Source organism: Podarcis cretensis (assembly GCF_951804945.1).
Source record: "Podarcis cretensis genome assembly, chromosome: 1".
NCBI lineage: Eukaryota > Metazoa > Chordata > Lepidosauria > Squamata > Lacertidae > Podarcis > Podarcis cretensis.
In genome coordinates, this window is record NC_137170.1 from 77,245,877 (window position 1) to 77,367,772 (window position 121,896).

A 121,896-nucleotide genomic window follows, 5' to 3' on the forward strand; every position below is an offset into this window, starting at 1 on the left:
AGTCTCGAAGGCAGTGTTGAGGACTCCCGGACTGCTGGTTCTGGGTGACCCCAACATCTATGCTGAGGCAGCTGGTTCTGGGGCAGCGCAGGACTTCATGGCTCCCATGACAACCATGGGGCTGTCCCAACATGTCACTGGCCCAATGCACATGGCAGGCCACACTCTGGACCTTGTTTTCTCGACTGGGCAGGAAGAGGGTGGTTTGAAAGTGGGGGCAGAAAAGAGAAGTTTCCCATGTGAAGTTTCCTGAGTACTGATTTTTTAAAAAAATCTCTTTACACTCATCCTGTAAGTTCATATCCCCCCACTTCAGTCCCTCCCATTATCAGCTGGGGGGAATGGTGGGGTAAATAGGCTTTGTTCCTTTTTTATATATGACCATTAGGTGGTGAAATTGCATTTTATTCTCTTATCTTGGAAGATACAATAATTAACTACCGCTTTGGCCAATGGGATGAGAAGAAACCCAGTCACCCTAGCTGTTGGATTATGTAGTACTAATCACCAATTTTTAGTGAACCAGGCTGGAGATGACTTTTTGGAGGCAGTAAGGGAGAATTTCAGCTGCTTTTCTAATCCAAGGCCACTTTTTCATCCATTATCCCAGGCTGGCCCAAACTTTTGTTATTCAGAAGATCACACCCAATCAAAAACCAACCTAAACAAGTGCCCAAGAAGTGACCACAGAAAGAAACCAATTTAAGTTCAGGATGTGGTAACAACATCTATTTCACAGTATTCCAAGCGTAGTGGAAAGTGCATTTTAGTGGCATCAGATTTACATTCCTGAGCCCTAAAATAAGTACTTTTTTCTCTTATAACTTTATATTCATACTTAGATGTATGAATGTAAGTTGCTTTGAAGTCATAGGATCGCAGAAGCACAGAGAGCCCAAGATTAATCTGTGCCTTTTTCTTACTTAACCTCTGCAGGTAGTTGCGATAGATGTATAGACAAATCCTAAGGCAGCTGCGTCCTTTCTGAGATGCTGGGGGATTCCTTGTGTGCCCAAGTGGGAAAGTGGAGAGGAGAGCTGCTGTAGCTCTTCCAGTCAAGGCCTGGCCTGCTTCCCTTCTATTGAAATTACATTTCCCTGAGGTAATCTTCAGGGATATGTTCTGCTTTATTGTCTGAGCTAATTGCTCATATGAGATGTATTTACAGAAGAGTCTCTGGTTGTGAGAGACCACTGGTGCAGACAAATAGGTTCTGGTTTCACCAGGCTTTTTCCATTAAAACGTGGAGGATGAGAGCACTGTCAGAAGCTGATTAAGCCCAGGCTAGCAAGGGCCCTAGGTTTCCTCAACACTCAGGACTACACGTGCTTTTTACTCATTGTTCAGCAAATTGCTAAGTTAAATCCTCCATCAGTGTGCATAGGAACATAGGAAACCACCTTATATCAAGTTAGACTACAAGCTCATCTTGCTCATTCTTATCTACACTAACCAGCACTGGCTCTCCAGAGTTTCAGACATGTCCTTCCACACACCAGTCCTGCCTGGGATGAAACCTGCTACCTTTCGGATGCAAAGTAGGTGCTTCACTATAGCAGACAAACTGTTCTCATCAGCAGAAGTTGCTAACATTACTGCAGTCCAACATAATAATAATAATAATACAAATAACATGGGGGGGGGATTCTAGCATCTCCAGGTAGGGCTGGAAAATGCCTCATCTGAAACAATGAGGAGGCACTGCCAGTCCATATATATAGTACTGAGGCAGATGGACCAATGGTATAAAGAAAAGGAATGTGGCAAGGCAACAATTTATTTATTTCGAACTCTTGTTGGCCACCCAGTCAACAGAGTCCTCTTGATGATCCACAGAATGACCATGCCCTCAATGGCCTCTGCACACATGCCAAGGCCCCTTCTTGCCAGCCAACTGCAGATAATCCAGTGCCTTTTCCCCACTGCAACTGCATTCAATCTGCCCAACCCCCACCTAAACAGGCAGAGTGTGCCCGTCACCTAGTGCTCACCAACCATCACAGACCAACAGCATTCACTTAAGCAAAAGTCTTCTAGCCCTCCATGTGCCTTACATGACTATTTTTGCCATTAAGTAAGCTAACCAAAAGTCTAGAAAAAAGTTCATCCTCCATGTCCAAAGTAGATACTTACAACAGTGTTATGTAATGCTTAGCGTTTTGTTAATGATTATCTACAGGATAAGGCAGCTTTCACATCAAATTGCACATGTTGTTATGGAGACTATTTACAGATTTAGGTAATCTTGGCCATAATATGTTTTCTGGGTTGTGTCTACAGCAGTGCTTTATGTGTTTTATAGTTTTGTTTTAATGTTTTACTGTGGTTGTTACTGGCTTCTTAAATGAACTCAGCGTATCATGTATCAGAGATCTCCACCCTACTGCCAAAAGAAGCAGCATGGAATCAGCCCATGCCCTCTCCGGACGAGTAGTTTCACCCAGAAACTATAGTGATGACTTGGGGACTGTTTTTAACTAGTTTTTATACCTATAGAGCACCTTCATCATAGGCCTGGCACACATTTCCAGGCTGCTTTCCCCCCACCCCAGATCAGGAGGCAGATGTTTGTTTCTTTAAATAAACCCTGGCACTCTTGTTTTATTACAAATGTCGCCAACCTTACCCATCTCTAAAACAGTCACATTCACCACACAGTATTTGGCAGCCTTGTTGGAAAGAGCCTGTCCATTTGCTGTCCCAGTTCCAAGCCTGAAGCTTAACAGGGTGCTGTTGTACAGCAGGCTTTCTTGCAAGCAGAGTCACAGAGCAGCTTGACTGCCAATCAGATGACCTTAAATTTTGCATGAGACATATAAAGAGGCCACTGTTATGGATGGAGCCGTGTAGTGGCCGGTTGATTTATGATGGGAGGGCAGAGAGCAAAATGCGAGGAGGAGGCAGCAAACACTTAGCGAAACTTCCCAGCTCCCTCAAGCAACCACACGACCCGGAATTAAAATGAAATAAGTTTTCCTTCAGCTAAACTATTCAGTGCCTATGGTCCCTGCAATGATGAAGGAATGATTTGCTATGCTGGAAAGTTATTGCATGGGTGATGCAAACAGGGTTGTTGTTGTTTTAAATCATCTTCCTCTTATTATAAAACCAGAAGGGGGAAAGACAGTGATGCTGTCAGGGCAGAGGGCCAGGGCCTCACTCAGGAGAATGAGTAGTAGGGCCCCACAAAGGCAGCAGGGCTGTTGGCTTGCCACATTTTGAAGTACACACATATTACCTACCATCTGAAGGGAAATCCTGTATGACCACTAAGTCCAGAGTCGAAAATCACCTAACTGCACCACGGGGGAAAGGGAGAATTAATAGCAATCCCTGTATGCAGAGAGAATTTCCCTCTCCAGCCTTCAAACGGGCTGGTTTCCTTATTAAACCTTGTTTTATTTCTTTGTTGACCACTGACTTCTAAAACTAGATGTTAGGCATCAGGGCCTGGAACATACCGTGTATTGCTGGAAGATACCAGTATTGTTTCTCCCAAATTCCAGATTTGTAGCAGCATGTTGTTGCTTGAGGAGGAAGAGATGCACTCGTACTTATTATTGGTTCACATGTAGCAGGATTCAGCCGCTGAATCAGGTTTGGTGGGGCTAAGTGCAAGTGAGTCTTGGCTTAAATAGAGTCCTATCTAAAACCACCTAGGTGGTTTTACTTACAGTGGTTTAGCCTAGTGTAGACTCAGGAGTACAGTTCCCATACTTTAAAAAAGGCCCTCTACCCAGTGTGCTTGAAGAGGCTCATTCCTTACTTACCCTGGCCAGCAAAATCTGAAATCCTATGTAGCTTAATAAAAAGAAGTTATGGTACCATACTTACTTGAACATTGCACAGTAGCTGTGAAGCAGAGTGATAAGGAAATCCCAGCAATGAGGATGAGGAAATCCCAGTACAGAGTGCCTGTTTTCAGGATTCCAGTCATTCTGTTCCATTCTCCCCAACAGGCAGTCAGCATCCTATGCTCATTGAGCACCATCAGTTTTCATTGAGCCTGTTTTCCCCTATTTCCATTTGGGTGTTTGGGAGAGTGGAAGCACTTCTGCCTAATAATACCAACTGCACTAAAATTACTGGTTTCTCCATTGATGTTTATGAGCAGCTGTCCCTTACTTCCCCGGAGACATTTTAAAATTGCTTCTCAAAGTGAACTAGAAACTTACCCAGGCAATGAGATGGCTCTTTTTTACCCTTTAAAAATATCTATATGTCCTTCTCCCCTTCCCAGTGACCTGGCTGTGAGTTTTCCTTTCAGCTGTTCAATATTCTGTGCCTCTGAGTTATTGTGGAGCGGTTCTGTGTGGGTTTCATTCTCTGAGAGCCTTTCCTATACACTTTTGGGCATCAGCAAACCTTGGGGTTACCCCAAGTCTGCCGATACCTCTCTTACACACAAGAGTGATGCCGTTTTTGCCTCAAATTCTATGAGCAGGGAAGATCTGAACTGGTATTAAAATAGAATATGCTTTTATATATATATATAAAGGAAGAATGTAACAATGCATTTCCATATCAGAAGAGAGCACTGTCTTGTTTGCACAAGCTTACAAGGAAACTAGAGGAAAAGAGAAACAGAATTAATCTTCAGCACTATCCGCTCATGTTACTCGCTGTGAAACAGCTTGAGAGACGTATAGGTTACAACAAATGTCAAAGTCAGGAGGGAATCTCACTTCACTAGGTGACTTTAGTCAAACTACTATTAGGCTCACCTTCCCATTCCCCCTGCCATCTGCAGTATGTTTGGAAGAAGACTACCTTAGAGGGCTTCTCGACAAATGTATTACAAAGAAGTAGCTACGTCAGAATTTTCTAGGGCACTAGTCTGCTCTTTGAACACATATGGATTTATAAGAGCCTTTGTTGGAAGTGCAGCAGCAGGGATCATTTGGCTAGTAGTCTAAGGATTACAGTTATGTTCACCATTAGTGAACCTAAAGTTTGGTAGAGGTATATCTAGCAACCACTCAGATTGGCATTATCCTTCCTGAGGTAACTCTAGTTCTGATTGGCTATGTAGTTCTGAGGGAGTTTCCTCCTGTATGTATAGTTATATATCTTCCTGCTATGTACTAGGCTTGAGCTACTAAGAAAGACAAACCTCTCTGTTCACTTCAGCTTATATTATGTACTGTTTTTGTTCAGTTTATACAGTATAGGATTAGCAGTGTATTTCCCCTCTGGGCTCTGTCTGCATCATTGAAGTGACTCTCTTAACATCCTTCAGTAAGAATTTCCAGGGCAGTTTGTATAAAAATATACAATTAACAACAATGATAGTAATAATAGTACTAGTGCCCCCCCCCCCCCGTTGTAGACCATTCACTGGTCTGTTTCTGTATTTGGTAAATGTCTGAAAATACAGAAACAAGCTTTCACTTCATGGGTGAAAGGCATTTAGATATCAGGCCTTTTATCATGTTGCTTTAAAAGTGTATAGTTCTGTTCCTGATATCTCAGTGGGTTAGACAAGGTTGCAGGTTCAATCCCCACATGGGACATGGACTAGATGATCCTCAGGGTTCCTTCCAGCTCTACAATTCTATGATTCTATTTACAGGAATGCTGTGAGGAATGTGCATATAACTATAATAATAAGAAAGCCATTTCTGATTGTGTGGGGTTTTATTTTAAGTGCTGCTTTCAGGGTAGTCCCAGATTTTTCTGATATATTTTTTTAAGTACTGTACTTCATTACTTTTCCTCCTGTGCAAAAAGTTGAATTTGAAATGTTTTTAGATAAATGATTATATAGTATTGCAGCCTTAATTAATCAGAAGTCAATGTTTGTTTGTTTGTTTGTTTGTTTGTTTGCAAGCCAGTTTTTAAATATTTATATCCTGACTTGTTACAGCTATCGAAGTGCAAAAATTAAAATATTGAAAATAGAAAACAAACTATAATTCAAAACAACAAATAAGGGGATGCAATCAGTACAGGAAACCAGTGCCGGTCAAAAATAAAAATCCATAAAAACAATATTCTTAAAAGCCTGCTTGCGGGGGGGGGGGGGGGATGTATTTTATAATGAAAGTGTTGTGGTGATAATCTCCTTTTGCTTTTTGTCATTTATCGTCATTGGCCCGATGGAGAAAATATTTAATCTGACATGACGCACACATTGTTTTGGGAGTCAACCATGGATTAAAATGTGTGTCATATAACTAAATACCCTCCTCTTAGTACAATGCTATGCACAGTGGAACTGGAGAAAATTCATCCTTCACTCACTGCCAAAAGTACTCTTAACAAAGGGTAACAAGAAAGCATAATTCAGATAAGGGACATCTGTTCCCTAGTGTTTGCAGATAATGATGGATCAAGTGTCTGCATAAAGGATAATTATTATCAGCAGATGGTTTATCATTATTTTTTTTAAAAAAACTGGAAAATGGTAAGAAAAGGAAATTATCGCTGCAATAAATTTTATGATTTCTGCAGAATGTCATTTTTCTATACAGCATAAAGTGATTTGCAAATGAATGATTTCTAATCTTTCAAACAGACCCTTGAAAGAGAGATGATTATTTGTGATCTCATGGCTAGTCACACTGGGTAAAACTGCTAATCTTATTCACTGGGGTTTTATGCTGAGACAGTTTTCTTTGTGTAAAGGGATTTTATGTGAAGCGATGGGTAATACTGTTGTTGGAATGTAGCGTTTCCTTTGATCTTTGGGTCTTGCCTGTCTATGTCATGCTGCCTACCATTTAGATGGTCTCTCAGAAGTGAAGTGATTGCAGCTGCAAGGGGGGCAAAAGGAGCAAGATTACTCAAGATTTCAAAATGTAAGGCTCAATGCACATCTGCGACATCTGCTAGGCGCCCTTTTATGGCGTGTGATACTTATTATCGTACAAGAGGAGGAAAGGGATAACCCTTACAAGTAAGAGTTGTAGAACTTTCTTAGGAATGGTGTAAATAAATGTTCAAGGGTCCCCCCTAAAAACACCACAAAAGAGAATGGATGACATAACCTAGAAACATACATTGACATTTTATGTATTTATTGCACTGAAATACCTCCTGGCTTTCAAGGTGCTCAGGGAAAGGCACACAATTCTACACCCTCCCAGCCCATAATCCTAAAAATACTGCTGTGGAGGTAGGTGAGGAGGAGAGAGAGGGAGAAAGAGACACAGAGAGAAAGCAATTGACCCTAAGTCACTCTAGAACCAAAACTGAATAAGGATTTAAACCTGAGTCTTCCTAGTCCTAATCAGGCACACTTGAACTAACTTCAGCACACAGGTTCAGTCACTGATGTACTGTATACTGATGGCATCTAAATCAAATGATTCATAGAAGTGGCCTGTGCAAAAATAGCACAAAAGCTGTAGAATAAAAAATTATTTCCAAATGCTGTAGAATATAAAATGATTTCCAAATGCTGTGGTCAGCTGTTCATCGATCTGTTCTGAGTTCTTAAAAATATGCATGAGTTAAAGCAAACTTCACTAAGTTTGATATGGCTGTCTGTCCAAATGCTAACACAAGGAGGAGCCACTGAAGTTTGCTATATATCTTTTCCTCTGCATCTTTTCTTTTGGTTTCATGCGAAGCCGCTGCACGTTGGTGTGGCCGTTCCTGTGAAAGCATAGGCAGTCGGCATATATTGCCATTGCAGTTTGTTGCCCTCGGGAGGCGATTCAAAATCCAGAGCATTAACAAGACTAGCCACCAAGCCCAACCGTAGACGCATGAAATCATAATCACTCTGTGATTTCCATGCGGAAAACCTTTGTGCAAATTGTTCCTGAAAAGGACAAGGAATAAAGACTATGCTATGAAGTGTGTGTGTGTTTCATAAGTGTGTATTTACACTCACTCTAATACAATCACGGTTGTCACATGTTCTCGTAATACTGTGGTGACCTCATTTTTGGTGCTATGAAAATCTCAAATACTGTTTAAATTATAAACATCTGTATGCCAGCCTACAGTGTATTTAGTAGCATTTTACCATATTATTTGCAATATAAAATTATCAACATGTCTATTCTTTGCCAGGGTGGGTTATGGGTATTTGGTGAAGTTGGCTGTTTAAAGGAAAAGCAACTCTGGGTAGCTTTCCATGGGTCAAAAGTATTTTTGCTAAAATGCTTGCTCAATCTTTACTTTTTCAGTGATTGTTTCAGAAGGAGCATTGTATTACTATGGACAGGAGAAATCACTGCTTCTGTAATAAATTACATGGAATAAGTCATATGAAATCAAAACAAAGCCTGGGTATTGAATCTCATAGTGGAAATGTATTTTTTGCACTTCCTCTCTACTAAGTATGTTTCCTCTGAATAAAATCCTTGTTCGCCTTCATATCACATCATCATCATCATCATCATTATTATTATTCAGTGCTTTTTTTCTTAAAAATGTTTAGGGGTACTCTCATTTTCCTACTCATATTGAAATACTGCCCCTCAATGAGGCCAAACTTAGATTCACAAAATGTTTAGTGGTATGCGTACCCCCGCATCCGCCCAGAAAAAAACGCTGTTATTATTAATAATATTCTGTTGGGAGCTGTCCAGAGTGGCAGGGGAAACCCAGACAGATGGGTGGGGTACAAATAAACATATTTAGCACTTTACTTTTGGAGGCTCATTGTTTATTTCTGTGAAGCTTTGGGATCCTGTAAATTGTGGAACCACTCAGAGCTGACAATGTTCCATAGACTTAGACAGTAAGCACTATATATAGACAATACATTTGACCTGACATATGGAAAAGACAGGTCAGGCACACATGGCATTGGAAAATGAAGGTATCTCGTCATTTAATATAGTATCCATTTAAAGGCAAACTAAGATTATATAGCTGTCCAGACAGGCTGAGAATGAGTCTCTCTATATTGGCATTAATGCATTTATTTCACCGGCAACCTGATCCACACCTCACTGACAAAGGGCTACTGCTGAAGCGACACAAGCACACAGATACACACAGCTAAGAATACTTCTGCCATTTTGCTTGTTGGGATCAAGTGGTCCGAATGGTAGTTGTGTTTCTGACATAATGCTACCCCCCCCCTTTCATTGAGATTCCCCACCCCCCAACCTGGTATTTACGGTATATGATATTTTCTTCAGGGCACAGTATCTCCAAGACAGCCAGCATAAACATTTTTAAACCATGTAATCTTGAAACAACAAAAATTTCAAGATGGGAGGGGGAAGCAGAAGTAAAAAGCAGAGGGCAGGGCAAACCACTAGCTTCTCATTTAACATCAATGCAACAACACTGGGAACCTATGCACGAACACACACAGAGCGGTGAAGAAAAGATCAGTATGCCAATTAACACAGAAGTGGGGCCCAGCCTCACCCAGCAACCTCACCCCCATGGCTCTGAAAGTGTATTAGGGATCCAGTGTTAACTCCAGGACAATTGGCGAAAGGCACATTGTGCCCTCCCTGTTGACTTCAGTGGCGCAGTTTGACTTACACCACCCTTTTCGCTGGTAGAACTTGCATTGGTTTGCAAGGTCATGTGATGGGCGTAGGATACAGCAACGGTAAGGTAAAGGTAAAGGGACCCCTGACCATTAGGTCCAGTCGTGGAGAACTCTGGGGTTGCGGCGCTCATCTCACTTTACTGGCCTAGGGAGCCGGCGTACAGCTTCCAGGTCATGTGGCCAGCATGACTAAGCCGCTTCTGGAGAACCAGAGCAGTGCACGGAAACGCCGTTTACCTTCCCTCCAGAGTGGTACCTATTTATCTACTTGCACTTTGACATGCTTTCAAACTGCTAGGTTGGCAGGAGCAGGGACCGAGCAACAGGAGCTCACCCTGTTGCAGGGATTCAAACCGCAACCTTCTGATTGGCAAGTCCTAGGCTCTGTGGTTTAACCCACAGCGCCACCCGTGTCCCTCCAGCAAAGGTACCTCCTTCTTTGTTCCTGCCCTCGCATGGGTACACAAGCTAAGGCCCTGGGGCCGGATCGCCTTCTCAATCAGGCCAGTGGGCGGTCCGGGAATCAGTGTGTTTTTATTAATTGAACAGGAAGGAAAATTAAAACGCTGCTCGGCCCAGCAGCTCTATGGTCGGGATTCCTCCCTTATACAATGCAAGCAAGCTGAATCATATTGAACAAACAGCAACAATTGGTCGGTGGATCTGTCAATGGTGTTCATTATCCCATACAGTCCACAAATTATAAGAAGCAGTTTTCTTAGGTACAAAATGAAATTGGAAGGAAAAAAAATCTGGCTAAGCAGGAGTGATGATATAGCAGTACATGTAACAACAATAAAGAAGGAAAGCTGTGGAATATGTTAAATAAAACTAATTTCAGAACTATGGGTGACAAATGAACAATTTCCAGGTGTAGAATTTAAACAGAACTAGAGGTGGAAGATCAAAAGCAGAAATTGAAAAGTATGTTATAACAGACATTTTAGAAGAAACTACTATTGACAGGGGGAATGTTCACATTTTTGTAAGTGTATCCTTTTCAAACCATTGCATAACCTCCAACATTCCTCAGATGAAAATAGAGAAATTTCTGACTCCTCCTCAACTGACCTACCTCGACCCCCCCATTTTTGACCCCCCTCCCCTGCAGAGCATTTCCTGTCAAAAGAAAAGTGAGTACTGTTATGTACTGAAGTTCTCACCCTGGGCCAGCAGGGGGATACTGTAGATAGTTCAGGTCCACATATGCAAATAAGGGATTGAAAGTGACGTTCAGTGATTGGATAGTTACAGAAAATGGTTACTGTTGAGTTCTAGTGATGCTCTATATAAGCAGGCTGACTGAACCCTTCGGTTCAGTTCTGTTCTGGCCTGTGAATAAACAAGAGCTGTTTGAAGAATCGCTGTGTCATCTGATATGTTCACCCACAACTTAACAAGTGCCACCACCACTTCACCAATGGGACACAGCACACACACCCTCCACCACCCTGAGAAAAACCCTTAATCCCAATTTCATTTCATTACATTTTTTGGGTGGATTTACAAAAAGAAAAATGCACATCAATACAATTTTTTTTTTAAGAAAGAAGCAAGAGTAGAGGCAGACACACAAAGCATTAAAAAAACAACAAGAAGACTCTCCTGAACTGCTGCTTCTGATCGTTTCTACTTCTTGCCTTGCCTAGACCATGGAGTTGGTTTGTTTGTTAGCTAATGCTGCAGAGGAGCATGTTGTTTGGAGGTGTAGGCTAATGGTTAATTTACCAGCTAACTAGTAATTTTCCATGTACAGTATTCCAAAATACCGTCCCATGTATACGGGAGTCCTTGGCCGGTTGGTTTGGGGAAGATAACATTCCAAATGTAAACAGATCAAGTAGCTTTTGCTTTAGTATGCAGATAGCCAGGAACCATGCCTTTTAGATGTCCAGTTGCCGCACTAATTTTAACATAGGACAAGATATGGATCAGCAATAGTCATGAGATCAGATGACAATTTATACTTTTTAGTTATTTATGGCCCTAAAGATAGTACAATATCTGAGTAATTCAGGCTTCAAATAACTCCATTCTGGACCTGAAACCAGGGGTACATTATTTTCTGACACTGAATATGGAGCTTTTGGGTGCCCTCTAAACACTAGATAATGCTATGTGGTTTGGCATCCATTGATTCATTTACCCCCAGGAACACCTAAAATTAACCTCTAGCCTTGCTAATAGCATGAGTCACATGGTTCTTTTTATTTCTTTTATCTGCTTCTCAAGGGACCTATGTGTTCCCAGTGGGACTGTAGCCAGATCTGAGATTCTTTTTTAAAAGGTGGCGTTGGGGGGGTGGGGGGAGCCATTTTTGTTTTGTTACCCCAGAAACCCTTGGCGCAACTTTGTTTTGCACCTAGCAGAAGCTAATCTAATGAAGACTATGGGTAGGCAAACTAAGGTCCGGGGGCTGGATCCGGCCTAATTGCCTTCTAAATCTGGACCGCAGACAGGCCGGGCATCAGCATGTTTTTATATGAGTAGAATGTGCCCTTCTATTTAAAATGCATCTCTGGGTTATTTGTGGGGCCTGCCTGGTGTCTTTACATGAGCAAAATGTGTACTTTCATTTAAAATGCATATCTGGGTTATTTGTGGGGCATAGGAATTTGTTCATTCCCCCCCCCCCCCCAAAAAAAATATAGTCCGGCCCCCCACAAGGTCTGAGGGACAGTGGACCCGCCCCCTGCTGAAAAAGTTTGCTAATCCCCTGTTTTAGACTGTTTCAATCTGCAAGTTGTATTTTGCTTAACATCTATCCTACCCTGGCGTCAAAACAGGTATTTATGCTTTTTGTTTATCCTCATACCATTGTTTCATGATAAAGACCAGAATGGATTTTTTTGTTGGGTCAACATTTGTCAGGAAATCGTAGCTGCACTTCTCCACTACAAAAACGCGGGCCATCATTTATCATACAAAGACTTTCACTTTGCAATCCACCCCAGCAACTTTTCTTTAACACATCTGAAACCCTGGATGAGGGGAAAGTGGTTTGGTGGCTGTGGTGTTGCAGAGGCAAAACAGTAGGTGGGGGAAAGCTAAGCATCCTTGCCTTCTCCTCCCCCTTTGCAAAATATTCCCATTCTCCACCCCCTCCTCCCAACTAGGAGGAGCATGCCTGGGTTTTCAGATTCATGTGGATTGCTAAGCATTTAGCAGTACAATACATTGCATATTTATTCAGAAGTAGGCCCCACTGAGTTTATTCCTTAAAGGTGTACAGAACTGCTTGCATAGTTCCAGAGAGAGGTGATATTCTAATTGCAGAGCGGAACAGCAGAATTTGTTCACATCATTAAGACATTATAGACATACTGTTTCCTCCCCCCAGATTTCTCTTTCTTTTATTTCAAGGTTCAAAGTTACATTTTATCTCTCAACAGTTATAATCCTTATTTTATAATACTAATGACTCCCTGCTCATCCATCCTTGATATTTATAATCACGATTACAAATAATTGTGTCTTAAAATTCCATCACATCCAGTTTCATCCTCTTTAAAAAGTAATTTAATATATTCTGCTATTTTCTCTCTCTTAAACTTCAAACCCTGCTGAGGCCTTCACATATTAAAAAATATTTTTTTAAATAGACAAGAAAGAGTTTCCAGTTCTCCTTGAAAGATATACTGGGGTGTGTGTGTTGGACAGGTGTTACAACCCCATGATACCAGTAGGGGAAGCTCTGAGGGAGTTTTAGAGCACCATGCTTGAGAAGAAGATACATGAATGAAAGCATGCATTGACGTGGTAGCAAGGCTCAGCATTCAGAAGGCAAATAAGGAAAACGCCACTGAAACTGGTTGTTGTTACTTTTGGAGATTCCATTGGTCCTTTCTTGCTTAGGCCAACATAAGTTTTGAGAAAAGGTTAACCCACACAAGACCCAATCCTGATTGTGCCATTCCACAGCTGGTGGGATATATTTGTTTGTTTGTGGGGGAACTGAACATATGAGATACAATTGCACATTTAGTGTAATGTCTAGTTTGGTCTTTAGCATTATTGGATTATATCCAATTAAATTCTCCTGTTCCTGCAGAGACTTATACAACAACAGTTCATGGAAGAACTTCCCCTCCCTTTTTCCGCACAACCCATTGTTTTCAGAAATACATGACGTTCTAAGTGAAAGTTCAGAATCTTTCAGGCATGGATCATGGCTAGGAAGGGAAACTGGAAGTATGCTTTCATTTCCAAAAATAGATTGACAAACATCCTAATCCCAGTAAACAATCTATCAGTAATTAATAATGATGGCTATATTTGCAGATCAATCCCATGTATGTTTACCCCAAAACAAGTCCTGCTCCCAGTTACTTGCAGTTTGGAAGGTGAAATAAAGCAGAACTCTTTCATATTGTTATTAAATGCAACTGAATATCTAAAGTCATTTCAACTTTTAGAGACAGGCTTATTTTCTGGGCCTTTTGGCTAAAAGCATGAGCCTCTTCTGGTTTGCATGAGAATGAAGGACTACATACTATTTTAAAGCCAGATAATACTAATATATTACTGTATATATTTTTAAGAACTCATTTATTGATGGTTTCTATTTTCAACTTTTATTTATTTAAACAAGTTTTAGTCAACTCTTTACCCATGCACTCAGGCTTGCAATCTAAAAAGAAAATAAGGGTTTTCTCGCTTTCCCAGCTGGCAAAAGCTATGAAGAAAAACAAAACATTTACGCATGCTTACACATAAGTAAGCTCCACTGAGTTCAATGGGGCATACTTCCAGGTAGGTGCGAAGAAGCACCTTTTCCCAACCTGTGACGCTTTACAGAATTGTGGAACTCCAACTCCCATCAGCCCCAGCCCCAACGGCCAATGGGCAGGAACGACGGGAACTGCAGTCCAGCACCGTCCACATGGGGCATCCCTGGCGCTTGGGAACAGCAGCCGCAACGTGGGAAAATCAAGACTCGGGTCGATAAGGAAGCGCAGCATCGCATGAGCCTCGCAGATTCCCAGCGGCCGCCGCAGCTTCGGCCTTCCTGCTCTTTTTTAACCCTCTCCCACTCTCTTTTTCCGCAGCCAGAAGAAACTCTCGCTTCTTCTCCGTTCCCGTTCAGAGGTTCTGTTCCCTCGGAGTTTGCGCCGGGACTCCATTTCCCATCGTCCCTCGGGAGGGCGGTCGCTTCCGGGTTGCTGTGCCGGGCGCGCGTGTGGAGGGGGAGAGAGGGGCGGGGAGAAAATGTTGGAGGAAAGGCAGTGTGTTTACTTCCGGCCACCCTGAGCGCGAGAGCGAGAGAGAGGGAGAGAGCGCTTGTGTGTCTCTCGCCCGCCGAGGCTGGTTGGCTGAGGGGACCCGGCGGGCGCTGCCTTGGGGGCGGGAACCCAGCGGAGCCGCCCGGAGCAGCAGCAGGAGGAAGACGAGGCGGCGGCGGCGAAGAAAGAAGAAGAAGAAGTAGCAGCCGAAGTAGCAGCAGCCGCCTCCTCCTCCGCCTGAGGGAGGAGAGAACGGGGCGCCAGGCAGGAGAAGGTCCGCTGCGGGACAGGCGCCACCCATGAGCCGCCTCAGAGGCCGGAGCGGGCGGTGAGGAGAGGAGCTCAGGCGGGCAGGCAGGGACGCAGCCGGAGCCGCCTGCTTGCTCGCCCGGCCCAGCACCGCGGCGGCGCCAGGCAGCAGGCGGCGTCATGGACTGGCTCATGGGGTAAGTAGCCTTGGCTGGGCGAAGCGGAGGGCGGTGGGGGGCTGGGCTGGGCTGAGGTGGGGTTTTGTGCTTCGTTCCAGCTTCCTCGTGGGGTAAGAAGGTCAGAAGGGAAGGTGTTTCCGGGCTTGCTGGCTGCTTGCTGCTCCCACCTCCTGCCCTCTCCCCCCTCAGGCCGCGGGGGTCGGTTTTGGCACGGCGCTGGCAGGGTCAGGTGTAAGTTGTTCCTGAGTTGTAGTCAAGATTGGATTAACTTGGATTAAATTAGCGCCCAGCATACTTTAATCCCAGCCACCACCTTTCTACTGATTCTCAGTCGGGGCAAGGTAAAGAATGGGAGAAGATGAATTTCATGCTGCCTGCCCGAACATGCATAATGTGTGTGCGCGCGAGCGCGCACGTGTTAGGCACACATGCAGATTTGGACGGTGCATCCTTATGCATGGAGTGGAGGTTACAATCTTTGATTTGCCATCTAGAATCAGGGTGGTAGTTACTCCAGGTAAGCAAGTCCTGAGTTTTTTTGATTATTTTTTTTTAAAAAAGATGAAATCTGTGAGAGTATTTGGAAACTATTTTACGCTTGGTTATGCATGCACTGTCCTATGCAGTTGTGTAAGAACCAGAGACTATAATGCAGGGGGTGTCCTGGATTTCGGGGGTGGGGGAGGGAGGGCAGCAGATCAGGCTTGAATAAGATGCAGTTGCTATAGAAACCTTAACCCTGACACAGCACCAGGATGTCAAGGAGGAATTTCCAATAGTGGGAGACTTGGCATGGGGCACAAAAGGGAGTGGTGTGTGAGTGAAATGCAAAGTGCTCACTTTGATGGGAGTAGTACATTGGTCTCATGTGGGTATGTGGTGGTCAGTGTATTAAGGTTCTGCTGAGTGGCAGAGATGCTGGATCATATGTCCGTAAATGGCATTTTCTAATTGCAAAATATGGAGCATCACAACAGCTGGCCTGGGATCCTGTGTTGTTGGAAAGCAAGGGATGCAAAATGGTTGGTAATACCTGGTTGGGATTGAAGTGCTTTGTAATGGTGGGGACTTGACAAGGGAGTTTCCAAAAAATCATAACTTGTTCAGGCGGAGGGGCAAAGAGGTAATGTGCAATAATGTTAGGAGTCAGATGGTTTTTTTTTTAATGGGCTGATGCTTTTATACTTGTCAGCTGTCCAGGACATGAATATTGCTTAATTGGGTTAAGAGAGAGGAGAAATGCAGCACACATATATTGCTGTAACCCATCAATTTAGTAATAATTTGGATTCAGTTGCAAGTTGCAGCACATTTCTGTCAACTTAGACTTCTGTTTTTGCAATATCACTTCAGGTCACACCTTAAAACTTTTCCAACATTTTGTCTGCTAGAATGTAAAAGAGGAGACCTTGGCGGAGGTTAAAACCAAATCATTGCCACGCCAGGGGGCTTGGAGATCTTGGGATTAATAGTACTAATTACCCAGAGAGACAGAAGGTAGAAAGCTATTTGCTGTTGGTTTTAGGGTTGAAAATCTCAGGCAGCTGAGGGATGCTAGCTATGATTAAATGCAAATGCTTGAATACTGACTGCACAACTATTCTTGACTTGGGTGAACTATGAATAACGGTGATGCGAAATTCATTGGTGAGTAAGATGTGTTCCATAAATGTGCACTCAAGTTATTTATCTTTATGTAACAATTTGATCTTATGCCAAAGGATAATAGTTTGATAGGGTATCATAGAGTTTTAGTAGAGGGGTCACTAGCCTTGTGCAATTTTAGGTGTAGGTGAGGAAGGTGTCTTATGCTTATGGTGACTGAAATAAAATCAGTTTTGGGTAATACTTCTAATAATAGTTTCCGGCTGCATATGCTGCTCCTCGAGAATACTTGCCGGGACATCTGGAACAAGCATTGACTTTATGTGTATTATCAGATTAGGCGAGCTGGCTGATAAATTGTATTATGCTTGCATGTATGCCCATCAGTAGAGATGGGTAACATAATGATGGTTAGTTATTTAAAACCTCAGAGGTTTTTCAGAGTTAGGTCAGTTACTCCTTTGATGTTTGTGTTTATAAATCATAACATATAGAAGTTAGACCATGTAGTTGTAAGTAACACTTAGGGTAATTTAATGCAAATTGTTTGTGCTGACCTTTTTCTGAACCGAATCATATATAGATGAATAGAATTGTGTACTTTAGTGTGGCTGGGATTCTTACAGCATTATGCAAATCAAACTTAAATTGCTATACATGTTTGCTGCTATTACCGGCAACTTTTGGAACACTGTTCACAGTAATGGTGCCTGCTTTGTTTTATCTCAGTTACTATAGGCTTTCAACTTGTGTAGTCTAGTTTTGAAGCGGGAAGCCTTCAAAAGTTAATGTGTGTACTTCTAGAACAAAACACATAATATTTTACTACTGTAGCAAAGTTCTGATAATGGACAACAGACTTGCAACTAAAACTTAAAAAACAAAAGCCTAGTTTGCATGTCAAGACAAATTATTATTAATGGCTTACTACAATCATAGAAATTGGACCCTTTTAACGACTCCCCCTAGTGTGAGCAAAAACTACAATGCCTGACTTAGTGTTGTGTCTGAAGTATGGATCATAGTTTGTTTCGATCCACACCATGATTAGTAAGCCAAGAACAAACCTTGGCTTCACATCATGGTATGTTTGTCCCAAAACAAAACTGCTGTAAGGGAAACACTACTATGATATTGGGGTCTCCAAAACTGATGATCAGGGAAATGTTTTGTTGTGAAGAATCTTTGTTCAAACCGTGTTTTACAAGGCTGGAGGTCCTGAATTGCTGGAAAATAACAAACCACCATCCTTGATTCAAACATAATGCTAAGCCACTGTGGTTTGTTGCTTGCAGCAACAAATTAACATAGCCACAACCACCTCTCTAAAGCTTTATGCTACCTTTTAAAAGAGGGATTTCTGTGAAATAAACTGATTTCTTAACTTTGTGTTTTCCCTCCAATACTATTGTGCATTAATTTTCTTTAGGCTATAGTCCTTTACCTAATTACCCCTGAATAAAACCTGTTGGAGTAATTCATAGAGTCACAGAATTGTAGAATTGGAAGGGATCCCACAGGTCATCTAGTCTAACCCCCTGCAATGCAGGGATCTCCGCTAAAGCATCCGTGACAGATGGCCACCCACCTCTGCTTAAAAACCTCCAAGGAAGGAGAGTCCACAACCTCTCGAGTGAGTAATTGGGACTCACTTTTGAGTAGACATACACAGTGGTACCTCGGTTTTCCAGCGTCTCAGAAGCCGAACGTTTCGGTTTTCGAGCGCTGAAAACCCAGAAGTATGGTAATTGCTTTTTATACTTTTGTATTGAGCAACATTGACAATTGTCCTTATTCTAGGCTTTCACAGTTTCAAGTTCATTTGCTCTTTTGAGCCATTATTCAAAATCTTTGGTTACCTGAGTGGAAGCATGGTGCAGATGTAATGTTTGCTGATCTCTTAGCCATAGTTAAGAGATTGGAAGCATGCACAGCCTTCTGTGTTTAACATGATGCGTGACATAGCATCCTATTTGTACTATGGTTAGCGTTAACCAGGGTTTGATTCTCGTTTATAAGCTTCGGTTAAAGCTAACTGTGATGGGTGTTTACCCTCACTGTGGTAATGGTCCTACAATATATTTTTATTGTTTTATTGTCTGAGTTTTTGTGGGTGGGGGGGGGCTGTACACAACTTTGAAATGCATATAATTAAGCAGTATGGAGACAAATAAATATTAGGAAACACTACATTTACACCAAGCCTAAGGGCAGTAATCAAGATGACTTGTACTACCCGGAAACATTGTGCTTCTCTTTCGTGTTCTCGTATGATTTGCTGAAATTTTGAGGGAAGAACTATGTGAAACAAATTGTCATAACTGGATCACCAAATTAATATGACCTTTTTTTACATTAGTTAAATATTGTGTATCCTGCTGCTGAACACTGCCATATTCATGTCAAGGTCAATGACTTACAGGTGTTTGCAAATCCAGTTAGTCTGCACAGGTGTTGCACAGCAATGGGGAATATGTTAAGCAATTTATTACAACTTTTAAGAATGGGAGATTAAAATTTTCCTATCATATGTAGACATATGACACACCACTTTGAATGGAGTGCAGAGTTGCATTAGGATTTTGTGCACCTAAATTTGGTATGAATATGTTGAGCTTTGTTTCCTTTTGGAAGAGGATTGATTGCTATGATACTTTGTTCTGTTAGTTTTAAGGGTCAACAAATAGTATTTGTGGTTGTTTTTAGTTATATAAATTTCTTAACTTTTTATGAAGGAACAAAACTGTTAATACATTTGTAGTTCTGAAGTGACAAGACAGTGACCATTTCATCATGGGAGCTTATATAATGTTATGTGACAATTAAAAATATTTATTGAATAGCACCTTATTTTAGGAGACATTTTAACATCACCTGTCAAATATTTTCTAGCCAGTTAATCTTCTCACCTTTGGAACGTTTAAAGACATTCTGAAGGAAGACAAAAACATGGGGCAGGGAACTTGTGCTGTGGACTCCAGTAATGATGACCAGTTGGCGTGACAGAACCCTGTTCTATATTTTTGTACCGTATGCTAGTTTTTAGAAATACTAAAATTGTAAACTGTCTGGAGTGCCATGGCAGAAAGGCAACATAAATGCCAACAATAACCTTCTATTATTCTGTGTACAGTTTTCAGAGCAGCGACCTCTTTATTCAGTAGAAACTTCAAGCTGGTCAGTATTATAACCATGTTGAATTCACTATCATATGGAACAGAATAGTTAAAGAACTGAGAGATACTGTTTTAAGAAACCCAAGTCAACCTTTGTCTATGCTTGTGTGCTGCATACATCAAAGTTTATATTCATACATTTTGCACATTTCTGGCACCTTCTAATGTAGAGTGTCAAGAATTGTTCTTCTTTCCTTCCTTCCTTCTTTCTTTTATTTCTATACCACTTTTCTACCAAGGCATGCAACACTGTAATTTTTAAAATATCAAAACAAATAAATGACATAAAATGTAAAGTTGAGGTGTAGGGTTGGGGCAGTTCCTGATGTTGTCTTTGCCAGTCTTCCTAGCTCTCTTCTTTCTGCCCACAGGACAGAACATGTAATTTGAAAAAGTAAACATTGTGCCACAGTAACTAATGGTGTAGCATCAAAAATAGCTTACTCCAGTGGAAATAACTCCTCGTTTAAAGTTAGTTGGAGCCATACTTCCCCAAGCACTGCTAATGGGAGCCACCAGTTTTCTCTGAGTCCTATTTCCTCTTACAGCCCTCAGAACCCTGTGAAAAGCTGCTCCAGAGAGTTTGAGGCAGGAACTTCCTCCACTGGTTCTCAGTCCATTTCCCCAACAGAAAGACAAATCTGGATCCATGTTACCCTGAGAAGTGATGGTGACATATAAATATGGTTGTATTAATGAAACTATGGACATCTTGAATGGGAATTTCCAATGTGCATGTAAACTTAGAGTTATGATGCTAACATGAAACATTTAACATGTTTAGGTCCTTGTGTGGTAGACAAAATCTAAACATTTTAGAACTGCATTAATAGATTGGATCATGGCCCATTCGGGCTAACGGAGGTAAAATTTAGCTGTCATGACTGGTAGACAACTTCATGAAGAAGTCCTCTATCAGTGGCTAATTCCTTTTAGAGCTATCTTAACCAGTACCCTTCAGCATATATTGTGGCAGCAAATTCTTTAATTCCTTAATTATGCATTGTGTGACAAAGCTCTTCATTTTGTTTGGCCTGAATTTAATGCTAATCAATAGATTAATTTGTAGTTTGTCAGTAAGCCCTAGAATATCATCTCTTGTCACCTCTAATTCTTGAGATGTCTTGCCTGAAAAAGGTAATTTAAGCATGATATCTAATATCTTCCGCTGAAGATTGATGCAGAGAAGCAGAATGATATTGCCCTGCCCTTCTTCAGTACTTTCACACCTTGGCTATCTAACAGTCACCTCCCAGACTGGTTTCCTGCTTCTGTTGTTACTTACATAAATGTTGGTCTTAATGTTTTTAACATGCCTATTGTCAGGACACCTTTTTGTCAGTTTGTGCTCCACTTCATTTGGACAGGACTTTAGAGGAAACCTCCTTGGCTTTTTTGGCTTCCTTGTCTCTGCTTCTTAGCTATACTGGCATACCTTTGGACTTGGTCTCATCTAGGCAGCTCTGTAACTAACGTTTCTAAGATTTGTGACATTTTTGTCACAACTTCTAAACATTGCTCCCCCATTGCATTGATTGCATGCATGTAAAAGACATTTTTAATGACCATCATGGGAGGTAATGTGTAAACCTGTTCTTAGTTTCACTCCTTTAATCAGATTTCACATAACCTCTGTTCCTACTACAGACTATTATTAGGGAGTCTAGAACTCCTTAACGTTTCGTAAAAGTGCTGCAGCTGCTTAGGTCAATATAATTATTTGTTAACTAGCTGCTGTCTTTGTTGACTAAGCCTCCTTCTGCAAGGAGGCTTGAGAACTCTTGGATTTTTTCATTGGAAAAGTACTTCTAGTAAAGTTTCAACTGTTTTTTGTCTCAGTCTGGTTTACGTCACTCACAGTAAGCTATAGTTTGAAGTAAACTACTATGTTTGTGCCTGCTTTGTTACCTAGCTTGGCAAAAGGAAGAACAACCCATGGAGTGGATGGCTTAGCATTATATGTGATTCAGTGTGCATGGTTTTTTCTCTCTCCAACCATGAGTGGAAGTCAAAGTGTTTCTCGTAGCTTACTACTTGACGCTTGTTTCGTAGAAGCAAACCATATGTAACGCCAAGCCAGTTTCTCCATGGCTTCTCCCAGCTTGGCAACGGAGCAAGGGAAGCAGGTGAGATTAAGCAGAGTGCACCAGCACATTGCTTGTTCATGGTAAACCTTAGTTTAATTCAGATTATGGTTTATTATCAATGTGCAGACAAGACCAGTGTGTGTGCACTATTCCCATTATAAATGTTTTATATTTTGTTTATGGTACTATAAAGGTCTACTATGTTGCACACTTCTAGAACTAGTTTTGGTTTCATGTATAAGTGAGAACCGTGAAGGAGTTAAGAAGGTTGGCAGCTACCCAAAACAGTTAAACAAATTAATTTTTTTAAAAATAGGCACCTTGTCTGAACATAACAGCAGTCTGATACAGGAAATGAATTAGATCTTTAACATTTATTAAAATTCTCTGTGGCTTTGCTGAGACAACTTAGAAAATTTGGGGATTTTCTCAAGGGCAGCTAACAGATCAGATACAATCTTATGATATAATCTCATCACTATTTCTTGCAGGTAGACTTTCTCCAAACCTCTGTTTGAAGTGGATTCGAATCTAAGTTGGTTACTACACATAGAAACATAAAATTGTAGAGTTGGAGGGGTTCCCAAGGGTCATCTAGTCCAATGTCCTGAAATGCAGGAATCTCAACACACTGTCTCCCATCCAATTTGAAACTGTACTGGACCCTGCTTAGCTTTGCAAATGTTCTGACAGTTTTATTGCTACAGTGCAACTAGATAGTTGCTATGGATGGATATTGAATTAAAAAGAAACTTTTCCCTTCTTTTTGTAAAGCCTTGTTGGTGTCACTTTGATTTACACAGCTGCGGTGAACATGCTTGCTTTCAATTCTCATTTAGGCAGGTGTTACTCTTTTGTATTCCCACTGCTTTTTTTTTTTACCTTTGTGAACTTCTTTCCCTCTACAGAAAACCACTGAAGATATCAGACCTATGTTTTCCATCCATGAAAAGGTTCATATATTGAAATATATTGACCATCATATGCCATAAATGATATAGTGCTTTCAGTAATTTTTTGTGACTTCTTCAAAGATACTTAAGGGTATAGAAAAAAATAATTGGGAAGTTTGACAATTTTGGGATTCACCTAGCTGCAGCATTCAAAATTTGTCAGGTGGATTTTGCACTTGGCTATTGGCCACTTGTGACCAAGTGAAAATGCCCGGGCACCAGGATGGTGCCTGGTGTCTCCACCCTCTGGAAGTACATGTCTGGGGATCCTTGGATCTTGACTGTTTTCACACACTAGCAACACATCCTGTAGAATTTTATACATCATATTTTATCTGCACAATCAGAATGAATTCCAGGAACCAAAAAGTTGTATTGAGAAATACAACTTTCAAGCTGTCTGGCCCAAAAGATGGCACCTAGACATTCTGTTTTGGCGACTATAACCCTGGTTTAAGGAGCCATCTGGCATATGCATATATCTATATTTATATCTATAGCTATCTATCTCAGAGTTTCTAATACTCCCTAGTGGGTATTACATTTCATTGTTGTAACAAGAAATAAGTGGATGGCTCCCATTACAAAAAATTAACTCAGTAAGAGAGAATTTTGGCATCTTATTTTCCTTGGGACACTGTGAAACTTATTCATAGCAGGGGTGCTCTAAATATGTTTGCATCAATCAGCGCAGTGATGGGAATTTGTGGTCCTCCAGATGTTGCTGGATTACAGCTCCCATAATCCTTGACCACTGGCCATGCTAACTGGGGATGATGTGAGTTGGAGTCCAACGACACCTGGAGAGCTGTTCTTCCCCACTACTGTCCTAATGGAGAACAGGTGAAGATACACAGTAATATAAACAAAAAATCAGTTTGAAGATTAGCATCCTGTAGCATGGTGTTAGTAAAGAAAAATTAAGGCCATCTTCGTGAAGGTAATATCCTTATAATGATAGTGCGCTAGTTGCATCATTTCTCTTTTAATATTTTCAAGCTTTGGCATTCTGTTTGTGTATTTGTAGGTACAGGGTTGTTGTTTCTTTTTCTTTTAACAGGACAGCACACAGGAGAATCTCCAGGAAAGATGTTAATGCTAATGGTTATATATGTATGACATAGGTACTGATTTGCTTGGTTTGTATGAGATATTCAAGGAGTTCTGTATTTTTCCTTCATATACCAAACAAGGTTCACAGGAGGGCATTGCTTTAGCTTTGGCTGCTGACCAGAAAGTTTTCAGATGCCTTGCACTGTAAGCTGAACAAAGACAATAACTAAATAGACATTGATTTCATTTTTCTTAAAAAATTAAACCTTTAACTGCCTTTAACAAGAGAATTCAGGTCATAGTTGTGATAAAATTCTTGTTGTGGTTGTGTGGTATGTTTGCTGGACTGTCTCATGGCCTCTGGAGAATGTGGGCAATGTGCCCTGGCATAAAGAGCAATTGAAAGAACTGAAAGCTGGCCTGGGTTTTCTCTCTCGCAGGAACACATAACATTGGTTTTCTTGATTAACTTGGTGCATGGGCTTGTTAGACCACACGTTCATGGTAGTGCTGATAATATTACTCAGTTCACAAACTTCATCTTCTTATTTTGAGAGACCTCCCCCCCCCCCCCAATATATGCTATGTAATTCCTCCTTTGTTATCTTTCTACTTGTCGGAGGGAGAGTTCCCTTCAGTTTCTTGTTTTACTCAGTAACAATTTTACGGGTTTCAGTTAGTGTGAGATTTGTCTGCTCAACTGAGCCACCTTCCTTTTGTAATACAGTGGTGCCTCGCAAGACGAAAAACCCGCTAGACGAAAGGGTTTTCCGTTTTGGAGGTGCTTCGCAAAACGAATTTCCTATGGGCTTGCTTCGCAAGACGAAAATGTCTTGCGAGTTCCTGCGGGTTTTTTTTCCTCCCCCCCCCCCTTTTTCTAAGCCGCTTAGCCGCTTATCAGCTGATCCGCTAAGCCGCTTATCAGCAGATCCGCTAAGCCGCTTATCAGCTGATCCGCTAAGCCGCTTATCAGCTGATCCACTAAGCCGCTAATAGCGCTAATCCGCTAAGCTGTCAAAGGGCTTGCTTCGCAAGATGAAAAAACCGCAAGACGAAGAGACTCGCGGAACGGATTCTTTTCATCTTGCGAGGCACCACTGTACTTTTTGTAAGTTGTCTTAGTTTTGTTGCTGTACCTGCTGTCTTTATACAGCAAACCCAGAAGTTACAGCCTAGAAATACGGAAGTGTGTCTTCAGTGGCAAGAGCACATAGTAAGTTAATAGGCCCTTGGCTAGTAAAAGAATGGCCTGGCTATTTCTGTTAATCAGATTAACGTACACATACACATGTTACATTTTAATCCTCCTATGTTTTTTAGATCAGTTTGAATAATTTATGCTTCTTTCAAGGCACTTTTTGATGATGAGTGTGCTCTGTGACCTTCAGCTCTGGAGTACATACTTGTATTATTTGAACTAAAAGTGTTAATTTCTCATATGTGTGTTTGTCACAGAGCAGGCATTTAATGCTGTTAGATGGGGCTTTGTGGCACCACCACTTGCTGGGCAGTAGTTTGTTAATGCTAATGGTTATACTTCTCTCTGAGCATCCAGAGCAACAGAATATTGTAGGGCTTACATAAAATGCAATGTGAACAAAAAATAGTCCTTTATACCTAATACAAACCAGGAACTGCTGTAGAAGAAAATATGTGTTTTGTTTAATTTCCTTGCCTTGTGCATGGATGAGGAGAGGAACATGAAAGGAGAACATTTTCCTGAGGCTCACCATGACTTGTTGCTACTGATGCACTTAATAACAAGCTATGGTTTGTCGTTGCATCTACGGTAAACTGAGTCATTGTTCCTCAGGAATGCATGGATTCTTCGGGAATGCAGCTATCAGTCTGTGAGGGGGTTGATTTTGTTTTATAATGCAAGTGCTGTAGCTTTGTGGATAGAGTTAAGTGTGGGGTTGTTAATTTTTGCTGTGTGCACACATCTTTGTGTGCATATCAAATTATTTCTTTTCAAACAAAATCTGTAGGAAATAACTTCTATTATTATCCTATTTCCTGTATTATTACTCTCTTTCATTTGGAGAACAGCTTCACTATCTCCTTTCCCCTTTTGTAGTGTATTTGCATATTTTATAACTTGTAGACTTGTTGCCGGTACTTTGTTCTTTTCCAGTTTCTGTAGTTTCTGCAAGGAAGACATGTGCGTGCAAAGCACCTCATATTCACATCCTGTTTTCAGGCACTGCACTTTTCTGATGTTTCTATTAAGAATGTGGCTTCGAGGGATGGATATACAATGCAGTTCTCATTGGAAAAGATTACAAAAGTTCTCCTCACCCACCACTGTTCAGTTGTTGTTGTTTTGTTAAAACACGTCTCCTGTATAACACTTGCTTCATCTAGTTGTGGTGTTGAAATCCCATGTTTTAGTAGTTATTCTTTATTTGACTGTCTAACCAGTTTAAGATTCTCACTATGAAAAAATTCAACCACAGAGAAACGGCAATTGCACAGTGAAGGAAGTGGTCTTGGAGAGGAAACTAAACTTGTTTCTGTGTAGTGTTCTCTTTAGTCATCTGGTTAAAGAGATGTGCAGATGTATAATACTGGAAAGTAAGAAGTAGCACCCAAGTTCATTTTGTTGAAAGTTGACCCTATCTGCACTTTTAGAATAAATGTGTAACTGTCTGGCTGCATTCTAAATAGAAAGAATTTGCATTAGAACTCATTTAATTTTCCGCTGCAGCTTTAGGGGCTATGTCAGGTTTGTCAGTTCAGGGCTACCTTAAATATAATCAGCAATTGTATAAGCTAGAAATGTTAAGATCCTTATTTTTATTGATATTTTTCTAAATATGTGTATCTCTTCATAAATCTGTTTAAAGCCACAGAACTAGGTAGCAATCTAGAGTGCTCAGTGAATCCTCTTCAAGACAAATGCAGCTGGTTGTGCTCGCTGTTCTGATGTGAGGTATAAATTGGTATGGGTTATAAAGACTCATTTATCCAGATATCTAACTACCAGTTGCCCAATTTTTGCAGTGTACAAGTTGCCGTTATGCAGGCTTCTGAACACAAGCAATGTGAAATCATTGCAGCAATTTGAATAATGCACGTTCTTCTAAAATAGTATGTTTGTAAGTGGGACAGATTCTACAGGGTGAACTAACTTCTTCAGTTCCTTTTGACACATCTGGAAGATACCATGTTGGGTACTCCTGCTTTAGAATTTAGCTTTGTTACAATAAAACCCTGTGTTCCCAATCTCCTGTGTGACAATAATTTCTGGTCTAAGGTTGCAGTTTCCTATGTATAGACCAAGAACTGAAAGAGTACTCCAGTTTATGGGTGAAGAAGAACCTGTAAATAGAATTCATAGAATCATAGACTTGTAGAGTTGGAAGGAACCCTGAGGGTCATCTAGTCCAAGCTCCTGCAGTGCAGGTATCATCAAGTTAACCATCCATTGGGCATCAAGAAAGCAGTTGTACCTCTGCATAGTGGAGGGACTAAATTGTGCTCTTCTGATTCTCAGCCTACCTTATATCATCAGAAAAAGGCAGACCTTTCCATAAACTCAACCAAATCCTGATTCAGGGTTAGGCATTTAACCCATCAACAAAATATTGTAAAATAATCACTCCTTTCTTTGCAATCAGATGTAACTTTGATAGGTGTAAAAAAGAAAGAAAGGAAATTACTGCTTACAGGGGCATTTGTGGCTGATGATATTTAGCTGTTTTTAAACAAATGCCCCAGTACATAGTATTTGACCAGTGCTCTGCCCTTGAGTAAGCTTTAATAATATTTCTTTGGCAATATCTCTGCCATATTCCTTTTGATGCAGTGGGAGAACATGGTAGGTCTCTTCCCCCACCAAATATATGGATCTTTAGTAGGTAATAATTATGAAAAAGTAACTAATCTGAACTCCCTAACCTTGAAAAGGTAACTTTAAAAGGTTTTATATCCCTTTAAATGAAATTAGAACTATGACTGCGGAGAAAGCAGAGAACTTCTATTTATGGTAGGTGTTTGTCCTACAAAATATTACTGTATGTTGGTGCATTGGGTTGTAAGGGTGAGAGGCTTGTCCATCTCTGAAGCCTTGGAACTATCTATAAAAGTGCAGTGCTGATGGAAGGAGGCTTTTTTTAGCTCACTAAAATGATTAGGATTTTTGGACAGAAGCAAACACTTGCATGGCATTAAAATATCTTTTGAGCTAAAAATAAATGATACTATTTTTAAAAAGTAAGTGCATCAGTTCTGGGTTCTGCATCAGCTATCTGACTAAGTATACTCTGAGTAGACCCACTGAATTTAATATGTATGACTAATTTTAAGTCTTTTTGGCTTAAGAGGGTCTATTTCAAGTATGACTTAGTTGGATACCACCCTATGATTTTGGTCCTTGGTAAATATTCCAGTAGATGCCAGATTAGAGCTAAGCAAATATATTGAAGTCTGACTAAGGAGTAGGCCTGATAAAATATCAATCCATGGCTATCATTTGGATATGTTCAGTGAAATCCTGTTAAATGACCTGATTATGAAATAATGATAGTTTGTCCGAGCTCTGCTCTTGTGCACCAGGTGGTACGAGTATAATGGTCAAGTGATCTTAGAGAGGTAAGTTATGATGTGTAATTTAGCATCCACTTAACCTTCTTGTGGTCTTGTATGAGCTAAATTGGTTGTTAGGATTAGCACACATTTTTGTGTATGTTCAACCAAACTCCTTTTAGCTCCCAGCACCACTGCTTATCTTGTATACATCCTGTTGCTGTACACAAGAATGTCGGCTGAGATACTAAAGATTCATAGGAGATCTGTGAGGTTAGGAAGAAGGATGATTGGAGGCAGTGGCTGCCTCCAGAGCCTGCCCAGCTACTCATGCCACTGGTTTGAGGAAAGGAACTGAGGGAATGGCTTCCAGCTGCTGCTTGTCACTTCATTGAGATCTCCTGTATTCACTTCCATCTCTCTGTCTACCAGAACCAGGGCTGTGCTGGTGTGTGTGTTTCCAGTTACCAGTAGTTTTCTAACAGCCGGCAACTACTTTGAGGCATAGCTTGTGGTAAGAAGCCTGATCTCCCCCACCCCCGTTCATTTCTCAGGAATTGAAATGTAGGGATGATAGACCAGATCTACACACAGAGGGTGTAATCAACTGCATCCATGCACATGCAGAATAGTCCCACACTCACTCACTACCCTCCTGTCTACCTACTGTGTGCCTCTTTGGAGTAGATTTTGCGCCTGGCGGTGTACAGGGGCAGGGAAGTCCTGTTTCCAGAATGGACATGCACTTGTGTAGCATTTGATTTTACCCAGGAGCAGTTCCTGTGAATAGCCTGGTTTCCTGAGCGTGAGTATTCTAGCCTCATCTTGGAGCACTTCTACTTGCCTGCCACTTCGAACATCTTTTCGCTTCTCTTTTCCTCTGTCCGCAGGCTAACAGGCAGTGCATCAGTACACTTGTTACAGCTCTTAAGTGTACTGTGTCAGTTTCACAGCTCCCTGGTGTAATGTGAAAGGCAGTGGGATAGGTTTATCAGAAGCAGCTGTTTTTATTTTGTAGATTGCTGCATGGGTGGAGTGGCAAGGGATGGGGCTAGTAGCTTTTGCAGGAGATTAAGATGTAATTGCAGGTTTGGCTTTGAAAAACACCCTGCTAAAGAACAAAACCTGTGAGTAAAAGTAATAGAGCATCAATACATTTTAATAAGCCTTTTGCTTATGGATCTTTGTAGCAGCACCGCTCTAAGCTGTTGGCCTCAGAATACGTTTATTACATTCTCAATTTTGCCTTAAGTAATCCTTTTTCAATTGTGAATTGAACATGGGCGTGGCTAGGCTGTTGCTGAAATGGCTTGTACAACCTTCAAAGGATACTCGAGATGGGTCAAGGTGTTTTGAGGCAGGGAATAGCCAATGAATTCACCCTCTCTATATAATCTATGTCTTATACCCTGAAAGTGCTAATCAAAGAACATGCAGCTCATTAGTGATAGGAAAGGAGGAGTCTGTACAATATGAATTCTAGACCTTTATGGAAAGGATAAGAATATACTGCTTTGTATAGATATTTTCTTCATCTCTCAAAACACTTCTTAGAAATCTTAATGGTTCTGAAAGGTAGTGTAGTGTCGGTATAATTTTCCCCACAGTACAGATTGGATGAGTATTGTGGCTGACCTAAGAAAATCTAGTTTGAAAATGTAAACCACTTGGTACTTTTCATTAGGGTTTTTTATCCCTTCTAATTCTAGGTGTGAAATTCTAGAGAAGCTGTGCATTTATTATTTATCAGGCTTATCCTTCAGTAGAACTTACTATGATGTACATAAAGTTTCCAGGTGATCTCCTGTCTAGGTGTTGACAAGACCCAGACGTGCCTGCCTTCATTAAGGTTCAACACCAAGTACCTTCTGACCATAACTTGTTGGGGGGAAAGATCTTCAAAATGAATACAAAATTGTTTTAGGAATTTACTCCTATTTATTTCTGCTGTGTTTGGGGAATGCATGGCCAAACCTGATCCTTGGCATTCTGTTGAAACTGAAAGGAGTTTAGAAAATGTATCCCACAAATTATAGTATTGTTTGCATTCTGTGATGTCCTTGTGAAATGCCTAAATTATATTTCCTGTGCTGATAAGATCCAAGATCAGTTATTCTAGTAGCAAATGGTGGACTTATAACAGCCCAATTTCTCATTAGTTCAAAATCATTTGTGAAATGTCTTGTGCTATCACAGATACTTTGTGTTACATCTAATGCTAGTGCCACTTGCAGAGAAGCTAGTACAGATGATTTCTGAGCTGAAATAAGTGCATAGAGGAACACTGGAGTGTCTGCCTTGCACTAAAGAAACAGCAACTACAGGCAAAGTGGCCATAGCTGCCAGATCAGCTGCTGAGAGGGTGTAATCCTCTTCCATAAACAGTCAGCTAGCTTGTTTCATGTTGCCTGAAACTGAGGCTGATCCCTGCAGCCCTGTTTGGAAACTTGATTTTTCTTGTCCTGCCCCTCCTCCCCCAAACCCATTTTCCATCCCATCATCATTGGGAACATTTTACAATGGTAATGAGCTTGGCAAGCACAAGGGCTCTGCCTGCTGCCAGGATAAAACACAAATAAGAAAAACAACAGTGGCTGCCTCCTTTCTCTCTCCACCCTTTGCAGTGGGGTGGCTGGTACCACTGTGCCCATGCTGTAAGGAGGATAGAATGTCCTGCCTGCGGTTTCACGCAGATGGCCTGGAATCTGTCCACACTGGGCAAGAAAAGAGGGAATGCCACTCACTGGTCACCCTGTTGTTTGTGATTAAACAGAGGGAAGACAATGCATCTAATTTCTCTGTTGCTCATTTAAAAACATACTAGCATGTATTGTATATTCTGTGGAAGTTGACCAGGGATGATCCAGGAAATTATAGACCTCTAAAACTAGTTTTTTGTCCCATATGGTTGGCATCCGTATGTCTTGGGACAGATGGATTTGGAAGAGTGTGCCAAATAAACCAGTGGAAAGCACCTAAGGGTAGAGTTATTAAACATATAGGAAAAACAAGCTTGCCACCACCAATCATTCATAATTTTTTGAGATGTCAGTAAAGACAGATGGAGAGATCTGGCTACATTAAAATCCACTTCCAAAAGATATTGCACTTATTCCTTGCGATGAGTACATTTTGGGCTTTCTCGTTTATTAAAGAAATAGCTAAGGACAGAGGTTCATCATATGATGAGGATAGAGGAATTTCTTCCATTAGAGTATCAACCTGCAAAGGCCCTGGGGACTATGTTTTTTATTTTAACTGGCAAGGCAAAGCCTCTATTGTTCCTGCTCAGGACATCTAAAGACACTCAGGGAAGTTGAATCACTGTTGGCTGAAAGTCTTTGTGTTTTTAAATGTAAACAACAGCTGTGATATGCGATTGGTAAACAGAAGAATAAGATGTGTTGGCATTTTGGATTTATTGTTACTGGATGATTGTCATAATATATTTGGGGAAGCTGAGGTAGATGGTTCAGAGTTTAGGGTAGATGGTGCTCAGAAGTTATTGATAGCTATTCAGTGATGATGATGGTGACAGTGCGGGTGTGAGGGGAGAAACCTTGCAGGCACAAGGGAATGCCTCTAGAGGTGTATGTGTGCCTGGATCTGCTGGATCTGCTGTGCTGGCAATCCTTGGATTAAAACAAATCCTATTTTTGTGTGTGGTGTGTGGTGTGGTGAACTTGAAATTCCTGGGTCACATAGCTGAGACACTAACTTGATGGCCTTAGTTAGAGGTAGGTAGCAGTGTTGGTCTGTCGTAGTCGAAACAAAACAAAAAAGTAAAAAAAAATTCTCCCAGTAGCACCTTAGAGACCAACTAAGTTTGTTATTGGTATGAGTTTTCATGTGCATGCACACGATGTATCTGAAGAAGTGTGCATGCACATGAAAGCTCATACCAATAACAAACTTAGTTGGTCTCTAAGGTGCTACTGGGAGAAATTTTTTTATTTTATTTTGATGGCCTTAGACACGCTGTTCGCTCAGCCACAATTTTCTATCTAAAATAGGAATAATAACCTATTTGAAGAACATATTGTGAAGATGAACAAAGGCTTGTAAAGCACAAAGTGCTAAAGTGCTATGATGAGGTGTAGTAAACTTCAGAATTACTAGGTTTTAGAGAAATGCAAGTGGCAAATGCTACTTCAAAGAGCTCTTATTGCTCTGAGCTCCCCCCCCCCCCATTGCTGTGGAAGTGCTACAGGGAAAAAACTTCAATGACTCCTGATGCTAGTTTTAATTACTCAGTGTGCATTGTTGTCATGGTCTCATGTAATTAAGTTAGATGAAGGGATGATTTTGGCCTTTTGCTGTTGATGTCCATTTAAGATTCATATAATAGTTTTTTTGTCAAATTACCAGTCCCTTTTCTGAAGGCAAGCATTTCCTCATTTGTAGGGATAGATCTCATTTAACATTACTGTAACTTTTAAGTGTACACGTACGTTTTTGTTTCTATCATTTGCTTAATTTGGCAACAGCAAAGCAGGGCTTTGGCAGTCAGGAGTGCCCATATCGGTCTGTGCATTTCTTCCTTTCCTCCCTGATTTTTAACATTAGTTTACTGTGACATCTGAATTGGCACACAGTGGCATTGCTTTGCCTCCAAGTGATACTTCACAAAACCAATTCAAATCATGGTTCAGTGGAAAGATGCTGCCAGTGTTGATTTTCTCTTGTAGCAAACTTGATGGACAGGAGGGTGATGAAACAAAGTCACCCACCGAAAAAGTGGAGGCCTTTGCATGCTTGGAGGGTGAAGCTGACTCCAGAGGACCAATTTCTGCCTGTCCATTTGATGAAGATATAAAAAGTTTAAGGGTGATATTTCTTCCCTTAACTTTAGCAAAGGATTAAAAAAAGCTTGGTGGGTAGAGCATGAGACTCTTATTCACAGCATCATTCACAGGGTTGGAGCCACATGTTGGGCAAAAGATTTCTGCATTTCATGGGGTTGGACTAGATGACCTTTGTGGTACCCTCCAACTCTACAGTTCTATTACTTTGTCAGGCACAGCAGGGAGGAGGTATATAACTGCATACCTCACAGTGCTGCTCAGGTTAGGCACTTGCTGATCAGATTCTTTTGCAACCAGCCCTGTAACCACCGTACTCTTTACAGTACTCAGGCTTGGAATGAGTAATTTACAGCATGGAGGGAATACCTCTTCCTCCACTGAGTAGCCCCCAATGTCCTCTCACCTTTCTGTCGTAACTGCAGCTGACTTTTTTTTTTGCCTGACTTGCAGCTGACTTTTGTTGCTTGACTGTAGTTGCTGACTAGCTGCTGCCCTTTTATTTTCTGTTGTGTTTACTTGTTCCAAAACTCCCAGTTAGAATAACTGCCAAATAGAAAGACATTTCTGTGAAAATGATTGCCTATGAATTAGTCACTTTAACAGGGCTGTGTAGGTCTTTTCTACCATACCACACCCCATACGTCTTTTTTAAAAACTTGCCTGAACCAGCTGGAAAGGTAAATGAGCCATAGCTGTGTTTTGTTTTCCTTTGGTAAATCATTGTCCTGGCTAACGAGTGTTGTCGCCATTTTAAAACTACTTTTTTCATTGAAAGCAATTACTGGTGTGTTGATTAGATGTTTGATAGGCCCAATTTAATAGTACTTTGTATTTGTCTTCATGAAATTGAGATTCTCAGTCTAAACTAGTACAGTGGTACCTCGGGTTAAGAATTTAATTCGTTCTGGAGGTTTGTTCTTAACCTGAAACTGTTCTTAACCTGAGGTACCACTTTAGCTAATGGGGCCTCCTGCTGCCACTGCACCGCCGGAGCACGATTTCTGTTCGCATCGTGAAGCAAAGTTCTTAACCCGAGGTACTATTTCTGGGTTAGTGGAGTCTGTAACCTGAAACGTATATAACCTGAAGTGTATGTAACATGAGGTACCACTGTATTCGGTTCTTCTTGTAAACCAGACACATGCAACATAACAGCAAGCCAGATGTGGGACTTACTCACAGCCTATTTGCAGCCCCCTAGGATTCTTCCAAAATCCAATCAACAGTGGATGCAACAGTTGTGTGTTGCTCCTCCTCTCTTTGGTTCCAGAAGGGTGGTGGAGTTCATATTAGTTTGTCCAGTTTATTGCAGCTGGCCGTGGTGTACTACAGGGGAGAAGGACCTTTTTCAGCTCATGAACTTCAGTGTCATGGGCAACATTCCAGGGGTCACATGCCAGTGGTGGGCATAGCTAGAGGCAAAAGTGGGTGGAGCAGTAGATGTGACTCTTGCCTTTGTTTAGTAAGCTGCATTCCAGCCAGGCAAAAGCACCCAAGAAGGGCATGGACCCACGTGGGGTCTGTGGAGAGCCTCAAGGGCTGAATACAGAGGCCCGGAGAGACACATTTGGCTTCCAGGCTTGAGGTTCCCCTGCTGAATTGCCTGTCTAATGCTGTAACTCTGAACGAATTGCTGGGAAAGTGAAATAAGCACTTTGGTGGTACCCTTGTACTGAACAGAAATGAGGGTGAAGAAGGATTGAAGAAAGAAAAATGGGGCTAATTGTGAGATGAGGAGCAGAAAGATTCCTGGTACAGGGTATATATGTGTGTTGGGGAAATGGGATTTCAGCCCTGTGCCTCCAAAGACTCACCTAATCTATCCCTGGTATTCTCCTCTCCATAGCTGTTGGAGCACCTATAGAGGGACAGGGGATATTTCTGCCATGAATAGATCTTTGGCAAATTGTCTCATTTAACTACAGTGGTACCTCGCAAGACGAATGCCTCGCAAGACGAAAAGCGCGCAAGACGAAAGAGTTTTCCGTTTTTTTAGTCGTTCCGCAAGATGAATTTCCCTATGGGCTTGCTTCGCAAGACGAAACGTCTTGCGAGTTTTTGTGAGTTTGTTTCCTTTTTCTTAAAGCTGCTAAGCCGTTAATAGCCGCTAAGCCGTTAATAGCCACTAAGCCACTAATAGCTGCTAAGCTGCTAAACCGCTAATAGCCGTGCTTCGCAAGACGAAAAAACCGCAAGACGAAGAGACTCGCGGAACGGATTAATTTCGTCTTGCGAGGCACCAATGTACAGACATCCCTCTCCACCACTGAAGAGGATGGCCCTACAGTTCTATGTCGCTCAGTGTTCAGAAAAATAAGGGATTAACTCAGGTTGCTTGTACTTCAGAACAATCCTCATTTGTAATAAGTATTTTCTACATCCCTTAACTGAGTATGAATGTTAGGTGAAAAGAGACATGGCTTTGACTTTTGCAAGTGGTAACTTGTGGAAAAATGGGATTGTGTAAGAGTACAAGGAGCTAAAAATCAGAAGGATGTAGGAGTGCTCTTTTTGAATGCATTTGCTGCAGAGCTCCCTATTTGTAGTTTGAAGGCAGTTATGCTGTCATTCTTCATAGAGTGGTTTGTAAGGATTACTGAAATAATGGTATATGAAACTCTGAGTATACAACCCCACGTTATGTAAAACATACTACAGACTATTCACATACTAATACTTGTATTTTATTCAAGCTATATAAATAAAGTATATATATAAAGTGAAGGAAAGAAAAAAGAAAAATTAAACAAACTATAATGCAATATGATATATGGGTATATAAATACTACCCACATACTAAGCCACTACTAGAAGTGCACTTTGTGTTGGGGGCTTCTCTGGATTTAAGAATTTTGTGATGTATTCTTTGAAAAGTCTCCTTATTTTGTTGCATTAGCAGAGCACTTTGTATCCAAAATATGTTATTTTTCTCGGGATATTGGTGTTACCCTATTTAAGAGGTGAGGGTTAAAAAAAAAAACTGTCTATCTTGTCTCAGAAAGCAGATTGTAAAGATTTAGACAACTTTCCTCAGAACTAACCATAGAACAAGAGCACACTTCTTTTTAAAAAAGCAACCAAACGCTAGGATGAGCAATGATTTTAGATGTCGTTTGTTAAACTCAGACTCCCCTGCTCCCTTCTGAAGTTATGAAAGGTTTCCTTGACTTTATTTTGACCTGGGCCAACTCAAGTTGCAGGCTGCAGATCTCCTTGCAACTCAGCTCTTTAAGCACCAGAGTTTCTTGCATTTGTAACTAGAGATGCAAGGCCCTAATTTATATTCCATGTGTGTTACTTTAGAGTTTATGGAACGTCAGATTCCAAGCAGCTACAGTTGCTCAGGTACAGAAATGAGAGCTGACAAGAGATGTGGACAGACATAAGAATGTGTTGAATGGGATATCTTCCAATCCCCATTTGAAATTAGTTGTTGATAAACTAAGCTTGAACTAAGGCAGGGACATGAGACCTCAGCTATGTGATATGAAGTGTCGTTCTTCTATTATCAGTATTTGTGTACTCAGTGCTGCGAGAGATGTGAACTTTGAAAGTAAACAACCTGTGCTCCAGCAGTTATTCACATTACATTTCTTAAGTTTTCTTAGCATCATAGGGTCCAGTCCCTCCCCTTAAACAATATCTGGGCAGAAGTAGTTGCATTGCAGCTGTTTCAACTTTTCCACTTGCATTTCTTGTTCCTCATATCATTTGTACAGTTGCTGTTTGCATGGGATGAAGAGGCATATAGTTTGTTTCTTAGAAAATGATATTAGCATCACCACTGGCATGTGCTCTAAATCTGAAGTTGAGGACTATGGCTTCTTTTGTGTGGATTTGCAAACATGGTGTGTGTGTGTGTGTGTGTGTGTGTGTGCGCGCGCGCTAGCAGCTTCTTAACTTAGTAATGCACTTTCTGCCAGCTAGACAGGGAATCTTTATCAGTGCAGGCTCCTCCTTTCTTCAGAATGCTGAAATCAAATTAACAGCATCAACTGACTTTATTTCATACAAAATCTGTAACTTGTATTTTGCCATGTATTATGCATTATAACTTTTCCAAGGGCAAAACGCATAAACCATCAGCTGTAGAGTGCTTTTCAATTCTCTTCCTCCCACTTGGTGTTCTAGTGAATCTGCCTTGCAGCCTTTTGATTACACCTACTTGGTAGTGCTCTTCAAGTGCACATTTACACACTGTCCAAGCATAATGCTACTGTATGAGCACAACACTTCAGAAATCATATATATGCCCCATGGTAATAATTGCCCTGGGAAACCAACCCATAAGTGATACTTGCATGCTTAGGCTCTTTCCCCGCATGCCCCCCTGCCCCATTTTTACTGTAATGGTGGGTTGTGGTGGTCGTGGAGAGGTGGATCAGTTCTGGACTTCTGCCACAAAGCATTTGTCCTGGGGAAAACATGGACTAGAGCTAAAGCCTCGGCATTTCTGCCATCATGGGAGGAAGAAGACCGCTGCCTCCACCTTGATAAATTGCTTTCTCCATTCTCATTAACTCATTTCCGTCAGGATAGAAGCTAGTCAACTGGTCAGCTCCAGCATGTTTGCTTCATTTTAGAAACAATAGGAGGTGCTGGCTTTGAAACTTGCCCAGAGTCACATGTTTTGAACATTACATAACTTACTCCTAATGGCAGATGTGAAATAATTTGATGTAGCTACTCACTTGTAAAAGGCACTTGGATATACTCAGGGATGCCCTCTCATTATTTTATACACCTTTGGAATGTTTAAAAATGGCTTAATATGAACTATGTCAGGGCCCAAGTCTATCAGAAAGTCTTATTTAGCAGTATTTATTCTAAATTTGTATTTGGTGGTTTGTGGTTACACTGGAGAGAATGTTTCATATGCCCTCTTTTCTTTATAATTCCAGACAATCTATGCAAAACCAACCACATCTTTATGCTCTCTATCTGTTAATCTAGATGAGGGCAGCCCAACTTTTCATAGCAAGTGTGCCGCAATAGTACTTTGACCTGGAAACCACAGGCTGCACACTACCTTGCTGTGCGGGGAAGTGAGCCCAGCATTTGATGCCCAACCCAGCCCTTCTTCTGCCCTCCCAAAGCCAGGTAAGCAAGCCACCAGGTTTTGGGAATGTGGTGTGAGGCAGGGCCCTCCTACCTCTTTTTCAGAGCTGGGAAAGTGCTAACTAGGCTTTGGGGAGGAGGTGGGAGGACTCTAGGGCTGTGTCAGAGCCCCCATGCCTCATTCCCAAAGCCTAGCATTTCCCTTACCTGGCTTTGGGAAGGCAGCACAAGGGCTGGAGGGGCGGGCATCAAATATTGCCAAGGGCTGCCAAAAAAGGCCCTTGGGTTGCACATTAGACCACCCTGATATAGAAGAAGTAATAACCTCTTATTTACATACTTGCAGCCACAAAAGCAGAAAAGAATTCTCAGTTTTCCCAGGAGTGAGCATCAGCTTTCATATTTGGAAAAGCAAATTCTGGATCTAAAAACTGATGAGCCTTAACTCAGTTTAGGTCATGCACCACTCAGATCTTCCTTTTGCTTCAGAGCTAAGGCAGAGTTATTTTCTTAGGTAAGGAGATGGGTTGGTTGGAAGAACTCACATACACTTTGAGTATTTAATTTATATAAAAAGTATATAGTGTTCAATATTTCAATATACAGTGGTGCCTCACAAGACGGAAAACTCGCTAGACGAAAGAGTTTTCCGTTTTGGAGGTGCTTCGCAAAATGAATTTCCTATGGGCTTGCTTCGCAAGACAAAAATGTCTTGCGAGTTCCTGCGTGTTTTTTTTCCTTCCCCCCCTTTTTCTAAGCCGCTAAAAGCCGCTAAACCGCTAATAGCGCTAATCCGTCAATGGGCTTGCTTTGCAAGACGAAAAAACCGCTAGACGAAGAGAGTCGCGGAACGGATTTTTTTCGTCTTGCGAGGCACCACTGTAAAGGTATTAGGTTGACATGGTTTATGCCATTCTATGGTGTGTGAATCTGCATGGTTATCGAGCCAGCAAAGTAACACATGAAAGTAATGTTAGATGTGTAGACGTAGCTACTTGTATGCTGTGTATTATGTGTAGGGAGGGGCAATCCTCATAGGTGGGCACATGTGCAACTTTATGGAAGTGAGAGCTGAGATTGCTTTGTATGACTGTGGCTGATCTAAAATTTAAACTCTGATCCCCAACCCCATATCCATAACCATCCATTGAAGCATGTTGCCTTTTGGCTTTGTGTCTTGTTGGAAACACCACAGTTTAAAGTGCTGTTGGGTTGCTGAGATGTAGTATGCTTTTTTTGCAGGCTGTAGCAGAGCAGGGTAGACATTTTGAGCTATTTTAGGCTAATTCTTATGGCTCTAGATCACAGAAGTTTGCTTTAAACAGAAGTTGTTGTTCTTCAACCAGGCATCAAACTGCGTTTGCAGATAAGGGCTCTGTGAACTGTAAACTGATAATTTACTAAAAATATCTGCTCTGTGGACCAAAGTAAGGCATACTATGATCTTGTAAAAGTAATCATGTTACATATGTAATCATGTGGGGCTTTTGTTTTACCAAACACAGCATCTAAAATTTAATTTCCACCTGTCAAGAAACCCCTGCATTTTGCATTTTGCTTAAGGGTGGAAAGTGACATGGGTAACTGCTAGCTTTATAGTCACAGATAGGAAATCAGCCATTGCTATGTTTCTTATTTCCAGTGAGTGTTAATGCAGTCTGATGCTTGTATAGCACCTGAAAGGCCTTATTTGAATACCTGCTGTTTCTACCCTTACTCCAACTTAAGACTACAAAATGCTGATAGAGATAGCTTTACCATCAGCCAAATATTTTGTTCCTCTTCCATAGCGCCCTTTTGCTTTGATAGCCATCTAGGCTGATAAAGAATGTTTGGGAACTTGAAAGTTTGTGCACTATTTTCTAATATTTTGGTTGGTCCACTAAAAGTATTGTCCTATAAAATGAACTTTGGAGTTTTTCTTATGGGTCAGCACAGCTATCTTTACTTTTCATGCTAAATGAAATATTCAGATTGCTTGTTGAGCTTGCAAATATTTCGGGTATTTTTTCCCTATATGAGCAGCTGCTGATTTATTCATCCAACTGACACTTGCATCATTTAGTTCTGTCATCACTATGCTCTTTCAGTAAGCTTCATGTTCTAACATACTCCTGTTCTTCACTGCCAATTTGTGATTCACTTCTCTTGAATTGCCACTTAACTTGCAGAACTCTCTCTGCAACTTTTCCACCCCATAATCATCTAGTGTCCCCATTGTCTCTGCTTTGGCTTCACGAGTGAACCAGTAGATTTGTGTGTTTAGCCTGGATGGAAACCAGGTTAAACCATGTACAGGATCCTTGTGACTTACATGCATTTAGCTTGTATGCATTCAGTTTTAAGTGCTTGGCAAAAATAAACAAGTAAATAGGGGGTTGGCATCCAAGAGAAAAAAAGACTTCAGCAACCCCATCCACCATTGAACCCAATGTTTTTTAACGATACACAATTTTTGACTTTACATGCTGTCCTCAGAAGGTAACCCTCGTGTAAGTTGAGAATCACCTGTACTAAAGATGATAAATTCTGAAACTACAATATTTCCTTGCAAAAGGTGCTGAAAACAAAGGTGGTATGTGAAACACTTGCAGTACTCAAAAGAGCAAAATCATTCAATTGGTAACACTTGTGCTTTTTGCCTTTCTTAAAATGCCCCTCAAAATAAAAAACAAAACTGATGTCCTCTCAGATACTTTTCATATAATCATAGAATGGTAGAGTTGGAAGGGTCCTTGAGGGTCATCTAGTCCAACCTCTTGCAATACAGGAATCCAAGCATGTAATAAATGACAGTTGGCCATCCAACCTCTGCTTAAAAATCTTCAAGGAAGGAGAGTTTACCATCTTTCAAGGGAGTTTGTTTCGCTGTTCAACAGTTCTTACTGTCAGAAGGTTTTTCCATATGTTTAGTTGGAATCTCCTGTCTTGTAACTTGAAGCCATTGGTTTGGGTCCTACTCTCTTCAGAGCAGGTGAAACAAGGTTGTGCCATCTTTCATGTGATAGCCCTTTAGATATTTTAAGATGGCTATCATATCTCCTCTCAGTCTCCTCTTTTCCAGGCTAAACACACCCAGTTTCCTCAACCATTCCTCATAAGGCTTGGTTTCCAGACTATCATCTTGGTCGCCCTCCTCTGCACACATCCCAGCTTGTCAATATCTTTCTTAGATTGTGGTATCCAGAACTAGGCAGACTGCTCCAGGGAAGAAACATTTTGAAAGCCAGATCCCTCTCCCCAGGGGGCAAGGGAGGGGCCACCTTAGCTGGTTGATGAGCAGCTCATCAGGCTATTCAGCCTTTCCTCTCTTTGCCTCAGGCAGAATGAGTATTTGTTTTGTAGAAGTAGCAGCCCTCACATAAAAAGGGCATGTTCCTCAACCACTCTATTATAATGACTCAGCAGGGCACACTGTCTCTTTCCCCCTTTGAGACACTCTGATGCTTAAGTGCTATGGGTATAAAGCCACCTTCTATCTGCCTTTATTATGCAGAATGGCTGAGGTTTGCAATTTTATTTAAAACCTCATTTCATTATCAAACTACAAAAATAGCAATTGGAAGTGATGACACATCTTTTTGGGGCCACAGCAGATCAGTAGGGAACTGAAGCTTAAACCATACAAGAAGCTATTAGTATCTCATCTACTTTTGTAATGGCTCTTTTCTTTAATAATTTGTTACAGATTAGTGCTGATGGAAGTTAGCATTGATTACATTTCAGCTACCCACCTACATTTTTCTCAATCACATATTGGTGCAATAGAAAGATGAGTGTAATAGTCCCCATGTTTATTTGGAGGTAGAAAGGCAAAAGTAGGCAGTGTTGGAACTTTCAGTTAGTTTTGCTTAGCAAAAGCTTAGGTACAATTCCTATTTGTAAATACGTCATACCAGTATTCACATTTCTCATTTCCTGTCCATTATAATTACTGTTTTCCATGACTTAACTGTACCTGCTTTTAACGTGTAGAAAATATTTTTAATAAAAGTGTATTATATCTCATTAAAATTTAATGTATTGTTTCTATCTGACCTCATCTGAATGTCAGTATTGCAATCCAGCACTTCTCATTTCTGCTTGATTTTTACCTGACTCTTCCCTCCATCCCACTGCCCAGCTTGTTAAGTGTTGCATGCATTTTTTTTTCTTGAAAGAGAAAAGGGCAGAGAGTAATAGTTACAATGCATCAGAACCCCTAGCACTGTAAGGTCTTATCGGCTGTTTGAAAGTACAGTGGTACCGCTGGATACGAACGGGATCCGTTCTGGATCCCTGTTTGCATCCTGAAGCGAATGCAACCCGTGTCTGCGCGGGTTGCAATTCGCCGCTTCCGCGTATGCGAGTGATGTCATTTTGACAGTGTGCGCATGTGCGAGCGATGAAACCCGGAAGTAACACATTCCGTTACTTCCGGGTCACCGCGGAGCGCAACCCAAAAGCGCTCAACCTGAAGCATATTTAACCTGAGGTATGACTGTATGAAGCTATTTCCCTTGCTATTCCCATTTAGGTTTCTTGGGTGTGTGAGAAATTTACAATGGTTGAGGTGAGGACTCCTATCCCATGCTACATTGAGAAGTAAATATGTATGTTGAATTTCCCAGGACAAGAGTGTATGTTTAAATTGGGATATATTGTTGGAACTTAGAAAATTTGTTCTGTTGATGTAAATAGCAACCCAACCACACATTGCAGAGTCCTTTATGCAAACTGCTGGAGTGAGAGATGCTGCTTTTGAATCCTGCTAAAGCAGTGGTGTCCAAACTTTTTTCAAAGAGGGCCAGATTTGATGAAGTGGGGGGGGGGGTCAACCAAAGGGCCGACCAAAGTTGTTGACCTTTTTCCTTTTTTTAGGATTTTACCCCAGGAAATAAAATGCCACAGGGGCCGGATTAAACCAACTGGCGGGCCGGATTAGGCCCCCGGAAATGGACTTTGGACATGCCTGTGCTAAAGGCACTGCATGGATTTAGTGGTTCCAGGACATTCTGAATGAAATTGATTGTTTACCTCCAGTTCAGTCTGACTTTAGGATTGGTTTTGGAATGTAAATTACTTTGGTAATTAATTTGTAGCAGATAATGTACAGAGGATGGAACTGCTGTGAATTATTATTTTTAAAAGTAGCAGCCTAAATGTATTTGCATTCATTGCACTTACTCATGGCATTACCAACTCATCAATCCCTAATTTGTTACAGCGTTTCTTTCATGTACGATAGAGTAGACCAAGATAAACCAGTAATGTATAGCAGTTCTTTCTTTATGAGAAACCTTAAAGCAGATGTAGAAAGAGAAAGTGTATCTTCTTTGATGCTTTGTTTCTATAACTTGCCTGTCTGGACAGAAATTTTATACACACATCATTGCATTAAAAGGTGGACCTGTACATTGTCTCTTGTTCCTCTAAGCTAGCGAGGAGGCATTGGAGGGTGGAATTCAACTTTTTTGCTTTGGTGAATGTTCTGTCATTCTGAACATTGCAGCTTGCCAGGCAGAATGATCTCCCCTGGCAATAGAGGGGAGGAAGTCCCATGGCGCAAGCAGATGCCCTCACACTGACCAACTTCATTAGGTGAATCCTACCCAGAGTATCTTGTAGTAGGCAGGAAAATATTAGGTAAGCAGTGATTCCAATGTTAATGCTGTTGGATTCTTTTCTTTACAAAAACCCCAACAGGAGATGCTAAATGCTGTAAACTGCCAGAATCAGCCTTGTTTTGTAAGCTTTTATGCACTAAATGTATGCTGTGAAGGAGTTGAATCCTGTACCTCTTGGAATTAGGTCTTATGGAATAGCTTAGTCTGCTTCTCTTAAGCAGCTAACCTGCTGATGACTCAGTCAGCAGAGGGCTGCAGGCATACTGCACCCTTTGTAGCTAGCCATTTATTCATGCTTCCTTGTGGATTTGCTTAGTGTTAGGAGACTTGGATGTGTTTGGATACTCTTTCAGGAGTGAAGTCTGCCTGTAACTATGCAAACATGTCAAAGTGTGTTGGCCGGGCTCTCATTGTGTCTGAAAATTGGCCTGCTAAATGCTTCCAGCTTGAGAATTCTGAATTTAGGATGAAAATTCACTTTCCAAGCTTCTCAAGACAACAGAAACAGCACTTCCAAAGTGACATGTTCCTCTGTGTTTTCGATATCTCATGTGCTTTTACCTTCATTATGGACAGTTTGAGTTTGCCTTCAGACATGCCCCATGTTTAGGGAACAACTAAATTACTAGACCATTTGTTCGCATATACTTCATTTTTAATGGCATACAGAAATCCACAGGTTCCTTGTTTGATTGTCTTTTACTCACCACAGATGACCAGGAGAATGTCTATTTGCAATCCTGTTTTAATCTCCTTTTTTTGCTGAAGAGGAATATTCAAGAGCTATTCTTCCTTGATGCTCTAAAACGTAACACTAAAGATACAGTTTATAAAACAGAAGATTGAATCTTTAGCTACTCCAGTTACTTGGTTTGAAACTTTTGTTTCTAAAATAGTTGTTTTACACTTTTTTCTTGTAAGCTAAAAACGAAATAACAGTGACATACAGCGGTACCTCGGGTTACAGACGCTTGAGGTTACGCGTTTTTGGGTTGTGCACCATGCTGAACCCGGAAGCACTGGAACAGGTTACTTCTGGGTTTCGGTGCATGCACAGAAGCACCGAATCGCAACCCGTGCGTGCACAGACATGGTGCTGCGGGTTGCAAACATGCCTCCCGCACGGATCACATTTGCAACCCGAGGTTCCACTGTATTTGGAAAACCTGGTACAATACTAATCATCCACAAACACTTGCCTGCAATATATGGATATACACACTAAGAATATGTAGGGACTGAAGTTGGAATATCCTTTGTTAAGTACTGAACTGAAATGCCTACATAGTGCAAGGAAGGGTGGCAACAGTTGTCACAAATAACATTGGCCATGACCTCTGCTTGTTTTGTTGCTACTTCCAGCTGGGAAATTCTTGGTGGTATTAGATCCCTTTACTTGGAAATCCAAATGTTAATTATTTTGCAGACACAACCTCCACTACTTGTCTAATTTACTGAAGCATGAAAAAAGTACTTTTCAAAATGTTCTTATCGTAATCTCTACTCTGTAATATGATACACTCTTTTTTTGGGGGGGGGTGTCTATTCTACTACTTAAAAACTTTGCTTCCATCTGTTTGTGTTACTCCCCCTTCTCATGTTTCCATTTCACAACACTTGGTTTATTCTCCTAGTAATGAATTAGCACTTGCTGTTCTCTTTTTATTTTCTCTCATTATGGGAATCATCCACACTAAAACTAATCTGTTTAGGAGAAATATTGCCTGGAATTACTATATTCATATTTTGAAAACTCTGGCACTGTGATTTGTTACATTGGTATTTTGCTTTTGTATTAAACTGCTTAAATAATAGGAGGAAATGTGCTTTTCATCTGAAATTTTAATGAAACTTCTTGTTTAACACCTTAAACTTAGGGAACCAGCTATCTCTGAAATTTGGTAGGCTTCATCTTCTCAGAAGAGGTGACCATGTCTTCATATTGCATCCAATTCTGGCAGAAAAATCAAACAAACCTTTCGTTTGACTTTTCCTTTCCTAAACTTCTCCTTTGTTTTTTAAAAAATCAAAATGCTGTCAATTTGGGAGGTTTAAAACACTGTAGAGGTTTTCCTGTACCAATAAATTTCATTCACTTTGGCCAAAGGAGAAGAATAATAGCCATTTTAGATACCCCATTATAGTGAATGGGGAGAACAGAGCTTTGTTGTATAGACCGTAACTCAGACAGAACCCAGAGCACAGATCAAAGTAGAGAGAGCACAACGTGAATCAAGCAGATGAGAATTTTTTAAAATATGCAGGTACATATAATAGTGGATTTGCATTCTGCCTGAAAAAGTTGGTCCTAAATATTAAATAGCTTTGATTTGCCTTCCAGTGCATGTTCCCTTCTGTGCAAATTATAAATTTGCTTGTGGTGGTGACTGGGCATCTTGTCAGTGCAGTGGAACATTTGCCCTTAGTATCCTGGTACTGATAAGATTCCAACATTTTTAATAGCTACATAAATGAATTAGTATCCTGTATTCTTTCATTAAGGTTCCAATAATGAACCCCATCAAGGTGAATAATTATCTAAATAAAATAGGGCAAAATGGGAACAAATGAATTTTATATTAAAATTAAAATCTCTGTTAATTGATATCTAACTTATCTGCCTTCTTTATGCTTAAGACAGCAGCACCCACTATTTTTAGAGACAGGAAACAATAAAACTAGCAACTATTTACAATACAGGATGCTTTTGAGCTTTATCTGTGTCCAAGTAAAAAAATGAATCTGAATGTATCAATTTTCTGTTTATCTCTCAAATGGGAGGCCTGCAGTTATAACATGCCTGCAGAAACAATTTTTATGAGTTCTGTGGCACCTTAAGACCATTTTTGTGCCATGTGAGCCTTTGTTTTGTAGACTACAGCATGAAACCACTTTACTCAGTAAGGTAAAATGTTAGCAAAATGCAAGAGGTGCAATACTTAATAAAATCAGAATGATGAGTCTCTGTACCCCGATTTTACAGTATAGTTGAACTCTAGCAAAAAGAAGTTATTCTTGGCTATGCGTGTGTGTGTCAGTCCTCTGGATCCTAAGATACTTGTAAAATCCAATGAGACCAAGGCACTATTTGAAGATCTGTGTTAAGACAAGATACCGTAATTTTGTTCTATAAGACTCACTTTTTCCCTCCTAAAAAGTAAGGGGAAATGTGTGTGCGTCTTATGGAGCGAATGCAGGCTGCGCAGCTATCCCAGAAGTCAGAACAGCAAGAGGGATCGCTGCTTTCGCTGCGCAGCAATCCCTCTTGTTGTTCTGGCTTCTGAGATTCAGAATATTTTTTTCTTGTTTTCCTCCTCAAAAAACTAGGGTGCGTCTTGTGGTCTGGTGCGTCTTATAGAGCGAAAAATACGGTATGTAGTCTGGCTTTCATACTTCTTTTATAAAAGCAATTTCTCCAGTTGTAATTGCAGATGTCTCCCACAAGATGGGGCACGCTCCCTGTTTTAAAGCAAGGTTATTTAATCCTTTCTCAATTGAATAACAATACTGAAACGACTGAGAGTTCCCACCTTTTGGGGGAGTTTCCATTTCTTTTGGGGGGGAAAGATTAAAACCTAGCATAGCCAGTAAAACAATTTGAACCAAAATGCTCCCTTTTAAGTCACGGAAGTGTTTGAATTCCTAATGTTAGGAAGACAAAGCAATGAACAAGTTGCCTCTTTGCTTTTTGTATTGAATAATATTGATAGCATGGTAAGTAATGTTCTTCATAACTTTGTTTCCTGTTGAAGTGCGGCGGTGAATTTTCATAAATGGTGCTTAACACATGCCTGAAATGTTTTGGTTGTAAACATACAGATACAAGCCAGTACTTTAAAGGTAAAGGTAAAGGTACCCCTGCCCGTACGGACCAGTCTTGCCAGACTCTAGGGTTGTGCGCTCATCTCACTCTGTAGGCCGGGAGCCAGCGCTGTCCGTAGACACTTCCGGGTCACGTGGCCAGCGTGACAAGCTGCATCTGGCGAGCCAGCGCAGCACACGGAATGCCGTTTACCTTCCCGCTGGTAAGCGGTCCCTATTTATCTACTTGCACCCAGAGGTGCTTTCGAACTGCTAGGTTGGCAGGCGCTGGGACCGAACGACGGGAGCGCACCCCGCCGCAGGGATTCGAACTGCCGACCATGTGATCGGCAAGTCCTAGGTGCTGAGGTTTTACCCACAGCGCCACCTGCGTCCCTTAAGCCAGTGCTTTAGGTAACTGTATTTAGTGATATTCTCCCTTTGTTCGCATGTTTCCAAATGAGTATGAAGGTGTTTGCTTATGTGTGGCAAGTGGTGATCCATCACCATTAATAACTGAAAGCACTGATCATTGGAATATTTTAAGGTGGGATGACTAGAACTGAACACAGTACTCCAAATGTGCTCGCGCCATGGATTTATAGAACAGCATTATGATATAGGCAATCTTATTTTCAGTTCCTTTCTTTATGAATTTGCCATTTTCACAGCTGCCAAATGGTGGGTTGACATCTTTGAGCTATCTACTATGATCCCAAGGTCTCACTCCTGGTCCGTCACCTCCAGTTCAGACCCCATGAGTGTGTGTGTGAATTTAGGATTTTTTTGCTTCAACATACATCACTTTACACTTGCTTTCATAGAATTGCATTTGCCATTTTACTGCATATTCACTCAGTTTGGAGATCTCATTTTGGAGATCTCATTTTGGAGCTTTTCACAATCTCTTTGTTTTAACAACCCTGAACAATTTAGTTTCATCAACAAGCTTGACTACCTCACTGCTCACTCCTAACTCTAGATCATTTAAGAATAAGTAAAAAGCACAGGTCCTAATATTGATTCTTGGGAGACTCTACTCTCTACTTCTCTCCATTTGGAGAACTGTCCATTCCTATTCTTTGTTTTCTGCAGCTTAACCAATTCCTGAGCCACAAGAGGACCTCTCCTCTTATTCCTTATTCCTCTTATTCCTAAGCTTACTTGGGAATATTTGGTGAAGTACTTTGTCAAAAGCTTTTAGAAAGTTCAAGTATACTATGTCAACCAGATCATCTCTATCTATATGCTTATTGACACTCTCAAAGAATTCTTATAGGTTTGTGAGACATGGCTTTCCCTTGCAGAAGTCATGCTGACTCTGCTTCACCAAGGCTTGTTCTTCTGTGTGCTTGGTTATTTTATTTTAAACAATACTTTACTCAAATTTTCCAGGGAGAGATATTAAACTAACTGGCCTGTATTTTCTAGGAACCCACCCCCCTCCCCGGATCCCTTCTTAAAAATTGAGGGTCCATTGCCAATTTTCCAGTTTGCAGGTATGGAGACTGATCTGATGAACAAGTTACATATTTTTGATAGAAGACAAATGAGAAGCAATTTCTCATTTGAGTTCCTTGTGGACCCTTGGGTGGATGTCACCTGGAGCCAGCTATTTGTTGTTTTTTTGTTTTATCTATTAGGCCTAGAAGTTCATCTCTCCTCACCACTGTCTGTCTTAGTTTTTCAGACCTTTCTCCTACAGAAGTTAGTTCAGGCACTGGTATCTGCCATTGTGAAAACAGATGCAAAGAAATCATTTCACTTCTCCATAATCTCTTTAACTTCCTCTACAACTCCTTTTCCTCCCTTGTCTTTCAAGGATCCAGCTGCCTCCCTGAAGGGTTTTCTGCTACTAATATATTTAAATAGGGCTGCCATTTCTGAATGATGGTGCTCAACAACTTTGGGGTTTGTCTATGGCAACCCTATATTTAAAGAACTCCTTGTTGTTGGTCTTAATGTTTTCAGCAATGTGTTCTTCAAAGTCTTTTAAAGCACTTTCTGCCTGCTTGCATTTTTTTTTGTCAGAGTTTGTGTTCCTTTTTGTTCTCTTCATTTGGACAAGCCTTCAGTTTTTGGAAGGAAGACTTCTTGCCTCTAATAGCTTATTTGACTTTCAAGTACCTTTTGGCCAGTGCCCCCCAAATTCTTACACCACTTTCCTTTTATTTTTATGCCTCATGACTTGATGGGGATCAAAATCAATATAATAAATCTTCACATCAGTAGTGTTGGAAATTCCCTGCTCACTATTTCACTGGAATGGAATCCTTATATCTGTTCTTCCTGTAATGACTGACTGGCGAAAGAGTAAGGCAGGTATGAGCATGTATTAACTTCACCTGGGGGTCTTGAAAAGAGCTTTTTCAAAATTGGGAGGTAGTAATGTTTCCAGGACAAAGTTTCGGAGGTGTGGGATATTGGAGCCATAATTTTTTACATGCTTCATTTACCTGGGTCAGTTTAGTGGCATCACTCAGCTTCTTAAAGAATATCTCTAGTAATAGTTACTTGGGTATAATTGTGAACTCATATTTCTTTTGACCACATATTAATAATAGTGCCACCAATCTTTTTTTAAAAGAATGTTAAGAATTTCATGTTTTGTAAATACATTAACAGAAAAACAAGCATTAGGCACAGGGCTGCAACAGCTATTGATAACTTTGCCATACTATGTATGATACAGACGATATAAAGTATCAGTATGGTTAAGTTGACAAGTAAAATGTTGAGGATCAAATGAGGAGGAGAAGGATTATGGCTTTGTTTCTTCAGCCCAAGGTGAGAATAGAGCAAGTTACTTATCCAGATGTCCATGACTGCTGAAGAGGTGGATGTATTTGATGCTTTTTAGCAAAGTCTTAAGAATGCCACCAGACTGCCACAAATGAGCCTGGTTTTGCCTTTCCCTTTAGGAATCTGACATGCCATGTAAGTTTTTTCCTGATGAGCAGAGTTGCAAGCATTGTTCCACAGTTTGTAATACTGAAATCAGGAACAGTCTTACAGCATTGAGTTGTAGATAGTCTTGTTGCAAGAATCAGGAAGGTAAGCAGTTAATATCCTCATTTATTCCTTCAAGTTTGGAGAGAACTGAATACTGTCTTTAATATTCTTTTGGTAGGACTTGAAAACAAAAAGAAGGGTGTGAGATAATTCTATGGTTCTGCTTAACCTCCCTTATAAGCATTGTGGTTGCTGGCATGACCTTGGCGTTTACTAGTCAGTGTCTGCCAGACTGAATTTCAGATGTCAATGCCATCTTTTGAGCTCTTCAGTGCATCAGATCAGTGGCTACAGAATTTTCTTTCCTTTTGTTCATTATCAAATCCTTAAGGCAGAGATGGGGATGCTGTAGCCCTCCAGAAGTTGTGGGACTCTACAACACTCCTAATTCTTGAACATTGGCTATGTTGCCTGGGGTTCAAAGATCTAACAACATCTGGAGGCCCGCAGGTTCTCCATCCATGCCTTAAAGCTTAGCTGAGCGGTTCATACAATGTCACCTATGAGTTCACTGGAAGTTTGTCTAGGCTTAGGTTGCCCCCATAAAAACCCCTTTAAAAGCATTTTTTAAATCATGTTAAAGTTAGTACATTATTGTTGTTTAGAGGGATAGAAATGCATTGGTGGAGGGAGGCAGCGAGCGGGAGGCACATTTGGGGTACATTTGTGGAGAGTTGCGTTGCTCAGACCCATACATCAAAGTCTGGCAAATTCAGCAAGTATGTCAGAACAGTCTAAATGATAGAGGACAGTTAAAGAGCACAGTTGTTTGGAAGAGACTGTTTTCTTCGTTGGCAGAAGATAGTTGCTTGCTTTGAATAAGTTTTGGTATGCAGTATTAAAATAGAAACTTTAATACAGAAGCCCACTCACTTCCTGAGGGTAACCATTTGTAAGCTGCTAACTGCAGCCTAGCTCTCATATGAGAAGGGATTCAACTTCAAGCAGGAACAACATAATAAGTAGTTAGAGCAAATGAGGAAGCAAAAGCTAAGTCCCATTTCCTACAGAACTCATTGGCAGTGGAGAGGACAATTTTGTGTCTATAACATTTGAGCATTATACAAGCTGAATAAGTTCCTTCCTGTGTATTTCTTAAATAGTATACTGTTCTCTGAGTGTTTATATATGTTTTTCTGGCCAAACACACACCTTTCTGACAATAACTTTAATTTTTTTTATTTCTTTATCTGCTGCTGGTATGAGTTTTTAGTATAGATCTTGCTTTACTAAACCCTCTTTAGTTTTTTACCATTTGGATGATTCTGTACAATTTCATCAGTTTCTTCAAGTTTTTCCTTGCGTTTACTACCACCACCACCACTACTGCTTACTAGGTTTCTAAATTTGTCTTACCACTCATTGTTGAACATTATTGGCATACTTCTGCCTGAATTACTGGTCTAAGACGGCCTCCTTCACACTACAACTGCCACCATCCCTGGCCATTTGCCCTGCTGAATGAGGTTGATGAGAGTTGACATCTAAAATATCTGGAGGGCACCATAGGTGTATGGTTCTTGTTTGAAGTTCATGCATTCCCAATTGCAGGCAAACCCTGGGTATGGGAAATGTAGTATGACCCTAAAAGTATAGCAACTGCAATTTATTCTGATCTTAGCAAGTTTAATAGGTGAGTTACCACATTTAGCCCTTTTGATACAAAATGGTTTCTTATCATGTATCAAATGCACAGTAGTGTTTGAATCATAGCATTAGGTAAATAACCTGTTGGCAGTGAAAAAACGTTCATCATATACACCTCTGAATCCTTCACGTGCATGCATCATTCACTCAATCCCATAGAAGACACTTGTTTGTTTTTGGAGCTACATAGGTAGTACAACAGTTGCTTTGCAAGTACATGCTCTGCTGAAGGCAAGGTCAGTTACTATCTGGACAATACTGCTTAGAGATTTTTGAAATACTGAGCAGTATATAAATGCTTTCAAATAAATAAAATAATACTGCACTAGATAAAAGTGGGTAAGTGTCTCTGAATAGGACCTCCTTAACTTACTACCATCTATGAGTCCTGTGGAAGCCCTTGGAGTTTGGCATGCCAGACTTTCCCCCACAACGTTCATGTGGTTTACATGCTGCTGTGGTGTGGGGAATATGTGATATAGCGTGCTATGAGTGCTTGGTGTCTTGTGTGCTGGGATTTCAACATATGTAGCAAGGTTTACCCTTTGTCACCAAACTCTGAAGGAACAGAACTCTATCTTGACCATCTAGCAGTAGCTGGGTATTACTAAATAGCACTGTCTAGAGTCTGTTAGAAGAAGTATCATTACACTGCTTTTCCAGACTACTTTACTTCCTTCTCTAGTGGGTCACCTTCCAACTGTGTGCCTAGGTTTTTGACCCTGAGATTGGGAAATCATGCAAAACAAGTTGTTGGCAAAAAAAAGTATCAGAGGCATGGATCAATTCAGATACCTGTTTGACATGTGATTGATGGATCGGACAACACAGTTGGAAAGACTGAATACTTGAAAAGCATGAGTATCTGATGTCTGCTCATACTTTGAAGGCATGGTTCTGATCTCTCTAGGCAGTTGCAGACATTTTTAGCTGTGCATAAAATATCTTTGCATTTATTATTGTTTGCTGTGCAGCTAATAAATGCTGCTTCTTGATATGTCTGAAAAAGAATGAAAGTTCGTTCACTAGAATTTGTCCAGATAAAGAAGTGATAATATACAAAAACTCATGTTGCTGCATTTTAGCATAGTTTAATAATTATTGACATCCTGAAGGAAATATCCAGTATTGATTGATTGAGAGAAGAGTACATTGGATAGATAGTTGCAGACTAACATTTCCATCTTTTATACTAAACCTGGGACAGCTCTCTATATAGATTACTTACGGGACCCACAGTACAATGCTATGAATTTCTTCTTCTGCTATACTTTTCCTTGAGACATTCTCTATGTAAGAAAAGAAAGGACTAGTGCCGTTGGTTAGTTCATAACTAATCAGAACCAAGCAGTTTTATAGCTGAAATCACGTTAGACAGTTGCATAGTGAAAATAAACTCTCTTTTTTGCAGGTGATTGCCCTAGGAAGCACGGCTATAAATACAAAAGCATAGCTTTTTGAATGTGCTAAAATTTTATGTGAACAGTTTTCAAAACCTTCACTTAAAAAAATGTAAACAATACAAGGGAGCATGTGCTAGTCATTACTTAAAATGTTTACAAGAACCCTTGTAAAAAAAATAATTTCTAAAGAAAGCTTTTTATTTATTTGACTATAACATCTAAACTACATTGTATACTTTACTGATTTCCACCACCCCCTCGGCCCCAAATCATTTCTATTCAGATACTTTTGGCCATTGAAAAATACACTTGAGAAGTTTATACAGATTCAAAACTACCTGTCATGCTCCTTAAATCTTGCTTATTAAATAAGCAAAGCACGTTAAATCACATGGGCATTGGAAAGTTTCCCATATAGTTCTGCTTAGCAGACAATTTAAATTTTGACAACAGACTAACTATTCTTATAGCCAATCTATGATTTCTAGCTTGATTACATTTTTAGAAAGGCAGTCTAGAAATGTTAGAAATAAAGAAGTAAGCAAGCTAGTATTTATTTAAACCTGCACTTCCCTCTCCAAACACATTCAAAATGTCCCACAAGCATATAAATCAGTCTTGTGAGAGCAGAAAGGCATTTCTGCTCATAGAAAGCAGCTGTTCTGAATTCTCCCAATTACCCTGTCACACTGCAGCCCCCATGTTGTCCCAGAGAGTCTGAGAGATGTCTTTTGAGGGGCCTGCAGCTGTAGTGGGTGAGCTAGGAAAGCCCTGTTGTGCAGGAAGGGTTGCACTCAGCAACCCAATGGATACAGCACAGTAACACACCAAAGCTTTAAAAAATCCCAAGAGAGCCGGGACTAGCAAACATCACAATCTAAAAGTATGTAGCCTTCTATTAAGAACACAAGAGCCCTGCTGGATCAGACCAAAAGCCCGTTTAGTCTAGCATCCTATTCCAAAAGTGGCCAACAAGATGCCTATTAGAAACCACCACTTGGGTCATAAGTGCAATATCACTTTCCCCATTCATATTGTCCAAGTTCTTTACTCACAGGCATGCCATCTCCAATACTGAGGTGGTATAGAGCAATCATGACTAGAAGCCATCGATAGATAACCTTATCAGATAATTCATCAGTGTCTGTGTATTCATTTAAAACTGTTTGATTCATAGTTTTGTAACTCTCATTTGAGCTGCTTCAAGAATTGTTTGTGAAGTAAAATAGACATTTTATAAAATGTCAGAATAGATAGAAGGGGTCAAGATTTTGTCATGCTCATTGCCTTGAGCAGTGTTCTAATGGTCATCTATAGCAGAGGTCAGCTAACTTTTTCAGCAGGGGGCCGGTCCACTGTCCCTCAGACCTTATGGGGGGCCGGATTATATTTTGAAAAATATATATAAAAAATGAACAAATTCCTATACTCCACAAATAACCCAGAGATGCATTTTAAATAAAAGGACACATTCTACTCATGTAAATACACGCTGATTCCTGGGCCGTCCACAGGCCAGATTTAGAAGGTGGTTGGGCCAGATCTGGCCCCCGGGCCTTAGTTTGCCTACCCATGATCTATAGCCATTGTTAAAGCTAAGACACTCCTCTTTGCTGCAAGAATTAGCAGTTGACCTGCATTAGAACTGGATTAGCTGCTTGAATAACCTGCTTTTCTTGACACTGGATACTCTTTTCTCCCTGTCTGCCTGATGGCACTTCAGAATATGAATGGCAACACCTGCCTTTAAGGATATTATAGTGGAGAGTGACATGATAAAACTAATTAAGGTTCGCTGACTTGGACATCATCTCTCAGTTCATTGATAGCGGTATAAGATAATTTACTTTTTCCACTGTTCAGACAAAGATGTGCTGCTTTAAGCTGCAGGAAAAGTTGTATAGTGATGAAGGAAAAATGGGAAAGGCACCAGAAGAGAACATCGGGCTTCAATATTCTCCTGTTTGGGCTGCAGAGGTGGCAGCAATGTTGAGAGATGCAACCTGAGAGGTTATCCATTCTGCTGTGGGTTGGTCAGTGCAAGATATTTCTTTTGTTGATACATGTCAGAAGACAGAAGGGGCTGTATTGGCATAAAACATAATATGTGCTGTGATGTGCATGGAATACTAATATGCCCACTTTACTTCTCAATCCAACCTTTAAACTTCTCTGAAATGGCTGAATAAAATGTATAAAATTGCTTTCTGATTGATAATGATGAGGGCACAAGATGCTTTTGACTAAATAACTGTCTTTTGTCCTTACGTTTTGGGAAAGTGTTCATATTAAAGCATCATGGATTCTTGGTGCCTATCACAGTGGAATATTCACATTTTTTGTTATCAGATGGTGATATTCTATTGTCCGTCCTTGAGTGGACCAAATTTCTACTTGTGCAGTGGGGTATGCCCTTCCTCTCCTTCCCCTCATTGCCCCAGAGAATCTTGGGGGTGGGGGGGGAGAGAAATTCTTTGGAATAGATTTGTATGTGTGAGAACTGTAGGGTAAGAATGGAATGGATTTGTATGTGTGGGAACTGTAGGGTATGAATGGGCAGACTGTTACTTCTATTCACAGAATGTTGCTTATCATCCAGTATTGGCTAGAATACTCCCTATATATATTAGCCAGGTTGTTAATATGTAAACCCTGTTTCCCCACCACCACCCCAAAAGAAGACCCAAAGCTGTTAACAGCATAAGCAAGTGAAGAACGTCCCTTACGAAAGGAAATTGAAAGAAATGTTAAACATATCTACAGTGCAGTGAAGCATTTTCTGTATGACACTTTCCCAGTCACATTGTGAGCAGCAGTGTAGGAAAAAGTAAATACAGGGAAACACTCTATTTAAGGCCTTGGATCCCTTAACTGAAGTCTGCCATCTGGATGGAGGATGGATGGTTTGTTCCTGGAACATATAGAAAGAAATTCCAAGGGCTAAAAATAAACTGCACTGGAGACAGGAAGCATTTGAGGCATGGAAGGGATGATGAGAGCTGCATAGCCTTGTTCTTGTTGCAGCAAGAATGAGAATAAATATTTTCTAATCTCCCAGTATCTCAATGCATTCTTGCTATAGGATGCCTTAGAGACTAAAACTGAGTCCACATGGAAAACTCTCATATTGTAGCCACTCCAAATAGGGGCTATAGTGAATGTAATAAGTTTACAAAATGGATTAACACTATCATCCTGATAACATCCACATGGCTAACTGCTTTCAGATGTTTAGTCCCACCAAACATATCCCCTCCCCCCATGGTATAGGATTGGAAATGTTATTCAGTGCTCAGAAAGAGGATGAAACTGTACAAAGGGACTGCAATCCTATGTACATTTAGCCTGGGAGTAAGGTCCATTGAATTCAGTGGGATTTGCTTCTGAGTATGAAGAATACTGGAATTTTGTGAATCTCTTGCAATCTCTAGATTTTAGATGCAGTATTTATACTTTGCTTTTTATTAAAATACTCAAAGTGGCTTACAATGATAAACAACAAAAACGCAGCATGAAGCACTACAATTACATATTCAATTTAATGATATCAAGAAGAACAGTAATATATTCCAGCTGCTTCTCTTGCTGTTCTGGAGCTCTAGTTGGTTATTTTCCCTTTGGCAGCCCCCCACCATAGGGCAATCACCTTTTAGGTTCCATAGCTGTGTATATTTGTGGATCCCTTTGGGCTGCTCTGGACACCAATGATATATAATGCCCTATTTTATTTTAATTATGTCTAAAATGGATGATTGGGGACGACGACTTTGTAAGGCTTCTCAGCTGGGGCTGCCTTCCTGTTGGTAAACAGGAGCATGGCTTTACAAGCTCATTATCAAGATATATGTGAAGGGATACTTGTTCAAAGTATAAGTTATCTTTCTGTGGGTCTGTCTGAGGACTGCAAGCAGGTAGGAACCCAGAGAATTCCTAGCAGAAGCAGTAAGAAGAGGGAAATACAAAGCCTTAAGATGGGATGAAAGGAGAACTCATTTAATTTTCATGTGTATGTAAATTATTTTCAGAAACTTTTAAATGTGTTAAGAGTTTTCAGTGTAATTTTCTGATATTAAGACAGATGGGCTTTAATCTTGAGAAGACTGCAACAAAAGAAAATAGGCTGCTACTTGATTCTGTGGAGAGACTAGGGATTTGGATCACATGTAATTCAGAAAATGTAACATCTATGAAAAATATATTCATGGGGTGTAAAGGAAGACTAGATATAATGGAAAATTTTCAGCATTAAAATGACAGTACTTCTAAAATATACTGGGCCAGATGTAACTAGAGTAGCAAAAAACCCACAAATCCTTTGGTCCATCAGATGCATTCATTTCAGTGGGCTTACTCAAAGTAAAACTTAGGTGAATACCACCTTTTGGAACAACTGTAAAAAAGGGAAATAGCATTTCCATGTATTCAAAAATTGACATGTCAATACATTTAAAAACGTGGGACTACCTTCATTATGTAACCGGCTTGAAGGTGTGTATTGAATGCTAGCGTTCCTCTCTACCTTCTGGCATTTTGCTTTCAAACCTCTTCCCACCAAGACATAATGCAGCAGTGTGAAACGTCTCACCTGTGGGCCCAATTAGTCACACCAGGCCTCACCATTTGACTGATGAGACCATTTTGACCAAATTATACCTTCATGACCTAAACTTATGTTATGAATGATGTCAGGTGTGGGGCGGGGGAAAGATGTGATTGGCCTGAAATAGTGTTTGCTGGCATTAACAATCAGCTGATCTTCAGGGCAGCCCAGTGTCAAGTACATTACATGGAGAGAATGAGAGAATGAATGATTTCTGTAGGAAGGGGTGCAGTTGGCATATTAAAAGTAGTTGGCAAAAAGCACTCCTGGCCAAACTACATCTTACTGTATGTAACTTCTGTGCATGCAGTGAAAGCCAGCTGCAGAGCTAAACAGAGCATTAATTGGGGAGGTTGCCCCACCATGGGTCATTTTCCTATTTGGCATTGTCCCCATGAGAGTAAAAATACATAAGATAACCCTTTCTGGTATGTCTTTTCATGGGAAAATTATGCACAGCTGCTCTGCCCTGAATCAAGCAGGGCAATTTCTATGAGGTTTTGGTGTTGAAATTATTATTATTAGTAGTGTAGTAATAGTAGTGGTAATAGTATTTATTTATATCCCATCTTTTTCCCAGTATGGGACTCAAGGAGACTTACTAGAACAAGCTAAAAACATGGAAAAGTCTTTCATTAATATAATTAAACACTAATAGAATTAAAAGACTATAAAAAGATCCATTAAAAACACAGACAATAACAATAGACACACCACATTTTCCTCAGTTCCAAAATTCCTCTTGGAATAGAAAGGTCTTCAGCTGCTGGCAGAAGGACAGCAAGGCTGGAGCCAGTCTAATGTCCTAACTCTGGGATCGGCCACCGAGAAGGCCCTCTCCACCAAGGCTGCCTGTGATGGTGGTGGGACTGAGAGAAGGGCCTCGCTGAAGATCTCAGAGCCCAGGCAGCAGGTTCATATAAGGGGAAACGGTCTCTCACATAAAAATCCACCCCTGATTTGCCCAAACAATTTTTTAGTTGCTATTATTAGACAATTTGGAGACAGAAAACCCTTTTTGATCTACTTCAAATCATTTGGAACTTCCAGTAAATACTAATAAACTTTCTGCCCATTCTTGGTGCTCTTTTCTGCTCACTCTTTGGTCTGCACGTAGGGTACAAGCCCTCCGTGCAGTGTGGAGGATTGAACTGTTCTCCTGCTTCAGGTGATTGAGCTAGAGTAGCAAAGCAGTTTTGGTTATCGTGTGTGTGTGTGTCGGTCCCAGAGGGCTGTTCAGATCAGGTGTGGTGTAAATGTCCATCCAACTATTTTTCTGGAGGGTTTGCTACTCTTTTTGGTCACTGCAAATATCAGCTAAAGCAAATCTCATTGCTTTTTCTTCCTGAACTCACGTCTCTTGCTCTCCCTCCACAGCTTTCCTCCTCCTAGATTGTGTCACTGGCTATATTTTGCAGCAAAGCCTTTTATACCAGCTTGGGAGGACTTGGGTGGAGCAAATTGGCAAGCTGAACAGTCGCTTCCTGTATCTGGGCAAATGTTGTGCCTCAATTACCTGATTGTTCCTTCTCTGCGGCAGGAGGGGGGGGGAATACTCCAGTAAACTGCAAGCTTTCCTCCTCCTCCCCCTTTATGTGCAATTTATGTAACTTTATGAACTTGGATCTCTTAGGAATAGTGGCTTCATGTATTTGGATATTTAAGAACTTGGCTACTGTCCAGCGTGCAGTTAAACATGCTTATCTTGACTCTTAATTGTGGTATTTGTTGATGGCTACATCTAACAAATCTCTAAAATTGAAAAGGGGGGGGGGTTACTCTGTGTGTTGTGGTAAAGAAGGACATTTTGTGTATCTCAGTTTATATATTTCTGTTTTTATTAAAGTAGTTTCACGCTTGTAGGTAGTTTTGTTCTATGTTTCAGAAGTAAGTTTGCAGACAGAACCAAGACTGTGTTGTATCAAACATTTTAAATGTATTTTAAGACAATTTTAGACATTACTTACTTAAAATAGTGTACTGAGTAATTGAACCTCAAGGGGGAAGTGAGACATTTAGCTTGGTGGGGGGCGGGGAGAGGTAAGTTTTAACATGTACAAGCTGTACCTCCCATGTATGTGTGCCCCCTTCCCCCAAGCTAATGGTTCTTAACGCCTGAAAACAGAAGTGACTCAGTATAATTTCCTTCATGTAAATTCCACCATTGGAGTTGTATCAGGAGCATAAAGCTCCTGCTAGTGCAGAATTCCCAGAGGCGTGACCAGATGCTACTTTGACCTCTGGGATTAAGTCATGCAAGACTTGATTTCCTGGTCCACTCATTATTCTCTTCCTGCCCGCGCACAAATGGACAGGGAAAGCAGTGCAGGAGCCCAGAGCTTTTCCCCAGCCTCATTCTGGGCATGAAGCAGCATCTGAACAGCCCTTATTTTTTATGGTTTAATTTAAATGCATATAATCTAATCTAATTTGGTTTATAATTCAATTATAAGGTTTGGTGCTGGTTTGGATAGCTACGTGTCTTTGGATCACATTCTCTTTGCGCTCCGAAAGCTTTTATAAATTGTATTGTGTGCATTGGGTGACCCCAAGCCTTCTGTTGGTTTTAATGGACATTTTGTTGGTGGATTTCATGGGTAACAGTTTTTCATTTATAAGCTTTACTTTCTTCTAAGACCTTTGTCTCCAGGGTCCTTCAAGTATGGCTCCCAAGGCTCATTTTGATCTTTGTTTTAGTTCGGTTACTCTTCTAATGGCTCTAACACATGGTTTATCAGGTGTGAGAATCTTGTCCTAGCACACTTTGGGAACTCTTGAGTTCAGCCTTGTCTTGGAGCACTACCATATCCATGAGTTCTTTTAAAGAATCAGTTGTAGTGGTGCTGACATTTTGTCCAAATATGCAGTTTTGTTTGGCAGAATATGTCCTACCTACTCCATCATGAAACTTCCTGCCTAAGATTTGTTGTTTTTGTATTTGCATATGGTAAAAGCTGCAAAGAAACAGATGTCTGCTTATGTTTTAGCTTCCTGATTTAGGGCTGATAACTGGCTTGGTTCACATGTGAAAAGAAATGCCACCAACCTCTTGTTTCCTATTCTCCTATTCAGTGGTGCATCCAGTTTTGTACTATATACCGTATTTTTCCGTGTATAACACGCTCCCGTGTGTAAGAAGACCCCTATTTTTCGGGACTCCCAATTAAGAAAATGAAGGGAGATTGCCCAGAGTTGTTGAGCTTTTTAAAGGAGGGATCGCCAGTTGGATCTGCGCTGACACTTGCGCGTGCCGCAAAAGCCACCTATCGTTTGTCCCCTCACTGGCAGAAGCCACCAATCGCCAACCAACAGCAGCAACAACAGCCAATCAACACCAGCCCTTGCCGTAGCCACCAATAACACACCCAATAGCCGCTGATAATCTCCGGCTCACAACAGCAACCAATCCCATGTCCCCTCTAAGCACTATCCGTGTATCAGACACCCCACAATTTTTAACATGATTTTAAAAATATAAAATCCTTGTCTGATACACGAAAAAATACAGTACTTTCCTTAAATGGCTCATACTTGCCTGCTGATTCCAGTTAATTTTTCTTCTCTCTGGTTCTTATGTAATACATTAATTTGACCATAATGCTAAAATCCCACATTAATGGTATTTAGAGTCCATTTCATTACATGCCTGAAATTCTACCCTATGTTGCAGATGTACAGTGGTGCCCCGCAAGACGAACGCCTCGCAAGACGGAAAACCCGCTAGACGAAAGGGTTTTCCGTTTTGGAGGCGCTTTGCAAAACGAATTTCCCTATGGGCTTGCTTTGCAAGACGAAAATGTCTTGCGAGTTCCTGCTGGTTTTTTCCCCTCCCCCCCTTTTCCTAAGCTGTTAAGCCGCTTATCAGCTGATCCGCTGATAAGCCGCTTAACAGCTGATCGCTAAAAGCCGCTAAACCGCTAATAGCGCTAATCCGCTAAGCTGTCAATGGGCTTGCTTCGTAAGACGAAAAAACCGCTATACGAAGAGCCTCACGGAACGGATTAATTTCGTCTTGCGAGGCACCACTGTATATACATAAAATCCTAGGTTTAAACCTGTGAAGATACAAATCCCTCAGGTATTCAGAGCAAATAATAATGAACTGATAGGATGTTCACACAGGCTGTTGATAACCTTACATCTGACTCATCTGAGTTGCTTAACAGTCTGGGCACATAAGATGCCTTTCCTTTAATCCTTGTTTTGATTCTCCTAAATCTTGAATAGCTTGAAAGCTTGTTTTTCTTACTTCAAAAGCAAGCTAGTCCAATTAATTTACTCTTGTACTCTTAGAGGTCCATATTATATGATTTGGAATTTCCATGCAGAATGGGATTCATGTTGGGATTGTGATGAAATCTGCATATAGATTGTGTGAAGATCTTGCATCTTTCCCTGTCGCTTGCATATTTTGTCCATGTGCTAGGGAACCAACTGCAGCTTCCTAATGTGCATATACAAACTCAGAACCACAATTTACCATTTGTGTACATGTTCACATTATATTCCTCCTTGGAAGTGCTCTCCGTGTAGTGTGAAGCAGTCCTTGTTTTATGGAACCACTGCAGGTGCTGCAGTTCGAGTCTCATTTTAAAAATGCTTAGAACATTACATAACAGTTACAGTTCTGTGCTATAGAAATTGTGTGGGTCCACAGCATATTGCTAAACAGTCAGGGAGCGGCAGGCTGTACAGGAAGAGAAGCTAAGCAGCCTAATCAGAGACAGTGTGATCTAGTGATTTATGCAGGGCAGCCTGCCCGGGACTGGACTATTGGAAGCATTTCTTCCTCTCTGCCCCCACCCCACCCTTTCATGTGCAAGACTCGAGAGCAGCCTGCTTTTTGTGTTAAATGTAGCTGTCCCACCTACTCTCCTGCTCGGTTGTCTGCGGCTTGATCTCTTTTTTGTGATATTAAATAATCTGGACACCAGCTACTTTGATTTGTTTCTCATTTGCCTTGTTCTGCTGAGACAGTCATAAATACTTGAGCAATAAGTCAAGCTGGCTTGAGAGGAAGAGGGAATATCTGAAACTGCTTTCAGACTAATTAGAAGAGGGCAAAACATAGCAAACTTGATTCATCTTTGTCATTATCCTTTGAAACTTAGAGAGGACGTAACATTTTTTATCTTTTCCTTTTGCTTTGCTTCAGCTGCCAAATTCTGCTCCTTTTTGGAAAAGGTTTTGAGGGTTTTGCTTATAAAGAGGTGGAGTATTTTACATCCTCAGGCTCTTGTTTTGCCTGAACTGATTTCCTTTATATTTCCTGCTAATTGGCGGTTTCTGATTGTTCCCAACTGATGACTGTGTGAAACAGGAAAGACGTTCCCTGACCAGCCAAAGACTTTCTGACAAACAGGTGCTTCGGTTCTCATTAAACTAGGACAAGCAGATTCCATTCTGGATTTTTTCCTCAAATTTTTGTCTGCAAGCATGAGACTCAAGAGGAATGGGTCCTATACATTGAATAGGTAAGGAATGATAACCACTTTCGTTTGTTTCCTACTTTCCACCCCCCACCCCTCAAATGGTGTGGAAAGGTATAATTTGTTTGTGAAGTTAAGACAGTTGTTTTCCAAAGTTTTTCTATTGCTATTGCTGGTATGATCACATATTTGCTTACTGTATTTATTTACTGACTTTTAGTGGGAACTGAAGCAAGACCAAAGCATGAGTATTCTTGTTTGTTTGTTTTTTGGCAAACCTATTTCCCATTTTTGCATGGCCTCACAATACCTCATTTGGTAGATCACTCTTGTTCCTGATTTACAGAAGGAAACTTAGACAAGGAGAAAGTGATTTGCCCAAGGTCTAACTGTGAGTTCATGACTTATGCGGGATGAGCTAGGTCTTTCAGGAGTAAGTGCCAGCTTTCCATCTGGGCACATGGATTCCTAAATGTGAAGGAATGGCAAGGTGCCTTGGTAGTTGAAAGGAGCCCAACTCTTAATACAATGCTTAAAGTTTCTGCACATGATCTTTTTCTAAAAAAACACATGTTTGCTTTTTCCTTAACTCCTAGAAAATTGATGCAGTGGAAAGTGCTTTCTTGTGCAAGAAGATGCTAGAGTTTAACTTGAAATCTTGGATTTCATTTTGGAGTTTTAAATACAACATAAAGCTCATGGGGAAACCCTCCCACTTTACATTTAGTTTTGTAGCTCAGTTTCACCTTAATATATCAATTAGTTACAGCTATATTTAATAATGCTTAGGTCTGGAAGATATGAACATGTTAGACAACAGCTTGCTTTTAAATATTTTGAATAAGATTACCATATGTTGCGGAATCCTGTGTTTTGTAGCAGCTTGCTATAATAACTTTATACATAGATTTGACAGCTTGTTTAATGCCATAAATTGTGAACATTGCTATTGTTTTGTAGATATCGGAAACATTGTAGTAATTCCTTTTTAAAGAGAAGACTCTTAAAGTGAGGCAAAGTGCAGAAACAGCTTCCAAGGTTTGTTAGTCTCTTGAATCCTAAATACACTTTTGCTGTAAGATCTATTGACTACAATTGATCTAACTTTTTAGTAAGTCTTTGGATTTTCTGCTAAATCTTCTCTTCAGTTAGTGTTCGTCCTAATTCATCCTGTGGTGAAATAACTAGATAGGAATAATAATAATAATAATAATAATAATAATAATAATAATAATAATTAATAATAATTTATTATTTGTACCCCGCCCATCTGGCTGGGTTTCCCCAGCCACTCTGGGCGGCTTCCATAGAAACCAAAAATACAGTAAAATATCACAGATTAAAAACTTCCCTGAACAGGGCTGCCTTAAGATGTCTTCTAAATGTCAGGTAGTTATTTATCGCTTTGACATCTGATGGGAGGGCGTTCCACAGGGCGGGCGCCACTACCGAGAAGGCCCTCTGCCTGGTTCCCTGTAGCTTTGCTTCTCGCAATGAGGGAACCGCCAGAAGGCCCTCGGCGCTGGACCTCAGCGTCTGGGCAGAACAATGGGGGTGGAGACGCTCCTTCAGGAACCTTTTGAACCAGTGTGCATAACGTTTCAGAAGCTCCTGACCACCAGGTGGTTTTCAGACACTACAGAAGCTGCACAAGGGGGCTTGGCAGATGCTGTAAATTGGCAGCACCTGTCAGGCCCTGCCCTTATGTGCCCCACATTTGAAGTTTTATGAGGCATCAGGTGAAGGGCAGAAAGTGTGGCTATCCCAAAATGTGCTTGTGAGCCAAATGAGGAAGCCTAGCAGACAAGTTTGACCTGTGAGCTGGATGCTAGGCACCCCAGCCCACCCTCTAGCACTCAGGTAGCAGTATTATGGAGGGAAGCTCACAGACATTCACTTGAACAATAGCAGCTTTAAAAGCTCACTGAGAAAGAAAAGTATTCAACTGCTGGTGAAACAAAGTAAAGATAAGATTCAGTACTTGATGCAGGAGGTCCACACATAGGCTGCTACCATAGTAATGCACAGTGGGGGCTTCTCTAATGACCAGACCTTAGAAGGCAGTGAAATGCACAAGAGAGTTGCTTAAGTTGAACTTTGAGGCCACAAAGAGTGACATGTGCTGCTGCTGCTGCTGGACTGATCACTCGTAGCCAAGTAAGATTGTCTTCCATGAACACGATCTTAACTTTCCGACTGCTGGGCACGGTAATCCAGTGAGGGAAAAAGGGAGGCAGACTGTGTTTAGGGCCTAGCCCTTCCCCCTTTTCGGGGTGAGCAGAGTGCATCCTAAATAGGACTGCTCAGTTGTGGATACAGCTGCCAAGATACTAAATTGCCTCATTCCTTGAGCCAGGACACTGAATCTGTATCCACCACCTATGTGCCGGTTCATGACTAGGGGCTTCCAGATTTCACGATCCTGCCACCGCTACCATTTGCTGGTTGCCATGGGACTTTTGGGGGGTTGGGTTTTGGATGGGTTTTTGGAAGATGCCTGTGTGTGAATTTGTTTTATGTGTGTAGATCAGTGCATGCTGACCAACACACAGTAAGGCTCTATTCTGAGGGCATGAGGGTCACACAACTAGTAGAGCCTGGATAGCTCAGTTGGTTAGACCATGGCGCTGATAACGCCAAGGTTGCAGGTTCGATCCCTGTATGGACCAGCTGCATATTCCTGCATTGCAGGGGGTTGGACTAGATGATCCTCAGGGTCCCTTCCAACTCTACAGTGCTATGATCTGCTGCAACCTTCATCCGCTTTCACAGCTGTTGTATCATGCCAACATCTTCCGCCTGTTCTGCTGTTGAGGACTTCTTGAGTCATTCTTTGTCTAGCTCCTCCCCCTTGACTTACCACTTTGGGCAGGCTTCTTCAGCCTTGGCCCTCCAGATGTTTTTGGCCTACAACTCCTACGATCCCTAGCTAGCAGGACTAGTGGTCAGGGATGATGGGAATTGTAGTCTCAAAACATCTGGAGGGCCGAGGTTGAGGAAGCCTGGCCTTGGGAGCATGAGATTCCTGATGGCTTTGCTCACAAGGATCATAGGAGCATGCAAGCCCACTCAATACAACCAAGTGATGATTCAGCAAGTGAGGATATGTGCAACCTTCACGCCAGGCAACTGACATCATTATCATTATCATCATCACCACTAATAATACATTTATTACCTGCTCTTTACTAGCATGTCCTCGGGTGGGTTGCAACAATTTAAAATTCAGCAATAAAAAAAAAGATTGAACAAATTACAGTCGCAATAATAGGGTGGGTGTGAAAACACACATATCAGTTGTCAAAGACCAGAGTAGAGTGGTACATTTTCAGCATTCAACAAAAACTGCATAGCACCTCCCCTTTCCAGGGCCATCCTTTGTACTTCTGAGGCTGGCAGAACTACCAGGAAGTCCCCGTCTGCTGATCTTAACACCCAATTGGGTCTGCAGGAAAGGAGCCAGTCTTCCAGCTATTTGGGGCCTAAGTTGTTTAGGGCTTTATATACTAGTGTGAGCACCTTAAATGGTGCTAGAAACATCACCTATTTTGTGATTGGTGTGTACTTTGCCTCCCTAAATTGCATCCTTTCTTTGAATAGATAGCTGGTTGCTCCCCTGGATCATTTTCCTCCTGGGGTGATGGTCTCCATTTCCTGAGACCCTCCTTTTCTGTGACAGCAGAGCAATTGCCATGCTGGGAGTGACTTTTTTGATATCAGGTGCTCAGGTGCTATTTTGCTTGTTCAGCATTGCTGGTTTTTCCAGTGCCTGAGCACTATTAGTTCTAACAAAAATGCTTGGTTTCTAAATTAAGCAGTGTATGAAGGGGAGAGAATCTATCTAATTAAATCCATTCATAATTTGTTTGTCTCATCACAGGTGGCCTCATAACATTATGTAATGGAAACAATGCCAAAGAAAAAAGCTTTTCTTGTTCAGCCAAACCTTTAACTTGTCAGCAGAAAAGTAGTTTGCCCTTGCAAAACTTGCCCTTTAATATCAAAGGTTTGTAATTGCTTTTGTATTTTTCTTCTCCTCCCGAACAGCTTCATAGATGTAGGGAAGAAATTAAAAGCCAAGAGGATACGGCAGCTACAGAGCCTATCTGAAACATTGAACATTGTTCCAGGTGAACCACCTGGGAGAGTGCCTGCCAAATGCATCTTCTCTTTTAGGAAGCAATATGAGAGAAGCAGCATGGGAGCATTATGGCAAGATTGTGTGGGCTGCCTTTGCAATGCCAGGATCCATTCCCTTTCCTCATTTACTCTTGTTTGCAGTTCTGTGTTTTTGTGACATCTGTTTCAGCATATGTTGCATGTGACTTCATCCTACTAGAATAATTGAGTCCTGACAGGTTCCTTGCTCGCCAAAGAGATTTGAGCATCTCCCCTCCACTCTGTCTTGGGGAAAGTTCACAGTTGTTCTTTTAGTTCTTTGAACTGGATCCTCAACACAAGATAAAGGTGATGTGTTCAGTACATTATCTGTTTTGTGCAACTTCCCTAATAGTGCGGAAATATGAACAATCACCTGCAACAGTGGTGGCAATACTTTAGGGTATGTGGTATTTCCTTGTTTGTAGTCATCGGCCACATGTGATAAGAAGCTAACCTTTAAATCACTGTAATGACCAGTCCATCAGGTTGGTGAAGACAGTAAACGAAGTATCAGTTGTTGATGTGAAATCAGTTGTTGATGCCTGCTGAGTGTCAGAAACCTTGGGCTATTTGCACCATGCATGTTCTTCATGTTTTAACTTGTGACATCTTTACCTTCAGCTGTTTGTATTGAGAATTTGTAACCAGTTTCCAATGTAAGTGCTACTCACAAGTTGACAATAAAATAGCAATAAACCTTCAATAAAAACATGCAACTGCAGTAAAAGTGAATTGAAACAGCATCAGATCCAACAGCAGTTAAATAGAGTATATTTAGGCAGCAGCTTAGAACCTTTCTGATAAGGAACTTCAAAGTTGGTAGGATAACAACTACAGAGCTTTGCTTTGAGTTGAGAAGATTTCAAGATATGAGGTTGTAGAAGAAGTCATATACACATACCCCATAAATAGGTTTGATTCATCTTATTTAGGGTTATTTCAAAACATAAGAATTTTTTGTGCTTTCTTCCCCCGTGGTTGGGGAAGAGGTAACATGAAATCCTGAGGCCCATTCCCAGTTGCACTTATCCAGGGGAGTTGCTGGTGACTGAGTAGCCTTTAGTTGCCTTGGCACTTACGATTTCTGGGTAGGATAGGTCCATCATTTCACTTCTTTAACTGGGATATCAAACATTTTGGCAGTTCCCTCCCAAACCACTGTGTATTCAATTAAGAATTCAGATGTGTTACACAGAATCCCAGTAATGCCTGCGTAACATAACTACTCTTTAAAGCTGTAACAACTAAGACAGAGTGTTTCCTTCAGGAAATACTTCAAGAATGAAATTTAAAAAAATGTTCATTTTATATGATTCTACTTGCCCTTATTTAACACCATGCAAACCAGACATTTGCAAATAGTTTTAGTGCAGATGTCACAAATCGTTGCGTAAAACAGTTTTTTAAAAAAATTGTTTTTCTCAGAGTGGTATCAGGCTCCACTTGCATCCCATTGCACCTAGAGAACGACTTGATCCAGAGCTATAAACTCCCAGGTGAGAAGTCATAGGCATTTCTTGGAATTAGAAAGGTCTCAGGTTTTCATTTCAGACAGGTGGGAGGGGAAGAGAGGAAAGACTTTCACAATACAGTGGTACCTTGGGTTAAGTACTTAATTCATTCCAGAGGTCCATTCTTAACCTGAAACTGTTCTTAACCTGAAGCACCACTTTAGCTAATGGGTCCTCCTGCTGCTGCCGTGCCGCCGGAGCCCGATTTCTGTTCTTATCCTGAAGCAAAGTTCTTAACCTGAAGCACTATTTCTGGGTTAGCGGAGTGTGTAACCTGAAGCATATGTAACCCGAGGTAACACTGTAATTGGGTTCCATGAGAATAGATTTTTAGAGGAAATGGGAGTTTAGGGCTTGAGGAGAGAAGCCTTCAGGTGCTGCAAGTAACCCACAAATGTTACTAGCTTGCCTGCTCACTCAGACCCTAGGCTGTTTGCTGTCTAAAAGAAAAAGAAAAAGTTTGAAATGCTTTCCTTGCTATTTGCCTAGAGGAGATTTACTAGTCATACATTAGCACATAAGTATCTGTTCACAGGCTTTCTTCTCGTGCTTTTACATCTTCAAGGTTGAAGCATGAATTGCTGTACTCCCTGTTCTCCTTGTCCTTGGTATCATTGTGCTCTCCAGCTTGGCTTCTCATTTGCAACTGTTCTTCAGTGTTTATTTACACTGCAGATTTTTCTATACCATGAAGGTCATTATTGCAGTAATCTGCTTACTGTTATACTTAGGCACTTTTCTTAGTAAGTTTTTAAAAACATTTCTCCATTCTGAGTTCTTGCTGCTGTACCCTGTGTGTCTGGCATATAGCTTTGCAGCATTTGCTCATGTACCTGTTTTGTATGTGTTTGTATTAAGCCTATTTACTAAGGCATATTAAATTATGAGGATGCATATTAAAAGGAATAACTACCTACTTTATATTGTAAGCCACCCTCTGATCCTTGGATGAAGGGCGGCATAGAAAATACATACATGCATACATACATACATACATACTACTTTAGAGCCTGTCTACTATGTATTCTGATCATGCCAGCAGTTGTTTGCATGCTCAGTTCAATACTCATTGCAAAGAATTTCGCTGGAACATCATACCAAGCAGTTATGGAGCCCAATGTTGGGCAGTGAATTCTTGGTACACCAGGAGGTAGTTCTTGGTCATTCACTTCCAGGTAGCTGGTATGCCACAAGTGATTAAGTACATGTAAATGCTGACAGGCAGACATATAAAAACATAGATAGGCTAATAGCTTATGTAAACTTTTTTAGTTAGCTTTTAGCTTCTCCATCATGAGTTGTTGATTAGCATCATTCTGCGTACACCATATTATTATCGTGCCACATAATGCACATTTTTCAAAACTAGCAATACATGCTGAACTTTGCTGTGAACAAATGGGGACCTGCAAGAAATTGGGGAGACAGTGCCCCCTATTCCCAGCCAAAATAATCCATCCAGCAGGAAGCCATGGCCAACGGTACCAAAGGTCACCAAGAGATCAAGGAAAATCAACAGGGTCACCATCTCCTATCTCTCTCCTGATAGATATAATCTGCCAGGGTGACCAGAGCCATAGTAAGGTAAAGGTAAAGGTACCCCTGACCGTTAGGTCCAATCGCAGACGACTCTGGGGTTGCGTGGTTGTCTTGCTCTGTAGGCCGAGGGAGCTGGCGTTTTCCACAGACAGCTTCCGGGTCATGTGGCCAGCATGACTAAGCCACTTTTGGTGAACCAGAGCAGCGCATGGAAATGCCGTTTACCTTCCTGCCGGAGCAGTACCTATTTATCTTCTTGCACTTTGATGTGCTTTCAAACTTCTAGGTTGGCAGGAGCTGGGACCAAGCAATGGGAGCTCACCCCGTCGCGGGGATTCGATCTGCTGACCTTCCGATCGGCAAGCCCTAGGCTCTGTGGTTTAGACCACAACGTCACCCGCATCCCTTAGAGCCGTAGTAGGTTCATATTTAATTGATACACCAGCACCGCTGCATTGTCAGCAGTAGGAAAAAATAGATGGAAGCGAACAGAGATAAGGCCAAGGAGGGTTTGAGGTGGCGAGATCTGTCAATTCCAGTTCTAGCAAAGAAGCTGGTGATGCCTCCTTAGTGCTGCCGGGGGTTGGTGGTAGCAGTGTGTGCGTGGTGTGTAGCCTACCAGTCATTTGATAGGAGAGAGAGCTACATTTTATGGACAGTTTTCTAAACATGCCAATATTTGAAAATTAGAATCCAAACTTAAAGAGATGAATGAACCATGGTCCCTTTAATTTTGCCTATCTTTATTAACATCCTTTAGATATGCTTCCCGGTATTTTTGTTCAGAAGGCTTCTGGTCATTGGGTACTGTCCTTGAAGTAAATGTGTATATGCCTGTTTGTCATCAGCACCTCAAGACTTTCCCTCATGGTTCATTCATTTCATTCATGTTTTCTCACCAAGTTTCTTATCACCTCCTGGAAAAGCATGCTGTACAGTCAATAACAATACATCATCACTGATCTAACAGCCAGGAATGTTTTGTGGTGGTAGCTGACTTCATTGTATTTGTGGTCTTCAAGAGGGGTTAATTAAGTTTTTCTTTTTTTACCTTTTCCTTGAGTCTGATAAGTGTTAAGATTTTAGTGAATTATTTTCACACTCTCACAAACATGTTCCGTGTGTGTGTGTGTGTGTGTGTGAGAGAGAGAGAGAGAGAGAGAGAGAGAAGGTCTGTGTACTTACTGTAAACCTCAAAGACTGTGATGCATAGCAATTCAGAATTCATTTTCTTGTGATGTTTGTCTTGCGGGTTCTGAACATTCTGTGTCAGCTTCCCTGGATTTCAAAATATGAACCATTTCTACCTCCAGCTATGTGGAGTTCAGTTATAAACCAATACCTTTTCCTTTGTATTAAGGAGATCTCTATTATTAACACACCTAAATCATGAAGTATGGGTGCTTTTGTGGTGGGACATGCAGCTGAAATTGCAATGAATGCATTTTTTGATTCCTTACGTTCTATTCAATAGAATAGACTATTGAGTAAAATGCTCCCAACCCTTTCAGATAGAACTGATCCTGTTCTGTTAACTAGACAATCCTATGCATGTCTACTTAGAACTATGTCCCATTGAGTTAAATGAACCTTACTTCTAGGCAAAAGGGTTTCATATTGCAACATAAGACAGTTGGTTTGTGTGTGAGTGAAGGCAGGTGGAACTTTTAACACCAATGGTGCAAAGCTCCCGAAAATCTTCCTGTATTGAAAATCTTTTTCCTCTTCTTTGTGAAGACTTTTATTGTCTTTGGCACTAATTATAAGTAATTCTTGGATTGAAGCTAAATTAAAGATCCACTGTACTCTTAGCTACTGGTGTGCAAACTGCAAAATAATCCATATTACCAGGAAACATTTATATTCTCAATTCACTTTCCTCAAACTATAGCATTCTGTTTATAAGGTATCTGCATTTGAAAGCTTTTATTGGCTTCTTTAAAATGTGGGAAAGGGTTAAGAAAGTGAATGGTGCTCTTTCATATTGTTTCAGCATGACTCCAATAACTGCCAAGTTAAAAGGCAATCCCGTTTATTGCGCTCCTGATTTAAAACTAGTCAGACTAGCTCTTTTAATGCAAATTTTGAACTTACTAGTGAAAGCAAATACACCAAATCTGAAATCCATAGCAGTAAACCTCTTTAACATTACATCATGTGCTGGCTATTTATAATAGCAATGTGCTCCAAACAATGCTGTTGTTGTCACCTCTGTCATGTCTGAGGGCACTTGCTGATGACCAGCCGCTCACAAATAATGAGTAGCCTTTTGTTCTTGGGCTTTCACTTTTTTCAGATGGAAATAGTACTATGGAGGAAGCCAATTTTATTTCTTTATTATGGAAATCCACCTTCCTACTACACATACTGGATGTCAAGACTACTTACTGGTCATTGCAGCTGATGTAACAACTTCCATTACAAATGCTGCAGTGTATTGTGGTTTCAACATATATGCAGAAGTGCTGAGTGTAGAATAGCACTGTGTCCATGAGTATGTAGGATCATTTTGATTTGGTAAGCTAAGATTTATTATTTATTTATTTATTTTGAGGGTTTAAATGGAAGTGAAAACACCTGAATTGTGAACACTTGAGAATGGAGGGAGACGCATGTGAGTCCAAACTGTGGTTCATTCTTGTAACGCTAAACTATTGTCTGAACCATCTGCTGAAGTGGAACTCTAACACACAGTTTTCTGTGATTTATGTGCATGTTTAGTTAATAAAAAATTAAAAGTGGTTGTTGGTTATTAGAGTTATGCACAAGTAGGAAAGAAGATTTCCATGAAGTGTTGGTTAGCACATGCCATAAGCAGCAAGAAATATGCAATGCATTGTCTTTCTATACTTTGCAAACATCTGGAGTTGGCATCTGTGCATAAACAATTCTACTCTGCCACTTCTCTGACTTAGGCAATGATCAGTTTGTGATACTGCTGTGCTCTAACAAATGTAGCCACTACTCCCAACAGACAAAATCATGATAAATGATATTGGCTTAAATTAGCCGTGTTGTAATCTTAATTTGGTGTGGTAATTTTCATGTCCCTGTCATATTTGAAAAGAATGTCAATTATGTTTTCTTGCGAAGGAAAAAAAAATCATATTGAGAAATATATTAGTTTCCATTATTCTGGACTTCTCTGTCTAGGGATATAGTGCACACTGGCAATTGTAATAAAGGAATTGTTCTCCTACATTCTCAAGCACTTTGGCCTCTTTTCTGAAAGATGAAATATTTTTGCAAATATTTAGCTGGGGGTAGGCTAATAATTAGCTGGTTTGATTGGTTTTAGGTATGACTGCAGTTTAATGCTTATCAAATGCAAAATTTGGATTTGGGTTGTCCACAGCTGTTCTCTCGTTCTCTCTCTCTCTCTCTCTCTCTCTCTCTCTCTCCTGCCTCCCCCCCAGCTATCTTGGGGACAGAGGCAAGTACTTGGTGATATCAAAATATATTAGCACTTGAATCTTCTTGAAAACTGAATATGTGTAGTTGAATTGAGAGGGGAGTGCTGAAAATATATCTACACCACTGTTATAAACTGGCTTAACCGTCATCTTCCCTGCGAAGTATTGGAACCATAGCTCATGAAGAGAGACGAGTATGCTATAGATAGATAGATAGATAGATAGATAGATAGATAGATAGATAGATTGCAGCAACCCCTTGTTCTCTCTGGTTTTCAGATGTGCATGCTAAGGGTTATGTATCCAAAATAGCACCCCCCACATATAATAGATAAATTTAAAAATCTAGTACAAAAATGGGACCCCAAAGTGAGGAATGAACACAATCAATAGCTACAAATGTTTTATTATTACTGTTACTTAATAAATTATCATTTATTAAATTTGTATACTGCCCTGTTGGTAGATCGGGGGTGGGCAGAAACAATTTAGTGGGTGAGGAATGGAATGGGGTTTTGTGACAGGGCATAGTTGATTGGAAAACTGAACAAAAGTGATGCACACTGCAGCATTTTGTTGCAGGTTCCACTGTGTGTCATGTCACAGTATTATTCCAGGTTTTTTGGTTTGCAAAATAGTATCTGCTAGATGGGCACACTTTTCCCAGAACCCTTTTGAACAATACAGTGGTACCTCGGGTTATAGAAGCTTCAGGTTACAGATTCCGCTAACCCAGAAATAGTACCTCGGGTTAAGAACTTTGCTTCAGGATGAGAACAGAAATCGTGCAGCGGCAGCGGGAGGCCCCATTAGCTAAAGTGGTACCTTAGGTTAAGAACAGTTTCAGGTTAAGAACGGACCTCCAGAACGAATTAAGTTCTTAACCCGAGGTACCACTGTACTTACATGATAGTGTAGCTGCTGCTACCTCAAAACAAGTGAGGTAATCCCCCCCCCAAAAAAAATGTCCCCAATTTCATCCAGAAACCATAGACACTATAAACCTCTTCTGGTATAAATGTAAATACAATATCTGGTTGATTGGCTCCAGTTTTCAGCTAGTTCAGTTAGGCTCAGGAGAAATAGATCACTGTTATTGTGAACTGCTAAATTCCACTTGGTTGTCTTAGAAACATATTGAAGCCAGCTCAGAGCAATGCAGTGAACTAGGAAAATTTTGTTACGTTGTCAGGTTCAAATAATTGTGTTCAAATACTTTAGCTTTTTCTTTTAAGAACTCCTTTTAGTCATTTTCTTTTTTCCACTTCTGAGATGATTATCCTGAGGCTAAAAAGAGGAAGAACAAAACTGTGCCCAAATGCAATTTGTGGGTTTTAGACTATAATCTAGGCTCAGTTTTTAGTTTAGATTGATGGTAGGAAACGGAGTAGTGTTAGGAAACAAAAATGCTCAGTCTGAGAAGTTTGTAAGAGAAATTGTCATCCACACTTTCACTCATATCATAATCTTGCATGTTACTCTTATTAAAAGTATACTATGATTAAGGCTCCCCCCTCATAACTCTGGTTTGTTAGACTAAGAACAAACCTTGTATATTCCTTACTTTCCCTCCTTACCATGGTTTCCATTACATCTGAATTATGAAACTATAGTCTAATCTGGATCTGCAGTCTAGGATCTGAAACCAGGATAGAACAAAATGAAACTACAGTTCCTCTTGATATAAAGGGATACTTTAGTTTAACAAACCCTGAAATTTTTCACTTATAGCATATGTGTGATAGGAGGAGGGCATGTAAGGACACAAGTTTGATCTTAACCTAATAAATGATGAATTGCCTGAACTAGGCCATAGAGGCACACGTGGAAGGAGTTTATAGATACATGTGCAAAGATATTTTAGCAACTGAGCAAGTAAATCCACCTATAAATGTTCAAAAGATTTGAAATGGTGACAGACAGCATGTAATATGACAGTGCACTGCAAAGATAGATTCATGAATAGCTCTTAAATGGTCTTCTGATCTGAAACATGCAATTCATAAACATGGTACATAATTAATACACAGTTAAATGCTGGATTAGCCTTTGGAGTCTAGATTTACTGGCTGTTGAAGCTCTTCAAGTCTGGTTTAAGTCATGACTTAAACCAATCTCACTAAAAATAAATTCCATTAGAAATAATACTGTCTCTGATTCATGTTTAAAGTAAAGGAAAATTTATTCAACCTTCTTCTAGATTGCAACTACAATAGATAACCACTTGCTATCTCTTGTATTTTTGAGTAGCAAAACATGCAAGAGCCCTGGTTTTCATTTATTGGTAGCTTCCTGCTTATTATCCATTGTTACAAGTTTATTATTCCAACATTGTATTTTACCTGCGTAACATCATAATTTATATTAACCAATCTTGCTCTATGTACCGATCAGTATGAATGGTATATCCCTCTTATGAGTGAAGCAGTATTAAGGATTTCATGTGTGTGAGAGAGATATTCAGAAAGCATACATTATTCTTAAAACAAAGTTTTAACACTTAGTATTTTTCATATTTGAAAATAATTTTGTTGAACTGCTAAATGGGACTGAAAAATCCATAGCATGTCAGGCATGAGAACTTAGCCCTGAAACTGCAAGCCTGAGCACTTCCTTATCAACTGTTCTGTACAACTAACCTTTCTGGCATGCATTAGTGGTAAGTAGGTCATTGACTGAGGTTCTTAAGCCTTTCCTGTAGCTTTCTGCTTGCTTTGCAGACATGCTGGCACAAGAATCCTATCTAAACAGGTTTTACCTTAGGAGTATGAAGCTACCCTTCCCAACTTTGTATACAACAGTGCAAATAGGATAAAAGAGTCATGTAAGATTTATCCACTTGTATGCAGGAACACATATACTACTCATGAGGTGTCTACTTTTGTTGTTGGCATCTGTCTTGGGGAGACAGTGGCGGAATATGCCTTTGGGGGTGAACATAAACAGTTGGGAGAATTACAGAGCCTGCTATGGCTATAGAGACTGATACCATGCCTGTTCCCATCGTCTGTCAGAAGGAGGAAAAGGAGAACATTCACACACTTGTTATTAAAATTTGTAAACTGCCCTATACCCACAGGTCTCAGGGTGGTTCATAGGAAAAAAAACACAATATATGTGTATATGAGGGGAGATACCAGATGCCAGTGTTCATTTGATCCAGTAGTACAACAGCAAATATTGTCAGCCTTTCACAGAGTGCAACATCCAGTTATATAAACCATAAAAAATGTAATATATCCTCCCCCTTGATGCAAGTTAGATATATGACTCTCAGCCATTTTCTGTGTCAGTTGTTTTTTTTATTGACACATTACTGTGAAAATAGAAATTGTGCTGTGAAGAGGAAGGGTTATGCTATGTGAAATGAGCAACTGATACTGAGTTAATTGAACTTTGGAGAACCCTCTTAAAACGGGATCTAAGATTAGGGCTCTAGGAGCAAAGTTTAGTGCTTTCCTTTTAGATGGGTTGCATTGCTTGGCAATGCATTTCAACTTCAAGGATTGAGGTGTGTGAAAACACACACACACACACGTATGCCCTGACATTAACATTGCATAAGTAGCAAATGTGCTAAATGGTGGCTAAAATATGCACCCCACAGCTTTTTGATGAGGAGTGGTCAGTAATACTCCTCTTCCACCAGTATTACTAATTCTCAGTATTGAGAGCTGGTGTAGTAGTTAGAGCGTTGGACCAAGGTGGGAGTGGGAGACCCAAGATTCAAATCACCACTCAGTTGTGAAGCTGACCGAGTGACCTTGGACTAGTCACTGGCTCTCAACCTAACCTACCTCACAGGGTTGTAGTGGGGATTAAAGGAGGAGAGGGGGAACAAGTCCTTTAAATATCTTTATATACTAGCAATGAATAAGTATTATGCACCAGTAGTAATCAATCAAAATAATTATCTTCTTCCCCAAGTGCTTAGCTATGGCTAAAGGCGTATGAAGAAATTGTGCTTGAGTGGGCAGAGCCTGAAAAGAAATTGCATCATAAGTAACAAGCCACCCAGGAACTGCTGTCTGCATTGCCTCAGTGCTTTGCAAGACGTGCACTTGAATTGTGGGAGGAATCTGTTATACTAATGAAGAACTAGATTAACTAGTCTGCTGTTTTTGAGAATATGCTTATTTGAAAGTTTGATATTCTGTGCTGCTGCTGCTGTATCCCCATCTGCTTTCGTTACTAAGTAGCCTTTCTTATTACTAGAAGTGGATGATACAAGAATTTCTCCGGTTTCTTTTGGGCTCAGAATTACTGTGGTTTCAATATGTGTTTAGTTGTGTCAACACTTCTGTTCAAGAACAGAATTTCAAAGTGATATTGTGATATGATGAGCACCTACTAAAGCAAATTTAATGCCCCCCCATCACCTAACAGGTGTTGGAGTCCTCCCATGACACCTGGATTCTGCTCCCATCCCCAGCATTCCAGCACCTGCTCTGCGTGCAGAAGGAGACCTCCAGGTCCTCCATTAGGAAAAGCTGCTGCTACAAGATGTGACATAGAGATTGGAAAATGAGCTGAATGCCTTCACACTTTTTTAAAGTTGATATTTTTGGGGGCCTAAAGTACCAGTTTCAGACAGGAGAAGGAGGCACAACTCTCCTGAATTATGAGTCAGAATCCATCAGGCAGGGGAGTGAATGCATTTTTTTAAAAAATCCAAATATGGTAGCTGTGACAGACAATGGTCTTCAACACCTTCAGACATTTGTTGTTCAGTATACTTCAGTCTTTGGATAGGACAGACAACTTTCTCAGTACAGTGGTGCCTCGCAAGGCGAAAAGAATCCGTTCCACGATTCTCTTCGTCTAGTGGTTTTTTTGTCTTGCGAAGCAAGCCCATTGGCGGCTTAGCAGATTAGCGCTATTAGCGGCTTAGCGGCTTTTAGCGGATCAGCTGATAAGCGGCTTAGCGGCTTAGAAAAAGGGGGGGGGAAGGAAAAACCCCCGCAGGAACTCGCAAGACATTTTCGTTTTGCGAAGCAAGCCCATAGGGAAATTCGTTTTGCGAAGCGCCTCCAAAACGGAAAACCCTTTCGTCTAGCGGGTTTTCCGTCTTGCGAGGCGTTCGTCTTGCGGGGCACCACTGTACTGTAATTTTGGGTAAATTGTTTTCACTTTTTACTTGCTGCAAGCTTGAAGCCTGCAGCATTTTTTCAGTAAAAGCCCTGCGTAGAAGCTTAAGTAATAATAGTATTTCAGCAGTTTCAGAAGTCTAAAATATTTAGCAGGCATGTTTGGTTGGGCAGTAGTACAACAAGCACGATGAAGTGAAAAAAGAAAAGGGCAATTAGCAGTATCAAGACATTCATTATGTTAGGCAGGGACACACTGTATGAATAGGTTGCAAGTTAAATTAAATTGACTTTGCAATTAAACCCTGCAAACTTTGTTTGTCTCAAATGCTGCACTGTATTCTTAGTCAGAAAAATGAACTCAATTCACTTTAATTTTGAGGCAGAATTGCTTTTTCGAACATTTTTCTCCAGGCCTCCTGATACTAATATTCTCTGTGGTGCTCATTGAATACTTGGTTAACAAACGGTTGCTCAATTAGCTATTTATTTGCCTCTTTCTGTGGTCATAAAAATAAAGTGGTTTTGTAAACTCTCAAAGTGTTGTTGCTTATTAATATTTCCTTGCTGTTGAATAGGTCGTCATTGTTGAAATTAAACAAAGCTCCTGCTGTATATGGTATAGCAATGCATCTAAACTGTCTGGAAAGTTTTTCATCATGTTGTACTTGATATTATGTCTGTGTGTAAATGGCTAAGCAAGGGATTTCCAACATACATGAATTTCTGACAGCACTCCTACTGTTGACACAAAATAGGGATGCCCATGCTTACAGTGCATCACTCTTAACTTTAACATGGGTTTTCCTTCCTTTACTTAGCCACAGGATAGTAAAGGATTTAGGAACAACTGTAGAGCTTAATACCCTGAAGGAGCAAATGGGTAAGCTTAGGATGTGTGTGTGGGAAATGAAGTGGCAGAACCTGAACAAGCAGGTTGTGAAAACAACACTATCATAATTAACCTTCCAGTTAACAGCCTTGCATATTTCAGGCAGATTTTGCCATTATCTCAAGATAAAATATTACCGTATTTTTCGCTCTATAGGATTCACCTTGTTTTAGAGGGGGAGAACAAGAAAAAAAAAATCTCCCCCTCTCTGCGCAGCGCCCCTTCAGCAAAGCGGCAGGAGAAACGGAGCCCCTTCCATTTCTCCTCCTGCTTAGCTGAAGGGGTGCTGCGCCTTAGCTGAAGGGGCACCTACCCTTCAGTGAAGGCAACCTGAAGCCTCTGGAGTGCGGCGAGAGTTCCCACTGCGCTTCGGAGGGTTTGGGTTCCTTTCGCTGAAGCCAAGGAGTCTGCATTCGCTCCAAAAGATGCACACACATTTCCCCTTAATTTTTGGAGGGGAAAATGTGCGTCTTATAGAGTGAAAAATACAGTACTTCAGTTATGCTCTCAAATAAGCACTTGTACTGTGAACCAAATGATACACCACTTAAATGGTGTAAGTACTTTTTTTAGTGGTGATTTTCTCAACATCTAAATGGGCCTATGGTCTCTAATGCTTTTTTGAATGCTTCCATGTTACAAAGTACCTATATAAAAGAAGGTGAATTATTGCCTAAAATTGCACTTCAAGTTTCTTTCTTTAATGGAGTTGGAATGTTGCAACTGACTAAATTTAAAACAATAGTAGCATACTTTCCAAAATCTAAAGCGAAAAAGCACCTACCCAGAATGGAAGGGAAAATGGGGAGAAAGGTAATGGTACACAATAGGATTCTTTGAAAGTGTGTAAATTGAGTTTTAGGTTTAAGTTTGTGGATTTTGCTATCTTCCTGCTTTGATGTGAAGAGTGTTTGTTATTGCTACGGCCTTGAAAATGCACCTACTTGGTAAGTGCGTTGAAGTCAAGATTGCAGATTCAATATATGAAATCACTGTTTATGGAAGTAACACCCCAATTGTACTGGGAGTAGATGAGCCCCCTTGAAGTGGAAAATGAGTCACATAATCTGTCTCCTTGGCTTCATATGAAAGGGAAGATGCAGACTATTTTTTTCATCCTATTTGCTCAAAGAGTAGCAGAAGGTAGGGCTGGACGATACCTGCTTTCTTACATCAAAATACAACACCAGCTAAGCATCACAAAATGGTGGTATATTAAAATGTTGGAAAGGATGTGGGAAGGAAGAAGGCAGTTGTCTGCCATGCAGGCAGTTGACTGTGCATAGCTTCTGCCTCTTCCAAAGCTGCCGCCTCCTCCAGCACCTTCCAGCCCGTGCTAAGGCAGCTGAGGCAGGACTGTGAATGCTCCGTTCAGGCACCTGCCTCAGCCGGTGCCACCTTATAATGGGTGGGGCGGCAGGGCGGATGGGTTACCTCTTTTTCCTGGGATGAAGAGGCAGCCCATCCCCCCTCTGCAAGCCAAATAAAGGGGCGGGGCTTGATCAGAGGAGAAGTGGGTGGTTTAAGGAAGCCTGCTTCTCAACTGAACAAACCTCCAGCTCACACAAGCCGGAGTGGAGGCTTTGTTAAACTGCTCTGCTGAGGCATGGTCAGCTGCACACCTGTCAGCAGAGCAGTTTAAAGAAGCCACCTGCCCGCATGGTACCTCTGAGGTATGAGGGCAAGAGCATGCTGGCGGCTTCACCCGTTGTTTATTGCAGGTGAAGCAGCCCATCACTCTCTGGCCCTCATACCAGTCCTACCTATTAGAAGGTACCATAAGGAACCACCCATATGGAAAAGGAATCTATCTGAGCACTTTCACATGACCTATCTTTATTCAGTTTGCTCCTGGGGCAAACTAGATTTATGCTGCATATAATTGGAGACCCCTGCTTCCTTCAACATTGACTGCTTCACTAGACCAGAATTCCCAGCTCCATTACTATTCCCTTGTTTGTTTCTTTTTTAAATACTGTCCTGGGATGGGGGAGTGGGGTTGTCCAATGCTTCTGTGTTGCATATAAGAGTTGGAAGATGCTTCATTTGGAAATACTACTCCAGCCAGTTGCTCCTGTCTGGGAAGAACATGCATTATTATTTCAGTTTCCAGAACTAGTTGCACCTTTACTCCATTACTCCTCTCCTGATATGCCTGAAACTGAGAGATCTAGTGGAAACTAACTTCTCATTTGACCTAGACCCTGCTGTAGAGGCACACGTCCAGTATTGGTTCGAGCAGCAAAATGCTTGCTTACATGCTGGTATGAATGTATCCTTGGTATTTGAGGATGACATGTGTTTATGCTGATGTCTGCAAACTGCTACCTCCCCCCACCTTGTTTATGCTGATTACTTAAATCAAGTGTTTATAGGGTGCTACTGCTGACCATCATTAGTGGTTAAGGAGGAGTGAATTCCATGCTTGGCTTGAACATGTACCAAGTCTTTAACAAAAGTCTTACAGTTCTGGAAACTTGGCAGGTACTATCTGGGAAAAGTACCATATCTTCAGGATTAATATAATCTGTATGAGCAATGGACATGATTCTGAAAATGCAAAGTGAATTCTAAGTTAAATTGGATTTATTTCAGCTTCAACACTAACTTTAATATGAGAGTAGGCTTTTAATTCATGAATTATGATTCCATACTGGGCACTTGGGTGTGTGTGTGTGTCTGTGTGTGTGTGTGTGTGAGAGAGAGAGAGAGAGAGAGAGAGAGAGAGAGAGATTCATGATTAGTACTTGCTGTGAATATTGCATCAAAACTGTTGCATACTTCGATGTATTAGTTATCACTCTCATAATTTGACTAGCTATATGTACATAAAATTTTATATAGAGTTCATGCCTTATCTGGTGGCATGTATGTGTTATGAGATATTGGACATGGTCTGCTAGGTTCAGTACTTCACAGATCACAGAAATTGAAGTGTAAATGGGCTCCCTCCTCTCCTCTGTTCATGCAGTATCTCTGTAACAGGGTGCTTGAAAAAAGCTTGCTTATCCCTCACACTACTTCTCTTGTCCTGTTGCACAGCCGGCGCCAGTCTGAAAAGGCCAATTCAAATGCTTCCTTATTGGCACTGGCTCCTCAGGCTTGGCTTTTACTTGGAGTTTGTAAAAAGGAGCAGCTGTTTGTCTTTTCCAGCCTAGGTTTTTTTCCGGTTTCCTTTGCTGCTCTTTCATTGGCTGAGGGAAAGAGGGAGGAAGGGTTAGAGTGAAGTAAGCTGTGTAAACTCTGTGAATGTGGTTGGACTAGTTTTTTTGAGGAGGCAAGGAGAGAGAACTAGTAAAGCGTTGCGAGTCTGTACTGGCAGTTTCCAATTTCCCCCCTTTCCCCCTCACTTTCTCTCTCTCTTGTCTTTCTCCAACATGGTTGGGGATCATTGTAACCTCAGCGGCGAAAGACCAGTACTTGCCCAAACTCCCAAAACTGGATTAAGCTGCAAAATGGTTCTTCAGGCAGTGGGCAAAGTATTAAGGTAATAACTTATTTTAAACAATCTTCTTGATGTGATGGGGGAGTGAGGAAGCATATGTCGCATTCTCATTCTCTAGCTTGTTCGGCTATTAATTCACTTTGAGTGCAGACAGATCCTTATAGACATCAGTGGCAAAACTACAATTGATTTTAAACGAGGCAAGATTGCAGGTGATCATGTGAAGCAGAACAGTGTATTTAGAGCTAGGGTATTAATAAATTTAGGTTGGATTTTAGTAAAGACAACAGTAGTTTAAGTGGCTTGGTCTTGCCCCAATTTTTCTGACTTCTGCATTCACTATTTTAGAATTCAGAATCAAAAGAGCAAAATGTTTGGAACTTCTTATTCTCTATGCACATCTGTGCTTGAACACCTTTGTTCAGATGTTATTGGGCTTCAACTAAGAAATCTAAACTTCATGTATGCATATTGATGGTGGGGTTTTCTGGTAGAATTACCAGGTTGCAATTCTGTGCACGATTAGCTGTGGAGTAAGTCTCATTGAACACAATGGGCATCTTCATTTTAAAGTGATAATGCATATAATTGGGTTACAAGTCATTTTGGTAAATAATTTCTTTTATTTTTATTTTTTGTTCATTAATGTGTTCAGTCATAAGATTTAATCAGGCTCTCGGTCCAGAGTTTGTAATAAGAATTTTGATCAGACAAGGAGGTGTGTACTTTTCCATTGTAACTTCCAGAAATGTTACCACAGAAATAAAAATACCTTTCAGCAGAAGTAGTTCTTAAATCAAATATGAATATTTATTTAAGTTTGAATGTATGGTTAAATAAAGTGGTTAGAGATCAGTATCCGTTGAATGAGTTTATTATTTTATCACAACTTGGTTTTGGTGAAGGTTTTGGGGCAGTTTGTCAACCAGAATATTATCCCCCACTTCCTTTCTTGCATTGTGCTGTCCACAAAAAAGTCATGGACATGTATTTATCTGCGTCCATGGGGTAAATTATATATTTGAAATGCATTTTCTTGTAAGTTACATTTTTCAGTTATTTGTAATGATAACACTGGTATTGACATGAAAGTGACGAACCCAGACTGCATAAGTGGGGTACTTGGTTCATGAAGAAAACTCTGAACTAGCCAATTAGCAATGGCAACATAGGTTGTGAGTACAACACTAATGATATGGTATGTGAGTATGATCACCTCACTGCAAGTTAAATATAATTACTACATTTTGAGGTGGAGTTGTGGCTTGCCTGACAGCGTTGGCTGCCATCTTTTGCTGAATCAAACTGCAATTAACAAAGATGGAAAAAGTGATGTCACAATGCAGTATTTTTATCATTAGTGACTACTGGACTCTTCTAAGTGGGGAGTGTGTGTGTGTATGCATGCTACAGGTAGACTTACATAATTGAGCAAGCCACTTTCAGCATTTCATTTTACAGGTTTCGTCTTGCCCCCCTCCCCCAATGAATAATCCAAAGTTGAACTTGTTTGGGGCACTTGGTACTTACTCTCTGGTGCATAAAGATATGATAAACTTGGGAAATGGCAAGCTCTGGGTGTGTGCTGTGCAGGAGGACAAGAAAAAGGTGGTGTTTGTGTGCTGGGATTCTGCAGAAGCACAGAAAAATCTTAATCCAACTTCCTAAGAATACCACCCGTCATTAAGGAATGACAAGAACTAACCAGACTTCCCAGCCTTATGTTTGTGAAGTTATGTGTGAAAACATGTGGATGGTGTCTGATGAAATCTCAGAAGGCAGTGAGAGTTTCCGAGTAAGATTTCCAGGAGTCACAGGCAAGGCTTCAGTATAGACTGTTGCTTCTCTTCATGTTAAGGATGAGGATAACAAATTTTGCAGAGCAAGAGATCTTCCTATTTGCTTAATTGGCAAAATTTATTCCAAGTCACAAAAACCAGTATTTCTTGTCACGGAATTTGGGCTAACTTGGTGCAAAATTGTGTTCTTTGCATGTGTTTCTCTTCATCGGAAATTATGGACCTGAGCAAGAGTTATTATGAAACTCAAGAGAAGTTGAGGGGAATTTCCTTAGTTCCTTTGACTTTTCAAACAAGCATGGGAACCCATTTTTTATTTCATTTAAAATGAGTTACTCTTTATGTATTCAGATACTCACCTACGGTGCCAACAAAGAAAGGAAATAACCAATTATTTCCACACCTCTTTGCAGTACCCTGTTCTGCATGTAATTATTATCAGTCAGCAGGATTGACTAATATAAGAGTTTAATAGCTCTGTTAGAGCAAATAGGCTATGACTGAAAAGGGTGAATAGAAATAGGACATGAAGGAACAAGGCAACATTGGCTGCTCAGGAAAGGTAAATAAATGATAGTTTAGATTGTATAATGGGTTTGTGTGTGGCAGGTGACAGAGGGTTGTGCCAAGAAGGATGAAAACGAATTTAACCCACTGAATAGTCTTTTTTAAAAATTGGCAAGTTGGCTGTGATAATTTCAAAGTGTCCTTTCAATTTGCCAGGCTTTAGTCAGCTAGTTCACTTTAAGGACTGTGGAACCTAAACTCAGTAGAACAGTAACCCATTCATCATGCCATAACTGGAAAGAACTGCTTTTGCTATAATGTTTGCTGAGAGAATTAGGGAGCAGGCACACCTGGCTTTCCCATAGGAATGCTGCCACGTTTCTCAGGAAGCCTATGCAGTCTTTGCTTTCTCCACCTCCTTGGTTGGTTTGCCTCTTTGCTGTTACTGCTCCCTGACTACCACTTATAGTTGGGGGAAAGGTCATCAGGGGGTGTGTATGTTTGTGTAAAAACTAAAATGTTGCTTTACTTGAATTGCTACAGTACATCAGGTAGCAGTAAGTTTTGTTGATAATATATTGTCTCCTCATCCAACAGTTTAGGTAGGAAGCATGTGCACATGTGCACGGTTTCATAGAATATCTAGTGTGGAGGGTCAATCTAGTGAAGCTTCTTCCTGATTGTTAAAAATCCATTTCCAAGATCTACTGCTGTTGCCTTTCCTTTTGCTGAAAGTTCATTATTCTGGAGAGAATTTTATGTGAAGTTTGTTTCATGGGCACACTTTGTGAACTGGGTCATATCCACCAAGCCCATGATCCTTTTATGTTTGAGTTTGTTTGCTTGTAAAACAAAAGCAAACAGTATTGGGACTGCTCACTTTCCAGTCATGGCTCCTCCTTATATTCTTTAATTGTGTTGCAACTTCTAGCAAAAGCATGAAAGTGCATTTGTGCAATTTGATTTAAGTTTATACAGTGTTGATTTGGCTGAATCCTAGGCCCCAGTACTCCAAATTCTGCCCTTATATCATGCAAGTTGCCATCTCAGTGACTTACTCAGTTGTGCATGTAGATATGGCCTAGAATTTGACTTCATAGGAATGGTAGAAAAGTTAAATAAGGATTCTGAGTCACTACTATCAGATTAGTAGCCATGGGTAAGGGACTGGAAGCTATGTAGATCCCTGAATCCCAGCTCTGACTAGTAGAATCCCTGTTGATCCTGACCATGCACACATTTCTTCCGAGTGTATTTGCAACACCATGATCATGACATTTTTTCATCTAAAGGATATACACATTTTGCTTCCTTGAATTATGTATTCCGTAAATTGTTAGGTTGAATATAACTAAATGGCAATCCTTTTGATTAAAGTCTTATCAATCTCCATCAATTTTACAGTGCAACTAATGCAACTAATTTTAGTTAGGTGCTAGAGAGAAATTAAATGTTTTTATAAGAAGTTCAGCTTCTTTTTATAAACAGGTCAGTTGTGTAATACTACACATACTAGCTCTGAGCAATGTTTTGTTTGCAGACTAGACCACTTTTATCTCTAATGGACCAAGTTCAAATTTTATAAGCTTCGGCAAAATAGCTTCTTAATCACAGTATGAACTACTCTGTAGACATTGCTAGAAAACAGATCATCTTGGAACTTGTTTAAGCAGAATTTAAGATGGGTTGGAGACTACTGGGCAAAAGGCAATTTGGGAGCTCTCTGAACTATTTTTGTCTTGCTGTGTTCTTTTCTCCAACTTTCCATTTGACTAAAATAGTGTAGCAGGGAAAACTTTTGACGGAGAGCAAATTATTGTCTGCAGCTTGAGTTGAGTGTCTTTTAATTGCTTCAAACTGAAACCTGATTGTGTCTTATTTAAAATACATCAAGTAGCATTTGTCTCATTAGGTCTTGGCAAAACGTTGGCAGAAAGGCAACATTTATTCAGGCCTGTCTGGCAGACATGTTTAAGCATCAGCCTGATTGGTCAATGATAAAGTACATGTGTATATTCTGCGCTCAAAATAAAAATTGTGCTCCAGAGTAACTGTTGAGATACCAGGGTTCAAATCCCCACTCAGCTATGGAGCTTTCTGTGATTACCTTGGGCCAGTCACCATCTCTTAGCCCAACCTACTTTACAGGATTGCTGTGAGGATAAAATGGGGAGAACCACCATGTACGCAACCTTCAACTGCTTGGAGGAAAGGTGACATATGAATGTAATAACAACTAAATAAATAACACTACATAAGAACACCTGGATCTATGTATGTACTTTGCATAATTCTGCTTCTAGTGCTCATGATGGAAAAAGTATAAGGGCTGTGTGGTACACTTGAGTACAACTCCATGAACTTGGGAAACCTGGCCCAAATGTTTTAATGGTGATAAAAGTGAGTGTGTGAGTGTTTCTCAAAGATGCTCTGTCACTTCTTTAAGAATGGACAAGGACTCTAAAACTTCTTCTGTTTTTAAATTACGAATTTAGTCAATTTTTTTGAGTTATACTGATGTGTAAAGGAGAATCAATATGGTACTTACGATTGTCACATATGATTGTCACATCATTTTATCCAAGGTGTAATGTTCAATTGTCAGTTATATTGAAAGGGAATATTTCTAATCCTGTTAAAGATGCAGGCTGAAGCTTAGTTTTGAATTTAACAATAGAAGCCCATGTCCCTTGTTAACTATTGATTAAAAAGAAAACTAGTGTAAAGTTATTTTCACAAAGCTGGTTTTAAATTGTTGAGAGAACCTTTGGCATTGGCAGAAAATTTTTGTCCATACCTTTTTTTGGGAAACGTCCGATCCTATTAATGCTTTAAGCATAACATGTTTTAATAAGCATAACATGTTTTAAAATTTTAAACAATTATATCTTTAAAATTATGCCAAACTACTTGTATATAGTGACTTATATAGCAGAACTGGTAGGCGTATTCTTTAATTACAGTACACATGGAAGGATTTCTTAAATGTATGAGCAGAGAAGTGTGGGATCTGTCACCCTTGTTCCTAGTTCTTATAGTCTGGCCAGCACTGGGTACATAGGAAAATGCCAGCGTACTTGTGCATACATGGAAACCATTTACCAAGTGTAGAAATGCTTGCTGTTTACAATGTTGTTGAATCAGTTGAAAAGGAATGTTGAAATTCCACTTGGAGAAGAAGTTAGTTTGCAGCATGCTGAAAGAGTGGGGAAAGTGAACCTTTAGATCTTGCTATATTATCAGTATAGTTTGGAGTGAGGCTCTCTTTCTTGCACAGTAATTTGTATGCATGTACTTCTAGCCATTCCTGCAGTATTTCTAAAATCTTCTGTGGCTTGTCCAGAAACAAAATAGGTTTAATTTGACCTTGTGCTTGTGAATGAGGCAGAGAGGTATACTGCAGTTACCATTCAACGCTGAATTGGATTTAATGGGGAGCAACATTGTCCTGCCAGCCAACTCACCAGTTAAAACTTAGAACCAGATAGAATTGATGGTGTTTTGAATGCCAGTCCCAACAAGCTTCAAGTGTAGATGTTATTGCTTGCTCCAGTAATGGACTGAATTTTGACATACTGTTAGCAAGGCATATGTGCTGAAAATTGTACACACAAAGTAGTTAAGGGGTTAAAAGGTATTATAATCTCTAATTTGAAAGAGTACAAAAAGGGCATCAGGCAGGGCAGGACCCTTTTATTTTCAGTGAGGGCGAGACGCAATGAAGTGAGCAAATGTGGAAAATACCTGGTTTCTCCTCCACTCCCTCAAAACAGAAACCAAATCTCTTCATCGCAGAGCACTTTAATGCATATATGGCTTTTCTGGCAGGACAAGGCAAGTCTGAACTAAAGACAGACCTTTTGCTGTTCCTTCCCCCCAGGGAACTTAAAACAGAAATAAGACTGATTGAACTCAGCTGACGTGTTGTGCCGTGTTGAAAAATATTTATCCTTCAGAAAAGGGCTCAGCTTTGCGGAATGACTGTGCTGTGAACTCACTCACTGATGGTGGTGGGTGAACGTGGTCATCTTTGCATTCCAGCACAGCACTATTTTTGCTTGCTTAGTTTATTTTAGAATACTTATATTTTGCTTTATAGCCTAGAGAGGCACTATTAGTGGATTTAAGAAGACCCTCACAATAGAAGTCACATTCAAGTCTGGTACCAGGAATATTAATAACATGGTGTTCCTGTGGTGCCAAGATGATTCAGGTGGCATTTCCTGCCCTCTTCTTTGGTGTTGTCCTTCACTCTCCACCTACTAGGGAACAACACCCCTTGGAGTGAAGCCAAGCAGCTGGAGCTCACTTAGCCCATTCATCCTCATGGAAGCTTTTCTGTAGATTGATGAACTGTGAGAGTGTTTTCAAACTGTGAACATGCACTTGCTTCATTCATATCCTTTTGTACTCTCCTATTTGTGCTTCCCACTCTGTCAAATTGCTATGAATTGCTGATTGCAGCTGTTGTGCCCTTTGTGTCTGTACAGTCCTCACAATACACCTTCCTTTGACTAATGAAATAGTCCATGCCAATTGCACTTTTATATAGGGGACCTTCTCCAACCTGGCACCCTCCAGATGTTTTGAACTTCAGCTCCAACAGCCTAAGCCACCATAGCCCCAGTGGTTGGGAATGATAGAAACTGTAGTTCAAAACACCTGGAGGGCACTTGGTTGGGCGAAGTGACCAGGTGAAAGATTCCATAGCATAGTATTTCTTCTAAACAACAAAGCTACCTTCATTCCTGGAATGTTATGGCATATCTGGAGATGACTTGTAGCCTTGAACACTCTGAAAGTAGTTTTCCATTGTAGATAGATTCACACTTCACATTGGCTCCCTCCCCCCCCCGTTCATCAGCGACTGTGTGTAACCCAGCTCCGTTCTTCACTCAGCTGGGGGGGGGGGAGATGATATTAATGATTCCTTAAATGGGGCCTATTTCTTGTTATGGGTATCTTAGGACTATTATAGTTTTTCTCCCCCAACCCAACCCCTCACATTTTTTTACCACCTAGCACACTATTTTGTGACATTTTTGTTGGCCTAACCAAGGCATTGCCAAATATGGATTTGGGTTGAAAAGCAGGATTAAACTGACCTTGAAGTGACGATAAGCAAGCAGAGTGGCCCCCTAAAGACCTATTTTTGGCTCGGTGCTATTAATGTTTCATAAATGATCTGAGCTGAGTCAAGTTTCTTGATAATGCCAAATTATTTAGAGCCCTTAAAAATTCATATGGCTGCAAAGAACTCCAAAACAATTTCTCCAGACTGGCTGAATAGGCAAAAAAAATGGCAAATGTGGTTCAATGGGCAAAGTAATGTGCACTGGGGCCAGAAATCCTGACCACACATCTACTGACAGGGTTGGAAATGGGTCGGAAAGAATATTGAAAATCTGGCATAAAAACAGATATGGGCAGCTAAAGCAATTAAGGTGATGGTGCACTTTCCCTGTATCGGGGTGGGGAACTTGTGGCCCTGCAGATGTTGCAGCACCCCCACCACCTCTGCCCATTAGCCATGCTGGAGCTTTGCTCATTTGTGAAATGTGTTCTACCCACGTTTCATTATACAATAAGACTACTTTTGGGGGCCTAATCCCAGATGGCTTGCATATCATAAAAGCATAAATTCAAAGCAAAATTAATGGCTTAAATGATGGCAGTACAAAAATATTTATGTCACAAAACATGTATATCTAAGGTTGTAAAAGGCAACCAGGCAGTGCTTCACATGTTGAGCTTCACATGTTTAAGGACAGTTAGGAAGACAGTCTCTGTGTCCCACTTGTGGATTTATTGAAAGCATCTTGTTTTCTGCTGTTTTAAAAATGTGTCAATTTAGATCAGCTTTTTAAATGTGAAGCTGTGTAACTCCTTACTGTGTAACATGTTCCTCTTAAGCATTTTTTTGAAAACAGTTTGGAAAAGCCCTGTCCATTCCTTACATAGCTGCAAACCTTTGCATAAGTGATCTACAGAGCAAAAAGCGCTCTTGTAATGGTGCCCCTTCTAATCACTTGAAAAGTAGAGATGAATCCACACAATCATATACTCAAGATATAATGACAATTATCGAACTATAACATAATTGTATAAGAAGCTTAAGGCATTATTGGCATCAGAGAGAAAGGGTAACAAACTGTATGTGGCAATGTCTGTACATGTACAAATGTGAACATTTTCAGCCATTAATAAATCTGAACCTCCATGACGGGATTGTTTGTAACAGCAACATGTTCCTCATTTCTGTATCATCATAAATGTGTACCTGTTAGCCAGCATGTGGGCTATATACTTGATGAGAGGCAGTAACGTGATCTCAACAATGAAATAGATTATGTAAGCTGAGGTGTGAATAGTACCTCCATAGCTTAAATCAAATAGTTCTACCATACTAGTAACTTCATAATGCTGCAATTAATATTTATCTGATCACAGTAGTACAATAAATAAAACTTGTCTAGAGATGTGAAGGCCTGGGAATATTCAGGAAAACCCCAAATTTGTTGGGGTTAGGTTTGTGTTTTGTTTTGTTTCAAAAAAGACAAAGCCTTTTGTTTTTCCCCATAAAAATGGAAGATTTTTGGATGATGAGATGTGAAACAATATATAAGCTTGTTTCAATAAGGGCAAACCTTCAGTTTTTAGAAATCCATGATAAATATAAAGATGCAGAAACTGATAGCTCAGAAGATGAGACTGATTAAATTTCATTGAGTCTTCCCCACCCCCCTTAATACTGACCTTTTAAGAGGAAGGACTAGGACACGTAGAAAGTCTAGAACAACACATTTTGTCATGGGAATATATTGGGCACAATAATTATACTTCTAACAAGCCCAACTTTGTCTTCATACCTCAAAGTTAAGTACATTTATTTGCACAGTGAATGCTGAATTTAGAAGGCAGAATTATGCAATAAGGTTATGGCACTTGTCATCCTTAATATGCTTGCCATGCTTGGGCACTGGCTGTGTTCAGTCCAGCCGCATCTGGAGCCAAGGCAGAGATTGCCTTTTAAGGGAAAGATCTGCTATGAGAATATGAAAGAAAAACTTTTCCCGGGTATGCAAGGAACTTCCTTCCTTCCTTCTCTTAAATAAACTATTAGCAACTTTTTTAAAAGGACAAAATGGGGGTGGTAAATAGCTGTTGTTGCAGCCAACTGTTATTATTATTATTATTTTTTTAAAAAAACCTTTTGGCAGTCAAAAGAAGGCAATGCAATTCTCCTTTGCCCACAGCCAGCATATGACTGCAAAAGATAAGATGTAAAATGGGGTTCTGGGGTCAGGCAGCTTGGCAAGGGAAGCATTATTCACAAAGGGATTGGTTGCCTTCTCTTTTGCAACCAACTGACCACAACAATAGAAGAATAGTTTTCCCCATACTTTTACCTTGCAGCTAAACCCTCTACAATGTGCTCATACCTCCCAGATACAAAAGCTTGCAATAAAAAAGCACTTAAAAGCTGCTCTCATAAGGGAAACACTTATACTTATTCTTGCTAAAAAAATTCCTGCCAAAATATTGAAGATGAAATCCCAATATATACATTCTAGTGCATGGAATTTAATGTGTAATGGGAAATTTGGATTTTTGAGGAAACTGCTTTTTAAAAAAATGACAAAGATTTATAACAATAGGTTTTGCTAATACGTAAGCAGTGTTTGTGGAAGACTATATATGTCTGTCTCTCGTGGGGTTTGGGTCATGTTCTCCTACTCGTGTTCCTCTCTAGCATTGTACTGTCCTTTCTGGTTTTTGATCCCCACCTGTTAAAATACCTGGGCTGGAATTGAAGCATTCGAGTTGGACACACACACACACACACACACACACACACACACACACAGAAAAGTCAACTATGAATGTATCCTTTTACCTTGAGTATTAAACTTGAATTTTCTTGACACATTATTTGAATAATCTTGTGCCCTCTCACTATTGAGGAGGGGGGAGATATTCCAGTAAGTTATACTCAGGTAGACTTAAGTGTTTGCCAAAATCTTGACCTCCTGCCTCATTAAAGTTGTTTATATTTGAAGTATAAACCAATTCATACTGCTTAGAGCAATATGATGCTTTCCCTTTAATATGTAAACATTTTAAAAGTAATTTAGTTTGGCTAAAAATATGAGTTACATTTAATGGGATTTGCCATCCTGAATTTGCATGAACAAGTTTGGGTTTAACATAAACACAAGACAGGGAAGCCATACAAGCCCCTTGCTCGCAGCTCCCTGTGCTCCTTATTTTAGACATTCACATGTTTAGTACAAAGCACTGGGTTCTGTGTGTGTTATATACAATGCACTTAGAAAGTATGTATAAACCTTCACGTTAATCATTCAAAGGTCTAATAAGGAAGATTTGCCTGGCTGTGCTGCAGGTAGGGCTTACCTGTCTCTTTGCCCCCACCCCTTCTCCCTGTTTTGTGCCCATACATATGCAGGCAAACATCTGGGTTGAGCTCACATCTTGAGCTAAGGAGCTTGCAACCCCACCTGACCCTGGCCAATCAATTACTGTGATTATATGAAACATGGAAGCCCCGTGTTGAGAAAGTGCTAAATAGAGAAGCCCAGAAAAAGGACAGAGTAAGTTGTTGATTGAGAAGCAGTAACTGGTGGGAAAGAGCTGTAGGAAATTGCACATGTATTCTAGGAATTGAATGCACTGTGTAGATTATTAGTAGAAGGGGCAAGAGGTTAGGTTGGCTGGGAAGGCAGAGAACCTGTTGACTCTGGAACAAGAGAGACATGGAGCTGAGGTGTATGTGTTGAATTTTCAGCACTGTATAAAACAACTAGCTAAATCTGAAGCTGTGGCTCTCTGATTAACAGCTTATTCAACTTTACAAAAGTAACTAATATTTTGTTAAATTGTTGGCAGTGCTTGCTGACTAATCTAATTTACGTTGAACATTGCTTCCTACACATGGGGGGAATTGCATACCTGAAGTTACATGCTCTGTCATTCTCCCTCTTTTGTACTTTACTTCTGCAGCCATTCCACTTCTGAGACCCCACAGACATTATTGCTCTACTGCTTTGTTTTAGCCATGCGTTTTGCTGGGTAGGGCTTACACTGTGTACTGCTACCACAGATTTATCTCTGGTCTCAGATGTGTAGGAGGAGATAACTTGCCTTCATGCTTTTGAGAGATGCAATCTAGATTGTCTACTATTCTGTGTTGCGCTTTACCTTTCTGTTTTTCACATCCTACATTGGAAGTGGAGGATTGACTACCCCATTCACAAGCATCCCACAAAATGATATATCCCATAACAGGAACTCTTAGCATTGCCTTATATAGGCATGGACACTACTAGCTTAAAGTGGTTATTAAAATGCTACATGCTTTAGAGATGCTTGTAGAACTGTGTAGGTTCCATGCAGTGCCTGAATAATGGATTTGGACATGCCAAGTGCTGTATAAAGGGTAATACTCCCTCTGTCCTTCTCTCTTTAATTGCTATAGTCTCCCTGTCTATGGAACAGACATTTCTTCCCCCATCTATGTCCCAAAACAGTAGCAGACAAAATAGGCCCTACCATGGGCTATTACTATCCTTAGTAAGAAGAGCTTCAATTAAAGTACAGATCTCAGTTATTCTTACTTGATATATCAGTGGCTTTTGATACCAATGACCGTGGTATCTTCCTGCATCAGCTCTGTGAGATGAGTATTGGGAACACTGTTTTGTAGTGGTTCCAGTTTCATCTTCAATGTCTGTTTCAAAGAACAGCATTGAACGATTGTTTCCACAGTTGTGCTGTGGCATGCCAGATCATAGGGTACCATTGCGCCCCTGATGTGATTTAATGTCTACATGAAGCCATTAGGGGCTGTTATTGGAAGATATGGAGCAACATGTCAACAGTGTGCTGATGATGGTGAGGTTGCTCCTGGGCTCAGTGGTGGGCTGGATGAGGACCAATAAACTGGCAATACAGAGGTGTTGTGGCTGGATCCAGAGTCTAGATAACTGCTCAATTGCCTGAAGGAACAGGTTAATTGGGGTTTCTCTTGTTGCTAGAGGCCCAGCTGCAATTGTTGTTTTTAACTGTTTTTATATTTTCTAATTGTTTTTATACATGCAAATTGTTTTAACTGCTTTTATATATGTAACTATCTTGTTGTATATGTTATGGTAAATCACTTTTGAATGCCTGATGATGATAACAATGGAATTTTTGTGTAGGGCCTAGGAAACGAAAGCAGACAGGTAAACTCTTGGTTGGGTCAAGAGCAAGCAAGAGCAGTGACACTGTTCACTTAGCTCTGAATAGCCCATAGCTGTTGCCTGTGACTTAGGAGAGGAGCCACTTTGAGTGCCGGAATAGTCTGTATTGACTTGTTCTGGTAAGTTCAACAGGCTCACTGGAACAGTTTCTGAGGAAACATTTCTTCTTTGTTTCAAAGCATCAAGTTAGGCACCAGATTTGAATATGTAAACATACACATTTTGTTGCATTTTTGCACTGAACAACTTTGCTTGATAAGGAACATGATGTGCCCCTGAAGCTGACACAAGCTTTAACCAGCTGGCAAGTCTGAGAGAACCCAATTCTTCAGCCTGTTTGGAGCATGCATGCACACCCACCACATAGTGTCTTGTATGGCACTGGGGTTTGTCTGTAGTTGTGTATGTCTCAATAGGAATTGCACACCATGGGACAAAACCTAGTTATCTTGGAAATGTTGTTAATTCTACTCTTAACAAAACCCAACACTTCTTGTTCAATGTTTTTCATATGGGGATTGATAGAGCTTGTTTGGGGCCTCAAGCTGTGAGATCACTAAATTATCTGCATCACAAAGAACTTGTAAAACTAGAAACATTTATCATGTTACTTTGCACTGTTGTCTGCTTCCCATTTGATTTATTATGCTGAGAGATGAGAGGAACTGAAATTAAAATATTGAACTTAAATTTTCTTTTGGAGTAGATTCCTTTAAAAAGAAAGTTCTATTCACAGTAAAGCATGGAGCATCAAGGAATTCAAATGAAGTTTGGGCCTGCAAGATGTGATTAAATATTGGCTCACTGCTTGCATAATTGTGCATTGGCTGACATTGAAGCCAGCTTTTCTCCTTGGGAGGCTATTGGGGTTGACTGTATAGGGAAAAAATACATTATGCTAGTAGGAGTACTTCATTCTAATGTCCTGAATAGATATGATTTCTCTCTTCTGCTGTGTCAGTGTTTTCTGTGATGCTAACTGTATATAGTGTAATTCTTCTCCAAAAACTTTTCCCCAAAATCTTTTCCCCATTTTAGTCTTATGGAGTGAGAGGAAGGGTAGCCAATTATGTGAGAATTTTATATAGTTGGGAGATTATTTCCTTTCTCAGTGGGTTGATCAAATTGAGTAGTTGCTTAATACTATTTAAACTATGTCCCTATATATTTGGCTGATTTAGAAAATGTTAAATCTGGTGTTATCTCCCAATATAAAAATTGTTTCTGGAGCTATAAGGGGCTTTGATTAGTGTAGAAGTATCTGAGTTTAGCAAATGAGCCTGATTTGGCTGCTGTGTGAAGGAAGACTTTTGAGTTATTGGAACTAAAGGGGAATCAAAAGGTAAATGTTTCAGTTTCTTCCATCGGGTCAAATCTGATTTTAGAAAGGAGTTAATATTGTCTTCTGCTGCTTTGTCCATTTTCTGATAAGGGAGTGAACACATAAAGTATACGTTGTTAGTATTGTGAGTATAGGCAGTTTGTTTTGAGGAACATTGTTAACGTGTAATTTGGTTTAAAATGTTTCTGATCCTCAGGGCTGGCAAAATGAAAAGAAAGGGAGAGTCAACATGAGGTGCTTGGCATGGAACTGCCATTTGACATTCTCAGATGAGTTTCCAGGGAAATAGCTTGGGCTGCAGTTTGATATTTGCATGCATTCCAAAGGGTGACAAATCCAAAGTTTTAAAAAAGCGAGGCAGTTTGGAGGTATGGCATGTCAAACAGGGGTAATTCATTATGCTTTGTATGCAGCTGCAACTCTCTGAGATAAAGAAGATCTCAGAGGAGAATAAAGGACATCTGGCAGTCCTAGATGTGATAATAAATGGGAACAGAACCTATAACTGTTCATTGTCACTTATTTGGACTTTAACAAGGTTGTGATTTATGTGACTAGGCTTGTGAAACTCTTTTTAACCTCAGATAGGTCAATGTCTTTGTTATATATATCCATGGAATCCTTGGCTAATGGTAGAAATTTTGTGTGCATGTGTAGTGTATATATAGGGAACAAGTTACTTTTAAAAATAAAAACATTTCAATAACTTTCAGCTGTACTGATGCTTAGAGCAAATCTTTCTAATTTATTTTTATTTATAGCTGTAGTGTTCATAACAGTTGTTGCCGTCCATTTTGGGTGCTGTGTCTAGTTGTTGATAAATTGATTCTAATTCCAGAAATATTTATCTGGGAATTATCTTTTGGTAACTGATGTTTTCTTAGGTTCAGCATTTTGATTTCTGTACAACACGCTGGGGTGCATATGAGTTTAAATGGCTCAGTTTATATATCTTAAGTATATATAAGTTTATATATCTTAAGCCCTTTTATTGCTTGAATAGGGCAGCTTCTCACCTGATCCTTTGTCTCTGGACATGTGAAGGGAACATGTGTAGAAAATAGGAGGGCTTTCATTTCACATACATGGAAATGGATACCCAATCCTTCCTTTGCTGTTTCAGTGCAGTATAAAATAAGGTGTATAGTGCATTATAAATTTTAAAGATCTATTTAGACATGCATAAGTGTTTCACAGTATCTGTGTTTCTTTGTCCTTTGATTCCTGAGTGTTAGTACAAAATGCCAAATAATAATTTTCTCTTTCTGAAACTTCACAAGTTGTGTTCCGAAGCTGGCTGACAGAGCTTCAAGTCAGAAACTTGATTATGTTTGCCAATATTCAACTAAGTAGTGGTGGAGGGGGTAGCCTGGTGATGAGGTATTTTGGGAGAAAGAATTCAGGTTTTGAGAATGAATTATAATTGTTTAATTGTATTAAAATGTGAATTTTCAAATGCATTTTTTAAAGTCATGGGGAAACGTAGAAATGGGATAGAATGGAGACAGATTGTAAAAAGGATTGACGATCCTTCATCAGAACTGAGACTTGCTGGGATATCATTATCTATCAGGATCAGTAACAAGGAGAAATTAGCCACTTGCCTTGAAATTAGCCACTTGCCTGCAGGCAAGTAGCAGTTTGGTCCAGGCAAATAGCTTGCCAAACCCAGAGGTCAGTGGTGAGTTTGCAGTTGAGCTTTCATTGCAATAGCATTTTGTGGGCTGCTGAGTACAAAAATGTTATCACTTAGGCTGATAGAAAGCAGTTTGCACATTATAGTACATTACAGTAATTGTGTTTTATATTATTCCAACTAGAGAGAGATTTCTTTCTCCCAGCTGAATATAAAGTGGTATGTGTGTGTGAAAGGTTGGCTGGAAGCAGCAAAAACTTGAGCAAGCATAACATTTCACACAATGACCTCAGTACACACTCCATTTGTCTGGCATTCTTCTCTGCCCTTCTCTCCCCCTTTTACTCTGTAGGGTGATTTGTGCCTGTGACATTTGCATCAACTGTGGTTTGGGTTTTTAAGTAACCTTTGCTTGACGAGCCGCCTGAAGAATTGGTTTGCAGTCGTGTTTTCACTGGCTAACATAGCTGAGGTTTATTTCCTCAGAGACTGCAAGGAGATGTGATTTGACTTTCAGCAACAAAGGGAAAAAAGCTTTGCATTTATCAAGCTGGATATTCACTGACATTTGACCATCATGAAGTGGGCTTTTCATTTGTTTCTTTATGTCCAAGCTTGTGTATATCTAGTAGAGACATTTCAGATTACCCAGGAACTGGTTGAATGAATGTTGTTGTTGTTGTTTAGTCGTTTAGTCATGTCCGACTCTTCGTGACCCCATGAACCAGAGCACGCCAGGCACTTCTGTCTTCCACTGCCTCCCGCAGTTTGGTCAGACTCATGTTTGTAGCTTCAAGAACACCATCCAACCATCTCGTCCTCTGTCGTCCCCTTCTCCTTGTGCCCTCCATCTTTCCCAACATCAGGGTCTTTTCCAGGGAGTCTTCTCTTCTCATGAGGTGGCCAAGGTATTGGAGCCTCAGCTTCACGATCTGTCCTTTCAGTGAGCACTCAGGGCTGATCTCCTTAAGAATGGATACGTTGGATCTTCTTGCAGTCCATGGGACTCTCAAGAGTCTCCTCCAGCACCATAATTCAAAAGCATCAATTCTTCGGCGATCAGCCTTCTTGATGGTCCAGCTCTCACTTCCATACATCACTACTGGGAAAACCATGGCTTTTACTATACGGACCTTTGTTGGCAAGGTGATGTCTCTGCTTTTTAAGATGCTGTCTAGGTTTGCCATCGCCTTTCTCCCCAAGGAGCAGGCGTCTTTTAATTTTGTGACTGCTGTCACCATCTGAAATGATCATGGAGCCCAAAAAAGTAAAATCTCTCACTGCCTCCATTTCTTCCCCTTCTATTTGCCAGGAGCTGATGGGACCAGTGGCCATGATCTTCGTTTTTTTGATGTTGAGCTTCAGACCATATTTTGCACTCTCCTCTTTCACCCTCATTAAAAGGTTCTTCAATTCCTCCTCACTTTCTGCCATCAAGGTTGTGTCATCTGCATATCTGAGGTTGTTGATATTTCTTCCGGCGATCTTAATTCCGGCTTGGGATTCATCCAGCCCAGCCTTTCGCATGATGAATTCTGCATATAAGTTAAATAAGCAGGGAGACAATATACAGCCTTGCCGTACTCCTTTCCCAATTTTGAACCAATCAGTTGTTCCATATCCAGTTCTAACTGTAGCTTCTTGTCCCACATAGAGATTTCTCAGGAGACAGATGAGGTGATCAGGCACTCCCATTTCTTTAAGAACTTGCCATAGTTTATTGTAGTTGACACAGTCAAAGGCTTTTGCATAGTCAATGAAGCAGAAGTAGATGTCTTTCTGGAACTCTCTAGCTTTCTCCATAATCCAGCGCTTGAAGGAATACCTTGATATAAAGGCATGTATAGCCATGACAGTGTGACTTGTGAATAATCTTATTGAGGGATACCTTGTTTCTCCTGCCCAACACATTAGAAGTAAGTGTATGTATGTTATCAAGATTCAAAAGAGTGGGAAAGTAGCTGTTGCTGGCATCCATCTGTCTCGCCTTCTTGACCATTGGACCCTCTATTGGTCTCATCCACTCAATCCATCGGGATGTGTCCTTGCATGCAGGGGAAATCCCTAACTCACAGAGGGTTAGAGACACATCAGCTACCCTCACCTGGCCAGTCAAATCTATTTCCTGGGCTGTGACCATTGTCACATGCTGACAGCTTCTAGGAGCCACAGGTGAGAGCTTAATGCAGGATGGAGACCAAAGGTGGACAAACTACCTCAGGAGAAGCACAACATGCCCCCCTCCAGAAGTACTACCCAAAATTAAAAATGCTGGGTGACAGAAAAAATCTGATCACAGGCCTGCACCATGGACAAACTTTTCTGCCCTTAAGGAAGCTCTTCCACCAATGGTCTGAAAGTCTTGAATTGAGTGAATAGGATTAGCACGCTCTGTATTTCCTTGCAGGGTACTCCAGTGGCATATAGCATGGAAAATGGTGTTTGTGGAGAATGAAGGGGTCAGTAGCCTATCCCGAAGCCAAAAAGCAGGTAAAGTAAGCACGCAAGAGGGTAGATAAGCAAGGATACAAAGAAGGGTCTTTAAAATAAAATCAAGGAGAAATAAAACCATTTTAAGTTCTTTTTTAAAAAAAATAAATTTTTATTAAGATTTTAAAGGTTACAGGGGGAAAAAAGAATAAAAGGAGAGCAATCAAAAAAGAAAAAAAGAAAAAACAGTACACATACAAAAAAGACATAATCAAAAAACCGAAAAAAGATAAAAAACAAGTCAAACCTTTAACTCACTTACTTACATTCACTTATTTCCTTGACTTCCTCATGCCTCCCATTTTTGTATTCTAATTCAATTAGATATTCCAGCAAATCCTTCCAACTTTGTTTTAATCCCAATAATTTATCTTAGCATACTATAATTCCCCTCTTTATATTCTAATTCATATAAATATTTCAACAAATCCTTCATCTTATTTTTAGCCTTATATCTTATCTTATTATACTATAATTTTCCATTCTTTCTTTCACCAAATAACCATCCACTTTTACTTTATCCAATCTTAACTCTCATCCAAACCTATATATCTGTGCTTATTCTTAAGATGTTTCCCCTAAGGTCAAAAAAGGTTCCATTCCACGATTTTCCCATCTCATTAAAAAAACAAGAAACAAATTATATTATATACACTTTAAATTCCCAATTTTCTTCCTAAAACCATATTAAGTTCTTTCCCCTCTGTGCACAAATTACTACCGGTGAGCTGATTTCTATATGTGAACTATCACACAGCACTGGATCAATAGGACTTCCGGTTTCTTGTCTCCCTTCTGCAACTGCCCTCACACCTCTGCTCCAGATGTTGCCCTAATTCCCTAGGACAGATATTGGGGGCACACAAGGAAAGAAAACAGCCCTTTGCACAAGTAGATCCCCACTCACACTACACTGAATGGACAACAAAAGTGCAGCTTTTCTTTCCTTCCTTGCCTCCCAAGGATGGTTGCACTTATCAAATGGGCTCAGCATAATTTCTCCATCTCTTCTTTGACATGGCAGCAGCTTTCCAGCCTAAATAAATGCATGAAAGGTAAAAGGAAGTATTAAACAATCTTTTTCAGGTGATGGTGGTGGTATCACACTTTCCACTTCGAGCAGCAACTAGCATCATTTTCATGTAAACTCTTCTAAGGCTATTGTGCTCAGGATTCTCGTGCTTCTCCTTGGTAGTCAAATGTTTTGAATTGGCTCTCCTAAATGCTGCCTCTGCCCCAAACCTTGTTATTTTCTACACACACAGCTTTGTCTAGAGAAGAACAGAAGGCATGCTGTACAGAACCTAGCCAGCTTGTTCACAGCATTCAGGGGGTTACTAGTGTAGATTTTCCTTTGGAATGAGGCAGTCTCATCATGTTGTGCTTTCTTGGCTACCTTGAGGCAAAGTGCATAGTTTGAACTGGATTTATGCTGTTTACTGTTAAGATAAACTGGTTCCATGATTGGAGCTTGGCATTCCTGGAGGAGGAAGAGGTCAAGTGGAATGTTTACAGTTGGACCACTTTGAGAAATAAAGATTTAAACAGTGTTTTCCATGAGTGCAAGACTCTTCTCTCTTTATGCTCCTTTGGACTGAGCAATATCTGGTGTTTTGAGGCATGACTCAGCTTGAATGAGGCCCAGAGGCAGAGAGCCCAGGCCACGCATGGTCTCTAAATCAGGGGCTAGATGGAAGAACACCTAGGAAACTTGTGTAGACCCCCTTTAGCTCCCTGAAGGAAAGTTGGACTATAAATGTAATAAATCAAGGCTATGAAGTTTAGTAGGCAGAAGCATGCTTCATTTGGATGCAAATAACGCAAAATACTGTAAAAATGTTCAGTAGAATAAAATGAGTATCTGGAGTAACATACGCTTTAGCGTCAACTTCTCACCCCTTCTGGGTTAACCTTATATATGAGAGAGAGAGAGAGAGAGAGAGAGAGAGAGAGAGAGAATGAATGAATGAATGAATGAATGAATGAATGAATGAATATGTGTGTGTGTGTATACACAAAATGTTTTTTGTGTAGAATATAGAAAGAATAAACAGATACCAAGATTGCAGTGCGGGTATTGATGTCCAAAGGACCCACCCTGAGTTTACCTTTATTGCTTTTTTCACAACAGCTTATAAGCCCTAAACCCCCAACATTTCTCATCCTACCTTTTCCCATAACAGCTCAGAATGCTTCCTTTGTGATTCATTGGATTCATGTATGGTTTTAAATATTTTAAGCAGCAATCTTTTAAAGTGGACACCTCTGGTAAAGAAGACAGCATTAATTGATCACCTGGTAGAGGGAGGCTCACATCAGCTTGGGCATGAACCCAGTTTTCATTATTTTTACCAGGAAAAGGGCAGGGGTGGAATAGCATTTTCAGGCCGTGAACAACTAGCCTGGAGCTCCAGTTACAGATAGGTAGCCGTGTTGGTCTGCCATAGTCAAAACAAAATTAAAAAAATCCTTCCAGTAGCACCTTAAAGACCAACTAAGTTAGTTCTTGGTATGAGCTTTCGTGTGCATGCATCTGAAGAAGTGTGCATGCACATGAAAGCTCATACCAAGAACTAACTTAGTTGGTCTTTAAGGTGCTACTGGAAGGATTTTTTTTTAGCCTGGAGCTGTATGCCTTTTCCTTTGGTTACCATTGGCCTTGTTCTTGCAGGTATCCTAACAGCAGGTTTCCTTTGTTAATAAAGGAAATTTGATTATGCAGTATGAAAGAGAAAGTTATTACAAAAGATGGGAGATGAGATTATATAACCTACACCTCAGTTTGTAATTCAAGGCATTGTTTCCTTTTCCTTTTTGCAGGAAATCCAAGGGAAAACCAAATGGTAAAAAGCCAGCACCAGAAGAAAAGAAACTCTACCTAGAGCCGGAATACACAAAGTCAAGGATTACTGACTTTGAATTCAAAGAGTTAGTCATGCTACCACGGGAAATAGACCTTAATGAGTGGCTAGCTAGCAACAGTAAGTACCATGATATTTATAATAACTGAATATTCCCGCTAGATAGTTTTCATGCTAGTAGGTTTTCTAATATTTTTTTTAAGGAATTGTAATGGGCAGAGGATGTTGCATTTGGGTACCAACTCTTCCACTTTGCAAAACAAATAAGTTCAGCAAGGTGAAAAGTTTCTCCTTTCACTTTGACATTTGCACGAGATCTTCAGTTTGGTATGGAATACGTTTCTAAAAGCTGATGATTATACCCTTATTGTAACTGGAAATCAGCATCCTAAATGCTGAATACAAGCCTGGATGACTTAAAAAAAATCTGGTCAGTGTTAGAAGACACAAAGTGCTAGGGCATTTTAAGCCCCTGCTTTAGATGGTGCTTCACGAATGGAAACATCAGTGGCCTCCTTTGAACCATTCAGGCTGGTCTTGGTCTGCATGGCCCTCTAGGCATATATTGAAAAGTGTGCTAATGAGACCTGTTTGCTCCAGTTGTTGTGCTGCCTGTGAATAATTTAAGTAGTGCTTCTGATTAGAGCTCTCCACTGCCCCATTTTTGAAATGCATACAAAGAAATAACAAAAAAGGCCTTGGGGAAAACAATGGATTTTGATAGGTTTATTTTATTTTAATTTGTATTCTCTATGCAGCTTAGGGTTAAAGTTCTCCCCCACCTATTTTACCCTTGCAAATAGCCCTGTGGTGTAGGTTAGGCTGAGAGTGTGTGACTGGTTCAAAGACAGCCAATGATCTTCATTGCAGGGCATCATGGGGCTGGGGGCAGCAGGATGGCAGGGGAGCTGGTGAGCGGCAGAACAACTGTCTGTCCCTCAAAATGCCAGCTAATCAAGCTTTGGAGCTGTTTCCCCCCAAAAAGCTCAACAACTAAAACTCTGTTCCAGGTGCCGGAAAAGGTTGCTACGCCACGGATTGCACGCTTCAAGCGAGGGAAAATTTAGTGATTGTTGTTGGGCTAATTGTGAAAATGTTCAAGTGAACCACCAAATCCAGTGTAATTATGCAGCTCCTTTCTTTCTTCAACCAAAAGTTCAAATGAGTAATGGAAACACCTTGGTGTCTTTTTCTCTTTCAGCAACAACCTTTTTCCACCATATCAATTTACAATATAGTACAATCTCTGAATTTTGTACGGGAGATACATGTCAGACCATGGCAGTGTGCAATACGTAAGTGATGTCTTCATTTGTGGTATGGTGATGGCTTGGGCTATTCTGCTCCAGTGTGAGGGATGGCGAGAAGTGGAAAGCTTTCAGACTTGACTGCAGAAATGCTTAGTGCATGCTAGAAGGATGACCAAAGGGATTAGATGCAAGGAAGAAGAGAAAAGTCCAAATTTGAATAAAATGTTAGCTCACAATGTTATTCTTATTGAAATAACAATTTTAGAAGAAATAACAGAAAGATTTGCTTCATCTGACATATGTTTTGTTTCAGGCCCTTACCCACCACCCTGAAAAATAATCCACACTTGCACTTTTCTCCCTGGCCTACAGTTCTATGGTTCTGGAACTGAGTTCTGCATTATTCAAAGCTCTGCCCCCCGCTGCCCCCCAAAAAAACCGCAACATGGAAGTACAAAAGGCCACTTTTGAGCTGCTAGCCTGGGGGGACCTCAGGAATGATGGCTGGGCACTCAGCCATTCTGCAGACAACCTTCAAGTAGTGTAGCTGCCAAAGCTCTGAAGTGTTGGGAGCATGATTTGGCAGTTTCTCAGGGACCAGGGAAAAAATGCTCTGCTCCTAGTGTTTTCTCTTTGAGGTTGACCATATCTTTCTAAAAGTAGTGAACTGCTGAGAGTGAAAAGAAGTATTGTTTCTCTATCATAATCTTGGAAAAAGAAAACATTGTTCAATCAGAATATGCATGTAAAACATAAAGCAAATAGTTTTTATTGAAACAAGAATGTAATTCCATTCAAATGTAAGAAAAAATTGAGAAACTTTAATAGTGGTATTCCACTATTTCCACCAGTGCTTCTTATCTGCCATTGATCTGGCCAACCTGCACTTTCACGCCTCTATGATCCAAATTCAGTGTCACACTATGGTGAATGTTGCATCGGTGCAAGCGTTACAGCTTGTCAGATGAAACAATCCCCCCCTCCTCCCACTATGCACTCTTCTGGGGGATTCTGTCAACCTCCCCATGTCCAGTTTTGTAGGGTGCCAGGAAAATCTATCCAGTTCCCTGCTACCAGAATTATTTAACCTCTCATAGCTCTGAGCATGTGACATCACCACACTGACTTCTTGCAGATCCAAAACTCCTCTTTTGCCCTTACCTTGAAAGCCCCCCATGACCTCTCCCTGAATTACCTCTTTTGTATCCTAGTCCCTGCTCCTTCAGCTCCACCTTTCTACCCTGTATGCTCAGAACTGCCTCCCAGAACACCTGCATGAGGACACCTGTCTTACTTCCTAAAATGTTTCTACAACAGTGAACACATTATTTGAATGTGCATCATTGGGTAGCCAAAACAGCACTATTCATGCAGAAGTCATTGGCAGACTTGGGAAAGCTCCAAAGTTTGCAGAAGAACAGTATTTAGGCTGGAGAGAGGGGGGGGACCCTAAGAGTATAAAAGACCACCAAAAACTGCCCAGTGAAGACTGAGCATGCTTAGTGGCCACATGGTGCTGGCTGATTGTTGTCCAGGGGGGAGGAATGGAGAGGAGTGGAATGGAGTAACTTAGAAGAGGGCCTGACTGAACAGGAGTGCTTCACATTTTCTTATAGAGCCCAGTTGTCCCTTGTTAAAACCCACCTTTTTCTGTGATGCCTTTAGCATACCTCCTAGTTCCTATATTGTACTGCAACTAAGCACAAGCACAAATTACTGAAACAACTGCATATTGTCTCCACTTTGTGTTTCACTTGTGTTTTGGATCATAAGCCCCTTACGTTCTATAAAGAACTATGCACACTGATGGGGCTATATAAATCAATAAATAAAATGTTCACAAGATGATTGCCCAGTAAAATGGCAGTCTTTATGCACTATGAAATAGCATTTTCCTTTAATGTTCCACACATGGACTAAAAAACTTCTAGTAAAACAAAAATATGTACAATTATTTGGTGGTTTTGAAATGTGACTTCAGTCCCAGTCCCATAGGAAAGTGGTGTGTCACATTTCAAAACTGATAATAATAAGCAAGGTGAGGCTATTCAATCCCTTTTTGTCCTCTGTCTGGTAGTTTAAAATCTACAGTGCCAGAACATGGAAACATTTCTAGTTCTCATTGCTGGGGTAGCAATGTCAGGTTAGTTAATAAAAGAATTGGCTGGATCCCTAAATTCAAAGCAAGGAGCTAAACATACTCTCCAGCAAGAGTATTAAAATTACAGAAACATGCAGTACTGTGAAGCATGGGAACAATAGGCGGTTAGACCTTTTTAATATCTCATTTAGTTTGCTTACAGCACCCCCCCCCCCGTTTCTAACCCTTTTACAGTCTACAGACCACACCGCTTAGTAAGCTTAAATGTTTTACTTACAAACTCAAAAGGTCAGATTCATGCATTATTCCATGCAGCAGGAAGAATACCACAAATAGAAAATTCTTGGGTTACAAAATACTGCAAAATATTTCAGAGCATGCAGTCTGCGCTTGAAGCAGGCAAGCCCAGACTTGTTGCCTGGTCAGCTTCACGTGGTGGAAGAGAATGAAGAAAGAAGCTTTACTTCCTTCTTTACTAGAGGAGAGGGAGCATGGTGTAATTGAGTCTAGGAATACCGTTTTGTTGTCTTAACCCCTTTATGCTGTAAGCTTGCTAGTTATATTCAGCTGCAATTTCCCACACTCATAGGCAGTAAGCTATTCACCTTACTTACTCTATGTATACCTAACCTTCTTTCAAAAACATTTATGCTACTGGCCATTGCATCATGTAGGAACTAGTACTGGAAAACTACTAAAGTTCTGGAAAAGTGAAGTTGCAGCTGTTTGGGGATAACAGGAAATAGGCAGCATCTGGGTGCAATTCTGTTAAGTTGTTGTTATCAAACTAAACAGAGTGACTGTTTTTCCTGTGCTGTGGAACAGTTTGCAAACTGTAGCCCTGCTTCATTTTGAAATTACTACTCTGTATTTCCCCTTGCATAACCTCTTCCTTGTCTTCTTTCCCATTTTTAATTGTGTTGGGGGTAGGGGCAAGGGCGCTGTCTTGGTGGTTGCTTCTGCATAAGAAAAATATATGGGATCTGAGGGCATGTTTGCATTTGTCTGCTCCAGTATCCCTCCTGCTCAGTTTCGGCAGTCTTTCCACATGTCATTCACTTTTTCTTCTGCAAGGAAGTCAGTGCAGCTGCAGCAGTAGCTGTGCTTCTATCCTGGTTTTGGTTCCACTCATTGCCTGCCCTTTGTCACATCCTTTTCAAGCTTCATGGATGAGTGACAATATGGCTGATCAATGTAGGTAATGTGATGACTTGGTCGTTGCTGGTCATTCAGCTGTTGCATGGGAAATGCCTGGCTCTATAACTGGGGGTATATTTGTACATGGCTACTCCTTATAGAATTCACCTCTGTTCGTGACTGTCTTACCCACCTTATCTCTGGAAATGAGGGCACACTTAACTCTGTAGGCTCAGTGCTGCAATACATATTCTCGGTTGTCAAACCGCTTTTGGGAATAACTAGAATTTTGGGTCGTTAGGGCACATGAACAGCCACGAATGAAGCCTTAGTTTTTAAGTTCTTCTATTTCTCTGTGGCTAAAATGGACATGCCTCCTGCATTTTGCCCAAAGCAGGACTTTCCTGTTATACTGCCTGGACCAAAAGGCAGTTGTGGCTCTCTTTGCCCTCTTGAACTTTAAGACAGTTTTTGTCTAGAATTCAATCTCTCCACTGTGTGACTGTTGGAAAGGCATGCTGTGTAAAGACAAACAAGTTTAAGCCTGGACTTTGCAGATCAAGTGAGTATAGTGAAGTCCTTATGTATTTGCTTCTGAAGACGGCTGTGTTCAAAGTAATGTTCATGCTGTAAAATACCGTATTTTTCGCTCTATAAGACGCACCCGGCCATAAGACGCGCCTAGGTTTATAGGAGGAGAACAAGGAAAAAAACCCCCTCTCCCTCTCTGCTCAGCGCCTCTCCAGAAAAGCGGGAGGAGAAACGGAAGGGGCTTCCCTGAAGGGGCGCTGTGCAGTTCTCCCTCTATGCGCAGTGCCCCTTCAGCGAAGCGGAAGCAGAAGCTGAGCCCTTTCCATTTCTCCTCCGCTTTGCTGAAGGGGCACTGCGCAGAGAGGGAAAGCTCTCCAGCAAAGCAAAGCCAGGAGAGCAAGAGGGATCGGTGCGCACTGCTCCTTCTTGCTCTCCTGGCTTCAGCGAAAGCTGTGCAGCCTGCATTCGCTCCATAAGACGCACACACATTTCCCCTTACTTTTTAGGAGGGGAAAAGTGCATCTTATAGAGTGAAAAATACGGTAAGCATTTGACCAGCAAAGTATTCAGTTCTGCTTTGCTCTAGACAACTCCTTTTTCAGATGCAGGCATCATTAGCATTAGTCAGTTTTTTTAAAATACAGGTGTCAGTCCAGTTTGTTCTGCTGAAATTGGTTTCCCATTGTCAAGCAGAGATGGAGGTGGGTGACTAGAGAGAGAGTTCAGCAAGACCCAGGGGAATCATGCCACAAACCAGACCAGCCAGAAGAGAAATGTCCACTGTTTCTTCTCTAGAAAGTGAGCTGACCCTGAGAAAGGATTGTGCTCTCGATACTCTGGGAAGTACAGCTTTCTCTCTTTAAAATGTGACAGCTGAGATCAGGAACCTCTCCTAGAGGTTAGCAGACTGAGGCTCAAGCGCACCAGGATTTGACAGCTATGGAAAGGGATAGGCATAGCCAGAAATGGCACCTGCTGACCTGTTACAACAGAGAGCTATTTTGCCCTTTTTATATTCATGCCCAGTGTACATGAGCTCTGTTCTCAAAGCACTCTTCTGTTGCTTTTGTAGCTACTTCAATTCAATTCTGTTTTCTTGAGGTTGACCTAAAAATGACATGGGACTGACTTTCCTATTATTTCAGTACTTCTGACCCTGTTAGGCCAGGTTGGTTTCTCTAGCACACAGCATCAGTGGTGGGGTCACATATGCTCAATCTGTCTTGGTTTAATGAGAAAATATACTTTGCAGTGAGGCGATAGGAGTGTGACTATTGAAACTGTCGTCTTGAAGACTTTCTTGAAAGTGACTCGACTGGGGAATGATAGATAGCAAGCTGCTCTGCGGGCAAGGATGCAATGGTTATGCAAGAAGCACATATTCTTGAAGTTGGGAAGGAAACCTTGCCCTTTTGAAAAACACAGCCCAGTCTTGTTTTATGGCTTCCTCAATGACTCACTGGTGCTGGCATTCCTTGCTCTCCCAAGCAGCCTGAATTTGGAGACATTCCACCACTGTTCATTTAGGTTGAAGGACAGGATTTTAAAAATATTTCCCAGTAAGAATAAAATTATTCTTTTTTCTTTTATATTGTTTGGCCTTGTAATCAACAATTGCAGATTTGTTGCCTGAAGAACCAATATAAAATTATATTTTTGTTTAAACCCTTAACACCTAGCTCCTGCCTTACCCTCTTGATTCCCTCCTCTTTCCTGCACTCAGCTGATGAGGCTGTGCTCGCAGTGCTACACATTCTGTATATAGTTACCAGCAACAGGGTCTTCAGTCTGATTGCACCAGCATAATGGAAGATGGTCCCCGTGCCAGTTAGACAGGCTCCTATTATAATGTGTTTTAGATGCCTCTTGAAAATCATTCTTTTTCCTCAGGCCTCCCAGCTGAATTGATTTGTTTGCTGAATTGTTTTAGTTTGATGCCAGTTTGATCTACAATGAAGGAATTTTACTATGTTTTGTTTTTTAAAAAAATTGCTATGATTTTCATCTTCCGTATTGTAACAAAGTCCCACTCACTGTTTATAAACCTCTCAATATAGAATAAAGTCTTTAAAAAGGATAATGTGACAATGAATACTGATAGCTGATGCTGCTTCAGTATAAAAACGTTTAGAAGGTTCCCCATTGCTATATGTAAAACTCATTTGGTAACAGGCAACATCTGAGTGTCTAAATCCAAGGATTATTCAGATGATGGTTAAAGGCTGGAGTAAATTTAAAACTCAAAATCCTTACTGTTGGTGGTAATAAGAGTCCTGCAGCTTCTGAACTCTGCTCCTTAAATCTTTAAAAGAGTTTAAAAACCCACTTGTAGAACTGGACTCAGGAGTGTATTCTTCCAGTATAATCTAGTGAAATATACAGTAGTACCTCGGGATGCGAACGGGATGTTCCGGAGCCCCATTCGCATCCTGTAGCAAATGCAACCTGCGTCTGCGCAGGTCGCGTTTTGCCGCTTCCGCACATGAGTGTGACGTCATTTTGACCATCTGAGCGTGCGGCAAAACCTGGAAGTAACACGCTCCGTTACTTCCGGGTCGCCACGGAGCACAAACAGAAAATACTTAACTTGAAGCACATTTATCCCGAGGTATGACTGTAGATGGTAGGTTTGAGTGGTAGCTTGAAGGAAGCTTAGTCATATGCATAGCTGCAGACAACCAAGAGAGGTAAAAGCCTACTTTATGCACAATAAGATATATAGCAGGGAAAGCAGGATTGATGTAGACAGAATTATTTCTATGGTAACCGTGTGTAATTTACTATTCTTACTTCACTATGCATTACTGTAGTTATAACTACTGCTTACAACTGCTGTTACCTACCGTAATTTTCGCTCCAAAACATGCACTTTTTTGCTCCTAGAAAGTAAGGGAAAATGCCTGTGCGTGTTACGGAGCGAATGCACTCGACCGGAGCCATGGCTGCCGTCAGTCAAGCAAAGCGGGAGCCGCTTACAGGGCTTTTGTCCCGCTTTGCGTGGCTCTAGCTTTGCTTGCTTTACAGCCAGGAGGAGGGGGAGGAGGGAGGGAAGGAGAGCCATGGCAGCAAAGCGGGCAGCAGCCGCTTACACGGGAGGAGGGACAGATAGGAGCCATAGCGAGCCGGGAAAAGCGCCGCGTAGCCAGCAACAGCTGCTGCAGCCTCAGCTAGCAAAGGTCCGTGCGCTCTCTAAAGGGAGCAATGAGGCTGCAGAGGGACGGCAGGGCACAGGAAGGCTCTGAGCCACGAGCGCAGTGAAAACCAGTAAAAAAGTTTTTAAAAAGGCTGCTGGGGACAGGAGGGCACGGGATGAGGGAGAGGGGGAAATTACGATTCTCCCAGCATCTCAGCTGATCTGCTGAGCTGGACTTGGGTTGCAGGGGATTCGCCATTAGCTGCGTAAAGCAGCAAAGAGGGAGAGAAGGAGCAAAGCGGGAGAGGAAAGGAGCTGCTTACACTGCTGTAAGTGGCTGCTGTCCAGTTGGCTCCTTTAAAGCAACAGTGCTCTTTCCCTCCCCCCTACCCGCTCAGCTCACCGAAAAGCTCCTTTTCCACACACCCTACATGAGCTCCTTCTCCCCTTAAACACCTCTCCTGCATCATTAGCAGCATCCTTCTCTCCCCAAGTGACTGCTGTTTCCATTAAAAAAAAAGTGGGCACATAATGCAGGGACACATTTAACACCAGTCTGGTTTGAAGCTGTGTAATAACTGTTAAAGTATGTTGTTAAGTCTTTCTTGCTAGTGCCCTCTCCTGACAGCTGATTTTATTAACACTCTAAACTTTGCATTATGTATAGTCTTTCTACACACATTAATATTCTGTTGCAAATCAGTCTGAAAGCTTGAAATTCTGTATTCACTTGTCATACTTTGTCACAAGATCACTGGCATACCTTTGGCCTGCATTTCATTAGTGCATGGACCTACTGACTTCGATGGAAGATGTTATCTTGACAGCTCAATTGACTTAGGCTGTGGCAAAGAATGAATTGCCAGTTGAGTAGTCCTCAAAATAAGAGAGAACTGATCAACCTCAAGAATGGTCAGCAGGCAGGATGAATTTGTGCTAATGTTGGGAGAAGCTGCGTATTTTGCAAGAGCAATACCATTCTGTTTCAGTTGGGCTCCGTAAAAATTCTAAATAGGATTATCTGCTTGGTCCAACAGCAAACCTGCAAATGAAATCTTTATAAGCACTGGTAAAACAAAATCTGTGCTTCCAGGCTTTTGCTGATGTCTAATTCCAGAAGATGGTGTCCTTAATATGCCAGAATCACAAATTGTTACATTGAACAATAAACAAAATTTTAATGTTCTAAAACACTTTTGTTTATTTTGTTGAGGATGTGACAGGAAAGGCAGTATTAAAATGCTGACCTGAGAGTCTGTTTGTTTAAGCGTCTGGTGTTACATCACCAATTAAACACCAGCTCTTGGGTTCAGTAAGCAAAAATACAGGACCTCATTTGAAATTTCTAGCTCTCCAGGGAGGACAATTTATGACTCTGCTTGCTTTGGTCTACATGGAATTAAACTTCTAGGACAGATAATAATACATTGCTGTTAATTCTCTCCACAGACAATACTACTGGTATGATGAGCGGGGAAAGAAAATCAAGTGTACTGCTCCCCAATATGTTGACTTCGTCATGAGTTCAGTGCAGAAGCTAGTAACAGATGAAGATGTCTTTCCTACAAAATATGGTATGTTGCTTCACAGGAAAGATTTTATTCATTTAATTCACAAAAATTATACACCTGGTGATTGTAAACTGCTTTGACGGTTTTTTTAAAGAGAAAAAGAGCCAGTCAGAATTTTATGGCTTTGAAAAAACAAGCATTACATATGTATAATTACTGATTGTTTGTAGAAGTGATAAATAATATGGGAAACTGTATATTAAATGCAGCTTCTTCAAACTACTTTGATCAGTGAATAATCAAATGAAACCAGCTTCTAAACGTATGCCATATCTGCTATTCCTTTCTATACACATAATTGTTTTTTTTTCTGGGCCAGTAGCTGGATGACATGGGAACACTTTTCTGGCTAAATGTGAGCCTGGATTGTGTACGGTTTGGGATCTGAAACATTAGCCTCTCCCAAAGACAGAGATTCACCTAAACAGCCCTGTTGCAAGGACATAGGCTTGCAGAACAGGGCTTTCTCCCCCTTGCCCCCAATTGAGGGTTAGAAGAATCCGAAGGACAATATGTTGGGTGAGGGTTCATTCCTTCTGGCATATTAAAATGGTTGCACAGACAGACAGATTGGAAGAGCGTGATGTTGAATTTCACCAAAAAGCCTTTCAAGCTTCCTGCCTAGCGGGCAGAGGGCTAATTCCAGTGCAGGGAGTTAAGCAAACGTTGCCTTATTACTAGAGTGCTTTGATGCACCACTGAACATTATAATGGTTCTTTTTCCTCTCTCGTGGCAGGCAAGGAATTCCCCAACTCTTTTGAGTCTCTAGTGAAGAAGATCTGCAAGTACCTGTTTCATGTGCTAGCCCACATCTACTCCTCACACTTCAAGGAAACGTTGGCACTGGAGCTGCATGGACATTTGAACACACTCTACATACACTTCATCCTATTCATCAGGGAGTTCAACCTGGTGGACCCTAAAGAAACCACCATCATGGACGACCTCACGGAGGTCCTCTGTAGCACCAGTGGGAGCAGCAGCAGTAATGGGAGCGGCAACGGCAGTGGTGGCAGCGGCAGCAGCAGCAGCAGTGGCGCAGGAGCACAGAACCATGTGAAGGAGAGATGAGTCCCAGCAGGAGCAAAACTAATGCTAACATTTTTTTAAAAAAACAAAACACTCTATATTCTTTGTGTGTATGTATATGTGCATATTGTGTATATATATACAGACATACACAGCCATGACAGTTTAAGCAATTATGCTGCCACCACAGGACATGTAGACGTATGGAGCTTTCGTTTAAATGCATCATCCTTGGCGAGAAGTTGCACCAGTTCTATTTTATTTTTTTCCTTCTCCCTTCTTTCTTTTTCTCCCCTATCAGATGGATGATGAGTGCTGTTTTTAGAGAAGAACCACATTTTTTTTTTGAGTTGGGCTACCGCTTTGTCTTCTTTTGTTCTGCCCACTTCCCCTCTCCCTTGGTGGGGTGGGGGTGGGGGAGTCCTTTAATGCAAGCCCCTTCTGTCTGTCTCTCTCTCTCACTAGGATGGTGGTACTGCCATTTTATAAATGTTATAAGAAGTGACTTTTACTTGTAAAGTGGCTTAAGATGCAGATATTTTGTTTTGGGGGTGGGGGAGGGCTTGAGATTTGTCTTGTTTCTCCTTAAAACGGCCCATTTCCTTTCCCTCCCCTTAGGCTTTTTGCATCTAGCCCTTTGCTGGCTTGTATTGGGAAGAGTTTTGCCTCAACTAGAGTAGCAATAAGACTCCCACTAATCGATGTGGCTCACCAGTCTACCTGGTGTCGTCAGCATGGGAATCTCGAAAGAGCATCTACAAACCTGTTTTGCTTATTGCTTCTAGTTCCTCTGCCCAGCTCCCCCCACCCCCGGCTTCTCCTTCCCAGACACAAACACCAGAATTAAAAGAGTGGGGAATTGAGCCTAAATGCAGTGGTTGAGCAGGGGAAGCCTGGGGCAGATGGAAAGGGGCATACAGTGTATCACCACCTGTGCTAGAGAGATGGCTGTTGGCATATAATTATATTGTTGGCTTATTTTAGTTCATCTGTCCAATAATAATAAAAAAAACTTCTATCAGGTATAAGTGTTCTATATGCAATGTCACGTCATTAGCCTATTTGCTTCAGGGGTTGAAATATTTTCTGTTTACAGTGTGGGAAGTTGTTAGCCAAGGTGTGTGTACTTTGCATTTTCCAGACAAAGTTATTTTGTGTAAGTATTTGGCATTTACTATTATTTATTTCTTTATAAACTATCAGGGAGGGTGTATGGCATTAAGCACAACACTATTAAAAACAAGGTACCGGTAATTATTAAAATGACTGGCTAACCAGGAAATCAATTAAACAGCTACAAGGCCTACTGGTGTAATAGCTCTGGAAATCTCTGCTGCGAGAGTGCACAGCATGGGAGTGGCAACATTAATGCAAGGCTTCTGTAAGAAGCAACAGCCTTCCTCCAGATGACCCCAGTGATTGAGCTGGAATATAAGAGCCTCAGGTGGTATTTATCAGGCCAAGTACAGTGTACCTTGTTACAGCCTATCCCCAAGCCTATCTGGAGCTTTTGGACCAAAGGGGGCAGCCCCCACACAGTGCAGACAAAACTGGTACAAGGCACTCTTAGCCACAAAGATCACTGGCTGTGAGAATTTTAGGACATACTGAGTTGCGTTCAAGAAGTCAACATGCTTCCTCTAAGAACATTCTTTGAATAGTTAAAGTTTTCTAAATAGAATTTTCTGGGAGTGGACAAGATTGACTAACAAATTATATAGTAGGATGACTCTTCAGGGACCCAGGCTTCTCTTTGTAGCTGTTTTGCCATTTTTAATAGTTATGTTACATCGCAAGCCTTCTAAATTAACAACTTTAGAAGAGTGATCTTGCTTTGAGGAAAAGGAGACGTTTATGTTAAAAACCCCCAAGCACAGAATACTCTTTCCCATCTGGTACATGAGGTTGTTTTGCCATACTTCATATTTCATGGTAATACGCATTTAAAACATTTATCTGCCTTTCCTTAAAATGCTAAAAAAGAAATGACTAAGAGCAAGCAGAATACAAAAAGGAGCCATTAATAAGGCATTTTTCTCAACACAGTTAATGGGAAGAGTGCAAACTTAGTACCATCCATGGGTCAAAAAGCCTCTTTAGCCACATGACAGAAGACCACTAAGAAGAGCCTCTCTCAAGAAGACACACTTGGATGCAGACACTGCATATAATAGAAAATGGTGCAAAATAGTGTAATGTAACTTAACTGATAGACATACTGTATGAATTCACCTCCTGGTTTGTTTAAACGGGGAGGGGGGATATCTTTTTGGCCCAGTGCACCAGCCCTAACTGTTCCTGTTCCTGGGTACAGATCACCTGGCCTCAGATTACTGACAAGTGGGTGGTTTTTCCCACTTGTCAAAATTCCTTGTGCTGCACTTCCCTGGCACCTGACAACCAGTTGGAAACTGCAGCACAAGAGGCTTGCCAGCCCTGAGCTCAGTGAAATCGCATGCATAGAGCTGGCAGAATCATTTTCTGTACAGATCAGCTGTGTGATTGAGTGCCCCATATGTGGAGGGGGCAGGTGGCCATGGTTTGGGGAAAGTGGTCTCTCTGGGCTATACTGCTTTCAAGGTCCTCTGTTTTCTAGAAGCTCACAGATTCTTGTTTAGGCAATGCATCCATGTTGTTGTGCGTGGGAGAATTCCTCTTTAATTGCCTGATTTAATGAGGGAAACCTAAAGGCATTTCCTTAGTAATTTATGCATTAAAATTCTAACTGGCAGAGACTTTTTAACACACTGTGTTAAAAACAGTCTAAAGCTACTAGTGTACCCAAATAAAAAGTAATGTATGAAGTGTGCAAAGCTGCCCCCACCCCCTGGAGATTATACTCCTTATAGGATGGTGCAGTAATAAACTTAAAATAGACCTATTGCCCTAATAGGTGCTGGAAGATGAAGATGGGAGAAACAGGCATACACAGGTCAGTTGCGGAACTGGGTTTGGACATACTGTACTGTTCTTTGCCATTGCAACAGTGCATTGTCCTCGCAAGTGGAACTCTATCGCTACCTAATGGCTAAAGCAGCCAATTGCAGATACAGCTGAAATAGAAGAAATTTCCCTGCACCACATTGTGGAGGAGACTTCTCTCTCCTGTAAACAAACAGCATAGACTTCTTCATAACTGAATGAGGCCTAGCACTGTATTCTAAACATTATTCAGACCTTTGAATTGTCTAGCTCACAGACCAGATGCAGCCCATAGCCTCCCCCCAGCCTGTAACAACTTTTCTTACGGGGGTGGGGGGGGTGAGTTCCAATTTGTGGAAATGGCATATTTCCCTACAAGCCTAATTTCTACATGGGGTAGTAGTGGTGATGGGAGGCAGATGGGAAAATAATGTTAACCCTACCCCTCTTTGTGCTGTGACCCCTCCCCCCCCCGGCCTACCACCTGTCTAGTGTGACAATTAGGCTTGGATGGAAAAGGTCTCATTCATGCAGTTGGGATCACCCCAATTCTCACTCCCCAGAATTGCTCTCTAGGCAGTATTTTGGCTTGGGAAAAAAAGACTTCACCCATAGGAGGAAAACTCTAACCCTAATTGTCCCATGGGGTGAGAAATGAAAAATTGTGCAACTATCCCCATTCAGGTGTGGGGAGTCTTTCGCTTTCCAGCTGTTGATAAACTGCAAGACCCATCAGCCTCAGTAAGCAAGGTAAATGGCCAGGGAAGATTAGAATTGTTTTTCAGGAACTTCTGGAGGGCCAAAGGCTTCCCCACCCTAAGGGAATGTGATCCTTGGAAGGAGGGAAGAGGTTCCTACCCCTGCATGCTGCAAAGAGAATCACACATTGTGGAAGGCACTGTGGAGGCCATGCAGCCCACCCAAGTGCAGGATCTGCATGAAAGAATCCCTGAGAGATGGATGTCCAGCCTCTGCTTAAATACTTCTTGTGAATGGGAGCCCACTGCCCTGAGACTGGGTCTGCTCCACTGTAAAACAGCCTGTGTTGCCTTATTATTGTTAAGAAGTTTCTGCCAAAGTTTCCAACAGATTATTTACTTCACCCCATTAGTCCTAGTCCTGTCTGCTGGAGCAAATAGAGCAAGTCTGGTTCATCTTCTGCTTAACAGCCCTTCCAATATTTGAGAGCCACTACTGTCTCTCCTCTTTTATTTTTTTAAATAATATTTATTAAGTTTTTACAAAAAGGAGTTTACAAAACAAAAAACACACAAACAGACAAAGAGAAAAAACAAAAACAAAAATTTAAAAGGAAAAGTTTAAAAATCACTCAAATGTCATACCCTTCATTAACTTATTTTCATGATTTCCTCACATCTCCCTTTTTTGTATTCCATTTAAAAATTTGTTCAGCAAATTCATACCCCTCTCCTCTTTTATTTTTCTCCAGCTACCCAAGTCTTCCAATTGTACCTTAGAGGTCTTGGCTTCCTTACCATCTCAATTGCCTTTCTCTGGACATTTGACAAATCACCTCAACAAGATTGCACCCACCCAAGAGTTCTATAACAAAATTATGTAACTTATCACTAAGATCAGGCACTATACATGAGGACTCTAAAGTGCCCAATGCAACACCATTTTTAAAAAGGGGGATTCAGAAAATTACAGGCCACTTATGTTAACATCTGTACCTGGAAAACTGTTGTCAAATATGGAGTTACCAAACGTAGAACAGGTAGCAAATATTCTTCATGCTGGTAGGCCAAATCTGGCAGCTGTGGGAAAGGGTCAGGTAAATTTCCCCTAAAAACCCACCTCTCTGCTCCTGTAAGAACAATAGTCTTTTCTTGTCTGACTTTAGATTGAACCTCTTCATGTTTCAGTGTCATATCCAACCACGTACTTGCCAGCTGACTCCTTGTTTTGTTGTACAATATTTTGATTACCTCATAAAGTTCAAAAGGGGGTAGGGACTGAGCAGGTTTTGCAAAGAAAACTGAAAACGGCATAAAAGCATCACCACTCAGCAGAGAGCTCTCTATGCAGCCACACTGGCTTATTTAAATGCCTTCTGTTTTCCCTTCCCATCGAAGGAATGGTTTGTGGTTCAGTATTTTATTTTTCAGAATCTCACATCCTTAGCACATTTCTCCTTCAGAATTTTTAGTCATGGGATTCAGTCCAACTGTTCTCAAAACTCTTTGAAATCAGCTTTCCTAAAGTCTAGGTTACACAACCCCCAATCTCTTGCCATCACAGATTCCAAGGTGCTCCTTTTAAGAATAAAAGCATTCCAATCTAGGGTGTTATAAGGTCTGGGTTTATATTTGGCTCTGGGAAAGCCAGGCTCAAATCCCTATTCTGCACAGGTGATCAACTGCTAGCCTGGATGGAGTCACCAGTTCCCATTCTAATTTGCCTGATAGAGTACTTATGCAGCCAAAATGCACTTCTGAGCTCTTTGGAGGGAGAGCAAGATGCAGATTCTGGTTACAAAGAAGTTACTCAGGAAGCATCTTCCTTGGTACTAAGATCCAAGGTCAGCCCCAGATATTTTCTGCCCAAAGTGAAGCACAAGTTGGACACCCACACCCTACTCAATTCAACACAGAGAAACCAGCTAGACAACAGGAAAGCATTCTCCATTGCATCTGAGTGCAACAGCCAATATTCGGGGGCATAGGAAAAGCCACACATAGCACACAGAACTCTGTCCGCCAACATTTTTCCACAACTCCTTGCCTCCCCATTTCTGCCTTACTGCCTAAGGGTAAAGCCATCCCTAGGTACTCCCTGCTGAAGAACACCTGACATAGCTTGACAGCGTATATTTGCCACCTGCAGAACATGGACCTTTGGGGTGAAATACAGGGGTTTGAGTGCCACAGGCCCATAGCCTATAGTTATTAAAGGTATAACATAGGCAGGAAAACAGCTTCATGTGTTCCAGCCATTGTGTCCCAAGCACACCAGCCCCAATGAGGACAAGTGATTGGAAGTTTTGTTTTCCATTGACAAAGCACTCAATTACATCAGCTCTTAAGGCGCAAGGGATATACGCAGTGCTCCCCCCCCCCCTAGAAAAATAGGTGCCTGTACTTACCATGAAGTTGATACAGTAAGTGTCACACTTTTTAACAACAACAAAAAGATGTGACGGTACTGCGTACCATTGAGTACCCCCTGGGGGGAAAAGCCCTACTACTCCTGCTAGGCACCTACTTATTCAGACATGGTGCTCCAACCCAGATAGTTGGAGCAACAGCGCATTCACACCCCTTTCAAGTCACTTAAACCTCATCTGATGTGGTGTGCATAAGCAACCGGCAAGGGCACAGCTCCATCTTTTTCTGTCGCTATCAGCAACTCATTGTCCTTGGAGACAGCAGGGAAAG

General features: G+C 40.8%; 1 protein-coding gene across 3 annotated transcripts; it reads left to right on the plus strand.

Annotated features, from left to right (window-relative positions):
• Positions 1 to 14,701: 14,701 nt before the first annotated feature.
• Positions 14,702 to 116,604, plus strand: MOB2 (MOB kinase activator 2). 3 transcript variants are annotated; one of them, XM_079987917.1, is made up of 5 exons: positions 14,702 to 15,134; positions 104,783 to 104,943; positions 106,025 to 106,118; positions 114,425 to 114,549; positions 115,284 to 116,604. In XM_079987917.1, exons 1-5 carry the CDS (start codon positions 15,118 to 15,120, stop codon positions 115,616 to 115,618), a joined length of 732 nt encoding a protein of 243 aa, XP_079844043.1. In that variant the 5' UTR covers positions 14,702 to 15,117; the 3' UTR covers positions 115,619 to 116,604. The 3 variants fall into 3 exon arrangements, with proteins under 3 accessions (XP_079844043.1, XP_079844042.1, XP_079844041.1); XM_079987916.1 differs by lacking the exon at positions 14,702 to 15,134 and adding an exon at positions 63,771 to 63,923; XM_079987915.1 differs by lacking the exon at positions 14,702 to 15,134 and adding an exon at positions 83,739 to 83,968.
• Positions 116,605 to 121,896: the final 5,292 nt, after the last annotated feature.

Coding starts and splice junctions, on each gene's coding strand:
- MOB2 (XM_079987915.1), top strand. CDS start 83,859: ATGGTTGGGGATCATTGTAACCTCAGCGGCGAAAGACCAGTACTTGCC. Junction 106,119..114,424: donor ACCATGGCAGTGTGCAATAC/GTAAGTGATGTC, acceptor TTCTCTCCACAG/ACAATACTACTGGTATGATG. Junction 114,550..115,283: donor TGTCTTTCCTACAAAATATG/GTATGTTGCTTC, acceptor CTCTCGTGGCAG/GCAAGGAATTCCCCAACTCT.